Raw genomic sequence first — 112109 nt, forward strand, 5'->3', positions numbered from 1 at the left:
ACCAGGGTTATTAACCCCCCTTCACCCACATCTGCTTTCCCCCCCCCCCCAGCTCCAGGATAATATTATGTGCAACACTTAAACCCCAGAGCTTTCCAAACGGTGTGTGTGGTGTGTCCGCTGCAGCGTGTCACATAATAGTGTCGTAGATAGGGGTTAGTTTAACCTCTGGTTTGCTAGTAAAACGGAATTACGGTGTCGCGAAATGATGCACGTGTAAAAAGTGTGTCATCAACGTGAAAAGTTGGGAAGCTCTGACTTAAGCAGTAATATATGTACGTTTAAGGGACGTGGGTGGCACTGTGTCTAAACCACTGAGCCTCTTGGGTTTGCCAATCAGAAGGTTGGTGGTTCGAATCCCTGCAACGGAGTGAGCTCAGTCCCTGATCCTGCCAACCTAGCGGTTCGAAGCACACTACCCAGCGGTACCTATTTATGTACTTGAACTTTGCTGTGCTTTCAAACTGCTAGGTGGGCAGGGGCAGGGACCGAGCAATGGGAGCTCACCCCATTGCGGGGATTCAAACTGCCAATCTTCTGATTGGCAAGTCCTAGGCTCTGTGGTTTAACCCACAGCGCCACCCATGTCCCTGTACTCATAATACTTGCTGCAATTGTTTTGCCACTGGAGCAAACTGAGATGCAAAATGCTTGATATTTACCACTGGCATTCCTGGAGCAACCATCACCATACCTTGCCCAGAACCGTGAAAAATAACTTATAGTTTAATATAAATCCATCTTTTCTTGCTTCTGGGCAGATATTGGCTAGCAGCACTTGAGAAGATGTTGACCAATGATGAGATAAATAGATCAGAACATAAAATCATAAGGGGGAAATAATTGTGCAGGGGAATGAACGAGGGAACTGTGTTTCTTATGTGTCAAAAACCAGCACAACAGGTATCCTGGTGTAATTTCCATGCAACAAAGGGTTAAAACCTAAATAAAGGATTTTTACCCCTCATTGTGGACTGTTTGTCTGGAATTCATTGTTGCCTCAAACTGCAATAGTCTGAATTGATTATTTATTGATGACTAGTGAAATTGGGCGATTTTTGAAGGTTGTGGGGTTCTTGAAATGTACCAGTAAATGTCCAAATTTCTTTGGGGTACTTGCCAACTTTAATATCATTGTTGACTTCATAGAAATGAGGATGAAGTTTGTACATTAGTTATGCCAAAAATATCTGCTTGGCCTTGACAAGTGGAAGATTTTTTTAAAAAATCTCTCTCTCTGGCCTAGTAATGACAAGAACTACCAGTAATATCAATATTTGAGTTCCTGACATTTATTGTAACTTATAGTCGAGCACAGTTTAAATCACAGCTGAGAACGTTCAAGAACTTATTATGACAAGACATTTAATTTACTGGCCAGTTTTTTTTTTTGAGGGAAAGGTGTGTGTGCCAGAGATACACATTTAAACTTTGGATTGTTTTGCATTTTCAGTTCAAGTCACAAATACCTCCCACTTCTGTCTCCATTTTGTTCTTTTGTGAGGACCTTGTTAACTTTTATAAAGAGAAAGCTCGCCAGATCATCCTGACCTTTCCAAATCTACCTCTCCCTCCTATTCTTTCTCTCTTTTATTTTTCTCCCCCACTCCCACTACCTTTCTTAGACCTTTGCCTTGACCCCAGTACGCCCAGCTCGTAAATGCTATCAGAACCTTCTCAAGACTTCTTCAAAGGATGTAAATTACTTCCTTTTCTCACCATTCATCAGTGCTTTGAAATATATTGAAACCACTAACCACTAACCACAACCCCTCACATGTTATCTTCTTCTTCTTTATTTGTCAATATAGCTTTCAGAGTTATGAATTTCACATTGCTTAATAAAAACCATATGTAACATTTGTACTATGCAGTGCTGCATCTTAGGGCCAAACTACACGTGAAATGGAAGATCTGGGATTAGGTCTCCCAGTATTTTCTTCTTTACTGGATTTTTTTTTTTTTAAAGTTCTGGAGGAAGAGGGGTGGTTTGGACTGAGAACATAAGGTAGGGGGAAGAGGTCCCAAGCCAGTGCAAACTATCCCCTGGTGGCACTATTCACTGCAGAGGGGGAAATATACAGGTTCTGTCTATCCCACACCACTCTGGCTGCAAGTAGCCGCTCAGGAGGCTAATTTGCATCAGATAATGGGAATGGTGGGGGGTGAACTCTGCTCCCTGCCACCACAGCTCCAATGTGATTGAGTCCTACTCAGAAATAGTGAGTGTCTGGAAGCACTCTCAGAATCCTGTTATGGACGCAGGGCAAATAACATCTCAGGAAGAATATTCATTTCTACGCTTCACTTTCACTTTAGAGACTATGAGCATTTGAAGTCAGACTATTGGTACATCTTTCTGACTGACAGTGGGTCTCCAAGGTCTCAGACAGAGGTCTTTTCCAGGTCTGCGAGCTGAGCGGCTGTGATATGGAGTTGCCAGTTACTGAACTTAGAACCTGGTGTGTGCAAAACATGTATCTTGCCAATGACCCACAGGCCTTCCCCCAAACTGCAGGAGAATTAGAGCCCATGGAGTTAACAACAGCAGAGAAGGCAATAGCAACTACTTTGTCCCCTCAGCAACTCAACTCAAAGTCAGGTCTGGAGAACCTGTGGCCCTCCAGATTTTGCTGGACTCCAGCTTCTATCAGTCCCAGCCAACTTGGTCAATGGTGTGGGATGATGGGAGCTGTGGTCCATCAACAAAGACCACAAGTTCCCCATCGCTGCTGTGGCATAAGTGAAAGCAACTGCAGTGTCCATGAGGTTAGCCTGCCCTTTGTGGCTAGTCATAAATGAGATCACCATTGACTCATGCACCAACCTTACTATTACAGAGAATGGGGTAAGAAAATAGTTCAGGATTTTTACATGGTTCAGTGGGTGTCTATTTATAGCAAGAATGGTGCAGTGGGCTTTGCCATAAAACATAGCCATACCATATAGATGGATCAGCTGAATCCATGTGGTAGTAAAGCGGGGAAATACCTTTTAAAAGTTGGACTATTGTTTCGGAAAGATATCTAAATCTATGTCAACCTTTTGGCTCTTGAGATATCTGGAAAACTTGCAAAATTAAGTTCTCCCATGAGAAACATAATCCTTCTTTGATTCAGAGAGGCCAATAAAAATACCACAAAGCAGTCTGTTTTGCTTTCTTCTCCTAACTGAAAGTACAAAATGAATTAAAACTTCCAAAGTGTTTAGCTCTTTCTTTTTTTCAACTATCCCAAACTCTACCCATATTAACATTTAGAACTCCATGTTTGATCTAGGCAGCTGACATCATGAGAAGATGATTCCCATTAATGTCAAACACCAGATCATGATATATATCCTCACCAACCTCAATATTTACAATATCAAGCAGGGGGGAAATAGATCACCCTAATCAGAGAGAATATCACCCTAAGCCATTTGCTGGCACCCACAGTCCTTTTATCAATATATGAGTATCAGCACTTTGGTTTGGAAAATATGCATGCACACACACACACAGCCAGCCAGAACAAATTCTTGCCATTGGCGCTTTTGGCTGTGGAGTTTCCTCCGTTTCCCTGGGCACATTTGATCTTGGCTGTAATACTGGTCTGAGTTCAGAAAAGTCTGTTGTTCAGCTTTCCCTCACAGCTCCTGCCATTGTGCCATCTGTTTAGTTTTAAAGCAGAGGTAAAAAAATCACAAAATGAGATCCTTTGTGCATCATTATAGCCAAGTGGCTTGATATCTTGGCAGCCTGGTTAGCCAGACTTTCATCCCACTGTACCCAGGGATCCAGCAACGTGATAGTCTTTTGAATATAGGATTTCCACTTTCCTGTCAGAGAGAAAAAGACAACAGATAAAGGTGGATTGAACCTGATTAAAACCAAAGCTAGGAAGTCAGTGTGTTTCTGTTGAAAGTATAATGGATTATTTTTTTCAGAATCAAGAATTTTACTGAATTCTGGATCCCCTAAAATTGTAAAAACATATTATTATTCATACTGATTATTCAGAAGGGAAATTCCTGTCCTGCACAGTGCTGTGACCTGGAACCTTCTGTAAAAATATATGTGTGTGTCATTGTGGCTTGAGAAAAACAGATATAGTTACTAGAAAGCAGGTGTCAAGACTTGTGGAAAGTGAGTCACACAGCAGAAATACAGGAACTGTACAGGCTGAGGGAAAGCTGTGGCAGCCTAGATATGGCTAACAGAAGTTAGGTTTCTACCTCTGCTAAAGCCAAGTTTACTGGGACCTATACAGTGTTGATGATAAGAAAAACCCCGAGGTAAGAGACACAACCTTGCCCTACTGTCTCAGAGAAATCATTAGTGTTTCAGGATCATTATAAAGGCATATTAGCTGCAAAGCAACTGTGCTTTGTTGCTGAATTAGACCCAGTACATGTGATCTCAAGACATCCAAAGGGTGGCAACACGAGAACAGGCCTTCTCTGCAGTGGCTCCCCATCTGTGGAATGCTCTCCCCAGAGAGGTTCGCCTGGCGCCTTCATGATACAACTTTAGGTGCCAGGCAAAATTTTTCCTTTTTAAACAGGCCTTGGGTTGATTTGATTGACATCCTATGCCCTTTTTAAAATGTAGTTTGGGGGGGTTTTTTGGGGGGGAAGGGGTTGTCGTTTTTATTTTGATTATATATTTTGTGGTTTTATATTTTGATTTTGTTCTGCGAACCACTCTGAGACCTCCAGGTATAGGGTGGTATATAAATTCAGTAAATAATAATAATCATCATCATCATCATCATCATCTCAAAGCGCTGCTTTGGCACAAAGTGCAGTCCTTGTCAGTGGTACTGAGCTGCAAGCTTTCTTTCTTCTCGACTATCCTGCATTAACAAGCATGCTAAGAAACAGGTGGTTTTTTATTTTCATATGTACAAAACAAAACAAAAGAATAAAATGAAGTCCAGGTGAAAGAAATGTATTTTTTTATAATAAACTGAATTTCTAATAGGCAAAATTTCTAAAACCTAGAGTTCTTCTTCCTCGTTTTTTGACTCTTAGTGGTGCTATCCCAGTTTGGTGGTTGCTTTTTTGTTATGTGGCCATGGATTGCTTGCTTACTGTTGGGGAAAACATTTCATCGTAATTAGTAAACAGAATAAGAAAAGGGAATTTACTGGGAGCAGGACAACCTAGCATAGCTGTCTGGATACACCAGCAGAGCCAATCCAGCACCTGCACAATTTCAACCTTAGCCCTGCTCTGCTGTCACCCTGCCCAGGTTAGCGTTAGGGTTACCAATATCAGGAGAGAGGCTCCTGAGCTCTGCCCTGCTACCCAGGCTGCCTCTGCTTCTGCACAGACATGCCTAAGATGGATACGGGAGGATTAACATTCCACAACATTCCTCCTGTGTTATTTTCTTTTTAAATTGCCACAGATCTCTGGCAATCTCTAGCACGGATCTCATTCAAACATCTCTGGTCACAATTAGTATTTGTCTTTTTTTTTTCTTTTTCTTTTTCCTCATGAGTTTAGTAAGGATGCCAGATTTACAAAGTATCTTGTTTTAAAGAAAGTACCACCTGGACTTCAAGAGTGGAAATATTACCACAATATCAGATCTTAAAGGAGGGGGCAACTTCTGAGGGTGCTCTCACCGCTGGTGTTTGAAGCCGAGTATGCACGACATTAGCCACAATCTGTATTTATCCTGTTGTTTCATAAAGAATACTGCTAATCAGGGCTTTTTTTCCAGCTGGAACTCACCAGAACTCACTTCTGGCACTTCTCATGTGGGCACCACTGTGATTATAAGAGAACAAGGAAGGCATTCATGGTGTGTTCTGTCACCTTTATGTTTCTAGAATAACTGCACTGCTGCTAGTTGATGCGTTTTGAAAAGGGAAGACACATTCCCTTTGCAGTTAAGCTGAGGTGTGTATAGGGAAATCAAACAGGTAATGCACACCAGGTGAAACTATCCCTACCCCTCTCTGGCATGAACAGCAATATGCGAACCTTACTTGAAACACAGCAGGAGGAAATAACCTCACTGCAATTTAAGCTGATAATGGGTGCATAGCCTGAGCCAGAGATTTGTCACCGATATCTTTTACCTCTTCAGACAGTCTCATTTGTGTGCCAGGGATTATTGTTGCCCGGGGAAGAGGAGAAGATTGACAATTGTGGCAATTTCTTCTTAGCCCAACTCTCATCGCCATTCACCACTGGCCATGCTTGTCCAACCCCAGCTAGAGGACCATCCATGCTTCAGTCCAATAGTTATCTATCATGGATGTAGCACAGGCCTTGAAATCCATCATTTCATCGTCTGGCAAAAGGGTGTGATGTTCTTGACATCCCATACACAGAAAGAGGCTGTTGAAACTGTGCGGCTGCCAGCAAGAATTTTGGAAGGAATCCTGTCCCCACTCAATTGTTTCCACTGACTTCACTGAAGCATGATTTCTTTCATTGTGTTCGCTCGGTGCAACTCTCGCTGAGCCATCCATGGAAGTCTCTGCAAGTCAACCTGGGAAGGGGAGGTGGTCCTGAACACAAAGAGGCTAGTATGAAGTTATTTGTGCAAATCAGTGATTAGAAAGAAACTTCTCCAGTCTCTGAAGTCCCATATGATTCGTCTCTCGCAGCAGCTTTTCATCACCCTGCCATTTTTATATTGTTTTTAGAGAGGTTTGGCTTTTAAATCGATGGTTCTGCTAACCGGGTGGAAGAAGGCAGGCCAGCATCCACAGCTTGCACACACGAGAGCTTTTTTCTGTGTTCAAATCCTAAAGGACGAAAAAATGCTCAAGATGCACATTTTTGCAGCATCTAAACATTCTGTACAACTCCAGCACGAATCAGAAGGATACATGTCTTGAGCCCCACATAGACTCTCTGGCTTTGACAAAGGTTTGTATAAGGTGGGTTTTTCCTTCAAGTTCCTTCCCCAAGTCTTTAGGAAGCAACAGTAGTGTAGTGGTACCAGGCAGAGGGCCTTCTCTGTAGTGGCACCTGCCCTGTGGAATGACTGCTCCCCGCTTAAAATGGGGGGCGCCCTGTGCGTGGACGCGCACAGCCCCTAGATCTGGAGTGGCTCCATCAGCATAGGCTTGGCTTCGCCTTCTCTCAGGTGGGATACCTGGAGGTCTCTGCCTACCTCAGTCAGTTGTCCAATCCCACCTGGGGGAAGCGTTGCCAAGGAGACCAGGCCAGGTAGGGGAGGGATTACCTGCCCACACAATAGAGGGAGGATCTTACCTGGGAATCCTCACTTGGCTCCAGAGCTTCTCCCACCCTACCCACCCTCAGTTAATGTCTTATTTTGCAGGTTAACTTTTCTTCACAGGTTTTGCAGGTTAACTTTTCTTCATAGGTATGCGGGCGCTGCTACGTTAAGGTCGCTGTTAAAGGCCCGAAAAGGAATTTCCCTGCATTGGCAGGTTTCGCCTTTCCCGTAGCAAAACGTCACAACTTTGGCAGTATCAGGCCTTGGGCGGAATCCTTTAGTCCATCTTCCTCTTTGCGGCGGTGATACCAGGGTTCCCCATTAAAGGGATTTCTGAAGGGAGGCTTTGACCGTACACCGAAAGGTCGTCATTGCTCTCCCCTGTGGCGGCGGCGTAACGGGGGCGGTTATCTCTGCTTGAACATATGTTCTCCAGAGCCGGCCCATCCCCCCCCCCACACACTGGATAACCCTGATGCTCCCTAGGTCCCCGGCTGGGGACTGGGGAGGGAGAACGCCCAATGCCTGAGCCAAGGTCTACCCACATTTGAAATTTAATAAAGTTGTGGCCAATTTAATCCCATAGCACGTTGTCTTGAGTCGTTATTCCACATGACGGGGGGGGACCGCTCGGGATCTGGGGACTCCGCCTGTCCACGCAACACCCTCCCAACAGATGTCAAGGAAATAAACAACTACCTGACTTTTAGAAAACATCTGAAGGCAGCCTTATTTAAAGAAGTTTTTAATGTTTGATGTTTTATCATGTTTTTAATATTCTGTTGGGAGCCGCCCAAATAGGTGGGGTCCAAATATTATTATTATTATTATTATTATTATTATTATCTGCAAGAGCTCATCATGACAGCTCCACAGCGCCATCTCCAAGAACAGTTCAAAAGTGCAGGCAGTTTTGTGTGTGTGTGTGTGTGTGTGTGTGTCCAAAAATATTGTTTCCTGCAGTTAAAAGTTACCACTGTTGTTTCTTAAAAGATTTATATGTGCACACTTCCTCTGCACTAAACTGCCACAAACGACAGTAAAAAATGAAAGCCTCGTTATCATCTCACATCACTAACAAGGAGGGATCTTCAGGTACAGTGGTACCTCGGGTTACAGACGCTTCAGGTTACAGACTCCGCTAACCCAGAAATAGTACCTTGGGTTAAGAATTTTGCTTCAGGATGAGAGCAGAAATCGCACGGTGGCAGCACAGCGGCAGCGGGAGGCCCCATTAGCTAAAGTGGTACCTCAGGTTAAGAACAGTTTCAGGTTAAGAACGGACCTCCAGAACGAATTAAGTTCTTAACCCGAGGTACCACTGTACCTTGGTGCTCTGACACAGGAAATCATCGCTTCTGCTCTGAGAAAAGTTCCCAGTGCTACACTTTTCCACATTCCCCGTCCACGACTCCACCAACAAACAACTAAAAACCATAATATTGAGAGAAGCCCTCAGCAAACTAGGTTTCCTCACCTAGGCTGAAACTTCAATCAGCTGAGGGTGGTCCTAAACATGCCTGTCTCTACTACTTTGCTGTATAGGATGAAGGTGAGGTGAGGATTTGCTGCCCGCAGCCTTTGAATTAGATCAGTAAGGAAACCAGCATTCTGGGACATACCTGAATTTCCCTGCAAGCACACAGTGGACACTGGTCCAGTCCTATGAATGCAAATTTGCCACACAGTGGCCCTGTCTGGAATGCAGCAGCTTTTAACACCATAATTTAGGGCTAGCCCTTCGAACGTAACAACCAGACTTATAAGCCCCCAGTGTATCAAGTGCACTCAGATTGTTCTACTTTCAGCCTTTATTGGTTTGGGATTTTCCAAAGCTCTAAGCTGCTTGATCAAGACCACATGAGACTGCCGAAGTGTCAAAGGATATCACTGGCAACATCCCAGTAACAAATTTTTCCTCCTTTCTTGCATGGTCCATTTAATTGAACACCCCTATCAGTGGCAGATGCATTGCAAAACACATTTTTCACTTTTATGTCTCTCTCTCTCATGTCCCTTTTATGAAAGTTGTAAAGTTATATGCTTAAGAGACTTTGGCTAAAATGTTTTATTGTGAAAATTGATAACATTTACTTTGCTGGAGCTGGGGCAAAATGTTCATATTGTGGACAGACTCTCACGTTATGACTTTTTTTATTATTAATGTTCCTATTGTTTACAAGCTATAGCCAGATGCTGATTTGAAATGCACTCTTGGAAGATGAAAGGCTTTCTACTGACACAGGCATATGCGCTCTGCTCACTTCAGCGCCACATAGCAGGTACCTGTTCAATACTTGGCAAGGCTATTCCATCTATGAAGTCAGATGCTCCCCCTCCCCCATTTTACACCAAATATGCTGGATTCCAGCATTTTGAAAGGCTTGGTCCGAACCTCCAAAGTTCATTTGGCTATCCTCACTTTCCACAATGTTGGCACCAGTTTGAGAGGACCTCACACTAGGAAAAACACAGGTCTGTGTTTGTACGACAGCAACATTCCCATTGACGTCAATAAGAGTTAGGCGTGGCTATGAACATTTGGGACTTGGCCTTATGTGCTCCTTTTGAAGGAGCCTCTGCTTACAAAACATGGGTGGATTTCATGAGATAGAGAAAGCAAACTAGGACTCCCCATCTTTGTTTGGGCTAAAATGTTCCTCTGCAACTTCTGAATCTTTGTGCAAGAATAAGAGTGAGGCTCAAGGTTGGAATTAAGACAAAGGCAGAAACACACAATTCCTTTCCATACAATCTACAGCAACATAATGTGTTCACTCGCAGTTTGGATATTTCCTATCCTGCTGTCGTTATTTATTCCGCGGCTCGGTAGTGCGTTAGTGGAAAATGGGTGTTGTGGTTTGGGGGGCACTGAGGGTAGGAACTCAAACCCCATCACACTCCTAATGATGGGAGCATGCATGGGCCAAACAGAGCTCCCAAGTGCATTTGGAATAAACCAGGCTATTTTCTGCTTGTTTGAGGGAATTGCTTGATTTGTTCAGCCCAATTCTAAACCAAAATAAATCACTAATCTTATACTAGGAAGCTTGCCTGTTGGAATTACCCAGGCTTTTAAACCTGAGGGTTGAGTGTGGGGAATGGTGGAGTCTTCACAGAAACATGGGGAAATATATAAGCAATCTTTTCCATATGGGGGAATAAAGATAAGTCTGTGAGTAAAACAATCAGAACTCCAGCATCAATCTGCAGTCACCCAACTGGACTGCATGGTTTTCAGGTTTATTCTCTCACAATAAATTCCTGGTGTTCTTTGTTAAAAAAAAGATAAAAAGCGCATTCATTTCTATGACTTTTTGCAACACTTGAGAAATCTCTTCCTGCCTTCCACCCCAATAGTATTCAGTTATTCTTTGGATAGGGAATGAATGAATGAATGAAACTTTATTTGTGTCAGCCATCGGCCATAGCAACAAAAGAACATTGCAATATACACAGAACAAAATAAAAAGTCGATTATATAAAACACAGTTTAGGGTCCTGAATCAGCAGTCAAATAGCGGGCCTTATTCTGATTGCCCCAGCTAGAAACCTGGCAACCTTTGCAGCCATCTGCTCCTCTTGATCTGCCAGGAGAAAAGACACTGTGGCAGTGGTTGGGCGACCCAAAATGGACAATAAAAGAGGGGTGATAATCTTATTCCTCATATATTTCTAAAGAGTGCACGTCAGGAGGACATGCGCCACTGATTCGGTGCTGTCATCTCTGCAAGGACATAGGCTTTTTTCGTGTGGAATCTGTTGGAATCGTCCCTCAAGTACAGGTGAAGGCAATACATTCAGTCTTGCGAGGGTAAAGGCACATCTATATTTTGAAATTGCTAGATTACACAGATATGGTGCCAGAGAATCAAAGTGGGAGGATGGGAAATGGTCATACCATGGGCAAAATTTCCTTGTTGTGACCATTTGTTCTGACGCTCGAGATCATTTAGGCATTGGCAAATTAAACTGTTTGCTTTACTATGACCCAAGGTGAGTAGCTGCTGTGGGGAGAAACCTCAAGAGTGAAGTTTTTGATAGACAATTTTAGACCAGGCACTCTTGTGACAGTCTTGTTGCACTAGGGATAGTAGACTAGGAGGATTTGAGTTTAGGCGAAGCCAGAAGTTGTGTCCTGCGCCAGATCCGTAATTCTACCAAGGGGAGATTGGCTTCTAGGTGCAATGATGTGTTTGGGACACAGGGTGGTACAAAAAAAATTGCCTTAAGAACTTTGATTGGACAGCTTCCGTAGATCCATGGTAAGTGCCAGTCCAAATCTGAGCCCCATATAATAGCTGCGCTAGGGGTTTAGCTGTGGATAGGGACTTACATGGCAAGGCCCTTGGCCCACAGTTCCCTTTTATAATAAGCACACGGACATGAATGTTTAGGTTAATGGGATAAAATAGGCCACAACTTTTTTGGCTGTGCCCCCCAGCTATCCTGATTGGTCAGCCAATCAGGGCGTGACGCAGCTGGGGGTCCCTATGATGCGGGCGGCATCCCTCCACCCACAGCTAGGTCACTGGGAGGTCCCGGATGCCCTCCCACAATGCCACCCCCTCGGGGAAGGGCAGTGGACATATTTGTTAATGGGGTGGTCTTTTCAAGATGGATCCACAGCTGGACAGGTAACTGGAGACCCACATCATTTTATTGTCTCACTCATTTGTAACATGAAGCACCCAGGACTAATATACGTATGTTGAGATACGTATCTTGGAAAGAATTTCTTGTACTGTGTGTTAATCCCATCCTCACAGTACACGATGTATCCACAGCCTCCTGCCAAGGAAAATAAAACGCACAACATTCTTAGGCTAAGCTCCATTTCCAAAGCAATTAAACTGGCTGTTGCTAATTAATACAAATGTCCTTAATACATACGAGACCCCTGACATGCATCTTAGCTCAGGAAACAAAGGTGCGGGGGAGGAAAAACCTCATCTCATGAAGACTCCACAAATACAAAATATTTTCAGAGCATACTATCCATTTATCTCATCCTCTCGGGGGGGGGGGGGCGCTTTTAAAACAAACTCTGTTTATTTCATCTGCTTCTTTTGGCTTTTAACCTTTAAAGCAGGGACATGGATTGTTGTCTCTCCCAAACCAGAAATGGCGTGGCATGGAAGATCGCCACATTGATGTTGTACCCGTCATTTATAAAATATCCCCTTGATGGTTCTAAAAACAAGCTTATCTCATGCTGTATTTCTTGTCAGAATTATACTCTTCAGATGTGAGGGATTCTGGTGGGCAGGGAGACATGTAAGGTACAGATCACTGGTGCTCAGAAATGACTATTGTCAGTGGACCTCGAATGTCTGGTAACTTAGTTCCTAATTCTTTGGTAAGGTTCCTTGCTACCCACCCCCACATAATTGATCACAAGACACTGCACATGCCCATCATTTGAATGGCAATGCCCATCAGCTTTGAGGGCCCCTGGTCCCCTCAAATATTTTAGGGGAGTCGAAAGGACGTCAGTCCCCAGGATTTGGCTCCTACAGTAGATGTGTACCTGAGGCTGAAGAGAAAGGGCATTTGTTTCTATTTTTAACAGACCGGCTAAACATATTATCTGAGTAATAAAGGTAAAGGGACCCCTGACCATTAGGTCCAGTCGTGACCGACTCTGGGGTTGCGACGCTCATCTCACTTTATTGGCCGAGGGAGCCGGCGTACAGTTTCCGGGTCATGTGGCCAGCATGACTAAGCCGCTTCTGGTGAACCAGAGCAGCACATGGAAACACTGTTTACCTTCCCGCCGGAGTGGTACCTATTTATCTACTTGTACTTTGACGTGCTTTCGAACTGCTAGGTTGGCAGGAGCTGGGACCGAGCAAAGGGAGCTCACCCCGTCGCGGGGATTCGAACCGCCGACCTTCTGATCAGCAAGTCCTAGGCTCTGTGGTTTAACCCACAGCGCCACCCGCGTCCCTAGCCACCCGCATCCCTATTCTCTGAATATCAATTCAGTATTGAAAAGGCTCATAGGGCAGTCAGTGTACCACCATAATTAGACTCTGAACTGACAACACTAATTGTCTGCTTCATACATTGCTCTCTTAAGAAAGAGTAATTTTAAGCTATGGCATTACTACTCTAGGAACACACACGATACTGGATTCTTATTTTCCCTGATACAACCCAAGACGTTGTGGATGACAAAAAGGTTGCTTGTTTTTCTAAAGCCAAAGGTTTTGAGCTGTAGAGAGAAAAGCAGACTTTCTATCAAAATAATAATAATCATGTTGCTTTATGCACTAAATAGATGGGCAGAAAGAGCAATTCTCTCTTTCAGCAAGCATGGGCTTTATGTTTAAACTCTGATTGCTTAAAACTTCTTGGTACTGAAACAGGGGATCTGACTAGCTTTAGGACACATGTTATTGTTGAACTAACTCTGAGGTTATTTGTTTCCTAAATATTGTTTACATGATCTAGCAGCCTTCATTTTAGACCATGAAATATTTTTGACCATGAAATTGTGCTAGCAACAACAGAAACCACATCAGAAACAGATTTGGAACCTCTGCATCTTGGGCTATTCGCTTTGCTTTCAGTTCTGGTTCCATATATCTATATTCAGTGCAGCCAAGCTGTATTAGGCCAGAGTCAATGTGTGCGTGAAGTGGAAGCGAGAAGCAAGACTGCAGGTTGGGCAGCTTGGAGACAGAGCCATGCCTAACCTCTGCTTGAATCCAAGGTTGTGGCTATGGGAGAAGCACAATCCTCTTGGGGTGTTAATGCTGTGAGCCCCTCCATCATAGGCTCAGGTTGTATATACAGTGGTACCTCAGGTTAAGTACTTAATTCATTCCAGAGGTCCGTACTTAACTGAAACTGTTCTTAACCTGAAGCACCACTTTAGCTAATGGGGTCTCCTGCTGCTGCTGTGCCGCCGGAGCACGATTTCTGTTCTCATCCTGAAGCAAAGCTCTTAACCCAAGGTACTATTTCTGGGTTAGCGGAGTCTGTAACCTGAAGCGTATGTAACCTGAAGTGTATGTAACCTGAGGTACCACTGTATGTGCAAATAAACCATGTATCATAAAGACACCACAGCCTCTGCTGTGCCTCATTCTGAAGGAAATAAAACCCTGAGTAAACGCCTGGATGCCCTGGAATCTCATATCACTTGGAGATTGGGGTGGCATGCAACAATAGACTTCAGTTGCTGGCTGCGATTTGAAATTTCACATAAGCAGGCTGACCCACTCTTGCTTGTCCTTATAGGCATTCTGTCCACAATGATCAGGTGGCTTTCAGAAGCAGTCTTTCAACTCTAAAGCTGTATAGTCACTCTACTTTAGAAAGAGAAAACTCTTTTTCCCACCGAGTTTTTCCATTACCCCTTTCCAAGCATCATTTTCTTCCCTGCCTCCTTGTCCCTGGCAACTGTTCCCTGGCACAAATGGCACCCTGGGCATCATCACTAAGGGGGTGGCAAAGTGGCTATGGGCTGTGTGAGTCTGTGGCATTTTTAACTGTCAGGTTAATTCGTAGAAGCAATCAGCCCAAAATGAATGCCTAGCAGAACAACAAACTATATTGCTGGAATCAGGCAAGAGCAAAGGCATAGCTAGGGGGCAGGTGGGCGGGGGACAATGGGTGCCACACCACGGGGGGGCAGCACTTACCGCCACATGTCTCTCCTGGGAGTAACGCTGTGGCTTGGGTACCTGCAGGCTCCACGCTGCCCAAAATGGCAGCGTGGGGCTTGCATCCGCCCGCCACCTCTCCCTCAGCCACCCTACAGCTGGGGGGGGCAGTGGTGAGGCTCGATGCAGCGTGCCCTGCCCCAGCTCGCCCCGCCCCTGGGCAGAGGGGTCACACGATGCTCCGGGTGCCTGAGCGGCTGGCTGCGCCACTGCCCGGCACCTGTTGCCATTTCTCTTTCCCCTTCGCGACTGTTCATTTTCCTGCCTGCTGATATACCAAAGACTTTATATAGTCTGCGTTACAGATGTGTGTTTCCCCCCGGTTATTCATATGAAAAATTCTTCACAGATGCCTAACTACATTGCAACATATAAACAAACACATGGTTGTGAAAGAATATCACAGGATATTATATCGGCCCTTCTTACACTTCTTACACGTGATGGGTTATTTGATTATATAAATTGCACTTCATCAAATCTCAGTTTTTCATTTTCCTTCCTTTATGAAAATGAGTATAATTTTAGTGCATGCATAAATTTACTGCATTTTTTTTAAAAAAAATAATATTTACAACTTAGCGCTTGAGCTAGAGCTGGAGTTCATAAAGTTCATTTGGAAAACAAATTTGTCTAGCTCATAATGCCTGGTTGAATTATAAATTGCCATTTTCTCCAGAAATTCTTCCCCGGCTCAGCATATAAGGTTCTGCACATGTGCTGTCAAGCTGGCCGCACTGCTTTGTAGGCAGATGCACAGAACTTCTTTAATGTTAAGCCTTTGCTCTCAAACAGTCATCGGTTGCTGTGAATTACATGACCAGACTAATATTGGATACGATGCGGTGTGTTCTGAGCACTCAGCTAGGCTCCAGGAACTAATTTTCAGTCTTCCCACCCCCCATGCTTTCCCAGTTGACTTAGAAAACTCCCAAAGCCAAACCACAGAGGTCCTCAGCGAGTTTGTACTACAAGAGGTCCTCCTTTGGGTTTTATACTTCAGGTTGCAAACATACGTCCTCTGCAATAACCACTCTTCTATTACTAGGGACAGAATATCATTACTATTTGTTTCATTTATGAATTGCTTACCATGATGCATCCCAAAGCGACTTACCATATAATAACATATATGTGTGTGCTATATATGCTGTTACATATATAAAATCAATTTGAACAATTGCATATATAAAACAGAGAGAGAGAGAGAGAAAGTTTAAAGCAATGACAGCACATACATAAAATCTATTGAAGTCCAATACAGACACTAACTGGGATAAAGAGCTTCATGTAGAAGGCTTGTTGAAAGAGGAATGTCAGTAGCAGATACAAAACGAGAATAGGGAAAGAGCCTCTCTGATATATATAATTGGAGGGAGTTCCAAAAGGTAGGTGCTGTCACACTTAAGATTCCATTCTGACCATACAGAATGGACCTCTGGTAGGATGGTATCTGCAGGATGCTGTTTCCCAGTAGCTAGCTGGCAGTCGGTTCTTTCTATTCTTTCAGCAGCAATAGTCCACCCCAGTGGACTATTTTGCACTACATTTTGCACTAATTGCAGCTTCCAGGTCAGTCTTAAAGGCAGCCCCACATACAGCACATTTGACTAATCTAATGTAATTGTTGTATAAATGCTATACAGTCATACCTCGGAAGTCAAAAACCTTGCAAGTCGGACGTTTTGGTTCCCGAATGCTGCAAACCCAAAAGTGAGTGTTCCGGTTTGCGAATGTTCTTTGTAACCCGAATGTCCGCCGTTGCTTCTGTGGCTTCCAATTGGCTGCAGGAGCTTCCAGCAGCCAATCGGAAGCCGCACCTTGGTTCCCAAACGTTTTGGAAGTCGAAAGGACTTCTGGAACGGATTCCATTTGACTTCTGAGGTACGACTGTATCTGTTCACTGTGTGACCAAGAAGTACCAACAGGTCCTATTGGTTAGCACTTGTAACATCATTAATGAGATGTTAAAGAAAGTCTTCTTCCCCATAAGCCGCTCTTTCATTGATCTTTTTTCCTCATAAAAATGTAGGTACTTGATGGCAGTGCGTTATGAGCAACATGTAGTATTATTATTTTTTAATCCTCTGGAAAGTACCTAAAGGGAAAGAGGTCACAAGCTTTCATGATCTTAACACAGAAATTATTTGAATAACAGACACCCATTGTCTTCAAAGTGCTGTAGTTTTAACGCCACACTCATTTTTGTTTGCTCAGTTAAGGTGATTTCATTTGTGGTTTGAAAATATTTGTAATAAGACGCCTAACCGTACTATGTTGAACAGCACAACTGATAAGGCTGTTGATATCCGTTTCCAAGTTTGGTTTAATTATTCTTTCAGATTCTTTGTTTCTGCTGAAACAGGTAAAGAAATTGAGAGAACTGGAAGTCTTGAACCATGACCAATAACATGATCTCCAGAGCGCTGGCATGGAAGGGAATTTTTGCAGATCACAAATCTGCAAGACACATGTTGGTGTTTTCCAAAAGTATGTCATTAAATAGCTGGAAGAATCCTTATTTATGTTAAGCATGGTGTACTACAAGGCTGAATTATAAAATGGGCACATTTCAAACAACAGTTTTTTTTTGTTTAAAGAAAAGTGATAAGCTTATGAGAATGAGAACCTGCTGTTTGGAGATGGGGGAGGAAACCTCCTTAAAACAATTAAATTTCAGATAAAACCAGTTGTCGTCTTTCTGTCTTTGCTCATCCGTTGTCATAGAATGCCATCTCAAATCTTCAGCTGGAAATAGCATTATGAACACCAGCTGCTTTTCCCCAGACATACAATTTTAACTCAATCCCTTGCTGTGAATTATCTCATCGTTCTCCACTGCGTATTCCACTTGTGCTTAAATCAGAGCATAATAACATTTGGACATAGCCAAACTTTGCTCACCTAACACTGCTTATATGTGCTTATATGTTAAAGCGAGGGCTGTGCACCTGGTCCGGCTGAAGCCTCAGTCCCAAACTGAATCGAGCCAATTCGGGGACGACGATCAGGAATTGCTAGAGTCTGGTTGAAACAGCCCCACAGGTTGAGTCAGGCAGCCCAAAGTAATCCAGAGGTGTCTGGGAGTGGCACATTGGTCAGAAAGGAGAGGTAAGTGTTGGACAGGAAGAAGGAGAAGCAACAAAAAGCAAAAGAGTAGGAGAAGTTTACCTGACTGGTTGTGTCTTCCCAGGAGAAGGTAGAGATGAGGGGTGGCTGCCTTTGGATGTGGACTGTACGATGCTCCTTTTCCAGCAGTTTCCCCACCTGGCCTCTCTTTCCATCCTCATGCCTTACCACCTGAAGCAGCACCCCAAAGGACTGGATCCTCAGCACAACAGCTGGTATGTGAAGGTTTTTGATCTTGAAGGCTTCTGGGAGGACTTTCCTGCAAGGAAAGTGCTTGCAATGGAACAGAACCCTGAAGGATTGAACCCTCCTCTCGGTCAGGAAGGGGGCAAAGAACCAGAGCATCTTCTTGTCTCACTCTCTTCCTGACCATCTGTTTAACTGGGGTTTAAAAACTTTTTATCACATTTGTTTCCTATCTAATATTGTTCATTGGTATTGCTTCCATTTGTTTTTGTTTCCCGCCGATTTCAGTGGGAGATTCAGCTCATCTTCTGCTTCCTCGTTGTTTCTATCCTCTTGGCACTTATTCCACTACCCTTCCATAGTATCAGACCCGCCAAAATTAAGTGTATACATTATATAGGCAAATTTAAACATTGGCGGATAGTAGTTCACATTTCTACCTTGCAGTTTTGTAGTGAAGGAGATAAACTCTTGTTTTTCAGGCCAGTTTTAAAAACACATAACTGATATTCTCCTTGGAGGATTTCTCCCAACTTAAACATATCGTGACTTCTCCGCCCTTTAAAAAAGTAAAGAAACTAAACTGAAAACTTGTTTTCTTTTTGTTAAATACGTCAGCAGAGTGCAAGGCTTTCTAAAACTTTGTCATTGCAATGGAAAATATTTGTTAATACTGCAACATTATGGACAGTGGTTGAAATTCAAGATTCTCTTGAATATTTGGGGGAAATGAAAGATGTGCAAATATTTTTTTTACCAAGGAAAATGCATCTTTTTAGGGTGGAATTGCAATTTCCTTTTGCTGATGGCAAAGATGCAATGTCTGAAACTGTAACTGATTAGAAGGCAGCACAACAGAGAGCACAGAATTATTTCCTAATAGTTTGGATCACCGGAAAACACTGAAAGCCAATTTAGGGGGGGGGGGGCAGTTTTTAATAAATTAGAGAAAGCATCACTATGAAGGCCATTTCTGAGACACAACTTCTGTTATGAAATAAGTACTATTCTTATATAAATGTACTTACAGAAATAACTGGGCTTTTACTAAACTGTGAAGTTTTTTCTTACTGGAAATTTTTATTCAGCTGTGGTAAGATCCCCCCCTTTTTAGATCTGTGTTTAGTTTGAATATGTTGACAATTTGGGAAGATCTGAGTCAAAATTATTTGGATGAACTTTGGTTTGGTAAACCAAAAACCAACTAAAAGGTTCACAGACCCAGAGTTGGTTTTCCCTAGATGATCTCAACAACTAGGCAAATTCATATGTAGTCTGGTCCTAGACCTTTTCAAATATATTAATAAGATATTTGAACTCTGCGAGTGGTCACCCTGGAATCTAATGCCTAGATAAGCAATTGAGTACTACATGGTACTTTAAATGTCATTCAGTTTAAGCGAATAAATTAAGCAATTTTAAATATACTTGTGCATATATGCTTTTTCACTTTGACTGATTATGCCTGCCCCCAGTGTACCTGTAGCCTCTTGCACCATGACATTTCTGCCAATAGGCTTGTCCTAAACATTTTCAGGTGTATTGCAAAATCCCCCCCCTCCCAATTTTATTGGCCTTGCTTTTCTTCATTCAAGTTCTTAGGAAATGCAATGTGTCAAAACCTGGTCAAAAAAGCCAAAGATTCTGTATGGTAGCAAAACCTGAAGTGGCCAGGAAATGTATAGTTGGATCATAGTCAATGTCAATACAGGCTGTGGCAGCTATGGAAAGGCAAATTATATGTTAGGGATCATTCGGAAAGGGATTGAAAATAAAGCTTCCAGTATCGTAATGCCATTATACAACCCAATAGTGAAACCACTCAAGCAACTCCTTTCTGGGGAAAGTTTACAACACTTGGGGGGGGGGGTTAGTTTGGAAAGAAGTGAATAAGGGGAACATTATAGAAGTGCATAAAATTATATATGGTGTAGAGAAAGTGGGCAAAGAGACTCCCCCCTTCTCCCATAATACTTCATTGGGGGTCATCCAATGAAGTTGTATACTGTTCAGGATAGATAAAAAGAAATACCTTGGTTGCCGAACGCCTTGGAACTCGTACATTTCGGCTCCCGAACGATCAAAAACCGGATGTGAGTGTTCCAGTTTTTGAACGGTTTTCAGAAGCCGAACATCCTGTGTGGCTTCTGCAGCTTCCAATTGGCTGCAGGAAGCTCCCGCAACTAACTGGAAGCCAGGCTTTGGTTTTCAAATGGTTTCGGGAGTCGAACAGACTCCCGGAACGCATTCTGTTCAAGAACCAAGGTATGACTGTACTTCTTGACACAGTGCATAGTTAAAAATACAGTGGTACCTCGGGTTAAGAACTTAATTCGTTCTGGAGGTCCATTCTTAACCTGAAACTGTTCTTAACCTGAGGCACCACTTTAGCTAATGGGGCCTTGCGCCGCCGCCGTGCGATTTCTGTTCTCATCCTGAAGCAAAGTTCTGAACCCGAGGTACTATTTCTGGGTTAGCGGAGTCTGTAACCTGAAGCGTATGTAACCCGAGGTACCACTGTATGGAATTTGGCACCACAGGATATGGTGACGGTCACCAGTTTGGACATCTATGAAAAGGGTTTAGGAAAATTCAGAGAGGATAAAGGCTGTCAATAGTTACTACTCATGATGCCTTTGTGCTACTATAAATAGGGGAAGCAGTATGCTTCTTAATACTAGTTGCTTGGAAGTGCAACTGGGAAGAGTGCTGTTGTGTTCATGTCCATCTTGCGGGCTTGCCCTGACATCTACTTGGCCACTGTGAGAACAGGATCATGGATTAGATGGACCTTTTATATGATCCACCAGGGCTCGTCTTATGTTCTTCTGAAATGAGGCTGGGCAAGATGGTCTCTGAAGATCATTAGCAAGCAGAGGCCCTTTAGTGCTCAGACCAAAGGAGGAGATCTTGCCTGGAAGTTCTTGTCTTTATCCAAGTAGCACATGACTTTCAGGGACAAAGTAATTCTGGTAGATGTCGCTAGTTATCTTGCAAATCTCAGCATTGACCAAAGCTCAATGGTTGCACACAGGCTGAATTACTGACTGGCATCTTCAAGGTTCAGGCCCTACAGCTGACTTCACCCCAGCAACAAAAGACAAACAATAAGACTAGTTTGATAGCTGCCAACATCTTTAAAGAGTTTGGCAGTACATATGGAGTGAAATGACTTTCCTTTTCTTGATGATTTTCACAGCATGCAAGTATTAGCTTCACTAGCACCTTGGCAATAATCCACAATCATATCTGCGTAATTTTTGTAATAGTCAAGAAGTTGAGCAAGCCTGTTCAGAAAAGATGGATCTTATAAAGTTCAGCATCTCTGTAACTGGGAAGCAGGGATGGGGGAGAAGGTTAGATTCTCATTCAAAGGTGAATCTATCAAATTCACACTTTCTGAAACAAGATGCGAATCAGAACAGTTTTGCATTTATCCAATTTTGTGTTTTTGTTCTCCAACCAATGTTTACAAAAATGCATATATTAGCGAAAGTGTGAAAAAAATCTATAAGTGCATTGTATATGGGGAAATTGCCTGAAAAAATGTGTAAATCAGTCAAAACTGCATATAAAATGTGTTTATCGGGAGAAATCTGCACTAAAATTCTGATTAAATTTCATAGGGGTTTAAAAAATAATAATAAAAAATACAAATTGCTGCAGATATGTGGAGAACTGAATATTAGATTGGGAAAATGACAGAGAATCAAAATGGACAAATCCTTTCATGCCAGCAGCGTTCAGTTTAGAAATCCCTTTACTTCACACACATACACTTTACAAAAAATGTGTGTGTGTGGCTAATTAAACAATCTATGGCCTTTTTAAATGGTGGAGATTATTGTTTTTGTTTGTTACTATGGTATGTATTTTTGTGTTTTAATAGTAAAGCACCCTGTGATCCTCGGATGAATGACGGTATGGAAATTTCATTAATAATAATAAATGAGATTTCTAATCCACACCAGAAAATTGCATCATACTCTCAACTGTTTTGAAGTCAGCACTGTATATGCACAAACATTATTGCTCATATTTTAAGTAATTTTTAAAATCCACATAACTCAAAGATAATTTATAGTCTTCTAAGGTATACATACATAAAAGAAGTTTGGCTGATATTAATGGAAACCAAGCGACTATGAGCTATGTATTTTACTTTTATTTTAGACATTTTGTGAGCTATTTCTCATAAAACTATAGATCAAGGAAATAAATTATCAGTGTATTTTGCTTGTGTAAGAGCCGCAGTGAGGCTTTTTACAATACGTCCTAAATCCAGGACTGAGTCATAAACCACCCATGTAGATTCCATTTTCAGTTCCTACTTTTTCTGAGATGTGTGAAAGTAAGTTATAGATATAGGGAAATGTATGTGCTGTTGTGGCTTTCCCCCAAAAAGAATATTTTCCTAGGCACATACTGTCCCGGATCTCTAAAACGCATGTGTAAGAATAAACATTTCCACTGTATATTCAGAACTATCCTTGAAATCCCATAATGCATTTGATCATTAGGGAGAAGGCAATTACTTCAGTAGGAAGAGGAAACAAAAGTACAATGAAGACAAGTTATGAAAGTCAAGCTGGGATATTTTACACTCTGGTTTTCTCAGTATACTTTAAATGATTTAACCTGAGGGAAGCATGAAGTCATTTCATTTAAAAAAAGAGAGATGTGGAACTGCTTGCTGATGAATAAATTGTGTTTCAGTCAATTATCTCCCTAATAAATATACAATGTTAACTTATCGTCAGCATGATAAGATGCTTCCTTTTTTCCAAAACATTTGTATTTTACTGTTGCTACTTCATAAGCACTTGTCTTATGATTTTGATACTAACCAAATTTCACTTGGGCATTGTGTAAAAGCTACATAAATTGTTTTCCCAAGTCGAAGTAGAGAAAACTATTGAATGGATGTCCTTTTTAATCTATCCATTTTTAGAAGAGTTTGTACAAAGCAAATGTAAAGCTTCTTTTTCCTGCAGGGATGATTAATGGTTGAATTAGAAGCATTGCAGGAATGGCAGCAGACTTCAGGGAATCGATTAGGCAGTCTCCTAACCTCATGTTTATATCTGATAAGTGCTGAAAGTTATACCATAGGGGCTCTCCCTGTTTCCTGCAGTGACAGCTTGTTGCTCAGAATAAAGCCAAATCACACACTAAGTTCCAGGGAATGTACAGAGTTCAAGCTGAACTGAGCTTCTCGGAAACACATCCTAACTCCCAGGACTGGGGGAAGGAGCCAGATAGCACCATTTTCCATGATCATTACAGAAGGCTTATTTAACCAGTTCAGCTGTTCTGAGAAAACTACCAGTTTATGGGTTCAAAGCTGAAAGATTAGCCCTTGTCCTCAATTTCATATTCATCATTAAAGTACCTTGCACTTTAATAATTAAATACAACCTCACAGTTATCAACTGTACAAAAAGAAAGAAAGAAAGAAAGAAAGAAAGAAAGAAAGAAAGAAAGAAAGAAAGAAAGAAAATCAGGTTTTTGGTGAGTGAGAACTTACTGCAAGTTGTGATCCGAACAGTGAGACTGAAAGTGATGTGTGTGGTTGACAAATGTTAGGATTCCCCACTCATGTAAACAGTGGCTCTTGTTCACCTGCACGCATCCAGAAGTAGAAGTATACAAGCACATCTGGACAGAATTCAGTGACATTATCTTTAATACTATGGCAAAGAAAACAATTGGAATGCAAAAATACAATGGAAAAATCTATGGAACATTCCTGTACTACTTTCTCTGCCCTTCCTCCGATCATTAAAAACTATTGTTTCCCATGTATATTATGACAGATATTTCCCTGGCAGGAGGAGTACTTTCGTAGCGAGGATGTCTAAACTGAATTGCTCTGACAGTGATAAACTGTTTAATACTTTTCTATTTAACATCAGCAATCATTTCCAGAGTATTTTTGGACAGCAGCTAATAATAAATAAGCCAATTTTTAAGTCAAGTGAATATATTTAATTCCTACAGTACCTGGTGCCAGTCAGCCTATTATTTCTAAGTTACGGGGTTTTTTTTGCTGTATCTGTTTTTCATTTTAAAAGCAGAGGAAACATTTTCCTGGAAGTGGTTTCTTGGAAAAAGAAAGGGCAAGCATTTGGACCATTAGTTATATTACTGAAAGAGAAAGGCTTACCTAACTTCATGTAGTGAATCTCCACAGTGTTCTGCTCAACAAAACCACAGCTGTCTGAACTTGTTACTTACGAATCATGCTATTTCATATGACTGATCAGAGAGAATACTGAAATGAGATCTGTAGTTATTTATTAAACCACAGATGAATGCAGTACTTTGAATATACATCTACTTAATAGTTTAAAAAATCTTTCCAGTTGATATCTTTGTTTATGCATACAGAAATGGATTTTCAGGGAACAAAAAAAAAAAAAAAAATCCCAACAACTTTGAACATCTTTGGATCTTGTTACCTTAAGGATTTACCAACTGAATGTTTTGACACATTGTTTAGGTTCCATAAATGAACCCCTGGAGGATATGAGACAGTACTAAAATACTCAGTTCTTCTCTTGCAGAAAAGGGAACTATCTAGAGTAGGTTCCACATCTCATCTGAGACTGATAAATTGTGGGGGACGGGACTCCAAATACAGCTAGAAGCAGATACTTGATTTACCTTTATTGGCATCATAAGCATGCTACTTACTAAAGCAGTAGTGGCTGGTGGGGTCCCTACCAGACGTTGCTGGTCTAAAACTTCCATAGGCGATCCTCATTAGGGATGAATGGAGTTGGAGTTCAAAACTTCTGGAAGGTACCACACATGTTGCCACTGTAGCAAAGTATCCCGGCTTACCAGCAATACCTCTATTTTAACTCAATGTTTTAAGATGTTCCCATCCCTCTTTTCTGTATGTTCTGAAATTCATAGGTTTGCTAGCAAGTGTAAGTGGCCATTGCACTGTGTCACTTGGCAAGCTAACAGTCAAGAGGTTTTCTTTGTCAATCCTTTGCCCCCAAATTCACCATGCAACTCACCATGTGAATTGACCCAGTGCTGGATTTACATATAAGCTAAACAAGCTATAGCTTAGGCCCTCACTCTCTTGGGGGCCCCCCAAAAAAATTAAAGAAAAAAACTGGATGTACATTTCCAAAATATAAGATAAAAACACAAATAAAATAAAACCTACATACATACAACAACAGTGTTTTGTGTTGTGTAGGTTCCTATGATGTAAGCAATGGGCCCCGCCTGCTAGCCTGCTCCCTAAAATACCACCGGTTTGCTCATTTCTATATGTGCAAATGGCTTTAGATACCTATTAGGTCTATCAATTACCATATAGCATATATTCAACACAAAAAAACAGTGGCAATTTGTTGCTGAAAAAGGATAGCTGGACATATAAAGGGCCCCATTACCTTCAGTAGCTTAGGGCATCATCAAACCTAAATCTGGCCCTGAATTGACCCAGTTCCACTTGATATCTACCTCAGTGTACTCGGGAGACAGAGCCCCTTTTCTGTGACACTGCTGGCTAGGGAAGCAAAGAGTTACAGTGGCCAATGACAGTGTCTTCCTGCATTCCTGGGACAGTGACAGTGTCTTCCTGCATTCCTGGGAGGCATTCTGATCGCACAGTTCCCGGAAGACTTCCAGGGGACTCCTAGACAACATGAGACTTGAAGAAGGGAATTCTCATGGCAGCTAGCATCCCCCAGATTTCATGACATCTGGGTCCTAACATAAATGGGGAGGCCTATATAAGGTCCTGTCAATTGTGGCTCAAGCTCCTTTGGGGTGGTAGCCAGCCTGTGTAGTGGTAGCCAAGGGCATCTAATTGTCTTTTGTATTCATTTATGAAGGGAAGGCGTTCCTTAGCCTCCAAAGAGTAGCCACAATAGTGTGTTGCATCAAATACAAGTCTTGTGGTATCTAAGGGGAAGAAGATACATGAAGTGGGTAGGTACATGGGTAGGTACAGTATATATGCACTCTGAGTACAGAGTGGTTTGCTTACAAAATAGATCTGGCATTTCAATCAATGCTAGAGATAAACATGGGTGTGCCATAGTACTATGCTGAGCCGGGACAAGCAGAGAATTCAGTCAAACACCAGATCTGCCTAGTCAGGTCTAAGTCACTCTTGCCTAGAGAGTGCTGGTGATTAATGGGCATAGCAAGAATAAAAGTGTAAATAGAGAGACAATTACCTCCTTCAGTGAGTTTGGCAGTCCTAGGATTTGTTGAGACCAATGTCGAGGTGTCAAATTTGCTAATGAATTCCAACTCCATGGGGTTTCATGTTGAAGTCTTTCTCTGGGATCAAACTAGTTATTTAAAATGGCAGTGCCCTGAAAACAATGGGGGAGTGTTTCAATTTCTCAAGACAGTATTACGTAGTAGAGCTTCAAGTCACTATTCACCAAACTCAGTTTTCCAAATACCACTCCTAATGTAGGCTAAATAGCAATACCCAGTGAGGACCAAGCATAGTTCAAGGGCGTTGAATGCTAAAGATTGGGGTGGTGGTAATGGAATGGAGTCAATGTGCGTCAGCTTGGCTTACTGACAGAAACAGATAAAATTGAATAAACAAAGAAGTTGTCCTTAGTTTGTTATGTAGCTTTCTAATTACTAGCACATGCTTCCTGAGCAAGTGGCATAATGTGCTTACTACTGTGAAGCCTCTAAACTGCCAATCCATTGCTAATGCATCAAGGCTTTCCACATTTCACTAATGCTAGTTACTGTAAGCTATTTCATTCAAAGCCATAAATCTACAAGAACATCCCTGGATAATTGACAAATAAGATTCATCATTCCTCTGAAACTCTTCTGTTTTCTCTTTGCTTTCCCCTCCTGCCCATAAACAAGTCCAGTGGGATACTCAGCAGAGATAGTTAAATTGTTTTCGGTTCATTTGGCAATTTTGCATGTCCTTCAGTCTACTGCAGATCAGAAGTAGCAGAAGAATTGGAGCTGGAGTAATAAAACATTTTATATAGTCAAGCTGGCATAACTAAAGTGTTTGTGTCAAAGTGAATCATTCAACTGGCCAGGCTGAAACAGGGCTGCCCCTTGACCATTTTCATTTTACTTCTAAGGGCATTTTCTTGTTGTATAACTTTGGCCACACATGTTACACTATATCACATTATTGTTTTGCATTGCATTTTATTGCTACATTGTTGGTTTCTGCCTTGGGCGGATTTGGTCCAGGAAAGTGAGTTATAAACATTAAAAATATCAGATTGCTAGGGCAATCCTATCTATATCTACTGAGACGTAAGCCCCAGTGAGTTCCTACCAGGTAAGTAGGTATTCCATTCACCTTCATGTGAAAATTAATCTAATACTGGTGCCCTTTTACCAAATCAGGGCTGGGACATCTGTGGCCCTTTAGTTGCTGTTGGACTACAGTTCCCATCAGCCCTAGCTAGCATGGCCAATGATGAGGGAAAATGGGTGCCTGACAACTTCTGGAGATCTGAACATACCAAAATATCTTCTAAACACAATGTGATGCCCTGCTAAATACAATAATCTTTCCTTTGTTTTGGAAATGAGTGGGAAAAGATCAGATCCTGTTACATTTGTGACCTCTAGAGGCCAAGAAGAATTAAATTGATTTTATTTATGCAAAAAAGAATATAAAACTCTCTCTGCAACACCACCATTCTAGATTAGACAAGGCACGCTGAGATACTGCATGCTGCCAAGGTCTTCTGCTATACTAAATGCTGGGGTTGATTAAATTTCCATCTGCTAGCAAGTGGCAAACAGGGATTGACTAGAGAGCAAGTGATTAAATTATGTCTTTTTCTAGTTAACAACAATGGAGTTTAAACTACTGCCAGCATCCTGACACAATTTTTTTTTTCCCCTATAAGGGTATTCTTAGGCATATTTTTTCCAGCTTGCATTATTCTTTTATAAAAGACACAGGAGTTGTGGGCATAATACTTTGTAGTCCCTATTGTTATAAAAAGTGAAACTGAGTAGCATACAAAATTTGGCTCTATGTAGGATTACAAAGGATTAAAATTTCCTGCTTTCAAAAACTTGGATCTTTATATCCATTCCCATTTCTTATGTGTGGCTGCAAATCCCATTATCTGACATGAAACTTGAAATGCTTTTTTAAAAGAAGAAGTTGGAAAAATTATACCTATGGAGGAAGCTAGGAGAAATTTCTGGTGGTTAAATCTCTTTGAACTTGTAAATAATGAAGTAATTGTATTTCAAACAGCATCTGCTACATCCTTTGACATTTGGACAATCCATTTTGAGAGGTGGAAACAAAACTACTAACAAATCAGGTTGATGTATTTGGTCTTTGAAAATGGAGAAGTAAAGAAAATTTGTCACAATTTAAAGACCAACCAATTTTATTATGGGATAGGCTCTCATGGACTAGAGCCCACTTCAGATGTATGGAGTGTGGTCCTCAGTTGTCAGGCATATATGGATATAAAGAGAAAACATATATGTAAAAGGGGAAAACAGGAACAGTAGAATTAAATGGCAATGGAATGTTAAAAAGATGGAAGAAAACAGGGGAGGGAAACCTGTGACTCTCCAGGTCTAATTGGACTAAAATTCAATTTTTTAAAAACTCAATTGGTCATACTGCCTGCTTACTCTATTTGCATGGGAATAAATCCCATTGAATTCAAAAGGACTTACTTCTGAGTAGACATGGCTAGGATTGCACTGTTAAACCATATAATAAGCATATTGCCACAACCCAGTTAAGCATCTCAGCTGACATTATTTTTAGTGAGAGAATTAAGCACAAGCTCTCTCCTGCTGAAATAACTAAGGATATTTTTTAAACAGCGGCAGCAGCAAGTTAAATTTGGCTGAATTGTGCCCCAGGGCAGATGCAAAATGAAAATAAATAATTGAGTTGTGTTTCTCTCCTGCCCCATGTCACATGATAAATCCACTTGTTTCCTCTGTTTTCAAAGTTCAGAGGTGAGCATGGACATGGCACTGCAAAGAAGGAGTGTGTCAGCAGAGGAAGGAAATCCTGGAGGAAATCCTAATTTTTGTAGTTAAAAAGGGGTGGCCGAATGAAAATGGGAAAGTACATCTTTAAAAACCTGTCCAGAGAGGACTGATTGTGCACAGAGGTCACAGAATACTGATTATAGGGGAGGGCGGGGAAATCAGTGGGAGGAAGGATGGAGTGGAGTATCACAGAGGAGGCATGGTTGACTCACAGGAACAGTGAACAAGAGCACTCCACACTGCAACTTTTTGTTGTTGCTCCTGTTTATATATTGATGTGCAAGTGGAAAGCAAGAAGGACAATGGAATGCACTGTACACAGGGCTGCATCTGAATACAGCAGGAAGAGTGGCTTTTCAGAATGCTCAAGCAAGGTAAAGCGGTGGCGGACCTCGCGGTCTCAGGTTTCAGTGGTGCCCTGTGTAACACCAAAAGTCTTCACACCCACCTGTTGCTTTCCATTCTATATCATAGTTGCGGCACCCCCTGCAGTGACCCCCAAGCTCCGAGCCTAGTGCAACTGAACCAGTTGCTTCCCCCTAAATTGTTGTTGTTGTTGTTTAGTCATTTAGTCGTGTCCGACTCTTCATGACCCCATGGACCAGAGCACGCCAGGCACTCCTGTCTTCCACTGCCTCCCGCAGTTTGGTCAAACTCATGCTGGTAGCTTCGAGAACACTGTCCAACCATCTCGTCCTCTGTCATCCCCTTCTCCTTGTGCCCTCCATCTTTCCCAACATCAGGGTCTTTTCCAGGGAGTCTTCTCTTCTCATGAGGTGGCCAAAATAATGGAGCCTCAGTTTCAGGATCTATGCTTCCAGTGAGCACTCAGGGCTGATTTCCTTTAGAATGGATAGGTTTGATCTTCTTGCAGTCGATGGGACTCTCAAGAGTCTCCTCCAGCACCATCCCCTAAATTAGCCTCTGGTAAAATTCAAACAACCACCCCAGAATTTCCAGTCTGTCTGACTTCAGAGGAAATACCTTCCAAACCAATGTGTACTAATTACTAGACCCCAGAGCATGCATGTAGGAATTAAGAGCCAATCTCCAAAATATATTTTATAGGATGAAGTTGGACATTAGCTTCTATAATCACATTATGGAAAAGAATGGAGGACTGAGGGAAGGCAAGGGGGGGGGAGCAATGAAATTTATTTTTCCAGTGGTAATTCCCATTTGAGAAGATAAAAACCAACTGGTAATGGAACACACTTAATATCTCTAACCCACTTACCAACTACAAGGCACACACACAAGTCTAAGTACATCTGGTGGAAGAATGCTAGACCAACTGCACCTTGGAAAGTGATCAGTAATGCTTTTAGACTTCTATATCCGTTTGATACTTTTATCAGATTTGGCAATGCACCTTCACTTTGTTTGAATTGTCAGTAAGTTTGGGAAATGTTTTCCAAGGACCTTAGTGCAACACATGTGTTGGGCTGTGAATGTTATCAAATGCATTTCTTAATACTAATATACCCTTTGTCCAAAAATGAAAGCCTCACATCTGAACAGTAATTGCAATGTCCTTTGCTGAACAGGAGCACATTTCGGATAGCACAGATTTTTGTATTTTTACCCTGTGCTCAAACTTATGTTCTGCTTCTTCTTTTCCTTATTTCAACACATTTTTTAAAAAATAAACTGTTGCATTTATAAGCAATGTGCAGTATGACTGTAGGAAGAATACCTCTACTCTTCAGTTTCCCTTTTGTTGTGTAAGTACAATATTAATTCACTATCTGGAGGTCTGTTGCAAGAAAGCCATTTACTACTGAGAAAACCTATATAATACCTGGCTTTAAGTACTTTCCATCACAGTGCTATGAGCCTTCATCCAGGCAGATACAGCAGCTCACAGAATCAAGCTTATGCATACTAGCATTGGCAGGAGGACATAATATCTTGGGCTAGCCATGAGAACATGTATTATTTCTGAGGGGGGAAACATGCTTAGAGATGCAATGCATAGAAATATAATGGCCTAGAATTGAATGAAAGCTCTGAGAGAAGAGAGATTCCAGATTCAATAACTCAATTTGTTCTCTAGGTAATTCTCTCTGAACATTCAAAAGGCAGAGTAAATTAGATCTTACTCTGCCTTTTAAACATTCAGAGTCAGTTGCCTTGGAAAACAAATTGAGTTATTGAATCTGGAATTTCTGTTCCCATTGAGTTTTCATTCAATTCATCATACTCTAGCTCTCTAGCTCAACATTTACCAGTAACTCTCATTTTCCAAGTGTGTGTGGATGTGAATAAGACATTAAAACTCATTCCTGAATAGTGCATAAGGGAAATGTGGCAATCTGTCGTTTTAGCAGTAAAGTCCATCATTGTTTTTCTAATATTTTGAGGCCATAACAATCATTTTTAAAAAAACATATCAATGTCTGCTTTACGCAAAAGGTGATGGCAACATGCACCCCAAGCAGTAGATGATATTTTTATACTTTGTAAAAAAATATAACACACTCTAAGCATTTCTCTAAACATAACACAAAATCATAAAAACATTTTTAGTAGATTTTAGGAGAAAAGGAAAGAAGGCTCAGTTTTCCTCCTCCAAGATTGTGTATGAATCATCTTAAAAGATCCATCTTTTTCATTTTGCTAGAATCATTTCACACTTGGAACAAACTATCAGGTGAGAATATTTTGTCTTTTTTTATTATTAAGTGGAGACTTCTGCAAAGTGGAGACTTCTGCAAAGTCTTCTTTCCATCTTTAGGGATGAAGAAAATGTAGTTTTTGTGTGAAGATATAGGTCTTATTGGGGTTTTGTGTATTTATTTCAGCACTCTTACACAAAAAATAGCATTTCAGCATTTAAATATCCCCACTAGTAATATGAATGTTATAGGCCAGCTTTACAATAACATCAGTAAAAACTGACCAGACTAAACCCATCACCCTCTTTCTCTAAATCATGTTCTTAATTTTGAGGGCCTACTCCAGAGTAGGCTTTGGAGTAGGCTGATCTCATACTACAATACGCAACTCAGAATTTCTATTTGTCCAGCAGAGGGAGCTCATGCTTTCAACTTTTTTTCCTTTTCCTCACATGCAAATTCTAGAATTCCTTTTTTTAAAAAGCCTTTTAAATTATTGTTGTTGTTTCTTTAAAAAAATATGGACGCACATACTTCTTGCATATGTGTAGAAGTTAAATATATATACGGTAGTTTGTAAGACTGGTAATATATTGGACTTATCTAGCTCTGAATTAAAAACTAAACAGCTTAAATATTTCTGAAATTTTCAGGGTGGCATTTACAGCCTCAGTTTTGTTAGTCGACAGAGAGTACAGAAACACCTATACTAACTGCATAGAAATATAGATTGAGAAGGAAGCAGAAGAGTGTAAAATCAAGTACAGAGTGTGACCCAAAGAAGCATCAGTGGAGGTCCCAAATCAAGGTTAGGATACTTTTCTCCAGCTTCTTTAAAAAATCACCATTATGCAATCTGAACAAAATTTGACAAGCCAGTATTATCATTATTGAACCTTGGTGTGTTTCCTAAGAAAATAACATGCATTCTAGGTAACTAGGAAGAAGACCAGATATGAAAGGCTCCTTGTTCTGTGAAAAATGACTCCCCAATCTGATTGAACTTTCTTCACTTGAGCTAAGGGGTTCCACTTGAGTACAGCGAGAACTCTCACCTAGCTGTTGCAATCTGGAGCACTGTAGCTTACTTGGAGAAATCATCTCAGAACTGGCTTAGGGGAGGGAGGGGAAACCCCGAGCCCTTGACACAGCTTTGAAAGTTTATTTGCAAATCAGCACTTGTATTCTCTTTCGGTGGTTTCATGTGGATGAGGGAAATGCAACTTTATTGCAGTGGTGGCATACTTCTGAATTTGTTAGAATAATAATGTTCTGGTAGAATAGGTGGTGAGACGTATCCAACTATAATGATAGCAAATAACTTGTTGGTTTGTTTTTTAATTAATTGCATGACGTTGGAATGAACCCATCCCATTTCCTTTTCTTTCCACTTCTAGTACTGCAAAGGGCAAGTTGTAATTATTTAAATGTAAAACATTTTAAAATTTAAACTTCAGGTGCTTTTTTAAGGTGAATGCTCTGCATTTCAATCAAGGAAATGTACTGGAACAAATACTTGGGTTTTTTTTATCTATCTATATCTATCTATCTATCTATCTCTATCATCTATCTATCTCTATATCTATCTATATCTATATCTATATCTATATCTATATCTATATCTATATCTATATATATCAGTTACCAACCTCTTACAATACAATTCATATTGTATTTGGACATGCCCCTGTCCCACCCCCAGCTTCTTGCTTGAGGAGGAGCTAGTGATATGACCCAGAATGACTCACTGAGTAACCTGATTAAACACACACTGTTTCAAAGAGCCCGATTCAGAGATCAGACGTGGTAGTCTTATAAAAGTAATGCAAGTATAGGCTCAAATGTATCAGGCTTTTGGATACCAGTGTATCAAATTCTCAAGGCGTGGCATTTATCGCCCGCTGGAATTTGCTGATAGGTTTATATTATTTAGCATTTGAAAAGTGAATTGAGCTTAACTATACATGTGTGTGGTCTGGAGGACTGCAGGTGCATTTTATATGGAGCACCTGGTCTTTCAGAGTGGCAAAACTGAAGGGGGCACCAATACATAGTGTTATACCACAGCATCCCCCATCCCATTGTGCATCGTGTTGGATTACCTTGTCTTTCTGGCTCTAGTCAGTTAAAGCAATAGTTTTGGGGTGCCTGTTATGAGTGCATAGTCCTTGTAAGGCCACAGAAGAGACAGGCGTGGGCAGGAAGGCTTTCCCATTTTGTTAGAAGTTTCTCATTTTGTTGAAACCAAAGTGTACCTTCACTGACATACGCATCACTAAAGCTCTCCCTTGCATGCTCTAAGTCATGGGTAGACAACCTAAAGCCCGGGGGCCAGATTTGGCCCAATAGCTTTCTAAATCTGGTCCACGGACGGTTCAGGAATCAGCGTGTTTTTACATGAGTAGAATGTGCCCTTTTATTTAAAATGCATCTCTGGGTTATTTGTGGGGCCTACCTGGTGTTTTTACATGAGAAGAATGTGTGCTTTTATTTAAAATGCATCTCTGGGTTATTTGTGGGACATAGGAATACGTTTCTTCTATTTTATTTTTTTAATATAGTCCGTCCCCCACAAGGTCTGAGGGACAGTGGACCGGCCCCCTGCTTAAAAAGTTTCCTGACCCCTGCTCTAAGTTCTATAGACATGAGAACAAGTGAAGAAGAAGAAGATCATGCAACAATCCTGGATATATGAGATCAGGATTCCTCGAGTGGGTCATGTATACTCCTGAGACTGGCTGTAACAGAATCCTATTCCCCGTTGTAACTGGAGAAGGGAGGAGAATGCGGAGGAAGGCAATCCACTGACTTCTATAGTAATGTTTTGATACCTGTTTTAAGGCATACGTTACACCACTGGAGTGAGTGGGAACTCTTGCACTCTCTTGAACTTGCATTTCTCTCTTACTATGCTCCTGGTGCTGCACCATCATGGTGGTACTCTGCCCATGCCATGATGTAGCTGGTGATAGAATCCTACCAGTGCAAAGGTATCACTAAGCTGGTGGTTATTTGTTCTGCGGTACTCCGCTTCACCATTGTAGGGTAATTCTACTCAGCTGCCCATCAGGTTTAACTCAGGAATAATTACCGTATTTTTTGCTCTGTAAGACTCACTTTTTCCCTTCTAAAAAGTAAGGGGAAATGTGTGTGTGTCTTATGGAGCGAATGCAGGCTGCGCAGCTATCCCAGAAGCCAGAACAGCAAGAGGGATCGCTGCTTTCACTGCACAGCAATTCCTCTTGCTGTTCTGGCTTCTGGGATTCAGAATATTTTTTTTCTTGTTTTCCTCCTCCAAAAACTAGGTGCGTCTTATGGTCTGGTGCGTCTTATAGAGCGAAAAATAGGGTACTATTTCCCCATAACACAAGGTGATGGGAATCATCAGACCAAATGCACTCATGTGAAAGGAAAACCCTCTGTTTGGTAAACAACAACCTCCCTGTTCTTTTCTCATTATATTGTATTTTAGGGAAGGGGTTGTTGTATTATACATTGCATGGTACATTGCACAGGCACCAGAAGGGCAGGGTGTGCATTTTTTATATTAATAAATAAAGTTTAACTTGATATATTTATTGACCATTTCCCCTGACCATTGCATTACAAAGAATCACACAGGATGGAAACCATATCCTCTGGGCATCAATATGTCAATTTTCACAGGAAACGTTAAAGGAAATGTTAAATAAAAACAGGAATCAAAATGAACTGCTAACAAAGCAATCATACAGTATTTTCCTGGGCAAGCCAAATTCCTTAGGTTTGTAGAAAGTTCATTGGCTAGAGATACACTTGCATATTACATCCCAGTCATATGATCCATTTGTATATCTAGCCCAACCGTATAATAATACTCTTCTGCATTTATTCTTGATTAACTGGCTACCCCTCTTCCCAAAGCCAACCAAAAGTGGCTTAAAATTCAAAATAATTTTAACAATAACGATAAATCAGTAAGTAAAAACCCCAACAGTAACAGCAAAAGCAGAGTTAGAATCAACAGATCTAATTATTCTGGGGAAATGTAAAAGGACTTACCCAGCACCAAAAAGACAACAGACTCAATACCAAGCAAACTTTCTTGGGTGGCAGTTGCAAAGCTTTAGCATTACCAGAGGGGAATCTTTATCCCCAGTGTCCTCTCCCCTCACCTCCGATAGTGGAATAACCCACAAAGGGGTTTCCATGGCTGGCTTGGTTGGAGGGAAGCAATCTATGTAATGTGTCTTCCATACACATAAAAAGTCTACTCCAGAAAGATTAGTAAATCACACTGCTGGCAACCCCAAGAGAGCGTCCCCAACATATGATGTCTTATAAGAGAGTGGAAATAGTGTCATTTCATACATGTGGAATTGTGGAGAGTGGGTCTTACATAAATAGAACTTCAAACGATGCATATGGTCTGATTATAGTACAAATATTTGGCATGCAGCACAAAATAAAGAATTCCAATCCAATCACATCCTGCTTCCAATAAGGACAAAGAAACCCCCACCCCAACACTAGATTTATTCAAAGGTTAATATTTGTATTAGCAGCAACTAAATAAAGATATGTTAATATTGCACACTGGCCTATTAGATAATCAAACTTATGCATAAAAAATAAATAATGTCCAAGCAAAATATCGTTTTCCCCCTCCCTCTCAATTATTAATCAAACTGCATTTATCAAAAGGAAGTAGAGATATCAAGCCTAAAGCATTATTTCCTTAGCATGAAAAGAGCAAGGTAAACAGTGGACATTATACTCTTTTGGAACAAATTAAATATGCCTATAACAACCCAGCAAAGAATGCAAATAGTGTTTAATCATATGTTTGAAAAATATTTGCTTATCAGTTGACTAAAACTATGCAGGCGTGGTATTCTTTGGTAAAGTACATAGATGACTGTTGGAACACACAATGAATGGGGCTGCCATCTTGCCTAAGACGAACAACTGCCATTTTAGAAATTAATGGAACTGCAGGTGTCCTGTTTACTCCAAGTTACTGAGGATTTTTCAGAAATTCCCCCAGTTTGATGAGAAATGTTTGCATTCTGTACAAGCATAACTGAATACCTGAAAACTAGTTTGCAGTGGTGCATATTCCTTCTGAAGGACATCTGAGTCAGGTTTCCCACCTCAGATGTCACTTGCTATTTCTCTGTGGCTGATAAGTGTGTCTATCTAGGATTGGGGAGACGAGCGTTCAAATCCCCACTGAGTCATGAAACTCCCTTGGTGACCTTTGGCCTGTCGCTTTTTCTCAGTCTAACCTCCCTGACAGGGCTGCTGTGAGGATAAAACTGGTGTAGGAGACAGGGGCTGTGTATGCCATCCTGAGGAAAGGGAAGATATATATTCAATATAAATATATAATCTTGTACAAAACAAGAGATCCCTTCTTCTTCTTCTTCTTCTTCTTCTTCTTCTTTCTTTCTTTCTTTCTTTCTTTCTTCCTTCCTTCCTTTCTTCCTTTCTTCCTTTTCCTTTTCCTTTTCTTCCCTTTTTCTTTTTTCTTCTTTTCTTCTTTTTTGCTTTATTAAGGTAAAGGTACCCCTGCCCGTTCGGGCCAGTCTTGCCAGACTCTAGGGTTGTGTGCCCATCTCACTTAAGAGGCCGGGGGCCAGCGTTGTCCGAAGACACTTCCGGGTCACATGGCCAGTGTGACAAGCTGCATCTGGCAAGCCAGCGCAGCACACGAAACGCCGTTTACCTTCCCGCTAGTAAGCGGTCCCTATTTATCTACTTGCACCCTGGAGTGCTTTCGAACTGCTAGGTTGGCAGGTGCTGGGACCGAACAACGGGAGCGCACCCCGCCGCGGGGATTCGAACCGCCGACCTTGCGATTGGCAAGTCCTAGGCGCTGAGGTTTTACCCACAGCGTCACCCGCGTTCTTTTTGCTTTATTACTTCCCCTTCCCCTCAGATTCCTGCATTCCTAACCAAGATCCTATACCAGACCCACAAAAATACACAGCATTATTTGTTTATAGTTGGGGAGGAGGTCAAATCCTCCTATTTAGCCAAGAAATAGGCTAAAACTTCATCCAGTGCCAAACAATTGAAATGAATCAGGATTTGCAGGCTCAAATGGTCCTCCCTAACAGATTGAAATTGAGGCACAACTTGCCCATCAGGGATAGAACTAAACTGCTATTTGAACGTTATATATTTTTATAAAACTTGATAATTAACAAGTAGACTTTGTTCTACTGTGGTTGGGGTTTTTTCCATCAACTCTTAAGTTTTTAGACTGGGGGGGGATCTGCCTTACACTTGGGGAAGAGTAGATTTGGGAGACAAAACTATAGCCTTGCTTCTACAGTAAGGACATAATGTTGTCGATCTGGTTGCCATCACAATGGGCATAGCTGTCAACGTTTTCCCTTTTTTAAGGGGAATTCCCTTATTCCGAATAGGATTCCTCGCAAGAAAAGGGAAAAGTTGACAGCTATGCAATGGGATAAATATCTGAAACCGGTCCGTGATACCTCGGTGAGATTAGAAACCCTACCCACTGCTCTCCTCTGGCTATGACTGCCACCAGATAGATCTTCCTGCCAATGATTTGAACCAGTGGCATAGCGTGGGTTGTCAGCACCCGGGGCAAGGCAAGTAATTTGCGCCCCCTAAGCCGTGGATTTGCGCCCCCTAACCCTAACCCCCAGATGTTGCGCCCGGTGCGGCCGGCCCCCCCCCCCTGCACCCCCCACGCTACGCCACTGATTTGAACTTATCTTTATATGTAATTAGCAGGCTGCTTAAAGAAAACGCTCTCTTGGGAACGGGGACTGAAGTGACGCTTCACATGTGTCTGACCTCCTGTTTCTTTAACAGCTGCAGGGCGGTCAGAAAAGCTGCACCTGCTGAATCCCCGCCACCATGGAGCGGTTGAAGGTGAAATGTTTGTGGCGGGGCGGGAATGGTGACTTCCGTAAGAAAAAACTTCCCGCTGACATTTGACGTGAGGGGCTTCGGTTGCGCGGGTTTTGTGTACGTCGAGGGGAAAACTACGGCCGTCCCGGGCTTTAGTTGCGTCAAGGACTATCGCCTCGCAGCTCTGAGGCGCTGCCAAGCTGGCCTTTTCCCGCTTGGCACACCAAAACAGCAGCAAGGAGAAGGGGCGGGAAGGGAGCGAAGCGCGCCTAAACTCCCACTCGGCGCTCGCAGCTGCCTTGGCCAGCTTCTGTTCCCGCCGGGCTCTGGCAAGAGAGCGCACAAGCCCCACCCCCTCGCGAGCTTTCTGTCGCTCACGCAACCACGCCCCCCCCCCCCCCATCTCCGGCGCTGGCAGGAGCAGGGAGCGCGGCGGCGAGGCGACGTCGGGGCGACGTCAGCGGGCGCGCGCGGTTCAGACTCCAGCTCTTTAAAAACAGCGTGTAAACTGAGATGCTCCTACAAAGAGCGGCTCGGGCTTACGGGAGCAGCAGCCGCCGCCACCGCAGTCCCTCCAACTGCAGTTTCATGAGCTGCCAGCCATTCTAAGCGTCCCCTCTCTCGCCGAGTTTGAGGCTATACATTCACAGAAAAGCGAGAGTCGCCTTCCCACCTCAAAAAGCCGAGCGCGCGCCTCCGAGCGTCGGCAAGCCCCGCGCCGTACAGCTGAGGGGGGAATGTCAGCTGCTCCCTCGGCTTCTCAGGAAAGGAGCTCCGCCGTTTTCGCCGCTCGCCCCCTCAGCGCTGCCTTGGCACCATGGACACCTCCTCTGCCGCCGCCGCCGCCGCCGCCCGCGCGCTGCTCCTTGTCAGCTTGCTTGGGCTCCTCGGCGCGGTGGTGCCGCTTGCCGGCGGAGGGAGCCCGTTCGGAAGGCGCCCGAGGAGCTGCCCGGCCGCTTGCCACTGCGAGGAAGACGGGATGCTCGTGAGAGTGGACTGCTCGGACCTGGGCCTGGCCGGCGTGCCCGCCAACCTCAGCGTCTTCACCTCTTACCTGTAAGTGGCTTTGGCGCGCGGGGCAGGCGCCCTTTTTTTTGCAGCTGTGGGAACGGGGGGGGGGGGACAGGGCAATGAGAAAGCCGCTACCTTAGTCGTTGGTGAGGCTAGGTATAAGGGGTGATGCTATGATTACGCCATCGGCGTGCTTTACGAAGAACAGGTAAGACAGGTCCTACCTCGAGGGTTCACAATGTAAGACCCACTGAAACAACGGAGGAAGGGGGGGGGACATGGGAAGAGGGCTCTGTGATTCTATTTCAACTGCGCAGACTTTGGCTTAGTTAGAATAAGGTATAAGAACTAGGGGAGGATAAAGGATCTCGCCGATCTCAGTCCTTTGCGCGATGGTCGCCCGTGCCAGCGCAAGACCATGTTCTGCAGAGAACGTGATGTCCTGGATTAAGCAGGGGACAGCGGTATCCGAAATAAGCCATGCTGCTTAAAGCGATGGGTATCTAGTAACCTAAGCAAAAACCCTGCGGTGTGTCTACTGGTTTAGGTTTGTCCCTCTCAAAGGGAACTTCGTGAAAATGGTTGTTTTTTCCTGTGATCCTGTTCCACAGTTACGGTTACTTTTTAAAAAAAATATGCAGATGAGCTGCTCTGAGAGACTGTTGGTGAGCGCTAAAAACAATTAAGGACATTGTGGAGTTTGAGTTTGTTCTTTAGGAGCAGTGGACTTTCCCAAGTCCATCTCAATAGGTTTGTTACCCTATGGGTGTTGTGGGATCAGCACTCCTCAGGTATGCAATTCCTTCACAGCACCCTCAGGATGTCAATGGCATAAAAATGCCAGCCTATGCATTTAACTGGGATTTAACCTTTCCATGGAAAACCCAATAGATTGTACTGTTGCCAACAACACATTTGCATTTTGTGGAACACATTCTAACATGACATGGAATCAGAGGCAGTTCTTTAAAAGTGGGGCTATCTGACAGTCTCGTGTCTGTCCACCACTCTGACTACATCAGATATAACTGAGATGGGCAGCACTGTGTAATTCCCAAGCTTGAGGCACTCCGGTTTTAGACAGATGTGCCTGTTTTCCACCACCAATGGGCAACAAAAATCCAAATGCACCATGGAGCCTGACAGAGTCTTGGGAACCATCCTCAAGATCTAAAAAATCTGATTCAGCATTGCAACCAGCATCATGAGCTATGATATAAATATTATTGTAAAAATACACACATTAGGATTGAGCATGATCCATGTCACTTTCAAATCCGTAGGCTGCAATCATGCATTCTATTACATTCAGCCGGGGCTACTGCAAACTAAGTGAGCCATGGTACTTGTTACAGCTCTCCAACCCTTAGTACTCTTTGTTTGTATATTCTGAGCTGGAAGGTACCAGGGGATGGAGATGGTAGAGTTGTGAAATATGTTTAAGGCTGTAGTCCTATAGAAACATGCCTGGTAGTATGTATGGTTGAACTCAGTGGGTTACTTCTTAGCAGAGACAGTCAGGATTTACAGTGTCACGTAAGGTAAATGACCCCTGGATGGTTAAGTCCAGTCAAAGGCAACTATGGGGTGCAGTGCTCATCTTGCTTTTCAGGCTGAGGGAGCCAGCGCTTGTCCACAGACAACTTTCTAGGTCATGTGGCCAACAGGACTAAACTGCTTCTGGTGCAACAGAACACTGTGATGAGCGCCAGGTGCACAGAAATGCTGTTTACCTTGCCGCTGCAGCATTACCTATATATCTACTTTAACTGGTGTGCTTTCAAACTGCTAGGTTGGCAGAAGCTAGGACAGAGCAACTGGAGCTCACCTCATCGCATGGATTTGTATTGCCGATCTTCTGATCGGCAAGCCCAAGAGGCTCAGTGCCGTGTGTGTGTGTGTGTGTGTGTGTGTGTGTGCTGTATGTTTATATTAGTATCCTGCTGTGCTGTCAAAGTACATGGCAGATTTTTTTTTTCTTTTTGTTTGGTACGAAGAGGTAAAATATGTATGTGTTAACTGTGAATTTATGGAGCCGGAGTAGAAAAAAAAGTATGATTGAGAATACGCTTTCACATTATCAAAATTTATACATGAAAAGTGCTTTTATATAGGAATTAAGTTACAACCACAGCCTACATGCTTTGTTTTATTGTTGTACATTCACTGAGAAGCTGCTGTCTAGGCTAGGGCACTGCAATACAGGTGTACTGGATGATCTCACTTCACTCTACTATACCTTGAGGTGGCACAGAGACACCACTTCAAAGCCAAATCCATGCACACTTAGGGGATGTATGTATTTAGAACCATACTACAAGGGGAAACCTAGAAAAACAAACAATTTCTTGCCAAAACACCTGTGCAGATGTTGTTTTATAGTGCAATCCTAATGAGTTCAATGGGGCTTACTCCCAGATAAGAGGTTATATAGGATTACGTTTATTAGAAAATAGAATGTAAGCCATTTAAATACATTTTTTCCCCATTCAAAATAGGTGCAAGGTACATATACAAGTATCTTGTATGATTTGATGGGCCACAGGCCTGATCTACCAGGCTCAACAACTTTTGGGGTGTCTTGTTTTTACTCTTTGAAATATGGCAGCCCTGTCTTATGTTCTTTCAGACTTATACCAATCCACTATATAATTATGATGCATTGTTTACAGAGTAGTTAAAAATGAGGCAAGAGCATAAACTTGGTTGGCACTGCTGGATGCTATCTTTACCTTCGCTTCCCAAGGCATGGCTTTGAAGTGCAGTATTTTATTTAATCTTTAACTGATCTCTGCCTAAGACCAGAGCAGGTGCCCAGGAAGGCAGATCAATCTTCCCTTTGGATTTACTACTCAGTCTAGCCAAGGAAATTGTAGTCTCCATATCAGAGATAAGGAAGCTTTGACTTGTGGGGAGGATGTGGCCATTCAGGCATCTCTGTCTGGCTCTTGGGATGCTTTCCAAGCTGTGACCTGCCCTGCCCTGCCCAGGACGCACTGCTCTCTGGCTCTGCTCATATCCTTCTTGAGTGCCTCTGCCTGGCTGTAATATATCCTTCAACTGTGGAAGTTGTTCTTGCTTGCTGGGATGGAGAGATGTGTTTGTGTGAAGAAATCTCTGACTTCTGCGTTCAGTGTTCCACCCACTATAGGCACGTGACCTCCATAAGGTTTCCTATGAAGGAATGTGGACCTCGAGCTAGAAAAGGTCCCCCACCTCTGTCTATATGCCGCTTATCAAACCTGGTGATAAACTAGAGTGTTTTTACTTGATCTGACATTGGAGACCCACCCCTAATCTTCTCTGGTGTGGCTACTGGGTAGAAGGTCAAAGGCATTTGAACATGATGGATATATTTTTTTCCCTCAAGACAAAACAGATTTGGACACAGTAGAGTATGAGTCTTTTATACTGGAGGCCTCCTTGGTATGTGAAAACTGTTCTTCCAAACCAGGAGGTGATGCTGCATCCACCCAGTTTAATGCTTCAAAAATGTGCAAGCTCCATTTGTATAGGTTTTGGCATGATACAATGGGCTAAAGGTTTATTGCTGCGCTTTTAAAATAATTGTATGACTTCGAGAAAAGTGCTACTTTTCATGAAAGTGAATAGACGAAACATCAATTTGTTGCTATTATCATGACATCAAGATTGTTTAATTGGGTGAAACTTTGTGATTACCACCCCTTTTTTTTTCTTTCTCAACTTCGAACATTGCTTTGCGTTATCGGTCATCATAGTAATTCTTGGTAGTGAAATTTCTCCATTTAAAGCCAGTATCTTTTTACTTTACTATTGAGGTCAACTTCATTATTCATAAAGCAAATAATGCTATTTCAAACCATTATGACAAATCTCCTTGCAGCCTTGCCTGAAGCAGTGGTGGTGAATAACCTTTGCAGCCCTTTAGGGAAGGGAAGGTTTCAAGAGTCCTAACACACGTTAATGCTAAAGGAGATGGCGGGGCTAAGGTTGGACTATTTAAGCCTGGCTCTCCTCTCCTACAACCTCCTCCATTCCTTGGCACCCACCCCTTACTCTTTCTTCAGTATAGGCATTGCTAGTTGTCTTCTGGGACCAAGTAGGATTTTTTTGGCTTTGCTGATTGACTTTTTTGCCTACACTGTACTGATTTGGTGGCTAGTGCTCTTAGCAGGTGGCAGCCATTGAATAGGTTCATTGGCCACATAGGCCAAAATAATTAAGGTTTGCTGAGCCTCCATAGGCACCTGTAAGAGTAACAAATGTAGTCCTGAGATTTGTCTTTGAGGCTGTGGGTAGGGAGCACCTTTGGGGCCAACCTATGAAGCAGCAAGGCCTCTCGACTCAACCGGACGATGGGGCATAAGGAAAGGGGTAGATGAAATGCTGCTCCTCATTCTTAGCAGGGCTGGCTTGACCAGTTTGCCATATGCAGTTAATATCCCCCACCATTTCCCCCCACCGCTGGTCCATTTTAAAGGAATAAACATGGCATATTTCACACAACCTTGTGTCTCGCCTCCTTATTTTCCACTGTTGGTGCAAATTACTGTTCCTAGCTGAATGTTTTGTTTGTTGTTAACCAAGTAAAGCTATTGACTAATAACTTCATTCTATGTAACAATTCCTCACTGGAAACAAGAGTGGCAAAATATATAAACCAGAATAAATTTGTTAGATGCTAAGTTGCCACAAGACTGATTGTTTTGCTGAAACCAACAAACACAACTACTCCTCTGGAAATTTTTGATGCTGTGCACCACAGGGGCAGGCAGAAGGACACACTCAAAATGTGACGTAGCAGCCAAGTGGCAAAAGTATCTGCCTTCCTGAAAGTTGAGGATTCAGGTACAGTGGTACCTTGGTTCCTGAACAGCCTAGTGTGTCGAACAAATTGGCTCCTGAACTCCACAAACCCGGAAGCAAGTGTTCCAGTTTGTAAACGTTTTCCAGAAGACAAACATCCGACGCGGCTTCCATGGCTTCTGCAGCTTCCGATTGAGTGCAGGAAGTTCCTGCAGCCAATCGGAAGCCATGCCTTGGTTTTCGGTGATTTCAGGAGTCCAACGGACTCCCGGAATGGATTAAGTTTGAAAACCAAGGTACCACTGTATTGCCTCAGACATCTGTTGTCAGCCTATCCAGCCTACAGATGAGACTTGATGCCTAATGCACATAAAGCACTGCTTTCTTTCATGTGCTGTAGAACATGGCAAAACACATTTATTGTAAAGTATTTCATCTGTGCTGTTTGGAATCAAGGATAGTGGATGTATAGGTTGGAAATATACATATTTAGTCAGAAGTAAATTAAAATAGGATCAACCTATAGCAACCCCAGGGACGAGTTGTTTGAAGAATGGTGTGCATATACATTAAGCAAATAATGTAGGTCTTGCTAAGTTCAATAGGGTTTACACCCAACTAAGTGTGATAGGATTTTGGCATTAGTAACATAAAACTTGTAGGCCAGGACTGAACTGTTAAAAACCAACCAGAGGATAGGGAAAGCTGGAGTTATGAACTGTGCCACTTACTTTTCAAAAGTAGCTTTCTAGTAATTAGCTATATTAAAGCATATCCTGTCAGCCATAGCCATTAACTTCAGTTTGCCTGCTCAGAGGTGAATACCACGCAAACCATGTAATTAAATATATACTGTATTTAATTATATATTGCTTATAGAAAAAACCATTCCAAAATATTTTTATTGTTAGACTGAACTTTTCTGAGGTGAATTTAAGGGCTGTCCTTAGGATGACAATATATATTCTTCTGGGGTGGGGGAAACCCATATCCATACACTTTTCAGTCCTAAGCATAGCTGAAAGAAGCAAGTGTAGTGGGAGATTTTACTTCTTCTCGTTTTCATTTAAACATTTATTCTTCTCTAAAAACTTTTTTTAAGTACAGGTAAAAAGTAGATTGTTATATGGGCCATTGAATACAAAAATATAAAAAGTCAGCGAAAGAATAATGTTGTGTAATCTAAGGAAAATTCTGGCTGAGTGAAAAAAAATCAAAAGGTGAGGAGTTTCTACATCTGATTAACACCTCTTTACATTCACTGTTCTGGCTAGTTTACAATTAATAAATCATGATAGATCAGATTTGTTTATTTGTATCTAGTCATCAGACCACCACACAACAAAAGTAAGTAAATAAATTCACCATATGTCATAAATGTTTGTGATATTCTTATTAATTAGAATGGCCCTGTATGGTAAGGTTATCTAGATCACGGTGGCTAAACAAGGATGCTAGCATTACAGAAATACATTTTAATCAATTCTCTTTTCCTGGACATGTATAAATTGGCAAACTATGCTTCTTTTAAATACTGGGCCATCTTGTACTTAAATAAAGCACAACTAATGTGTTGCATTCCCTGTTTGCTAAATCTATGTGCACTGTCAGGCTTGTGTGACTATAAGGGTAGAGACGGAAAAAGCCATTGCATAGCATACACCCGGTATTCCTTTTTTTGTGGTGACTGCTCTGTGGAAATGATATGTAAACTGACAGGGTGGTGTGGTGGGGGAAGGAAACTCCCTTTAAACTAGTAAAATGCAAGGGTCTGGCAGAGTGAAGGCACCTTCAGTTTGGCTTAGTATCTGGAGTGCAGAGGACAATTGGCCTGACAGAGGGAGCCCAACTCCAGCTGTGAACGCGTGCGTGAAGCTGACCTTCCCAGTCAACATGCCAGCTGAGATTAGACTTCCTTCAAGTGTTCCCTTGTTAACTTGGCCTTTTTCCCCCAGTGGAGTTTGTCTTTCAAATGCTTACCATTAAAATTGCTTACCCAGATCTGGAGCAACATGGAAAGCTTTCTTTTTATACTCTCCGGCAGCCTCTGCCCGTTATTGTTTAAAGACTGCAATTGTAATCATTTCCACCGAAATCAGTGGGATTTGTATCCAAGTGAATAGGATGGGGGGGGAATGTTAATTGTTTGCAGGCATTTAAAAATGCCATTTATGTTTCCTTGTTCCTTATAACACTGTGACACCAGGTGGCACTTTGGAGTTCCGTCTTTCGCCAGCGTGGTTTCCCACTTTGAGGTTTACAACACATTTTCCTGAAACGCTTTTTTTTTTAAAAGTGTCTAGATCCATCATGGGTCCCTTCCAACTCTACAATTCTATTATTCTAAGTGCAGAGCAAATATTATGTGACACCTGGACAGTGCCAGTTCCTCAGACTGAAGCAGTCAAATGAGCATATATGGGGTAAGGGGATCTTGTAAGTTCCTGGTCCAAAAGCTGTTGAGGACTTTATATACCTTGAACTTGACCTAGTAACATGTCAGCAACCAGTGCAGGTCTCTGATCAGAGGTGTTAGATGCTGGACAGAGTCTCACTCCTCTCAGCAACCATGCTGCAGCATTCTGTACAAACTGTAATTTCCAAACCAAGCACAGGGGAAATCCCACACAGAACATATTTCAGTAATCCAATCTTAAAGTCACCAGTGCCTGAACTACTGTGGTCAAGCTCTCCTGGTCTAGGAACAGCCAGAGTTGTTATATCAGCCACGTCTGGTAAAAGGTGGTTCTAGGCACTGAGGTTACCTGGGTCTCCAGTGACAAGACTGTGTACCTGCTCCTTCGTGGAGAGTGCAACCCCATCCAGGGCAGGCAGTTGACAATTTTTTCAGACACCCTTCGTCCACAGTGCCTCTGTCTTACTAGGATTTAAGCTGAGCGAATTTTCTCTCATCCATCCCACCAACTGCATCCAGGCTGCAGTTCAGAGCCCATACAGCATCCCCTGATTCAGATGTTATGGAGAAACAGAGCTGAGTGTCATTGGTGCATCTGTAGCACCTTGCTCCCAAATGCCTAAAGACTTCCAGAGGCTTCATATACATACATATTTTCAAAAGCATTGGGGATAATATAGTATCCTGCAGCACCCCATAGCAGAATTGCCAGGGGGCCAAAAAGCACTCTACCAATGCTACTGTCTGGATTCAGCCCTGTAGGTAGGACTGGAACCATAGGAGACTGTTCCTAATGAAATATTTGAGGGGCCCCCCTCACTTAATAGGCATTGCCATTCAAATGGTGTGGGGGGGGCACATCATGTGATCAATCATGCAGGCAGGGCTTACCTACCCATATTTTATTCAAGTTGGCACCCCTAGCTGTAACAGAGTGCCTCCAGTTCCCATCCACAGAGTTTGTCCAGGAAGATACTATGGTCTGTGGCATCAAAAGCCACAGGGAGATCCAGAAGAAAGAGCAAGGACACACTCCCCTTGTCCTAATCTCTTTAAAGATCATCCATCAGGTGACCGAGGATGACACAGTCCCATGGACCAGTCCAGTTTGGAATGAGTCTATATTATCCCTGCCATCAAAAAATGCTTATAGCTGCCTCTCCGTAACTCTCTTAACCACCTTCCCCCCAAAAAGGGAGTATTTGCAACTGATTGATAGTTTTTTGCTATTCACAATTGAATCATAGATACATGAAGATTGAGATGCTCAAGACCCAAGTAACACATAGCAGGCTGCTTGCTTGTTTCCTAAAGGGATTCATCACTTGCTGACTAACTATAAGAATCCACCATCACAAATTGTGACTCAGAATAATGACCTCCAGCCTATTTTAGGGTTATGGTGGCACACTGAGGCTATGATTCTATATCTGCTTACCTGGGGGAAAGGTCTCATTGAACTCAGTCATGTAACTGTTAAAACATAGTCTCTCTCTTAGGCAAAAAAGTGGCAGACCTAGAGTTGGTTTATGACATAGAACTTGTGATACTCTTTCCACAAACATTTCCTTTCTTATTTCCAAAGTGATCCCCCTGCAAAAGTGTGCAGCTGAATGGGAACTCCTATCTGGCTTATAACAATTAGGCAAGTGAAATACCATGAAATACAGGAAATGTTAGTTGAAGCAGTTCTCCAGTTTTGTTTGCTTTAGAGAGGAAGTGTTTATGATTTTTTTTCTTTTTTTCTTCTTTTTAAAGAAATTCAGTTGGTTAAACTACTTGGTTTGAAGCATTTCCACGTGGTTCCTTTGCTAGCAGCAATTCCCAAGATCATGGTACATGAGTAGCTTGGTTTTCTATTCTTAACACATTCAACCAAATATGTCCTTGCTACTTCTTAAACTGATGAAGATTAAGGACTTAGAGCTCCAAAGTTCTTATTGTGTTAGTGCTGAAGTAATTGAATATATTCATTAAAAAATAATAATTGGGGGGGGGGGGGACGGATGGACGACTATATGTATATAGATCAGGGGTGATGAATCACCACAGATCTCATTTTGGGTCATGAGGCTATTTCCCCCAAAACCATGCCACCTATTTTCCCCAAAACCATGCCACCTACCCCATCTGATGTCAGGAGTGGGCTAAGTATAGATAAAGCTTCCAATGCACAATCCAGACTCTTAAAGTGCAAAGGATTTATATCACCAGCTATCAGAGGATAGGTGGTGACTTCAAGCCTGCTAGATCAGCTTCACTACCTAAGGTCATGCAGCCGCCCCTGCAGGAAACAGAGCTTTGAGTCTCACCGCCTACCAGTTTATGGGTGGCAACTTCACGCCCCAGTTTTCCCTCTGTAAAGTATTATAGATTATTTATCCCATCCACCAATAGCTTTGAAAGGTAGGCAAACTTGTGCTGTGGAGAAACTGAGGCTGAGAGATAGCGACTTGCCCAGGGTCCCCCATGAGCTTGTGGTAGAGTATACAGTTTGAACCCAGTTCTGCCATATGCAAATCCAGTAAATTACCTGGGGGACAAAACTGAATTAGGATCTTATCATTCTGCCTTTTGAATCCATGGCAGCTGTGGTTTCTGTCCATATTTCCTTCTGCTCTATGTTGACATAGGCTCCACCACCATGGAGTGAGTGTTGTTCTTGTTGTTTTGCACGCCAATCCAAAAACTGAATCCAGCTGTTTCATGATCAGATCAACTTCTGGTTGCACAACTGGAAGCTGAAATGTCCTTGCTGAACTACATATCTGTCACAAACCAAAAGTGTTTCAAAAGTTGGCCCTTGTTTCTGGACCAGCCTAATGACTTGTTTCATTCTTCATTTTGTCACATGTTGTCTTCATTTTGTTTACTTTCCCCCATGTCTCCTAGAAGTATCCTTGCTTCCTTGTCATCTCACCTTACTAGATATAGCCACAGGATCCTCAACCTGTTCAAATGATTTACTGGTCAACATATTTCATAAAATATTGTCATTTTTTATTTCCAAAGCTACACTATGAATTTGTTTTTAACATTTCAGATATAAATTAAATTAAATTGCTTTGTTTGCTTTATAGTTTAGACAACTCAGTAGGCTGCCTTGGAAGTCCATTCAATCTATTAACATTAAATCAACAACTTGAGCTTCCCTCTGTCTTCCTCCAGCAGGATTAATGGATTTTGGCATGACTGGGACATCTAACAGTAAAAGCTCTTGCTGGGAGAGCTAGGAAGCTTGACTAATTCCCAGCAGTGCTGACTTCATAAAGTTTTATTTCAAGGTTTTAAGTTTGATGGAAGATTAAAGGTAATGACTTCATGCTGATACCTTTGAGTGTGGAATACATGAACACCATTATCAAATATGTAGTGCAAAAGCTGCCTTTCTAACTGGAATATGAACAAGGAAGTTTTACCTATTACTCTACCGCATAAGACTTTTTTGTATTTATTTGAAGCAAAACTCTTGTAATCTGTTAAGCAGTATCTTTTCCAAATTTTTGAGTCATACCTGATAGGTAATGCCAGACAGCCTGACACTTAGTTTCAATACCTGGCAGAGAGAGAACTATGTTTTGTTAAAAACAGTTTATGTTTTAATAGAAGAGCTGTTGATAATGTTCTTGTAACAAGGCCATCAATTTTCACCAGCAAATCAAACTCTTATTAAAGCTTCTTCTCTCCCACCCAGACATTTCAGACTTGAGAATGAGAATTCAGGAAAGACAACAAAAAGTTGGAGGGAGATGGAAAAATATTTTCAGCCTGTCTGACAAGACTGCATAAAAAGCTTGTGATCAAAGCATATTAAGTACATGTTACTGGTGTGACAAACAACATTTTTGTCCCTTTATTAGATTTATTTTTCTCTTCTGAAAACTGCAGTGACCAGTATATAGATTGTGAAAGAAGGCTGGCAGGGTAGTATTCTTTGATTCCTAATTAACACCTTTGGTCTCAAAAGAGAACTAACAGAAATACCATAAAATGTTACAGCTGCATTGTTATTCCGCTTGGTTGGTTTGTTAAAAGTTGGCTGGGCACTGGCAGCTGCAATAAAGGGAAAGCTCAATGGATGTTTTGTATTGTGCCCACTGAAGTGAAAGAAGGCAACCATTTTATTTTCAAATGGGCAGCTGCATAGTGAAGTTTAAATGGATCTAAATACAAGATCTACTGTTAACATATAGTAATTGACAATAAATAAAGGAGTAGCACAGCCAACTTCCATCTGTTTTGTCTGTGGCACACAAATTTTAAGAAAACTTTTCACGAAGAAACAAACACATTTGCAGAGTTTTGTGAGCAGAAAAAAAACAAGAGTGCAACACATTAACAGGGTGAAACATCTAGAGTTAAAGCAGAACTTTTGAAGCATTTTAGAAAGCCACTATTTCAAATAACACATTTATGGGATACACAATATCAGGACTCCCGGCGCCCGCTTTTATTTATTTTTAAATCATTTCCCCTCCTCAAGTGTATAAATTGAGACATCATTATCATTCCAGTCCTTCACATTCTTATTTTGCCATAGTAGTGAAATAAAGAAAACATTTAAACTCTGGTCAGATAAGATGCACACACATTTAGAAAATGCAATTAGGGAAATATGGAAATCTAGATGTTTCATCAAATGCTTGCTAAGGAGTCTCCTCTGTTCTTTTTGTGCACAATGACTGAACTAAAGAACTTCAGTCGCTGTGTAAGAACCATTGTTCCAGCCACAGCACTTATTAGAAACAGAGTCCAGACTGGCGTGGGAAATACCTATGTACGTATTTGACATCGCCCCTGTTTTGGAGAGAAATGGAGTGGAATAGAAAGTATAAGGAGATTTTACTGTTGCATTCTAATCAGCCATGATCTGTCTAATTTGTTTTGCTTCAGAAGATAAAACTAATATTCTTCTGGATAAAAGTAACTAACAAGCCAATAGTATCATGTTGAATATGGAATGGAACAGCAGACCCGGTAAGTTTTGGGAGCATAGTACTGTACTGTATAACTTTTCAAATCATCAGAGAATACTTTATTTCAAACTACGATGCTGACATAGGATAGGTTTTAACTAACGGTTCTGTTTCAAATTGGGAAGAATAAGATTATGAAACTAAAACAAGACTTCAGTTGAGCTATTATCATCTGTATCACTGAATACAGGTTCTGCTATCTGTATTTAAATATTAAAAGTGTCTTGGTTGGAATATAACATTGTATTTTCTTAAGTTCCGTAAATTTATTACCAGTGATTGGAATATGGATAGTGTGCTACTAGTCAGCCATAGTTAGTATTTTATTTAACAAATGCATTTGTTAATTTATACCATTTACTTATAGTAATAATACTTATTTATTTTTATTTATATATTGTATTGTATTGTATTGTATTGTATTGTATTGTATTATAAACACACACACACACGGAAATATGCTTAGTTTTTATTGCCTTATACAAATTGACTCAGTCTTTGTTGATGGTTCTTTCCTTCTGAAGTCATGTATCAAACTAAATAGTTCTATGTTGTCAAGTACTTTGGGGACTTAATGATTGGACCCACCTGGATTAGTTGCATGCAGAGGTTTACGTACTGTAGTTTGTTTTATAGTTAGACACCTGACATGGAGGGGAAAAAGTGAAACTTATAAATATGGAAATGGAATAAGATACTTGTTCTTCTTCAACCCATTAGCATCCTCTTCTTTATTTCCCTGCTTCCCCTTTCTCTGTGATTCTGTTAACCTCCATTTACCAAGTCTCTGCTTTCCCCTGCCTCATTTCAACTTTCCCGTTTTGTGTTTCCCCCTATTCTTACCCCCATTTGCTTTGGGGGCCCTGCTCCATTTTCTTCCTGTTGTCTCCTGTGGAATAATAATGAGGCAGGTGCCAAACTTGGGTTTTCTACAACTTTATTAATCACAATCCTAGAATCACGAAATGATTTGATAGCTGGTGGCGGCGGGGATCTCTCTCTTTCTCTGCTCAACTTTATCTGAGGAACTGGGCTGGCTCTCCAGCAGCAGTTGTCCCTCAGGTGACGGGGCTTAAACTGTACAATTGTTAAGGCAGATTAAAAAGACATTATTAAATTTTGAACAGTGCAAAATGTTACTAAAACCAGCATGAACTAACATGGCCGTGCCAGAAATCTAAACACAGACTCAGTCTAACCTTTAAAAGCAGCAATAAAAAGGTCTTTAAAGTCCACTTAAAGATCTTGAGCAGTGGAACCTTCACATGGAACTGTGGGGCTAACTCTAAGGACGCCTCAAATAGTGCCGCAAATCTTTCAATCTTGAAATATTTTCAGTTTATGTGATTTGGAGAGCAAGAAGAAGGTGCTTCCAGCTATTTAAAAATGTCTTAATCTTTTGCCTCTTGCATCCTTTTTATGAAAGGAACAAAATGAATAAACAATGGAAGTCTATAAAACAAGGAAAAGACAAAACATACTAAAACAATTTTTGCAAAGGTCTTTTTAATTGCATCAAATGCAACATCTAAGATGTTGGAACTCATCTGGGAACAATAAAAAAAATGTAAGTCAAACCGCCCTATTTGTCCTTTATCAGCATCATTGCTGAATTGTACCTTTCATTTTTAAAATAGCAACATAATTGAACAATTGTCAGTTTAAAGTTCCTGGATTCAAACTGATTATACATAATAAAAATAACAAGCCATGACAAATAGGCAAATAGATTTCGATAATTCACTAAAGAATGTCTCTACCAAGCCTTTGTGGCGTATGTCTTGTTTGCAAGACAAATGCAGAGTTGAAATAACAACCCATGAATACCACTGGTGAAATGGCTATGTACACAAGGTGAATGCTAAAGCTTTTCCTTCTGAATGGACCTTTTAATCTAGGCATTATCTAAACTCTGAAAAAGCCTTACATACAGATTAATGGGAAAAGCTGAGACCCGGAGTTGGGCTATTTGCAGAAAAAGTTTTAAAGATTTACTGATGGTTGACAAATGCCATTTAGGTTTCAAAGCCATCAATAACCTATTGAAAAAGATTTAAAGGGAAACCCTCCCACTATAGAAAGAGACCTGACTCTGAAATATCTCAACAGAAGCTCCTTCTCTTCCCCCCACCTCAAGCTTTCCCTACATACCCTCCACTGACTTTCTTTGCTATTTGGAACCCTTGAAACAAGTGACCTTGGAAAAGAGGAGGTAAGGCCCCTTTTAGAGACATTTGTATATAACTGATTGTGCCAAACTGCTATTGTGCAGGCATGAGAATTAAACAGAACTGTTTCCAGAAAAGTCTCTGGGATCATGGACAGCCTTTCAATAGCCTTTCTGCTAATAGTTTTTTAATGTGGGAGATGGGAGTGGCGGAATAAATTTTGTCAAAAACTTTGTCGAATCTGAAACCTTTATCTTAACCTGTGTGAAGTTTGAGAAGCTTGTTTTTCTTTCAACTTTCTTAACAGCTAGTCAAATTCCAATTTATATGTATGTGGTATATGCCCTTTGCAGATGCGTTTCTGCAAATATAACTCATACAAACAAGTTGTTAACATTTTGGTGCAGAAAAGAGGAAGAAAAGCACTTACAAGTTATTCATAAATTCATTTTTAAAAAATCAAAAAACTTTTGCTCTTGTGACTTGTATGGAGAATAAAAAATATAATTAATTTAATAATACCAGGAGATATTGAGACAAGTATTAATTCATGTTTCTGATTATCTTTATTACAGTATGGCTAGGTTTCAGCATTGAAATAGCCTTGTTTGCTTTTATGGATGTGTTACGCACAACCCAAGTCTCTAAGCAGTGAGAGGCTTCAAAGGTTCCTATATTGACCCAGGGTACTGTGGTCAAAAGGGACGTGGGTGGCGCTGTGGGTTAAACCACAGAGCCTAGGACTTGCCGATCACAAGGTTGGCGGTTCGAATCGCCGCAACGGAGTGAGCTCCCATTGCTCGGTCCCTGCTCCTGCCAACCTAGCAGTTCGAAAGCACGTCAAAGTGCAAGTAGATAAATAGGTACCGCTCCGTCAGGAAGGTAAACGGTGTTTCCGTGCGATGCTCTGGTTTGCCAGAAGCAGCTTAGTCATGCTGGCCACATGTACGCCGGCTCCCTTGGCCAATAGAGCAAGATGAGCGCTGCAACCCCAGAGTCGGCCATGACTGGACCTAATGGTCCCTTTACCTTTACTGTGGTCAAAGATACTGTGGTATCTTTAGGATATATAGCTTTAGTTGCACCCACAAACATATATATAACCTGAGCAAAGGATAAAGGAGCTCACAGTTTTACCACTCCAACAGATCTTATTTCCCCATTCTGTTTCCAGGGGAGACCAAATCTAGCACATAGCAAGACAAGTCACTGTCTCTCCAGCTTCCAGCCAAACTCTCACAACTTTCAGATACGCCACCCCTCTAGGCCTGTTGTTCTCCATCCTGGATGACATGGCACCAGCCATGTGAGGTAGGAAAAGGCCCATCATTTGTTTCTCCTATTCTCATTTTTCCCTTTTCCCTAACTGCCTGCCTCTCCCTCACTCTTGCCTCTTAAGTTCATAGTAGCACCAATGCCCTGGTCTCATATTGTTTATTGCTCAGCAGCAGTGGTCAAGCAGTACAGACTACCCTCTCTGTACATGTGTGCAACTGGCTCTTGATACTACCAGACTTTTGCTGAACAGCCTTACCCTGGCAACAGTATCCTGTGCAAGAAGACAGGTAGGGTACCTGGAGGTATTCCAAGGAGCAGTGTAATCAGAAGTTGCTAGTATCTGTGCCTATCCAAACCCTATTGTGCTGTCCATTTTGTGGGGACAGGATCACTGCCAGTCTGGAATGTAAATAATATTAGAAACATTAGATTTAATGATAACCAGTCGCTTCATCATCCTTTCCCATTACTATAAGGTAATTGTTTGATATTTATATCTGGCAAACTATTAGCCAAAAATCTAAATGGGGGGGGGGGGGTTGAAGCTGCCCTGTTAATATATTGCTCACAATATTGAATTTTCTAGAGTGATAACATTGTGTCAGTATACTTAATATGCTTAGAATACTCCTACCGCTGAAAATAAAAAGTCAACTAGTTGCTTGATTGATTCACCATTGTATATATGTAATCTGACCCTTCAGTTTCACTTTCTTGAGATCTCTGGTTATTTGGTCACTCCTATGCCCTCTCAGTAGAAAATGGAAAAAATATACCGGTATGTGAAAAGATTAGCCATCCATAACTGAGGATGCACTATAGCCACATCAATATTGCTTTAAAATATGCTGCACTAAGCTCCTGGGAGGATGCAGGAAGGTTCACCTATAAAGCTAAACCATGGTTTAGTGTTATGGACACAAGCAGGGGTGCTGCCAGGATTTTTTGGGCTCAGTAAGCAGTATGTGGATTAAAAGGTAAAGGGATCCCTGACCATTAGGTCCAGTCGTGGCCGACTCTGGGGTTGCGGCGCTCATCTCGCTTTATTGGCCGAGGGAGCTGGCGTACAGCTTCTGGGTCATGTGGCCAGCATGACTAAGCTGCTTCTGGCGAACCAGAGCAGAGCACGGAAACACCGTTTACCTTCCCGCCGGAGCGGTACCTATTTATCTACTTGCACTCTGATGTGCTTTTGAACTGCTAGGTTGGCAGGAGCACGGACCGAGCAATGGGAGCTCACCCCGTCGCGGGGATTTCAACAGCTGACCTTCTGATTGGCAAGTCCTAGGGCTCTGTGGTTTAACCCAGAGCACCACCCACGTCCCTAGTATGTGGATTAGGCACTCACAAAAGAAGACATACATTTGCATAAAAATTGCATATACTTTGTCATATGCAAATTTGTGCCTTCTTTTGCAGAGGAACCAAAGGCACATTGGGACCCACATACAAGTAGTAAGATGTCTAACAGAATGTAAACATATGAAGCATTCCCCATAATCATTTTTCAGTACTAGAAAGGGTTTACTCTGTTAAATTTCTGCCTACCCCACAGCTGCTAAAGGCACAAGACCACATTGCATTTGTACTAGTGCAAACCAATTGATAAGAGCATGAGGTTCTTAATCTCAGGGTCATGGATTTGAGGCAAAAGATTCCTGCATTGAAGGGGGATTGGACTAGATGACCCCTAGGATCCCTTCCAGCTCTGCAATCCTATAGTTAACATAAATCATGGTTTGCAAACCAATTTCAGCTACAAGGTTTCAACCTGTCATTACAACCACAATTAGGGGCAGCCTTTGCAGATATAGCACTGCACCATATTCACTGCTGAAAGAATAAGGGAAGATTTCATGCAGGATAGAAACAAAGAATTCAGAACCCTGAGACCCTTTCCTTGATTTCTTAACTATGGCTAAAAGAAGTGTTACATCTGCACCAGGTTAATGTGGGTAAAATGCTATGAGAATAGCAGAAATGAACATACAATACTACTCAGGCACCTGCGACGGTGCCCACGGCATCAGGACCCTGGAGAGTACACAATAAACCCGGTAGACAAAGTTAAAGCTAGCAAGTGAGGCTAAGAGCGAAACTACATGTTATAACAACAATCCTTTTTTTAAAAAAAGGATACATAGACTATATTTTATTTTGAAGAAAAAACTTGCTTGGAGCCCTGATCTGGTGTATGTTTCCCTGTTGAAAGCTATTTGTCCCCCAAAGGTGTAACTGCATATTTAGGGCAAATTGGAGTGCAGGGCAGGGAACCAGACTGGGGACATGTTCTGGACTGACCCCCAAAATCTGCTTGTTATTCACAGTAAAAGTAGCCAGTTTAAGTACACTTAGCAAAAAAAAAAAAAGCTTTGTCATCATGTAGCTCAGCCCTTGAGTAGCTCAGAGTGTTGCTGCACTGGTCAGAAGCCTACTGAATGCTGATATCAGGTGTGAGTACTTGGGACCCAGCTTCCTAATGGAGGTCACCTCCCAGTCGAGGAGGATAGCACTGGGTTTCTGAGGGCTGCGCTACAGCAGTGCTGGAAAGTCTCCTGATCTCCACCACTTCTAGGACTGGTATGTTGGTGAAGGCTGGATGCCAGAAGTTGAGGGAGCTTCCAAAGAAGAAGAATCTTCTCTGAGAATGACAACTGGTGATGGGAGAAAGTCTGGTCCTTAGGGGAAGATGGGGTGGGCTTAAGTAGTGCAACATCCAACCATAGCAGGATGCAAGTGCATGCATGAGGCCAGATGCCAGGACTTCGCCTTCCTAAATTGGTTCCAAAGGCCACCCACAGCCAACTTGGGGCACAGCAGCAGTGAGATTGTGACAGTTGTTCCCAGGTGTGATTTTTGCAACTGGGGTTTGGTTTTTTTACCTTAGCCCTATCTGATTTTTATATAAAAATCTGCAAACTGGACACTAATTCCTTAGGTACGTATCAATATTGGTCATAGTATAAATTTGTAGGGTCTTTGTTTTTGCAGAAATCGGCCCTATTCAGAACATTTCCCTTCAAATGTGTAGTACAGTGGTACCTCAGGTTGCATACGCTTCAGGATACATATGCTTCAGGTTAAAGACCCCGCTAACCCAGAAATAGTGCTTCAGGTTAAGAACTTTGCTTCAGGATGAGAACAGAAATTGGGCTCCGGCGGTGCGGCAGCAGTAGAAGGCCCCATTAGCTAAAGTGGTGCTTCAGGTTAAGAACAGTTTCAGGTTAAGTACGGACCTCCGGAACGAATTAAGTACTTAACCCAAGGTATCACTGTATTCATTTTAAAAAGCACTGTTGCTGGTATATGTACAAAATACGTCATCACCCGAAGGCTTTATCTTATTGTCCATTAAAATATAATTAATTTGACTGGGATTTCATTTGCTGTACTTTTGTTCCTTTGCCAAAGAAAATCTTTTGTTCCTTTGCCAAAACAAAGGGGGTAGTAGCCAACTACTGAAGAGAAAGAAAGGCATGATTAAATATTACAACAAAAGAGGGAATTTAATAACTACTCTGGTGTTGTTTAATAAATTAGCTTTTGAAGTGACTGCTAAACAACACATTGAGTTGAAAATGGGTAATTGTTAATATTTCTTAACAATAAAACTGTCATTTATTTCCAGGTTTGCCCTGTGTAACTGTATGCTGTCAAATGAATAGCTGTAAACTAGTAAAAATGTATTTCTGCATTAAAATGTTGGCTAAAAGGAGTGTTAGCCTCTGGTGTGAATAATCAGCATGATGAGAACTTAAAATGCACACCCAGAACACCTGCTTAAAATAACATTTCCCACAAAATGAAAGATGTTCTGTACTAAGTATCATTTGCTGCCAGGTCTACAACCTGAGACAGCTGAAGCAAAATGTTCTAAGTCTGAGGTTGACTTCCTCCAATACAATCAGCGGCTCAAACTTGTGTTCCCCTGTAGCTGGATTATGGTGCACACTGTTAGCGTAGCAGGACAATTGTCGCTTTCTTAAAAATAAAAATGGCGATTAGAGCAATTGTTTGTATTTTATATATGCTGATTTTGGTTGTAGCAATACTTATGCTACTAGTACACTTCTTAATTTGGTCTTTTTTTAAAAAAAATAGTGTTCCTGTTTGCAATGTTTTATTCTTTATTGTTCATTTAACCATTTTTTATTGGTTTTGATCTGTTGCACACAGTCTTGGTGGTTTGCAGAAAGGTGAAATATATTATAGAATTATAGAAATATAATAAAATAAGTGAGTTATACAAGTGGGACCTGCAAAACGTGATGCTGAGTAGAGTGCTGCTGTTCAGGGTTCAAGCCAGTCAGCCGTGCATTGTTCTATAATACTCCATTCTCCCCTTCAATTGAGTATTTTCTGTCCCCCCCCCAACCCCACTTCAAGCAATCAGTCAGCATTCCTCAGCCACTGAGGATGCTCAGTCTTCACTGGACTGCTAGCTGGGGGGGGGGTCTCCCTTCACTTCTCACCCCACCCATGAAAGCAGTGGCGTAGCGTGGGTTGTCAGCACCCGGGGCAAGGCAAGTAATTTGCGCCGCCCCCCCCCCCCGCTGCACTGTCCCTCCCCCAGATAGTCCCTCGCTCTCTCTCCGCACCGCACTGCACACCTGGCACCCTCCCCTCCACAGTGGGCAGCAACCCGGCGGCTTGGATCGGATTCGCACAGCCAGCACTGCAGTGAGAAAGAGTGAGTAACCCAGGTAGGGGCAGAGAGCTGCGAGTGCGAGCGCGCCCACCCCAGATGTTGCGCCCGGTGCGGCCGGCACCCCCTGCACCCCCCCACGCTACGCCACTGCATGAAAGATTTCTCTCTCTCTCTCTCTCTCTCTCTCTGTGTGTGTGTGTGTGTGTATTACTGTTAATGTTTCAAATTGCTTCAGGATGCTTTATGGGAAGTGATTCATTAAAAAAATAAATAACATGTGCACAGGTCCATTTGCTTGGATAGCTCCCATTCCTATGGGGCTTGTGCAGGAAAGCCCCACAGTGGGCACAAACCTTTTTAATGTCTTGTATAGCTCCCATGTATTTTAGTGGAGCCTTCCCAGTGAAGCCACGGTAATTACACTGTACTAGCATGAGGAGGAAACAGGCTTTTTAAAAGTATAATTAAGTGGAATACTGCATAAAAGTGAGGTTGATGTGACTTAGGAAAACCTGTTGGTTTCCTGTGCCAGGAACTACTGTGGAACCCCAGCAGGAAGTGTGCTACAAGCAGGATCAGATTGCACCCTTGTTTTGTGGTTCATTTCACTTATTTAATGCAACTTGAGAATCTGCAAAGGGAGCCCATTAAAAAGAGAAATGTAGGGGGTGCTTGGTTTTCTGTGAGTCAAAATATTTGCTATTAGGGCAGTAATATAGGGCAAAATTACTTTGTTTTGCAATCTGCAACTAACAAGAGTGAAATACAGGTTACTACACTGTTTTAAAGTACATTTAAATATTGTTTCATCATGTTGCAGCTTATCTACCATAGGAATCAATTTTCTTGTAAGAAAGCAAGAAGCAACCTGATTGTGCCAACTATTTTAATTTCTTACCGTGGTGTATTGAAATCGGTAGCTTAATAATAAGAAAAGGCAACCAAAAATATGTGGTAGTAGTTTTAAAAATTGTATTTAATAAACCACATCTGCTGTTCTAAAACCATTTGCTTCAAAGCAATTCCATAGAAATTTGTGGGATCATCTGGAATAAATGGCTTAAATACTTCTGGTTAGTTCATCTGACTTTGAAAGGGACCTATTTTTGTTTGTTGTTTTGTTAATGTGCTACTTTAAAATGTACAAACAGCTGTATACTGCATTTATGTATCTTGTATTAAGACTCTGTCTCTTTCCTTCCTCAGCGATCTCAGTATGAACAACATCACTAGACTGTCCTCAAACTCGCTGCACAATCTCCGCTTCCTGGAAGAGCTGTACGTATCTTTGTATCCTTGGCTGACATAGTTGAGAGAACATTCTTAGGCACTTCTCTGGGAACCAGATAACACAGCACAGAAAAAGCTGTGAGCTCTGACACGTTTGGCACATGCGGAAACACTTAGCTGGAAAAAAAAACCACACCAATTGCTTGTGATTCTAGAAATAAACTTACCAAAAAAAACAAAAAACCTAAACGAGTTACCACGAGGCTACAACTTTTCTAAGCAGAGACAGGGCTGTAGAAATTAATTTTTTTAAGGGTTGTTTAAAAGAGCCGGATTGCTATTTGGAAATAGTTAAGCAGCAGGATATTAAAAGTTTGAATACCAGCTCATGTTTATTAAAATAGTAAGTGAAGTTATAATCAAAACCAAAACCTGCTGTCTGGTTCTGCCTGTGTCAAGGACACTTGCATTCACATTTCATGGTACTAAGTCGTCTTGTTGTAATCACTTTTAATTACTGTTTCCTTACTCTTTAGCTTTTAGCATCCCTCAAGGCTGGCTATGAAACACAGAACCCTGCATAGCTTAATTTGTTCTATTTGGTGTTTTCTGTGTTTTTTTTTTAAAAGAAAAAACACTATGCTATAAAAACTAGTTAATCAAACACAGGATCACAAGTGGAATGTTGATTAACAGTGATGATGGCCTGCCAGAAGAGGAAACCACTTTATGCACATAAGACTATATGTAACAAAGTGACCACAAAACTAAGAATTTGAAAATGCTTTGGATTCTCATTCTTCACATCAACAGTAACTCAAGGCACAGGTATCCTGGTGAGGTTCACTAAAAGCAAAGTGTTTGTACCTCTGCTTCACCCCTCTGACACTCACTAGTGGCATCTAATTAGTGGCAAGCCACAAAAACCCACATATCGTGGACAGCTGCAGTTTTGTTTATGCAAATCAATGTATCACTTCCTCTTCCTGAATACCCAGAGTTTACCTGACTTAGCAGTGTCATGCAATATGAGCTACTGTCTATAATCATGGGGGCAAGGGGGATCGTATCTAGGGATCTTGCTCCAAATGTGAGACCTGATCAGTTGATACTGGGATGGCCTCTATTCTCATTATAACACACTTTCTGTCTAGACAAGGGTCCAAACTTGTACTGAGATGCATAGCTTCATGTGAGGACATCCTGATGGGAATCCTAAGCTTATTGACCGCAGCATCTGTGCTCTGAATGCCCAGTGCATTGTTCTGTTTTACAGTCTCGCCATCCAGTCTCCTACAACTGCCTATGACTGAGTGAATTACACAAACTATGTAGAACCTGCAGCCACTTGATTGCTTTTACATCTCTAAAGGAGAAAGCCAGAAGGCTGCTGGGGCTAGTTACAGCATCATTGAATAAGACATATCTAGTTTCCTTTCTAAGACTGAAAAATTGGGCTTTGCAAACAAAAGCTGTGTGGGCAGAGCTCCAAGCAGTTTTTAGTGCACTGCTCAACAACTTTACAGCAGGTGCCCTTAGTAGAATAATGCACAGATAAGTTCACTTGGGTTGTCTGTTTTGTTTCCCCTCTCCCTTTCAACAGAATGATTTGAGAATTAGTTTCGGGTGACAACCATTTTGCCAACCAAGTGACAAAGCTGTCTTAAAAGTTAGCTCTGTCTCAGTCACTGGTACAAACCAACAAACTAAGCCTCATGCCTTTTTTAAAATGACAAATATGTGTTACTCCTGTGTGATTTCAGTTTTGTTAATCTATTGGTGTCCTTCCAGGACTATTTGGCAATTCCATAATGAAGTACAAAGACACAGCACAAGTGTAAAAGAATGCAATTACAATTTTCAGAACAAAAATGCTAGCTTTTTAACAGCAGAGATCGAGCAATTACACTGTGCCTGAAGCAGTAGTGTCAGATGGCATTTGCAGCCACTTAGGGAGGGCATTCAGCCTCTTGTGTGCCCATGCATGCTGCACTGCAAAACTTCTGCAGTTTTGCAGTTCCCTTCCACCTTTTATCCAGTATGGACATTAGCTGGTTGTTTTTCAGGGGGGCGAGTAGAAATCGCTTGCATGTCAGCTGGTTGGCTTTGCTGGCTGGTTTATTTCACCTGTTCTGTACTGGGTTTCCGGCAGATGTCCTTTTCGGATGGTTGCTTTTAAATAGGTTAATTGGCAACATTGGCAGGTAGGTTCAGGAAGTTAATAGGCAGTTAAGGTTCAGTGACCACTCTTGGGTACCTTTAAAGGTGAAGGGAGTCCTTTCAGAACCTGAAAGGACCTGCTGGCAGGGTAAAGATGTCCTTTGAAGCCAACCTGTAAAACTTGCTTGCAGTTGTGGTGCTCTGAGAGGGGGTGAAGCAGTACTTCCTCTATATTCACCTGGAAGGCAGGACTTAAGGAACAGGGTAGATTAAATGCTACCTATTACCCCTAGCAGAATTGGCTCACTTATTTGTTATGAGCAGTTGGCACTATTTTTATGGGATTTTTTGATACAAGTGTAGTGGGTAAGCAATATAAATTGCTATGAACAGCAAAAAAAAAAAAAAAAAAAAATTTGTGCCAGTACTCTGTATCAGTGTATACACTGTAGGAGCCAGGTTAAGAGCAGTAGACTCGTAATCTGGTGAACTGGGTTTGCCTCTCCCGCTCCTCCACATGCAGCTGCTGGGTGACCTTGGGCTAGTCACACTTCTTTGAAGTCTCTCAGCCCCACTCACCTCACAGAGTGTTTGTTTTGGGGTAGGAAGGGAAAGGAGAATGTTAGCCGCTTTGAGACTCCTTCAGGTAGTGATAAAGCGGGATATCAAATCCAAACTCTTCTACTATATGGTCGCAAAACCTAGCAATACTGGAGGAGCATAATCTCTCACAAGTCACATCCGAATGATGTGCTGTTGTGGAGCAGATAAAAAATGTAGCCTTGCCATAGTTCCATGGAGAAGGATTGCCATGCCTGAGTAACTTTGTAGTGCAGTGATGTAAATAAACTTTGGAAAACAGGCAACATCACAAAAATTGACTTCTCTGACCACACCCTCCAGAGCAGAATTGGGGTATGTGTAGAGGGTTTCAGGGAGGAGGGGAAAGAAGGGGACGTCGTGTCTCACCAGCTGAAGTCATTCTGCTGGTGTGCAGATACCACTGGAAGTTGCCCAGTTCATATTATAATCCTGTATAGAAAGGGACAAGCAAAGTAAAGATTATAATAGTTGTATTTAAAGTACAGTATAGTAGCTTGAATGATCAGACATGCATGCCTCCAGATTGGCAGCCAGCCAGTGACACATAATAAATTCCACCGTCACAAGACAGGATTGGTATGAAGTAAGAACTCCACAATATTAGTTAAAATAGAAAAGCCCTGCTCAGCAGAACACAGCATTTTAAAATCAATGTATTTTCTCATATAACTATTTGGGTTAATAGCCAAAAAGTATTATTTTTCTTAGTTTCGTGCTTTTTCTGACAGAGGATTATTCTAGCAACAATAACTATTATAAAAGCTAACTATTTTCAAAGCAATAATAAACTGGATATCCAAATGCATTTGAATTCTCATGCATACGGCTGTTCAGACAGCTGTAAAGTCTGACTCAGCCTCTTCAGTGGCCTGTCCTTTAGTTAATTTAACCAAGGTTCCTGTTTACAGTCCATTTGCTCCTCCGTTGTCTCAGACGAGATGCAGCCAAGCAAATAAAATGCAGGTTATGGTTTAGATTTCTGTCGTGTTGCTTATTTAAAAATGGAAGCATTGCTTCAGTTTGGACATATGCTGAAGCATTCATAGCAGTAGTTTTCCGCTGCTGCTAGTATAGCACTTAGGGGAACGATGGTGCCACTACCCAACCGTTAAAAATCAATAGAATTTATTATATTTTCAACTTGTAGAAGTTTTGTTAGTCAGAGTGGCTACCTTGATTATACAAAAATTGAGGCAACTTGGGAATTTGCATGGTTTTGAAATTGCGTTTATTGTTTGTTTCATAAAATTTATACACCGCTTGATTAAAAAAAATTAGTGTGGTTTACAAAAAGATAAAACAATAAAGAAATACAACCCTGCTTTTAAACACACACACAGAAGTTAAAATACTAAAACATATTAAAATTCCCTCAACCTCCTAAGCATATGGGTAGGCTTGTTGAAAACAAGAATCTTTTTAGCATGTGCAGAAAAGAATACAGTGAAGGCACCTGCTTGATCTCAATGGGCAGCGAGTTCCAAAGTTCAGGTGCTGTCACACTAAACGATTGAGTTCTTACAAATGTGGAACTGATATTATGTGGCACCTATAGTGGTGCCAATTACACTGATTGATGCAGTCAAGTGAGCGCATGTGGGGTAAAGCGATCTCGCAGGTAAACTGGTCCCAAGTTGTTAAGGGCTTTATATGCCAATAGTAAATACCTTGAGCTTGGCCAGGGAGCAAATCTGTGCATCTCTTTGAGCACAGGTGTTATATGCTTGCAAGTGCTCACTTCCACCAGCAGTTGTTCTGCAGCATACATTTATGATGGTTGTATGTGTTTGGGTTGGTTGGTTTTAAATAAATCTGCAAACAGCCCTGTACCCTGAAAGTTACGTTAGAAATGGGTTTGTCTATTTATAGAGTAATTCACACTGATATTAGTGTCTTATAAGAAAAAACTGCTCCTTTTCCCTTATGGGGTACCCAAGAGCCCGTATAAAATCCTTATGTAGGTTCTCTATCAGTAGGAGAAAATAACAGGCCAACCAGAAAATATTGAGAAGCAAAGCAGCTAGTAAGACTGATCTTTATTAAACTGTTGCAACAGGGTGCTCACCCCACCATGCAGGAGGGAGGAACCCAGAACAAATGTGTGTAAGCCCTTAAATAGATTTTCGAAATTGCCACCCTATAGCTCAAGGCCACCTCTAATACATCATACATATATCACAGAAGGGGCGGTCTACAGCAGAATCCTGTGTGGCAGGAAACTTCTTAATGGGTTTACCTGGACAGCCTGGCCATTCTTTTGTGATGATAAATACTTAATTCCTGAGTCCAGGTCACAGGCTCATCCTAGTCACACCCAGTTGTGCCCATAATGCAGGATTTGTGAGCACAGAGACAATGGGGAGGTTTTCCCATTTCCATCCGGACTGCAAAGGAATATTTGAGGTCACTGAAGAGTCAAAATGGCTTTAGGACTGTTTTCCTGTACTGTTTCAGACACACGGTTTATATATTTATGTATGTGTTTGCCTGGTACATTTATGAACATTTATTTTATATCTTAGACCTTGTAATTCTCATAGCAGTGGGAACTTGCTTCTGAGTAAATATGCTTTGATTTTATTGAAAATCGATTAAATCATGAGATTCAAAACCTAAGGCAGAGAAAAGTACAGGCAACCCTGGCTGTTCCAAGGAGAACCTCAACTGCAGCCCAAACCATGAATGAGTTCAATGGCAGTCTTTCATTCATTTCTTCGCTGTACCAGATGGGTAGCAGCGATTTAAAATAAAATAATGACCACATAAAACCAGGCCAACCCATGGTTGAATTTATTTTTTTTCTCCCACTGACACAAATTATACTAAAGGGAATAATGCATGGAATAACATTGGTGTTAACTTTTCTGGACTACCGTAGACCAAAATTCTCTGGACATTCACAAAAGTCAATAAAACACACAGATGTGGTTCAATAGTTATAAATACAAATGTCATAAAAACACAGAATCTGGAATACAAAGTATCCTTCACCCCTCCCCCAAACCAGATCAGCCTTTGCTATTTGTTTGTTTGTTTGTTTTTAAGGGAAACCAATTTGGTTGCACATTTAAATGCACCAAAGCAAATAATTCAAATTAAAAGGGCTGGCTGAATTAAAAGGTCTTTACCTGGTGGAAAAAATGGCCATAATGTGGGTGCACCACATTGCATCAGCTAGTGGGGGGTGGGGGTGGGGTGATCCTGCTTAGTGTTGGAGGCTGTCTTCAGGTGCTTAAGGTGCTTTTCAAAACTACTGTTTGAAACAGCCCATGCTTCTCCTTTAAGAGAGCAGGTGAGAAGTGCCTCTTCCTTGCTATCCCGCTACTGTCAGTGATGTACAGTGGTACCTCGGGTTACATACGCTTCAGGTTACATAAGCTTCCGGTTACAGACTCCGCTAATCCAGAAATATTACCTCGGGTTAAGAACTTTGCTTCAGGATGAGAACAGAAATCGTGCAGCGGCGGTGCAGTGGCAGCAGGAGGCCCCATTAGCTAAAGTGGTGCTTCAGGTTAAGAACAGTTTCAGGTTAAGAGCGGACCTCTGGAACGAATTAAGTTCTTAACCCGAGGTACCGCTGTATTTGAAATGAAAGTTGACATAACATTTATCAAAGTCCTCTGATACTCTGCTCAGGTTGACATCAGCAGTTAACATTATTTTAAGGAGCACATATGTAACACAGAAAGGCAAATCATCATCAGCTCATTTCCACATGTAATTTCTATCCATTCACGACCGGTCGGCTTTTTAAAGCACAACACTGTGAAGGAACGTGCACCATTTTTGTAACCATGTGCTCTCTTGTAGCTAATGAAGCTTGGCAATTTATCTGCGTGCTTTCTATGTCTGCTGGGGAAAATTCATGTCTACTGGGGCAAATATAAAGTTATGAAAATAGTAACCAATCCGCATTCTGTAATTTTGCATTGTTTGCTACTGAAGCAGAACAGGTTGGACAATTAGGCGTGCACTGTAAGCCAGGTTTATTGAAGCAAATGCATTTGTACAGCTGACAGTAAATGGACTGTGTAGTTACGAAATGTTCCACACGGAATGTTAATGATGACAAAACTAGGATCTTAAACGACTCCTCCTAGCCCTGGTGCTTGCAATATAACTGTCCTGTGTATTTTAACATCCAAATTAATTCCACATAAAATAAAATCTATTTATCTTTTTTCGTTCTAACCCTGCAGACGTCTGGCAGGAAATGGCTTGACACACATCCCCAAAGGAGCATTTTCTGGGCTTTTCAGCCTTAAAGTACTGTAAGTAAACCAACATTTCTATGTGGTTTGTTTAAAAGATCTCAGGGCCTAATACTAAAGCAACACTTTAAGGGAATTGTTCATTTTGACCAGAGTATGACCAGGAAAAGATGGTTAATGCTTTTAGAAAAATAAGGCATTTGCTTCATTGTATTAAACCTTGAAACTTTGAAAGATGAGTGATGTCCCAAAATGAGTTCACTCATAAAGTTAATGTCTCTGTATAATATCAAATAAATATCTAATTTTGTAATTGTTTCTTTAACTTCCTACAGAAGGCCAGGTTTTAGTTCTCAAAGTTCAGAGACATTTTATAATGAGGATGGAAAAAAGGAGGTCACTTTTATTTCTATTTATATGGGTGGGAAGATGGACAAAATGAGTAGATTAATTTCTTCAAACATCATAGTATTTAAGAAACGTTACGCCCATATCTTATGTTATTTCTTGGTAGATGTGGTCAGTTAAGGATAAACCTAACTGTTAACAAACTTAACTTGGTTAAACTGTGAAGTACATTCCAAGCAGGTCTTTATGAAACCAAGCAGGTTTCAGCTTTTTGCTGAAAAACATTCCTTTTGAGAAGCGGAGTACCTTATCCATGATTTCACCCATTGTGTGGAATCATCTTTCTTCTGAAGTTAAGCAACACTGCCTTTGACTATATTCTTACACCTCCTTGAAACATACTTATCTAGCAAGGCCTCTGCAAATGTGTAGTCCCAGTTTTCGTTCTTATTTTTCTAGATTGTTTTTTTTCTAAGCTGCATTTTATTCTCTGTGTTGTTATGTTTTTGTTAAGTATTTAATATTTATTAGATTTCTATACTGCCCTTCATCTGAGGATCACAGGGCAGTTTACAATATAAAAACACAAAAATACATGCTATAGTAACAAATGAAAACAATAACACTACACACATAACACAGTTCAAAAGGCCATATATTGTTTAGTTAGGCAAAGGCTTGGAAGAAGAGGAGTGTTTTCACCTGGTGCCTAAATATATGTAATGTAGATGGCACAGGGCTTCAGATGATGATCACAGGGTTCAGGTAAGTTAATATGGGGGGAGGTGGTCCTTAAGGTATTGTGGTCCTGAGCCATTTAAGGCTTTATAGGTCAAGACCAGCTCTTTGAATTGGGTCCAGAAACTAATTGGCAGCCAGTGCGTTCAAGCCAGAATTGGCATTAATTGCTCAAACCATCTTGCTCTGGTGATGAAAGTGGCCACTGAATTGTGCACTGTCTTCAAGGGCAGCACCATGTATAATGTGTTGCAAGGATTTAACCTAGAGATTATCAGAGCATAGACAACAAAGGTTAGGCTATTCCTGTCCAGGTAGGGGTGCTGCTGGGCCACTAGCCAAAGCTGATGGAAGGTACTCTGCACCACCAAGGCCTCAGGTGACAACAAAGGATCTAAAAGTAACCCCCAAGCTGCATACCTGCTCCCTCAGAGGGAAGGTAACCCCATCAAGAGCCTCAGTCTTATCCGGATTAAGCTTCAGTTTGTTGGCTCTCATCCAGTCCAGTGCAGAGACAAGACAAGTGCCTCACCTGCGGATGTAAAGGAGAAGTAGAGCTGGGTGTCATCAGCATATTGCTGACAATCTACTCCAAAATTGCAGGTGACGCCGCTCAGTGGTTTCATGTAGCATAGGGAATAAAGCTGAACTATGAGGAACCCCACATTGAAGACTCCACAGGGCAGAAGAGCACTCCTCAAGCATCACCTTCTGAAAACAGCCATCCAAATGGGACTGGAACCACTCATCCACAATATGGACAGCTCTTTAAATGACGAGAAGAGGCACACACTTACATTTTATTACCGTATATTTCGCGCCATAGGACGCACCGGACAATAGGACGCACCTTGTTTTAGAGGGGGGAGAACAAGAAAAAAAAAATCTCCCCCTCTCTGCCCAGTGCCCCTTCAGCGAAGCGGCAGGAGGCACTGCGCAGAGAGGGGGAGAATTTCCCCCCTCTTGTTTTTCCGCTCTAAAACAAGGTGCCATTTAAGGTGTGTTCAGGCGGCTACCTTGGAAGCCTGGAGAGCGAGAGGGGTTGGTGCTTCAGGTTCCTTTCGACCTGCTCTTTGGGACTGGCGGGGGGAAGCCCACCACCAGCCCCAAAGAGCAGGTCAGGGAGCAGCGGGAAGGCGCAGCGGAGAGGCTCCTGCCATAGTCGCGCGTCACCTCTCCAGCTGGGAGAGGGTTGCAGGGCTATGGCATCTTCGCTCCATAGGACGCACACACATTTCCCCTTCATTTTTGAAGGGGAAAAAGTGTGTCCTATAGAGCGAAAAATACGGTAATTTATCTCAATAATATCCTACCTTCCTCCATGTATTTCTCTCTCCTACCCATTTTATCCTAACAACAACCCTGTGAGATAGTTTAGTCTAAGAGAGAGTCTTCCAGCTATCTCCACTATGCTACTCTAGCTCTCAAATATTACAAAGTTTTGGTTTTATCTCTAAACCTTGGTTTCAAAATATTGGTAACTAGCAGGTGGTACACTCTGTTTTGGAGACCAGATCTCACACCCATGTTACTAACCATTTTCCTTCGGGGGGCGGGGGGTTATACCAGTGTAAGATAATAAACATTGGCCTCTGGTTTGTAGGCTAAAATTGTTTAACTCACTCTCTCTGTCTCTCTCTCTCTCCAAACACAGAATGCTACAGAATAATTTGCTAAAGCAAGTTCCTGCTGAAGCACTCCAGAACCTGCACTCTCTCCAGTCTCTGTAAGTATATGCATATACCCTATAATACACTACATGGTTGTTAATGGTGATTATGCCAAAGTATGTCATTGTATAACCTCTGCTCCCATTAATTATGAAAAATAGCATAATCTGAAGTACAAAGTGACACTAGATGGCAGAAATAAGAGTGTACAAATGAAGCACAAGATCACAACTTTTTTCAAAGTATAATTCTTACTGCTTAAACAAAAAAATAGTTGAATAAGGAATTGCTTCCCTGAGCGTTCTGGCCTCTCTTTCAGATAGAACAGATTCAGATGTACTAAAGCCCTCTATTGAGAGCGTCCCATTTAATATATATTAAAATAATAAATATACAATTAGTATTTTATGCCACAAAGGCATAATCTCTCTTCCTCTTGTGTTTCAAAGGTGGCAGAACAAGGGTTGAGCAATGTATTGCACCTGTGTGTCAACTTAGAATTCTGTCTGATCCAATATTTTACTTTAAATGAAAGTAAGCCTACAGTCCACATGATTGCTGAAATAAATCTCACAAATGAGACCCAATGAATACTACAGCAGAAATGCATTTCAAAAAGAAACTTTCATTTCAATTTTAGTGATTTTTAATTCTGTGCATCAGTGTTGCTTCCTCCAACAACCTAAATAGTAAGTGTTTATATATATGATAAGCCATATAAACAAAGGGTTCTTTGTGGTGTTGAAAGAGAGTTGAATTTTCAACAGAGTTTCTAAATAAACTATCTCGCTATCTCTCGTTCTTTGTTGCAAATGCCTTTCTAGAAGACAGAAAAGAGGAGGCGAAGGAGAAAGAAGGAGAGAAAACTGAGAGGTTGTGTTGACTGTGTAAGGGTGTTTGGTGACAAAATTAAAATAAAAAGAGAATGAGAGTGGTCAGTAGGAACTTTAAACAGCTGTGGAGCAGACAGCAGATAGGAATGATAAGTACCATACATGTACAGAGCAGGCTGCTATCAGTTGAAAGAGGATCGTTGGCAAATGTGACCTCTTTGAGGAAAAGAAAACCAGGATTCTTTTGTTTCTTCCAAATGAGTTAGTGCCCGTCTGATAAAGGTGTGCATAGATTTAGTTTCTCGTTTCATACAACCTAGTAATTTTCTATCCATAAGGTGATTTGCGTCTTGGTTTCCGATTTACAATGAGGATTCTTTTGAAACTATTCAAAACCGGGAAACCTTTTTTTAAAAAAATAAAGGAGTTGAAAGCTTTAAAAGCCAACTAGGAGCTTCTACAAAATGGGAGCTTTCTTTTAAGGTATGACATGGTTTAGAAGTTAGTTCATTTGAAGGTGTTTTATTTGAATTCTGATGGCTTTGTCCCATTTTGCTCATGTGCCCATCTTATTACTTGTCTACAGGTTACCCAGAATTGTACAGCTATGTCTCTTCTTCAATCTAGCACAAATAGAGCCATCCCTGCCCTGAAAAGACACATTCTATTCCCAAATGCAGAATTAATTTACTAGATCACCATGGGGCAAACAGGTTTTCTTCCCATCCCCACAAATCCTTTTACTAGTGTCTGAGAAGATGATGGGCATTTTGGACTAGGATGAGTAGGATAAGTAGCCCATTCCTTTAAACCACCAGGCATTTATGTCCTAGATATTAATGGGCAGTGCTTATTTAGATCAGGGGTAGGGAACGTTTCCCGGCTGGTGGGTCTCATCCTGCATTCCCTCCCCCCAGTGGGCCACTTTGACAGGTGGATAAAGCCTATAAAACAGAATTTGCATGAAGGTATGGATTTTTTAAATATTTCTTGGGAACATGGGAAGCTACCTTATACCACATCTGACCATTGGTCCATCTAACTTAGTAGTGTCAGCACTGTCTGGCAGCATCTCCCCAGGGCTTCATGCTGGTTTCCCTTGCAGCCCTCCCTGGGCAAGCGTGGAACTGAACCTGAGGACCTCTGAATGCAAAGCAGATGGTCTACCCTATGGACCTTCCCCATAATGAACATAGATCTTAAACAAACCATTTTAATGTTTAATATTACATTTCATTTTGCATACAAATTCAGTCTGTAGCCTCTGCTCCAGCCATGTGCTGCAATGAGATTCTGCATGAGGCAAGGTGGGTCGAGTTGTCAAGCTCCGTTCCTCCTTCACTTGAAAGCCCTCTACTAACTGCATCCTTATTCTGATTTGTATATATCTTCCTCTGCAAGTGCTGAAATGCTGGGAATGCCTGCCCCACAACATTTAGGAACACTGGGTTCCCAAATGTGACACTAGCTTCCTATGGTTGCAAGCCCATCCCTTCATTGCCCATCCTGACTTTGCTTGTACCAGCCATGAGAATCTATTGACCTGTATAGATGGTATATTACACCGGTGAAGCTAGCCAAACTCTGTAAGGTAGATAATAAATGCTGGAAATGTAAGGAAAAAGAAGGTACCTTTTATCATATGTGGTGGGATTGTAAGAAAGTGAAATGCTTCTGGGATATGATATATAATGAAATTAAGAAAATGTTGAAATGTACATATACTAAAAAACCGGAAGCTTTTCTGCTGGGAATTGTAGGTACAGACATTAACAGACGAGATACTAAGATTTTCCTATATGCAACAACTGCAGCATGAATTTTATTAGCACAAAAGGGCTAATAAAATAGGGCTGGCCTCTTAGTTCATGAGCTGATTGAAGTTGCATCCTGCTAAAAAGGAGCACTGTGCATTAGGGATGCTTGATTCCCCATGTGCCAGAGAGGAAACAGCTGGGATCCTGAAATTGTGTCTGGAAGCAGCTGCAGAAGCGGGTTTCTGACCCACAACCAGGGGATAGACCCAGAAGAAATATGAGAGCCCCGGAAAGACTAAACCTGTGAATTAATCGAAACGGACTGGAAACTGTGTAAAAAAAAAATCCCAAGGCTCAGGAACTGGGCTGTTTGATTTACTCAAGAGGAAGAATTCTGAGGAAACTTCTAAGCAGTCTGTGGACTCAGCTACACAGCTGCAAATAAAATGTTTTAAGTGCGTTGTAAAGTGCATTATACAAATGTGACACTAGATTGTGATGGTGAGCTATGGTAAATTCAATATATTTTTCAAGAAGCATTTTCAGAACATTTTTTATATATGTCTAGATTCCACCTGTGTGTTTGGAGGCAGACTGGTGTTCTGATGCAACATATGCCTATGTATTTAGCTGTCCACATGGAACTCTTCCTCACAGGTAACAACAGTGTTATTCAATCAGGAATGTGAGAGACATCCGGAATTATGTGTACAGTGGTACCTTGGTTCCCGAACTTAATCTGTTCTGGGAGTCCATTCCACTCCTGAAATGGTTCAAAAACCAAGGCGTGGCTTCCGATTGGCTGCAGGAGCTTCCTGCAGTCAAGCAGAAGCTGCGTCGGACATTCAGCTTCCAAAAAAACGTTCGCAAACCAGAACACTTACTTCTGGGTTTGCAGCATTCAAGAGCTGATTTGTTTGGGAGCCAAGCCGTTCGAGAACCAAGGTACCACTGTATCATGGAAAACACTGCTTTTAGTTCTGCCACTTTATCTACTCCTCTGGTTCTTAGTGCGTGCCTAAACAAAACTATATTCGACTTCATTGAGCAGACTGTTGCACATGAAAGTTCAACACTGTAGAGCATTTGATTTATCCTCAAACTGCAACAGTCTAATAAGGCTATTTCCTGGAGTATTTTCCATGTGATTCATGGTGGTATTTTTTCTAGTGTCAGATGCACATGTGCAGATTTTGTATAGCATCTCTTTAAAAATTCACAAATAATATGAAAGGTTTTTTAAAAACCACCTATGAAGGTGATCGTGAGGAAATCCTGCCTATACATCTCTTTGGAATGCCCCAAACTGACATCTAGGCCTTAGATGAAAGCTAAGAATAGCCTCTGAGCATCTTTAGTTCTCATTCATTACTTCCTCCTTCAATGCCCTTTATGGCTTCTCAGATCCTGTATTTGCATTTTCTCTGAGGTGAATGTACTTCATGGCTGTATCCCAGAAAGTGTACTATAGTAGCATAAGGAATCAGTATTTTATTCCTAGATATAACGAGAATAAATGAGAAAGACTGATTGTCATAACTCTTAAAGTATAATATTTTCTACATAAGCTGCAGAGCATATGGCCAGAGCATGCACAACATTTGTTATTAAAAGCGACACTAGGTTGCATTCCTTATGCTTCGTGAATTCTCCTTGAAAGATTTGGACATTTTAAGTGAGTTCATGATCAATTTCATGTTATATTTTTCCTTATATGCTATCTATAGTAGGAAATAATAAAAAAGTATCCCTAAATTGGCCCTCTTTTGAGCACAATAGCTGCTTTTAAACTTTCCACATGTTAGCCATATATTTTAAATTATAAATAAGGTACAGTTTATGAGCTAATGGATTTAGCTTTGAAAGTGCCAAAACTTTGATCAGCACAACTAAAACAACTGAATGAAAACGTTAAGGTTTTCATTGCATGTTTTATAGATCAGCATGCATTATTTACATTATGACAGGAAGCACAATCACTAATGAAAAGTTTTATTATCTGTAACTAGAAAAATGGTACTTAGGAATAAAAGAAAAGATTAGATAACAAAGGAACATTTGTGGCGGTAGGTTTTAAGACTGCTTTGTGAAATCTTTAACTGGGTTGCATTTTCTGTAGTGGTACATGCTACAGTAGCTTCTTAGCGTGGCATGTTAAAAATTAACTTTGCTGGATTTGAATGGGAAATTAGTACATGCTTGCCATAAGCTTAGGTATATATCCTGTAACATTTAAAGGTTAAAAGTTAATGCACAGAACTAAACTTTTTTAAAAAATATGTATGACTCCAAAGGGCAGGCAGAGTGCCCACCCTCCAAAAAAACAGTGGGACTCTCTCTCTAGGGAGACCTGCCTGTTGTCAACATTGATATATTTTCAGTACCAGGGCAAAATGTACTTCCACACCCAGGCATTTAGCTGTTAATTTTTATTTTGTGAGGTTTGATGGCTTTGTTAGTGGCTGTTTAATAGTGCTTATACTAATGTTTGCAGTGGCAGTTGGATGTTTATTTGTCTTGAATTTATATAGGATCACTTTTAGTCGGAGATTCTTTTTGATCCTACCTACTTTTATTTTTATTACATTTTCTGTTCCAATATATAAATCACCTTGAAACTTTATGGTAGAAGTGATTCCTGCAATGCTATGTTGACACACAGTCTGGATAGCACAGTTGGTTAGTGTGAGGAGCCAATAATGCCAAGGTTGCAGGTTTGAGCCCCATATGGGACAGCTGCATATTCCTGCATTGCAGAGGGTTGGACTAGATGTTCCTCAGGGGGTCACTTTCCACTCTACTGTTTCTGTTATTCACTGTGGGAAATGTAAATGTAAAATGGCTTGTAGCTGCTTACAACCAGTTTCTGTGCTGACCACTGGTGCTCTTACCAACGATACCTCCACCACCAATAGAGCAATTTAGGGCACAATCCAAAGTCGCTGCTGCCAAGACCCTTCAGGGCAGCAGAGCCGCTGCCACATCTGTAGCCCTACCGATGACAGCAGAAAGTGGGGAGAGGGCAATAGGGCCCAGCCCCTGTGACAGCTCTAGGCAGGCACAGCTGTTGGGTCAAGATTGGCCCAATGGCATCGCCTGACAGCAGAGAGACCAGCTGGCTAGATTCAACATGCTGCCATCTGCCTTATTGCAGGGCAGATTCGAGGGTAAACCATACGTGGAACAAGTCTGCCCCTGCATCTTGATGGAGGTAGAAACTGTCTCTCATGCCTTGTTACGCTGCCGTTTCTACGGGGATATACGCTCGGGATTTATTACCCCTGCTATGCAAAAATCTCCAAATGAATCCGAACTTCAATGTCTAAAATCCCTTGTATAGGACAAGGATCCTGAGATCACGCTAAGGGTAACCAAATTCTGTGTGATTGCCATAAAACATAGGGAACAAGCTGTGCTATCATAATGATTAAGGCTTTTCATTAATAATAATTAAGGATTATCATTTAAGGTTATATGTTAGTGACTAAGTTTTAATTTATATATATATTAACTGTTGCTATATCTGTATTGTCCATGCTATACCTAATTGCAAATTCAAATGTACCCCATCATGTTTTATGACCTCCTTGACCAGCTCAGGATCCAGTGAATCTCTGAATAGCTCAGCCCCGCCTCTGCCCCTTCCTCAGAATGTTCCATTTGCGATGGACTCTGCTGGTGCTGATACTCCAGCATGTGGACGGAGGAGGTCAGCACCCATGGAGCATCGCTTGGGTCACTTCCTGTCAGAGCTTGGGTCACTTCCTGTCAGAGGCTAACAGGAAGCTGGCTCAGCTGGTAGAGCTTAGCCAAAAGGTGCCACCACTCAACCCAACACCCACCCGCCCCCAACAAGTCTGGTGCAAGAAGGGTTTGGATTGCTCTGCAAGTCATTACTTTGAATATTTCAGTGGAAAAGGTGCACATTTAGGAGCAGTCAGTGAGGAGAGACTGCATCACATGCCTGGCCTCCCAGCAGCAGGCTCTGATGCTTACCAGGAGAGAAAGGGGTGCTATGATGGATGTTGTGTAGGCACATGGATGCACTCAAACAGCACTGACCACCTCACCTTCTCCTAGCAAGTGGCAGAGACGTCGCTGCCAGGAGGTCAGGTGTCCAGTGGTGCCTCCTCTCACCCATCACTCCTGTACACATCAAGTACCATTCCATTCAGCAAGATGACACTTGATGACACGGCAGATGACGCTGGAGCTGGCCCTGAAGTAAATTAATGTAAAATGCAGACAGCCCATCATTTATTGTTTAAGAGGGTTAAATCTTGATTTTATTGGTGCCTTTTTACAGAGTATGCCCACTGCTCAGGCATATCATGCAGGCTTATGCCTAAAGTCCTACAATCCCAACTAATATAAGCAGCAGTGCTAGAAGAAAGAGCTATAAGATCTAGGTCATATATAAGGCAGGATGTTAGCCCTGCTGGAGAAAAACACACACGTGCGAATTGATTAAAGAAAAGGTTTTTAAAAAGAAGCTTTAATCAGTGTAACTGTCAAGCTGGTGAACTCTGAAGTCCTTGGCTTAGACTGAAACGTCACACAGACGAGAAATGCCTTTCTGACTAAATGCAAAGAAACTTTGTATTTCCATTCAAAGTATATCTCACTTGGAAACGTAGCACAAAATATTCTTGTTGCCCTTGCAGAGTGGGTATTTCTAAACATTTCCAGCTTTACCCATTTGTTGACAGACCTTGTGAGCTGTTTTGGAAGCTGTGTCCCTGCAGCCTGCCATGTCAGTTTTCATATTGAAAATTTAATTGTAAAAGGGCTTTGACACTGAACTTTTATAAATTTGTTCCAACTGACCTTGTCTCAGTTATTTGCCAGCCTGGCATAAAGCCACAGAAATTGTTATTTGTTCTCGTGCAGTAGGTAGAAATACTGTGAACAAGTAGATAGAAAGGACCTGACATTTTACATGAGCGAAAACGAAGAAGCAGCTTTAAATAAAGAGATTAACAGGCCTGCCATAAAGCCCAGTTTCTTTCAAATGAGCTAGCTTTGCCTTGTACAAGATTACTTGGTCTGCTTGCATTTTCGTTTTGTTCAGTGAAAAAGGAAAACATTTAAGCATCTTTTTATTTCATCTTTTCTTTTCTTTTTTTTGTATAATTTATCTGGACACAACCTATTTAGCCCGCAAAGTATTTCCTAAACAAGGGAGCTGGTTTGGACATCACTGTAAACCATGGTTGAGATGGGAATGACTCAGAATGAGCCTTGGGCTTGTACATCAACAACCTACCTCCGACCAGTATGGCTGCAAGAAGAAGACCAAAAGCTTTTGCTTTCATTACTTTATTAACTGCAGCTTGCCATTTTTTTCTGAAGAAGATGATGTGTGGTTAATCTCGAATAAACCTTGTTTGACAAAAAGCAACTTCAGGCCATGGGCTTGAACCACAGTATAAAGTTGGAATGTAACACTAAACTGCTGTTGATCAAAAATGGAAGCAAAACTTGCAGCTGCTACCAGAAATACCCCACCTCCCAGTGCTGCTTTTCCCTCTTTCTCTGTCTAGTTTGTTTATTATTCCTTTACTTTCTGAGGAACTCAAAGTTGCTAGCATGTAAAAGTACTGAAACAATATTTCAATTATAATCCTCAGATTAAATCCAATCTCAAAACCACAAAAAAATTCAGTAATAATTCCTTCGCAACCAAGTACCAGATAAAAAAATAATCAGCTCTGGGTTCCTTCATCCTTGCCCAGGGAGGCTTCAATTCTATGAAGCTCAGAAGGTAACTAACTCACTGTTCTGTGACTCTTTTAGTTGATTCATTGAAGGTATTTCATTCCTATTGGGCTTATCCATTTCTTGTGGTTCATTTCCGAGAACGCTAATCTAAAGAACAAAGCCCCCAATGGTGCAGTAGGTCAGTGTGTCCGGCTGTTAATCGGAAGGTTGGTGGTTCGAGCCCACCCAGGGATCACTGTGGGGTCCCTTCTAATGCTACAATTCCATGACTCTATGAAAGAAAACTACTACATACTTTTAAAAGGAGCAGTTACTTCCAGCTGTAATGTTGCATCAAATATTCTTCCTGGTGCATTTTGGTTTGGGGTCCTTGGGTTGTGCCTATAATGCCTTTCTCTTTCTCCAGGCAATCTAATCCAATACATCTATGAAATCCAGGAAAATTAATATTTATGCGGATACAGGATAGACTATGGATTTTTTAAAGAAAGTTCTGTATTCATTTAAAGAGGGATATGACCTCTGACCCTACAGATGCTGTTGGACTCCTAACTCCCATCAGGCCCAGACAGCATGGCTGATGGGGCTATAGACCAACAACAACCAGAGTGCCACAGGTTCCCCATACCAAGAGATTAGCCCTGGGTTTGTGTCCCTTTTCTTCTTTTTCCATCTCTGCAAGTGCAGGAAAGCGAAAGACTGTTAAAGGTTTGGATGCGAAAGCAATGGAACTAGGAGCAAGTGAGGTAACAGGATCTGCTGATCACACTGTGCTGGAACCTTTGTTTCAAAACCACCAAAGAATCTATCTTAGCTGCTAAATAGTGCTGAGAAATTACATCTGCTGTGCTGCCTTATGCAGTGACAAATAGACTGTGTGCATTGAGGACTTTTGTGGTTTTGCTATAACCCTGCATTGTTTGTTGAAGGAAACTGGTGACACCTGCACTGTGGCATTGTGGAATAAACCCTGTTGCTTTCCTTCAGGATTCTAGAATTATATTAGTTAAGTGGTCTCAGCACTGGATTTAGGGGGGTGCAGGTGGTTCCCCCACAAAGGGCGGAAAGCTGAGGGGGCACAAAACTATGATGTAGTGCACTTGAGAGAATGTGCAAAACAGAAGGAGAGAGGAGGGAGGGTGGCAAAAATGTTTCCTTGCTCAGGGTGGTGGTTTCCTTGCTCAGGGTACCCAGAGCCAGCAACAGACCAGAGCCAGCAATTAGGAGTTCTTTCGTGCCTTTAGATTCACCTCAGGAAGAACATTGAGTTAAGGTAAAATAAAGAATTTGCTAACTGAAAAGAGACATTTATTTGCAGCTTGGATTTGGAAAACATATGAGGAAGGATGATTCAGTACCCGTCCAGAACCATTCTGTCACACATTTAAGTTTCTATTACCTCTGGTAGAGCTGCCCAGTGCCACACATGGAGAATGGGCCATCATCTTTATATTTAAAACATCAATTCAATGAGGCAATTTATAATAGTGCTAAGACACATTTTTTCTTTTTCTTTTTTTGTAGCCCTTTCTAGCTTACAAAATGGTTTATGATTCTTAACCCATGTGCTTTCAAGCTAGAAATGGCCCACAAAGCTGAATCTGGTCCATGAAGTAATTCTCTTCCATATCTGGCCCACAGCAGACCTTAATCAAAGTGTGATAAAATGCTTACAGTTGTTTGCAGCATACAAAAGGGAAGATAAAAGAAAGTAATGAAAAACTGGGATATTATTATTCTCAAAAGCAGAAACTTGCTACTTGCTCCCTGTTACATTCATTTATTAGCAGATTTTCTCCTGCAAAATAATAATAATAATGTTTCTGCATTATTTTTTTTAGACGCCTTGATGCTAACCATATCAGCCTCGTGCCCCCCAACTGCTTCAGTGGCTTGGTTTCACTGAGGCACCTGTGGTTAGATGACAACTCTCTGACAGAAATTCCGGTGCAAGCTTTCAGAAGTTTGCCAGCACTTCAAGCAATGACACTGGCTCTGAACAAAATATACCACATTCCAGATTACGCTTTTGGAAACCTCTCCAGTTTAGTGGTTCTGTAAGTTTTCATTGCATTTCAAAGTGTAACATTTGAACCTTGTTATTTGCATCTTGAAGTAGTTGGTTTAATATAATATGAATAAGAGGGAAAGAATGTGCTTTCAGTAGATGGGAGCAGCAAAAATGTGACATGATTGATAGAGCCAAAAATTGGTTAACAATTGGTTAATGTGGCTAGTTGAATGAAATAGAGGTTGAGATTGTAAATACTTCATTCTTCCCTTTATTCCTGAATCCTAACACACACATACACCCATCTGAATAATATGGCTTCTTTTGCCCATGTAAAAAGATACAAAATTCGAATTCATTGCCATTTGCAGTACTGAAACAAATTGCTGGCGAATAAGCTTTGATTGCACTTGCTCAGGGGTCTGCAACCCGCAGCTCTGGAGCCGCATGTGGCTCTTTTACACCTTTGCCGCGGCTCCGGGGCGGATACTAGCGAGGGGAGGAGGCGCATTGTGCGCCCCGACACTCCCCACTGTGGCGGGCGCTGTACTGACTGTGACGGCGCATGGGGGCGGTGTGTGCGTTAGTCACGCACCATCCCGACGTCACCTTCCCGCCCACTGTCAGATTAAGGTAAGAAACAATATATGCAGTGTTATATTTGTTTTAAATGTCACAATGGTTTTGCGGCTCCCAGGTTTTTTTTCTTCGGAAACGGGTCCAAGTGGCTCTTTTTGTCTTAAAGGTTGCAGACCCCTGCACTTGCTGTTTCAGTAGAGTAGATAGACACTTGGGATCCAGTCTCTGTCACTTGACTGGATCACTTTAAAAACAATTTAATATGGGTTACCAAAAGATCTCTCCCATCACCTATAGAAGCACAAAATGGAATGATACAAATTATTATCCATATGTAGATATATGAGTCTGCATCCGGTGAAAAGATCCAGACTGAGCTTTCCGAATCTGGTCTTCCCTGGTGTACCTGTCCCATCGCCCCATAACTGCATGCAGGCCTCTAAGGAATTGTGACAGTCCATCATGTGTAGGCCCAGATGTGCAATCTTGATACTACAGCATTATAGTACAGCAAAACATTTAGCCTCAGCCTACATGTATTGGACTCCATGTACACAGGCTGCTATATAAATGTGCTAATTCAAGATGCAGTCTCGGGGAGAAAAGCAAGCACACCAGGGGGTGATGGGAAAGCAGGGTTCTGATGGTCTCGTTCTTGAATGGATTCAAGCCCAAGGCGTTTGGGCATCTGGGGCAAAACACCCTCTGCCCCTCCTGCAATGGAGGGGAGGGGCGTGAGGCTCTGCAAAGTACTGGTTACCCCCCTTTCTCTCTCCAAAATACAGAATGGGCATGGCCAACATGCAAAATTCATGGGCTGTGATTATGCTAATAGTTATTTTTTTAAAAAAAAAAAGAATATATTGTTCTTTTTGTGTCATATACCCAAATACTATGCATGTTTTTGACACTATCCTTTCGTATGTATAATTCACATATAGCGCTCCCCCCCTCTGAAAGAGCTATTGCTGAATTCCCCCTTGCCCTGTTACTTTGCAGTTTAAGCCTGCGTAATTCAGCAAGTTATGTAAAACTTCAGGTCAGTGTGAAATCTGATACCATCTTCAATGGGAGAAAAACTGGGCCTACTGTCAATAAAAATGTAAATGTAATAGTAGCTTTTGGCAATGCTGTTTTGGGGGGAGAATATGTTTAATATGGGAGGCAGGCCTATTTTCCATCAAGGTTGTGGTGGGTGTGGTTTGTTAGGTTTCAGTAGTTTTACTCTGGTTTACATTTTTCTGCAAATTTTGTACGGTGCATCTTCCCATGGAATTTGTAGTAACAAAACACACAATCACCTATTATAGTTATATAAAAGCAGAATGTGCTCACTTCAGCAGCACATATGATAAAATGGGAATGATAACAGAGAAGATATTGAAAAGCAAAATGTCTGCCGCCACCCCACTTTCAGCTGGAGGGAGACTAGGACAAGAGGGGGAAACATAAACAAACTTGGGTATGGCTGGCTTGGCTCAAGATAGCTTGAGTGTGTAGTTGCAGTTCCAGTTCAACAGCAGGCAGAGGAACCTCCCAGATACAAAGACATTGTAAACTGTGCTAAACTGCACTGTGTACAAACAAATAGCTGATTAATTTATCCAAGCATTCTTGCAGGTCTACATGCACATTCCTTGTGTCATATATGCTTAATTTTTTAAATTTTCTGTATTCCTTCTCTCCCAACCTAAACATTATTTTAGATACGTGTGCTAGAAGTTTCTTTTAAATTACAAACATAACCTGCGTAGTTGCAGTATACATAAACAGACACTTAAATATTGGTTTTGCAACTATTGCAACTATACCAATTGAGTCTGTAATTTTTAAATCAGCTTTTAAAGCCGAAGGCCAAGTGAAAGCTAGTGGAAAGGTAAGAGGTAGAAAGCATTCCTTCTCGTTTCCTACCTTTGTGAGAACAGGACTTGCATATAAATCATGCCAGCCTTTTTTTAAAAAACAACAACAACAACACTTCTTTTAGATTTTTAAGCATCAAAATGTTTTCTTTTATGTCTACTGCATAAAGCTTGTTTTTCTGACTTGTGTTCTTAATGTTCTAATGCAGGCATCTCCATAACAATAGAATCTACTCCCTGGGAAAGAAATGCTTTGATGGTCTCCACAACCTAGAGACTTTGTGAGTTGACCTTTTATTTGTTGTGCTTTGTTTTCAGTGTTTTCACTGACATTATGCAAAAATGGGGATTACTACAGGTTCAGGATGAACATTTGTGATGACACTATAGTGATGACACTATAAAAGTAAATTTTGGTGTCTAAATTTTTAAATGTTTTTTTTTCTGATTAGTAGGCAATGGAACATAACAGTGACATTGGAACTTACTTATCGATCTTTGCATATTCTTAAATTTTGGCAGATTTTTGCCCAGATTAAACTTTTCACTTGGTTTATATTTGCTATTGCAGATTTAAATACACACAATTCTAATTTGCAACAACTGACAATGCCTACAACAGTGTTCTTGGTTTAGTTCTGCATTTCTTTTAAAGTGTGTGTGTGTGTTTTCCAGTAAGAGTAAGTTAGGAAGCTGACATGTTTTATAAAGCTCAACTGTCACTCTGGCATGCTCAGCTGGTGAAGTGGACCTAAGATTATTTCTTGGGAATAGATTAACTAAGCACGACATAATAACAAATACTGTGGGTGGAGTGTTTAGAAATGCTCATAAACATTTCCTACTCATCTCCTACTCTTTAAGTTCTATGAAGTTATAGACCTATAAATACAATGCAGATAAAATATTTCCTTGCAAAGAACTGTATATAATTCATTCATATATCTAATATAGCTATTATGATTTGATTTTTTTTTACATCCAGGGATTTAAATTACAATAATCTGGATGAATTCCCTGTCTCTGTCAGGGCACTCAGAAACCTGAAAGAACTGTAAGTACTGAATGCAAAGTTTCTTAGAATCCCCTTTTCCTCCTGTAGATTGCTTTGTTTCAAATGCTAATTGCTTTGCTAGCGTAACTGTATATCCATTTTGCTAGAACTGCCAGGACTAGCAACACATCCTTCATACCTAGGAGGCGAAAAATCATTCTGGCTTTCCAGCTTCAAGTGCACCTTTTGTCGCCTGAGCTGGTAGTATTACAGAAGCTCTACAGAAGCTTCTTCTTCTCATGGCCAGGACTCAGAGCCTCACTTGGCTTGACTTGACCACCATCAGAGTGAAAGAAAGGTGAAAGATGGAATCCTAAATACCTCTGCATTATTACTGGACCCTCCTCTGCATACTTCTGAAGATGAAACTAGGGCAGCTATGTAGCCCAAGGGTCAGTACGAACTAACTAGTCTACTCTGGGAGATTGCAAAATGGCCATTCCAAGAGTCATAGCAGCCAAACAGACCTGAACTTTGGTATATTGATTGAGTTGTGTCCAACATTAACTCCACTCAAAGTAGACTCACTGAAATGAATGAATGACCATTAATTGGTCTACTGTTGAGTAGCGCTTGGGGCAAGACTGAATTGATTGTATATAGAATATAGGCAATAGGTAAATAATGAATGCAACACTATTCATACCCAGTGGAGACATTCTACTTTCTAGTATACTTCTAAGGTAGTTCCTGATATTATTATTTTATTGATCCTCATAGTTATGAGGATTTTCTGGAACTAACATGCAGATTTTGTTTCTGTTGTATTTGGGTAGATTAGTAGGGAATATGATTCTTTACATTTTGATGGCATGGCACTACTATTGGTCCCATCAAAACTCAGATACAATAGGCAAGAGATGCTTTCAAGGCACTCTGTATTGTGCTGTTGTTTCTGGAGGTGCCACTTCCCAAAAGTTTGTGTAAAATGTACTCAAGCAAATTCAAAAAGAATTATTTCTTGATAAGTTGGCTTTATTGACCATGTCTGGTTTATTTGCCTTCTTAATATCAACTTGGAGTATAGGAAAGATAAATGTGGCTTGCTGGTAGTACAACCAATAATAAATGGTGCCAACCTATTAAGAGAGGACAAGTATTTTGGTGGGGGGAAACCCCCCTTACCTCTGTAGTGTTACACACACAGCTTTTTCACTTAAAAGTGAGGGTCATCTGTACTTCCTGTACTTCTGCCTGTACTTCCAACCTAGGAAGACCTATGTTCCTTGGTTGGGTCTGTGGTCCAGATGCTTTAGGAATTCAGGTAGGGAAACCCTGGGAGTGGTGATAGTCTTTCTTGCACCTGCTGCAAAAATATCTACAACCTGAGTAGATTTCTGTGGCCATCAAGTTTATTTTGGTATGGGGTGTGGGGGGGACTGATCTTCAGCTCTTGCACAGCAGTTTATTTTATTTAAAAGGTTGTCAAGTGTTTCAGCCTTATTCAGCCAAGCCACTATATTAAATAAATTGCATTATTCTGGTGAGGTGTCTGCAGTTTTAGCCTTGAAACATCATCCATCAGACTTATAAATTACCCACAGAATTTCTTCCAGATCTGGAGGTCAATTGGAACCATATCACAAGGCCTATATTGATAATGAAAATATTTTGCTATTTTCACTGGCTATTTTAAAAAAAGAATTGACCATTTTTGTGGTTTAACGAGGATTCTTGATCCCCTTGTTTATAATGCCATTGAAAGAACTTCAGTGAAAACAGCACTGTAACATCCTAAATTCTGGGAATTCATAATGTAAGGTGAAAGGGGGCCTGGAATGAGACTGATTCACCTCGTTTCCTTGTGGCAAAATACACAGAACAATTAAATGGCTATAGGGGTTTTTCCAAGTCATCATGTCTAACCTTTTGAACTTGTGGGATGGGTTTTAACGGGTAGGAGAGGATTTATTTATTGCAATTTACCCCTCCAGGCAACCCCATTTCTGAATTGAACAGGGTTTCAAAATACCATCATGGGCAGCAAAATTAAAAGCATAGCAATTAGGCTATAAAACCTTGTTTTGAGCAAGTCCAGGTATGAAGTAAGCTGGCTTCTCCCCGCTTAAGAATTTAGCACTATTGAAAGAAACAGAATTGAATGGTCACAACTATTTTTAGTTCCGTTGATTTCAGTGGGAAGCAGTCAAGGCTAACTTTTGCCCAGTTGTATACATAGTGTTTTGCCATACCATCGCAGCACAATCTTATGCATTTACTCAGAAGTAATTTCCCCTTATTTAGTAGAATTTACTCCTTACTCCTTAGCATGTACCTATGTTTCACATTGCTGCCTGAGGCAACGATTCCAACCCCACTCACTGGTACCTCGTAAGCTCCACTGAATTCAATAGGACTTATTTCTAAGTAGACATAATTAGGATTGCACTGTATGTTCCTGCATTTGGTTGAAAGCCATATCAAAGCATTCCAGAGTCAGAAGGCAGCCATTGGCATCAAAGCTTTCCTGCAGTTCTTTCCCTAGTTGTTTGACTGACTGCTGCCTTGACTCCACAAAGGCACATCCCACATGCAGATTTCCAGTACTGATTCCCCCACCCCCATTATATGTACCTACATGAACATTATGGGTGTCATTTGGCATATGGGAACGTTTTCCATATTAAAAATTATTTGGACCAAAATTCATCTGAATTTTGCCCATTACTGCCACAAGAAGTATGTATTTCCAGATGCTACCAGAATGGCCAAAAGTGCATCTTGTAGACATCAAAAAGAAATCATTATAATCAAGATGAATGATATTTGCACTTGTAACAGACCTTATCAATCCCGAGGCCTTTGAACATAAATTGTGATATCATCTGGAAGGGCTGCCAATGAGGTTAGGGCCACTTCACACACACAACATTTCCCCCTGTTCAGCAAGCAGCTCTCAGATCCCAAAATCCAGGCAACACACACACAGCTATAATCCAAAAATCCTCAGCAATGACTTCATTTATTTACATAAGTAATAGCCAAAGAAAAGAGAGACCAGGTTCTTTCAAGAGTGGCATGTTTCTAGTATGACAATTGCTAGCAATTGAAAATGTTGCCAAAGCTTTGCAGACACCATTTGAACTATCACAGTATTTTAAATGCATTCCGGAAGGTTACTAATCCACAAAAATAAATAAAAAATACTCACCTGGTTGGGAGAGTTCTGGCCTTCCCACAGCACCCAATTATATTTCTGCTCTCTGTCCATCTTCTGTCAGTCCACTAACTTGCCTACATGCAATTCCTTGTAGCCTCTGGCTACCAGGCTAATGCTTAAACTAAGGCTGGGTCACTAGTAACCCTCCAGATGTTGCTGAAGTTCAAATTCTGCAAGACCTGGGCACTGACCATGTTGACTGGAGCTGATGGGAGTTGGAAGCTAACAACATCTGGAGGACCACACATTAGCCACGCCTAGCTTAAACAAAGGGCTCGAGTTTCCTCTACAGATTAAATATAAATCTATAACACAAATTGTTCAAAATGATGCCAGCAAAGCCTTTTCTTCTCATCCTTCCCTCCATGACATCTCCCCAGCCAAACTCATTTTTGCTCTTAGGATACCTTTTGTTTCATTTCTCCTCTTAAGTCCATATACTGAGCTCTGGGATGCTCTGCCTGAGATTTAAAAATTTCCATCTTTGACTTTTAAAGTTCTCCTTTCATCTTTCCCCTTTGACTAAGAACTCCCAACTGTTCAAGCTGTGTGCAAGGGGACCATAATATCTGTTTTTAGTAGCATGCTTTTGTGTACCATACACATTAGGGAACTGGCTTGAAATCATCATAACCTTTTGCCACTCCTATATCTGGTGCGTTTGTGTGCATGCACTCTCAGGGGAGCGGAACCTCTGTAAATATTAGTTGCCACCACCACCTCCCATTTTGTACCCCTGCTCATAAGCCAGGAGGTTGTTGAGATCTACAAAGTTTTTTTTAAGAATAGCGTATCAATGCTTCTCAGACCTGTTGGTCACTGCCAGCCAGACTCACTTAGGATATTCCCACGTTCCCCTCTTTAGTTAATCTATAGCATAAATTAAACTTGTGGGTAAGGCAGGACCTAAGTCAGTCAATGCCAGGTTTATGGTTGATAGCATTTTTATTAAAGTCTTTGGATACATGAAATGGAGGTTGCACTGAAAATAAAAGATAACAGTAATACTGATTCTAAATGGTTGGTGCCTCTAAGATAGATTCAGTAATTTTCATGTGATCAAGGCAAAACACCATGTTCAAAATGATACATTTTTATGTTCTGTCCCCAAGAGTCGGGGAGGCTGACATAGAAGAAGCCAGCATCTAACCAAATAAGAGTGGGTGGCGCTGTGGGTTAAACCACAGAGCCTAGGACTTTCCGATCAGAAGGTTGGCGGTTCGAATCCCCACAACGGGGTGAGCTCCCGTTGCTTGATCCCTGCTCCTGCCAACCTAGCAGTTCGAAAGTACGTCAAAGTGCGAGTAGATAAATAGGTATCACTCCGGCGGGAAGGTAAACGGCATTTCTGCGCACTGCTCTGGTTTGCCAGAAGCAGCTTCGTCATGCTGGCCACCTGACCTGGAAGCTGTACACCGGCTCCCTCGGCCAATAAAGCGAGATGAGCGCCACAACCCCAGAGTCGGCCATGACTGGACCTAATGGTCAGAGGTCCCTTTACCTTTACCTTTAAGGGGTATGTGCCTTTATTCTGTTACAGCTGTTACCCTGTTACTCTGTTACCCTTTTCTTAAGCTATTCCCCCCACCTGCTTAAGGTTGAAATTCGCAATCAGGAGGCTGACTCAATGCTTCTACATCTGTACCATGTGTGTACTATGTGCAGGATGGAATGGTCTGTACCATTCCATCCTGCACATAGGGAACTCAGAAAAAAAGCTCCATCTGCTAAAAAGGGCCTCTTCTACACAACCAAAATATGCAAGAGGACGCCTGTTCTTTTTTTTTCACCTGGCCATGAAACTGCACATTCAAAATTGTCATGGTAGGCAGAAAGTTAGTGTAAGATTGTTACTGTATGTTGAAATAGCATCAATGAACAAATAGCTAACTTCTACAGTAGGCATGCTCACTGCCTGAATCTGGAAAAACTCTCCTTTTCATTCCCCCCTCCCCCCAATGACATGATGTTGCAGATGATAAAGCACTGTGGAAATGTCTGGGTTTTTATATGTAGCTTAGAAATCTTTTTTCAAAAAATAATAATAATTAGTGTTGTGCTCTGCCTCAACTTTAATTGTTCGGGGTTCTCCTCTAGAGAGAATTTTCTTGTGCAGCCAGTATTCTGAGCCAAGCTACTAATAGCAGCAGCTGATGGCCTTGCCCAAGCCATGCTTCAGTTTAGATCTGGGAAGCTTTGTTCATACCTGACTGAACAAATGAACATTTCCCACACAAATCATTACTGTTCCTGCTGAACACTTCATTGCTGCCTTTGTTTCTGACAATAGATTATTACTCATGTGAATAAAATGCTGTAATTAATTTGGAGACAATTTGCTTCCTTCTTAAATGGCAGCAATTACATTGTTTAGCTTGTCCTTTTTAGCTTGTTCATCTAAAATACTTTTCATAAAGAAATTGTGAAAGCCTAAAATGTACAGGATGCCCTGGGATTTTATGTATGTTCGCATTCATTAGCACCCTGATCTGAAACACATTTTCTTGGGAGCTGGTCCTGTTTATTTTAGTTAACTTTGTCCAGTAAGATATTTAGAAGAGTGGCATGCTTGCATGAGCACAGGTTCAGTGGGACCTACCTCCAAAATAAACATGTATGCGAGCTCTGGCTGCAAATCTCATTAACAAAAAACGTCGCTCAGCATAAACTGTTCATAAACACTGCTTTACCAGTGTATCACAGAAACATTTCTTCATGTTGCTACTAGAAGGAATGGGCAAGTTCACTTCCTGAAGGTTTTAGGAATAAAAAGAAAGACTTGAGAAAATTGCTGGTGTTGTTGCAAAATTTTCCCCCTCCCCGCCTGATTGTCCATCCATCCATCCCCATTTACTGCCATACAGTCTAGAAAACAGAAGACCTCCATTATTACACCTGCTAGCATTCTACAGATTTGAATTTTTTTATCCCAAGAGACTGTGCCTTTCACATACAGTGGTACCCCGCAAGACGAATGCCTCGGAAGACGAAAAACTCGCAAGACAAAAGAGTTTTTCGTTTTCTGAGGTGCTTCGCAAGACGGATTTCCCTAAGGGCTTGCTTCGCTAGACAAAACGGCCCTGCCTCTCGTGTCATGGCGACGCGCACTGCACGCACGCACGCTCGCTTCCCCGCTCCTCCGGCTCCCTCCCACCTTCCCGCTGACGGTTGGTGCCTCGCGCCGCTGCCCACCCCCCTCGCGCGCTCCCCTCAGAGAGCCGTTGCCGCCAGCGCCTCTCTCTCCCTGGTGGCGGTTCCGCCGAGTCGCGCTCCTGAGTCCCGCCGCCCTCCAGCAGCCACGTCGCACAGTGGCCACAATGCGCGGGTGAGTCTGAGGTACCGGCTGCGGCAGCTATCCTGCTTCTCCCTGCCCCTCCCCGCCGTTGTCAGTGTTTAAATGCAGTGGTGCTTCGCAAGACGAAAAAACTCGTACAATGAAAAAACTCGCGGAACGAATTAATTTCGTCTTGCGAGGCACCACTGTATTTCTTTCACATTTTGTGAGTACAGTGGTACCTCGGATTAAGTACTTAATTCATTCTGGAGGTCCGTTCTTAACCTGAAACTGTTCTTAACCTGAAGCACCACTTTAGCTAATGGGGCCTCCTGTTGCTGCCGCGCCACCAGAGCATGATTTCTGTTCTCATCCTGAAGCAAAGTTCTTAACCCAAGGTACTATTTCTGGGTTAGTGGAGTCTGTAACCTGAAGCGTATGTGACCTGAAGCGTATGTAACCCAAGGTACCACTGTATGTGTATCATGCTTTCTGTTTCCTTTCCAGGGGGTTTCATAGTAATAATATCAAGTCAATTCCTGGACAGGCGTTTGTGGGCAATCCATCCCTTATAGCAATGTAAGTAGTATCAGTTCACTTTTAATAGAAAATGTGAAATTAATTACTAAATTTCATTGTGTATCTTGCTTCTCTGCTTTCTGTGAGCAGGCCATTGCTTCTCAAACTTTATGAAATCTCGCTCCCCCCCCCCCCTTTTTGTACACATTAAAATCAAGTTTGGGGAATCCAAATCTTGGGCTCCAGCTCCCAACAGACACATACATGATACAATGGCATTTGGAAGGTGAAAAAGTGAATAAAATGCCATTTTATAAAGAGTTACCTGTCTAAAAGGCCTTACATAGTTTCTCTTTATATCCAAACCAGGAAACTGTTTACCAGGTTGACGTTGGTTTCAGATCCTGTTTTTTCCGTAACCTGATAACCCTTGTTTCCACATTTGGAAAACAGAGCATGCTGGCACAAGTCTTGTGCATATCTCTGCTTAATAAACTGAGATATGTTAGTGCGGAAACAAGATGGGAGAGTTTCGCTAGGCTAGTATGAACACTATCTTCCTATTCATTTCTTACTCTGAATGTGTAAGGTGTGTTCAATTCCATTCCTGCCTTTATTCATTTATTTGTTCATTAATTTATTTCCTGCCCTTCACTCTGGTGTCCCTAGGCCACACATTTTGTCAGTAATGCATACTAAGGTACAATCATACAGTTGGTCTAAATCAAAATAAGCATATAATTGTAATCTGGGGAGCAAATTCAGAAAGCAAGGGAGAAAGTGTGGCACATTAAAAGAAGGGGTAATGAATAGATTGCAAGGTAGCTCTTCAAAGCTTTAATAAGAAACTTCCTGCCCCGCCCCCCGCCGGTTTATTGCAAAAGTATTTAAAGATATAAATCTTGAGTGTTAAATGTGTCCTCCTCTTCTTCCTCGCAGCCATTTTTATGACAACCCTATTCAGATTGTGGAAAAGTCTGCTTTTCAGCACTTACCCGAACTCAGAACCTTGTATGTATCCATAAGTTTTAAATCTCTTCACCACTAAAACAACTCCTTTGCTCTTTCTAAAAAAATTAAATCCCACTAATTGCATTGTGTTTGTAACTTTAGGACACTAAATGGTGCTTCACAGATAACAGAATTTCCCGATCTGACTGGGACAACAAGTCTGGAAAGCCTGTAAGTATCAGACAGATAGTTCATGTTACTGCTGAAAGCAGATGGCATTAATTATAGCCGATGCTGACTTGCTTTAAAGAAGCTGTCCTTCAACCAATCATGTTCAACCCAGTCTGCAACCGTGATCAATTCCAATTTCATGGATTTGAGCTAGTTTGATCCCATTGACACTACAATCTGATCCATGCTCTTATTCCTTGCATGGTGGAGAAACAACTGAACACCCCTCCCCATGCTCCATACTCCTTTCAGAAGCCCATTCTCACATAAGCCCGATTCACAGGATCTTCTCTCAGTCCCTCCTCCCTGGTGGGCATTGGCATGAATCACTCTAAGGTGATGTGCGTAATTTCTTAACAGGACCCTTACAGGAGCTCGGATCACATACCTTCCTGAAACAATCTGTGATCAGCTACCCAACCTCCAAGTACTGTAAGTATAAAATACATATTTACATTAACTCCTAGGAACTTTCAAGATACAGCCTTCTCAGAAATGTGTTCTATCATCACCATGGAAATTCACATATTTAGCCCTCGTAATTCAAGAGCAAAAACAGATGCATAACAAAGAGCCTAGCAACAATATTGCAGCGTCATGTAAATACTTAGTACTAGCACTAGATTGAGCATGGTGAGTGCTTAGTGTGTTGGTCCAGGGCTGGTGAGACTGACCATAAGTCCCCATTGAGCCACAAAGCTCATTAGGTGACCCAGGACCTGTTGCTGTCTCTAAGTCTAACCCATCTCCCAAGGCTCTTGGGCAGGTAGGATAAGAACTGTATGCCGTGTTAAGTTCCTTGCAGAAAGGGCAAGATAAAATGAATCCAGCACTGATCCAGAGCTAATGGTGTATTAAGCAGAGTAAAGGTAAAGGGTAAAGGGACCCCTGACCATTAGGTCCAGTCGTGACCGACTCTGGGGTTGCAGCGCTCATCTCGCTTTATTGGCCAAGGGAGCCGGCGTACAGCTTCCGGGTCATGTGGCCAGCATGACTAAGCCGCTTCTGGCGAACCAGAGCAGTGCACGGAAACACCGTTTAACTTCCCGCTGGAGCGGTACCTATTCATCTACTTGCACTTTGTCGTGCTTTCGAACTGCTAGGAGCAGGGACCGAGCAACGGGAGCTCACCCCGTTGCGGGGATTCGAACTGCCGATCTTCTGATTGGCAAGTCCTAGGCCCTGTGGTTTAAACCACAGTGCCACCCGCATCCCATTAAGCAGAGTACAGAACGTAAATGCTGCATGGCCCCTAGTTGCAGTGCCTACAGTCTGTGCTTGATACACAGGATTGTGGTGGAGAGACAATGTCTTTGTAATGCAAGAAAAGTAAAACGCATGGTGGGACAGCCTGGCAAAATGAGATGAGCAAGTAATATCACGAGTTAGAGTATGCTCAGTTAACTGATTGCAGTGACCATAAGAGGGAGAAAATTGAGAATGTATAGGATTTATAGAATGTATGGATTTAAGCAAGCTTCCTCCTGCTTTTCAAATAATTTTTAAAAGTCATCCGTGTCCAGAAAGCATACATAAGGGGCCAGGGAAGCCCAGTTTCCATTCTGTTAAAGGTTTTTCTTTTTCCGATAATCACCGAAATGGGGACAGACTCCATCCTCACTTATACCTTAATGTTCCATACCTTTATTTTCTCTCCAAGGCATATTTATTCAATTGGATTTTTGAACACTATTCCCAAGATGTATGGGAGACCTGTTTCCTTATAATGATTAACCAATACATTATTGTAGCTTACAAGAATGCTGCAGTGTTAGTTTAATCACTATCAAAAGTAATCATTCTGTCTACTTCTTTGTGAATGGGCCAACTGCACTTTCCTTTAATGATTACATCATGATGAATGTATCTGGCATTAGTTTGCTTAGCCAACGTTCTAATAACACTAGCTAAAAACATACAGTCATAGTGCCAAAGTGGCTGTTGTGGGCACTTCTTAGAAAGTTGGGTACTAATTCTATCACAGCAACATTAAATATTGCTGGTTATGAGCTACCTTTGCTCCTCTGACTTTGGGAGCAAAAGGAAGTATCTTTTCCCGCAAAGCATAGAATAGGACCAAACTCAGTAAAGGTGTTTCAACTGACACCACTGTTACCATCACAGATCAACTGTATATGTATAGAATTATCTGATTTAAATTCACATTTGTGGGGTTGTTTTTTTAAAAAGAAAGGGGGCGGGGAAGCATTGACAATTTTATTTTAAATGCAGAAATGGCCTACGTATAAACAAAATCATTCAGAAATGTTGGCTCAACTTACGGAATATTTTTCTTTGTCCAGATTGTAAGTTTCTCATTTGTTTCTATTTCGGCATTCCTCTCATGCAATTAACCATCACGCAAGCGGAGAGAATAGCTGCCTGCTTGCTGGTTCCAGCCCTGGCATTGTGTCCCCTCCACTCCTGCTTCTACTGCCCACCTGTTGATGTTTTTTGGGGGGAGGGGGAGAGAAAGCCTCTAAGCGGGAGTTTCCTTGCATGCTCTCCTTGTAGTGTAGAACCATATCTGAGTAGGGAGGATAATTGTCTACAGGCTTAAAATGTGCAGTGTGTGCCCTGGGCCATATGCTTCCATGAGAATCTTTTCTCAACATCTGAAGCAACCAGAGTCCTTAAGACCAGGGAACCTGATGTGCAAAGATTACCATTCCTAATCCACAGGGTGGCCTGACAGTTGTTCCTCCAATGTTTCTGCTTTTTGTGGTTTTGTTGTATTGATCATTTTTACAGTTACTTTACGTTACCCTTGGAATAGAATTTCCACTCTAACACACACACACACACACACACACACACACACACACACACGTAGCCAAAATGACCTCCTATAACTTTACCAATTTTGTGCCTCTGCAACTTACACCTGATGAGGTTACAAGTGCACCTCTTGTGTTTTACTTCCTGCTAAATGAGCATGCCCTTTAACTTTGGCATTGATACCCTTCTCCCACTGAGTGGAGATGGATCCTACAAGAAGTAAATGCTCTTTAGGCGGGGAGCTTTCCCATCGCACCCATACAAGGAGAACTTTAAAATTAACTTCATAAGTTAATTTTAAAGAACATTAGCCCAGGGACAAAACCTTACCATCTAAGGTTAAAAAACAGAACCCAGGGACATGTCCCTGCGTCCACTCTCATTTCTTTCTTTACAGAGGCAAAAGTCATATTAAGCCTGATGGGAGTTTCCCCTGCACAAAGGAGTACAGGATGCAAATCTATTTCCCTTTTTTCTTTCTTCTTTTTACAATTTCTGCAAATTACCATGGCTTGTTTTTGATTAGCTATATTATACTATAAATGAGTCCAGATGTTTCAGTTATTCTGCAATTTGTTGAGTTTTGGCTCAAATCATTTGAAGGGCTTTCTCTCCCCCTACCCCCACCCCATAGTGATTGATTTCAAAGTTAGTTCTAGTTCCTCAAACCACTTTCCTCAGTTAAAGATATGGCAGTTCTAAAGGTCAGAGGCAAGATTATTTAATTTAAAGTGTAGTCTGGGAAGCTAATTAAATTTCACTGTGATTGTAGTTCGAAAGATCAGATCCACCTAGAAAAATGGTTTAAAACGAAGTATCTAGTAGATTATTTTAAGCAATTAAAAGAAGAGTTGTGTTTTGAAGGAAAACTGAATCCAGAAAGAAGCAATAACCCTAAATATATTTTTACTATTTAACAGAATTAGCCACCTTATATTTTTTTCTGTATTTGTATTTCAGAGACCTCTCATATAACCAGCTGGGTGACTTGCCTCATTTTACTGCTTGTGAAAATCTTCAGAAAGTGTAAGGTTAAAATAAATAAATAAATAAATAAATAAATAAATAAATAAAGTATGTGCACATGAGGAAGGTTTTACCATCCCCTCCAATGCAGGGAGTAGACCTGTATATATGAGTCAGAACCTTTGTTTGTATTTTAAATTCATAGTTTTGGGTTAGGGGGAGAAGCATTTGGTGAGGTCTGGTGCATCATGTATCCCATCATATCACACATTTCTTTTGCATGTTTAATGTGGAAGAATAATAAAAAATATAACTACAAGGGGCTTTTGATGGTTCAGTTTTTTAGATGACTCTGTCTGTGGAGTTTTCGGTGGAGTGGATAAACTCTAAACTTTGATCCAGGATATGATGCTCTTCCCATCTAGCTTGCTTCTTACGACGCCTTTGCAGCCCCTTAAGCCTTGCTCTCTTCCTTTTGGATAAAGAGACAGGATGAATAGGATACATATTTCTGGAGTGCAAGTTGTTTCTTATGCATGAGAAGACTGGAAATTCTGTTTGTCGTGTAACATATAGCTCTAAAAGAAATCTAAACAATGGCCAGGATTCAAATAAACATACAACTAGTTCTGCACACTTGACCAAAGGGGGCTTTGTACCTATGCTTCCTGATAACAAGCCCCAAGTACCATAAATCAAGCAACATTTGCATCTGAGAGATCAGTTTGTGATGTGGTACAGGGTCTGGAAGTTCAGGAGGAGGCAGTCAAAGTCCCACTAGATATGCTCAAACTCTTGAGACATCTGAAGTAGTTCTGGGATCCTGGGCAGCATTTGAAGTTCTCTAGAAGTTGTTTTCTCTAAAGCCATTTTTTTGCCATTACAGTGATTTACACCACAATGAAATATATGAAATCAAAGCGGGCACGTTTCAGCAGCTGGTTGCCCTACGTTCGCTGTGAGTATAGCCATAAAAGAGCTATTTACCTTGGTACTGAGAAACATGGAAGCTCACATTCCTTTCCTCTGCCTGCTCCTACATATTCTGCTTTCCATTTCCCCCCCCTTTGATCATTCAGCTTGCCAGGTTAGATTTGCCAAAGCAAAACAAACATTCTGACGTTGAAAATTTCCAGCAATGAATTCACACAGCCGTGAACAACAACAAAAAACCCCAACCCTGAAATAGCTTCCGCTTGCAGACTTCTCTGAAGAAATAGGAAGTTTGATTTAACTCATATAGAAGCCTCTTATGGGTACACTTCAAAATCCACTGCTGAATGGAAAAGCTGAGTGAATTGTATACAGATGGCAATAGGAAAGAGCAAGGAGCAGAGTGTGTAAATGTACAAAAATTGACGGCGACACTTCATGTAACGGGAGTAATAATTGATCCGTTTCTATAATATTCTATTCAGTGTTGTATTATCCTATGTTGGGTTTTCCACAGGCAGCAGACTCTTCTTATATATGTTCTTATTATGATGAAGCATTGGCACACAAAAAAGCATGCAACCTGAAGGAGATGTGGAAGGGAAAATGTGGGAGAAAGATTGGAAAGACAGAGAAATTGGCATATGAGAGAAGTAGCAGATGTGAAAGAGGAAGAAGATCTATTGAAAAGCTAGTAGATAATAGAGAAAGGTTCAGTTCAGGTTTAACACTTCCACAAACCATGGTTTGTTAGAGCAGTCTCCCTCCCTTTCTGCCATCTTTTCACATGCCTAGTTTGAGGAGACACTTTCTGATTTATAAAATCAGTTTCCCTCAACATCTGAACTAGATAGTTATGGTTTAAATATAGCCTGTGAACCAGGATTACAAATCAGGGTTTGATGCTGATTGTAAACTTAAAACTGCCTACATTTCCTGGTTCAGCTGTCATGGTGATTTAGTAGTTGGGTCTCAATCTGAATGTAACTGAGGAGTGAAGGGAGTGAGAGGAGAACCAAACACTAAACCATGGTTTGTTCAAATAGCAGTAGTTTATCTGAACCAGACCAGAGATCATCCCATAATTTGCTTATTAGTTAGCCAGATCCTGGATCAAGGGGAAGAGATGTGTGCATTCAAATTTGCAACCCAAAACATTTGTACATTTCAGTAAGCCATAAAATGTGCTGCTGCTGTGCTACCTTTCTTGAGCCAAGAGCAAAAAACTTTGAGCCTTGTTAGTGTGGTGTGTGAACCGGTGCTTATGGTTTGTTTCTTCCAAACAAACCATAGTAGGTAAGCCAAGAACAAACCTTGGAGGCAAACAAACTGTGAGCACTGGTTCATACAGCACACTAAGCCTAGACTAGTGGTTTGTTGGACCCAGGTCAACAAAAGGAGAAACAATTTGGCTGTGTGCAGTAGCACGCTCCTCATTCACAGTAAGCCATGACTTGTGGCTTATCATAATGTCCAAACACGGGTCTAAAATTAGCCTACTGGAAGCGATTTCATGCAGTTAATTGTTGTTTAATTTAAAAGATTCAAAGTAAATCTCCATGCATTTTTAAGCATATATAATTTTCTTCCTTTCTGCAGGGATTTAGCTTGGAACAAAATATCAGTCATTCATGCCAATGCATTCTCCTCTTTATTGTCTCTGATTAAACTGTAAGTATTCTGCTTTTTTTATGGCTGATGCTGCCCTATTATGATCATTCAAATACCCAGTGACAAAAAAGCTCTATTCAGTGCAGGGTAAAATAGAATGACAATTTAATGAACAACAAAATGCAAAACAAAGTAGCTTTGGCCTTTGTTTGGCCAGCCATAGTGGTCTTGCATTTCTGCATTGTTTCATGGTATCAATTAGTGATGGAGAGAATGCAGAACAGGAGAGCTTGGGCAGCAGATGCCTAATGTCTAGCACCACATGATTAAATTTGGATCAGACCCAGATCACTCTGGAGCCTGGCTCTAAATCTAATTAGATTCCGCCAGCTCCTGCCTACCACAGTATTTAACTAGAGCCCTCCATGTTGTCCCACATTTCCCCTAGTTTACTAAAGTGGCAAGGAGGACTTACATGGCCTGTGGCATGAGGCCTTCAAGTGACTATAGGCACTGCACAGGTGCTTGGAACCATAGCATCCCATCAGTAGATGCCACTGTGCATGTTCTTGGCAGCGTCCATAGATACCAGGAGTAGGGCGGGCTCTACTATGTAGAGTAAGCGGCATGACTCGCAGGATGCAAGTTTTTCTCTCTCACTTTATGCTCTGGCTTTTGACACGACAGTGGCTGGTTTGCACAACACAATAAGCCAAAGCTAAGAGCAAACCTTGGCTACAACTTTTGGTTAGTGAGGAGAGAGTTTAACCACAAGAGTCAGTTTTGATGAGCCCAGGTTCAACACAGCACAGGAGTAAAAAAATAATTTAAAGAAAGACCAGGGAGAAGCAAAGGTTCTGTGAGCATGTCTCCCGGAGCCTGCACATTCACATTCTCCTGGTAAGCCATAGTTTGGCCTAGTGTGGCATGTGGACCAGGTCAATGATGATTACATACAAATAACATACCATGGAAAAGTTTGCCTGCTCTTTAAAAACTGTTGGCTGTATCTAACTATGTTTTACTCAAAATTAATGGCCCTAAGTTAGTTGAGTCCCTTAATTCCAATAGATCTACTCTAGGACTGCTCTAGATCAACATTAGAGGAGGACTAAAGTTGGACACAACCCTGTGCTAGAAGGCATCAGTATAAGTAACAATGGCTAGTTTTTTAATTCTGTGGTTCCTGTTGCTAATATCCCAGATGCTGACCAATTTTGCAGAACCCAAGCAAGACAATCTGGTTAGGTTGCAAGCACACCAACACCCAAGTACACATAACTTCAGTAAAGGCCTTTATGCATCAAAGAGTTGCCAACAATAAAAACGGAGGGAAGAATCCAATAACATGTTATTACAGTCCTATTACAGGGACGCGGGTGGCGCTGTGGGTTAAAGCCTCAGCGCCTAGGGCTTGCCGATCGTAAGGTCGGCGGTTCGAATCCCCGTGGCGGGGTGCGCTCCCGCTGTTCGGTCCCAGCGCCTGCCAACCTAGCAGTTCGAAAGCACTCTCGGGTGCAAGTAGATAAATAGGGACCACTTACTAGCGGGAAGGTAAACGGCGTTTCCGTGTGCGGCTCTGGCTCACCAGAGCAGCGATGTCACGCTGGCCACGTGACCCGGAAGTGTCTTCGGACAGCGCTGGCCCCTGGCCTCTTTGAGTGAGATGGGCGCACAACCCTAGAGTCTGTCAAGACTGGCCCGTACGGGCAGGGGTACCTTTACCTTTTACAGTCCTATTCCTTTCCATGTAGCTTGTACAAGAGACCTTCCAAGTGGATTGGGCTCTGAGGTGAATCAGCAGATTTACCAGTGACCCAAGGTGCATCTTTTGTCAGCTGAATCGTCTTTATGTTTTATCGTTTGCAAAATTTAATACTCTGTGATAATAACAAATACCCTCAGGCAAAATAAAAAAATCCCACCCTTCTGGAATAGTAAACTGGTTTTTTCCACTTTAATTTTGCAGGGATCTGTCATCCAACCTTTTGTCCTCTTTTCCTGTAACTGGCCTATATGGTTTAACTCATCTAAAATTAACAGGAAATCATGCACTACAAAGTTTGATATCATCTGAAAACTTTCCAGAACTCAAGTGAGTACCTCATTAAAACTAATAAGGCACACTTGTGCTCATGTGCAGTGGGAGGGGTGTCACTGTATAATATGAGTTACTTCCTATTCAGAGGCTTTGAACTACAGCACTGAAACAAAGATATACATGGTAAAATTATAGACTTACTACATCCTTTTTATCTCAAAAAAATATGATTGATTTTGGACACCCTGGTAGCTGCTCACTTTAAAACACATCTGCTTCTCAGCAATATCCCCCCCCCAAATAAACAGCCCCTGTTAAAATTTGTCTAATTTGTGTTTTATAGTGGCTAGCTCCCTTCATTTGGCCATTGCTTTATTTTAGCATTTGTGCTGCCAAAGCGAGCACTTGACCATTGCTTTATAAATTACCCCCATTTTGAAAAATGTAGGGAATATATAGCTGCAAACAAAAAGAAAAGAATTGAATCAAGTAGGTGGTTTGAGGGTGGCAGTAAAATACTTTGCCATATTGACTTAATGCAAAAATACTGTAACCCAGAACATCTGAGGAAGAGCTATTGATGGTCTGTTCTTTTGAGAGGCGGAGTTGGCATGTAAAAAGGTACCAGACAGGCTCAACCAATGCCAAACAGGAACAGCATCATAATTTGATGCAATGCACCAGTATCCTGGTCCAGCCCAAGGTGTTGGTTGCCATCATGGAACTGCAGCCTGGAGGCAGCACAAAAAGTCAATATGTCAGCATGAGCCATTCTGAGCTTCTGTATCTACATAAGTCATCAAGATCAAAAGTGTGAGGTTCAAATAAGCAATGTAATTGAGCTAAGGGTTATGTAAGGTTTTTTAAAAAAAAACCAACAACCTATAGTTTGGCATCACATTTGAAATTATGTTTCCTGTTCAGGTCATATAAATCATTATTATGTTCATAGCCACTCCACTCCAATCTGACTCCCCACTGTTTTTCTGATTCTCACCTCCTGCAGACATTATTGAATAGTCCTCATGTGGATATTTTTCAGTTTCCTTTCCATTTAGAGTTTTTCTGGTTTTTTTTAATGTAATTCTGCAAACCTTGGGATTTACACACACATCTGCTGATAATTCCTTCTTGTTCATCAGCACTGTTGTGCAGCTACATAAGCAACACTGCTCACAGCCTGAACATTGAAAATAGAAGGAATTATGGCATGTGTACAATGATCAGAAATGTACAGGGATGTGGGAAGAATGTGCTTTCCCTCAATTTTTTATATTTGTTTAATGAGTCAGAGCCCTGCCTCTCTGTTGCTTCAGCTAGATGCTAATGCCATTTGCGTTGACTTTGCAAAGGATGTAGGTTGAGTACACTGAGACGCTTTAATGTTCATAATCTTGTCTGTTAATTCTAAAGGGTGATTGAAATGCCTTATGCTTATCAGTGCTGTGCATTTGGAGCTTGCGATGGCCACTACAAAATCCAAAACCAGTGGAACAAGGATGAGAACAGCAGTGCTGAGGAATTTCAAAGGAAAGATGTTGGCGTTTTCCATACACATGGTAAATAATAAGATTCGGTTTTAGAAGAGGCCACTTACTGTTGACTGGAATGTGGCTACCAATAACCAAATGAATGTATGCTTTTCTGATTTCAGAATAAAATGCCAGTACAAATGAGCCTCCAATAAGATGCCTATTTTACCCTTGTAAAGTAATGTTTTCGACTTTTACCTCCTCTTGGGTTCATTCTCCCCAGCTTTGTGTGGGCAGACATTGGTGGCGAGGAGCTGTAGGATTCAAGTTTTTTTGTGGTGAAGGAGAGGGATCCAGGGCTTGGTGAGTTGAGGATCTAGAATTCTTCTTGATTCCACTCCCAGCTCCAGCAAGGCTTCTCCACTCCAAGGGGCAGGGGTGTGGGATGCGGAGGTTCCCTCCCTGCAAGAAGCCAAGTTACAGGGAACCAGGCAGAGGGCCTTCTCGGTAGTGGCACCCGCCCAGTGGAACGCCATCCCATCAGATGTCAAAGACAAAAATAGCTACCAAACTTTTAGAAGACATCTGAAGGCAGCCCTGTTTAGGGAAGCTTTTAATGTTTAATAGGTTATTGTATTTTAGTGTTTTGTTTGAAGCCGCCCAGAGTGGCTGGGGAAACACAGCCAAATGGGTGGGGTATAAATAATATTTATTATTATTATTATTATTATTATTATTATTATTATTATTATTATTATTATCATCTGCAAGAGAGCAAGGGCAGCAATGCAGACTTTTGCCTTCTGTGACAAAATTTGTAGATCCAGCTCTGCCTTAGAGTCTAACGGTTGCTACTGTCATTAAAATCAATTTCCTGAATTTAACACATTGCCTCTGTTCTTTACAGACTACAAGAGGACAAATGTCTGCCCAATAAGTGTATTATCTAAAATTCAACCCAGACGAAAGGGAGGGAAGTAGGTGTAAACTGGGATAGAATTTGTTCTTTATTAGAGTTAGTTACAGGCTAAGTTACTGTAAGGCATCTTCTGGAAATACTGAATTAATGGATAAGCTGCCACCCTTTCTCTGAATGCTTAAGAGATTAATGATATATGGCTTAGGCCCAGGCTATTTGAAGGACCATATACTTGCTCTGAGATCTTCAGGAAAAGTGCATCTCGATAGCGCCACCCTTAGAGGCATGTTTAGTGAGGACGCGGGAGAGGGCCTTCTCAGTGGCTGCCCCCAGGCTATGGAACTGCTTTCCAAGTGAGACAAGACTGGCACCGACCTTGTTCTCATTCCTCGTTCTCATCTTTTTACAGATGACCGTGACTTTGAGGATTTTCTTCTTGACTTTGATGAAGATTTGAAAGCTCATCATTCGGTGCAATGCTCTCCCCCTCCAGGTATTGATCTAGCTACATCCAATCGGTTGGTTGGTTGGTTTCAAAACTCCTTCGCTTCCTCTCTTGGCAGACTCCGCACTATATTCTAGAAAAAGGAGCTATGAAAAAGCACAGTGCTCCATGGTGTGCACGACTTCAACTCAGTGCGTGCTTTGTATGCAAAAGATCCCAGATACAATTCCTGGCTTTTCTAGGTAGGGCAATGCAAGACTCTTGGTGGAAGCCCTGGAGAGCCACTGCCCAACCTTTAGGGGCCTGGGAGCACATTTGTAAATCTAAACAGCTGTTGTGAGCACCACAAAAAACCCTTTACACAGAACAAAAAAAGGCAATGCTCAAACTGCCACCTCTCTGAAACAGCAGACAAAAGGCATGTAGCCCAGGGCTGTGCTTTATGGAGCCTCTGCCAATGCCCTGCTGCTAGAAACTCCTGTGCTGTGTTCTTCTTTTAGTGGCACCAGCACCACCGCAATCCCCTTTTCCTTCTTCCCTTATAATAATAGTAATAATAATAATAATACTGTTTAAATAGCAGCAGCAACACTGGCAGTTTCTTCACCACCTCTCCTGGGCTCTGCGAAAGGGCTGGCAGAGGAAAGGGTGTCTTCTTAGGGCTCAGGCCCTCTGGGCAAGGTGGCCAAGAGAAGGCCTGTGTTGTTGCCACGGCAGCTAAAAGCACCAATCTTTTCTGTCTCGCCTTTGCAGGACCCTTCAAGCCTTGTGACTACCTCTTCGGGAGCTGGTTAATCCGAATTGGAGTCTGGACCATCGTGGTTTTGGCCTTTGTTTGCAATGCATTGGTGGTTGCGACGATCTTCAGATTCCCGCTCTTCATTTCCTCCATAAAGCTCTTGATTGGACTAATAGCCATTGTGAACACACTCATGGGTGTGTCCAGCAGCGTGCTTGCCAGCATGGATGCATTAACTTTTGGAGTCTTTGCTCAGTACGGAGCTTGGTGGGAAGGTGGACTTGGTTGCCACTTCGTTGGACTTCTCTCCATCTTTGCTTCAGAGGCTTCCGTTTTCTTGCTGACGCTAGCAGCTCTTGAGCGCGGCTTTTCTGTGAAACACGCCACAAAGTTTGAGACCAGTGCCACTCTTGCTAGCATGAGGGTAGCCATCTTGTTTTGCTTTGTCTTGGCCTTAATTGTTGCAGTTATTCCAGTACTTGGGGGAAGTGAGTATGGGGTTTCCCCTCTGTGCATACCTTTGCCTTTTGGGAAGCCAACTGCTGTGGGTTACATGGTGGCACTGGTCTTGCTGAACTCTCTCTGTTTTCTTATAATGACAATAGCTTATACAAAACTCTACTGTAGTTTGGATAAGAGAGAATTGGATAATGTTTGGGACTGCTCCATGGTCAAGCATATTGCCTTGCTCCTTTTTACTAACTGCATTCTTTATTGTCCTGTGGCTATCTTATCATTTTCTTCCTTGTTAAATCTTACTTTTATTAGCCCAGAAGTAATTAAACCAATACTTTTAGTAATTGTCCCCCTACCTGCATGTCTAAACCCACTTCTCTATATACTTTTCAACCCACACTTCAAGGAAGACCTGGGAAGTCTTCGAAAGCAGACGTTTTCGTGGAAAGCATCCAAGCATGCCAGCCTGGTCTCTGTTAATTCAGAGGATGCAGAAAAACAGTCATGTGATTCAACTCAGGCTCTCGTAACCTTTGCAAGCACCAGAATATCCTATGATATTCCTGCCAACAATTCACTAATGCCGTCATCGTATCGAATGAGTGAAAGCTGTAACCTGTCGTCAGTAACATTTGTTCCATGTCATTAGCTTCATCTCAGAGTCACCTGTGTTTAAAAATTATCAATCACACATTTATTAAATGGGTGCAGTAAGAGGAAAATAATTGTCTACTACTATTGGGTGCCAAAGGCTTGGTAGCAATGAAAATGGCATCCTAAAACCTAACAGATACCATCTCAGTCTGGTTTAGAGACAACCACTCTTGAATCAGTTGAGGTTCAAACTCAAGAAGAAATCCAAAAGCCATTGATGGCTCTGGTGATTCAAAATAGATCAACATTTATCACTCTCCGTTCATGAATCTTTTAATGGTCACAATGAAACTTCCACTAAGCTGATTTTTTTTTTTTAATGGGACTTCAAATATTAAGAAAATGAGATTATCTTGGAAGTATTTATGGAAAATGTACCACTCCTAGTTGCACAATACATATTTACACATGAACTGGCCTCAATGTTCTTGTTTAACTAAGCGTGAAAGTGAAGAGCCGCTCTTAACTTGTTAAAGAGGTTGAACATAGCACAGCTTATAGGCATTTGAGTTAGAATTTTACATTGAGAAGTCCCATTAGCAATAGCAGACCTGCTTTGGAAGAACCACATTGAATACTATAGGTTGGGAGACCTGAATTGTTTTCAGATTTTCCCAGCATCACTTTTCTGAGCTGACACATGCATCCTTGGGAAAGAAAATGAACAAATGCGGAAAGTATGCACCCGAACGCCGGCTGCACGGTTATCATATTCCTTTGTCTCCTTGGATTTTGAAGCAATGCAGCGTGCAACTGGAGCTCTGTTCTTAAAACTACTTTGGATTAAACAAGAGATCATCTGACCATGGCACAATACATACTACAATGTTTATTTAGCTTTACTTTTACTGTGGTTCGGTTATGGAGTGCTGCTTAATGTCAGTGAAATTGTTCCTCACATGAATATATATTCTTTTGTATACAAGAAGTAAAAGAATAAGTCTGAAGACTGGCTCAATAAAGATTCTTTTATATTAAAAAATTAGGTTAGATGAACTTCAGAACAAAAACAGGCCACTATGCCTACTATTTTCATAAGCAAGTTTGAAAGCTATAATTGAGATATTTTAATGGGAAAATAATAAAATTCATTTGAGAAGCTTTTAAAAAAAAATGATTTGTAAATATAGAACTGTATTTATTATTACAGTAAAATCATACTAAAAATGAGAATAAGCCATGTACAGTTTTGTACTGATATATTGCCTAGATTTCTATTTTCTTCTCATATATTTGACTAAATTCGCTATCTGTACATAATATATTTAAATGTGTAGTGATTGTAAATAGAGGATGTGCTTTCTTTTCTACTGGTGTTTCAAATATATGGAATTTGTAATAAAACCTGCAGCTAAGCAGAAAGAGTGCTTTGGTATCTTACACTCCCAGAAGATAGGCAGCAGTTCCAACTATTTCCAGAACATTTTTACCACCTCATGATAATAGAACTTGCAAGTAACTCTCTTTCACAGAGGACAAAAACATAATCCTAAAATACTTTCTCTCATAACGTTTACAATTTACCTAATCTAATGTTTCTCACATACAAGAGGTATCGGCATTATAGTCCAGGGATTTTCATGTCACATACCTATAGCTTTTCATGTTGGAAGTTTGTGTCACCCTAACAAAATTCTCATGAGGAATTGCATGAAAGGCTATAATTTTAGAATAAGCCAGTAATGGTGAATTACAGTTGCCAACACAAAGGCTCCCCAAGAGGTAAAGATTAGAGGTAGTGAGGAGGAATGTAATCAGAGAAAGCTTAAGAAAACTTTTCCACACTCACCAATACTTACATTTGTTTGTAGTAGCCTATTATTGGGTATTTGACCTTGGGCAATAAACATCCATTGATGGATGTAGACCAGCAATTTAGCCAACAATAATGCAACTTCCTTTTGAGATACAGACTGATCTAGCATGTAAAAAGTTTTTTAAACCTCCAGTCTCTAAATAAAAACTGGCTCTGCATTACGTTTGAAGAAATCTGACTTCAAATTATGAGAGGTTTTGTGCTGCTTTTCATGATACCCCACTTTAATAGAAAATGCCAATTTATGAAAAAAGTACTAAATATATTTCTTCCCATTTTGGCATACTCATGCATGGAAACAAGAAGGAATAAACAATGCCATTAATATTTTTTCAACACTAAGATTGTCATGTTGTATGTGGAACTGCACTTGAAAAGCATCCAGAAAATCAAATTAGTGCAAATATCACAACAATTTTTTGGTCTGAGGTTGGCTAGAGTTTATTTCTGAGATGCTGTATGAGCCTGTGATTGCGTGCTCATTTCTAGACACAATTTAAGTTCCTAGTGTTCATTTGAGGGAAAATAATACATATAGAAAGGAGAATTATTGAACGCCAATATTCAAGTTTGGGGCAAGTACTCTTTGGTGAGACAACCCCAACAGATATTTAATGTTACAAAACATGCAGCAAAGTAAAGTGTGGAAATATAGGCTGTTAGACTTTTAAAATATGCCCTTTAAGTTCAAAAGTAAGTTTAAAATGCTTTACTTAGAAACTCACCAAAGGTCAGAGTCATGTGCTTTTCAATACAGTGGGCACGTCCAGTTCCCAAGAGACTGTGATCTACTCCCAGTATAAAAAAAACTGGCAGTGATCTACCCATTGTCATTGGAAGGAGGAGGAGTGTGCATGGGGCGGGTGGATTGCCCAGAGCTGTTGAGCTTTTTTGGAGATAGGATTGCCCAGAGTTCTTCAGCTTTTATTAACTTTCGGTAAACTTTATTTAATCCTACGATCGATAAGAGGATCAGCCAGGGATCTACCACGATCTACTGGTTGGACATGCCTGCACTACAGCATTCAGAAAAACTTACACAGGCAGTAAAACTTAGTTACAGAGTGGTGAATGCTGCTAAATTATTGGTATAGGAACTCAAGAGTGGCTTGTGAAAACCATGCAGTCTGAGTTGTAGCAATTAGCTCAAACCTCTTTACACGCTGAGCTGCTCAGGCAGACTGAAGGAGACCAAAGGCTTGACTACCTTGTTCCTCTCAAGGTGAGGGGGAAGTGAACATAGCTAAGTTAGGTAGGACTGCTTACTCTATGGTATTAACCCCTTCATGGATTAATTAGACTTCAGCATGTTGGCTACATAAGCTGGTTATCCCACAACGAGCTCAGGTGGGAATCTGTAGACTTCCAGGTGTTGCTAGACTATATATCCTCTCATTCCTGATCATTAGCTACACTGGCTGGGGCTGACAGAGTTGGAGTCCCACAATACTTGAGAGGCCACAGCTTTCTCTATCCTTGTGCTAGCAAAAGCCTAAAACATTTTGGAATGCAGGTACGTAACGTACTGTCTTCTCTGTACATACCACACCATGCTTCAATCAACAGCCAAGCGCCTAATCCAGGTAGGTGGGTACAAAGACCAGGGAGATGGTTTTAGTTATGGGATGGATTGTAAGGTATGCCCTCTGGAGAAAACCCACACAGCCCTATACTATCATTTTGAGAGCTAGTGTGGTGTAGTGGTTAAGAGCGGTAGTCTCATAATCTGGGGAACCGGGTTCACGTCTCCGCTCCTCCACATGCAGCTGCTGGGTGACCTTGGGCCAGTCACGCTTCTTTGAAGTCTCTCAGCCCCACTCACCTCACAGAGTGTTTGTTGTGGGGGAGGAAGGGAAAGGAGAATGTTAGCCGCTTTGAGACTCCTTAAAGGGAGTGAAAGGCGGGATATCAAATCCAAAACTCTTCTCTAATGAAAGTTTGGCTACTCAGGCAAGACTTTGAATGAGGCTGATAGTTCTGCTGATGGTTGGTTCTGTTGACTTACCTGTTGGTTTTGCTTTGGGCTACCCATTTGTTTGACTATTGCTTTATTATTGCTGCTGGATGGGTTGTGTTTTGCTGCCTTCCATTTTATGTTGTGTGTTTTGTACTATTATTTGTTAATTTGCTTTACTGTAAACTACGTTGACACGCACACAAACACCACCCTGAGAGCTTCCAGAATGAGTAAGGGAGATAAGAAATAATAAAGTAACTCATCCCATTGTGTGAATTCAAAGCCAAAACCTCCAGTCTCTGCTGCTTCCCTGTTTGGTTGGTGTCATCCTGACGCCCAATCACAGCTATGCTAAGATCCTAGGTTTCTCTATTGTTTTCAACATGTCTCATATCTGTCAGGGGAGGAGAGGACAGTCAGAGGAATCAGAGGTCAGTCAGATTGTGTGAATTTACAAGTGAAGCCTATGGCTTGGAGTAGTTGAGCCACGGGAATGTTGATAGTGTCTGTTTATAATGGAGAAGAAAGGACTGATCTGCATGAGCCTGTAAAGCATTTTGCTTTGTTGGTTTTTTATTGCATGTATATTTCATTGCTTTAAGCTGCTTTGAATTTCTTTGTGAGGTGTAAGGTTTTCAAACAAATAAATGATGGTTTGTGGATTCCTGAAGGAGAGCAGGTTGCAGAAGGTGGATATTATTATTATTATTATTATTATTATTATTATTATTATTTATACCCTGCCCATCTGGCTGAGTTTCCCCAGCCACTCTGGACAGCTACCAACAGAATATTAAAAACACAATAAAACATCAAACATTAAAAACTTCCCTAAACAGGGCTGCCTCCAGGTGTCTTCGAAAAGTCAGATTACTGTAGTTGTTTATTTCCTTGACATCAATGGGAGGGCATTCCACAGGGTGGGCACCACTACCGAGAAGGCCCTCTGCCTGGTTCCCTGTAAAAGACTCCCCTCCCTTGCCTCAGTTGTCTGGAGATCAGCAGGAACCAGACCGAAAAGTTTCCATTCAGACTTTGTGTTGTGTGCAGACAGAAGGAGCAGTGAAATAGCGCAAGAGTTTGGACTGTTGTCCAACTGTGGTGGTCCATGTGATGAGTGCAAAGGGCGCAATTTCCTTCCCCCAACTAAACATAGCCACCAGATTCCCAGCTTTCATTAAGAGAGAGAGAGTATGAGAGAGGCGAAACATAGAAATGAGACAAAATGGGGACATCATTGTCTTCCTACAAGCCTGCTCCACCCAACTCCCTCTTACTTTGCCCCCCTGCCCTGGAAAAACTACTGTGGGTGCCCTTGAGTCCAACAACGTAATTAAAAAATTCAGCAATTTTAGTTGTTTGGAGAACAGCCTCCCACAGTGTTCCTAACTTGGGCTATGTAGGGGTGGGGGTGTCTTTTACCTGAGGCAGGTGTTGGGAGTGCACTGGAGCCAGAGTAAATGGTAATTTCGACATAGCTTTGTTCTTTTATCCCAAACCAATCCAGATGGCCACCATCTCCGAGATCAGGCTGAGGGCAGCCAAATAATTCTGCCAGCTGAGTTGACCCTAACAGGCAGCTGATGTGAGTTATTGAGTCTCCTGTAAACTGCTCACCTTGTGTCGGTGAAAGATGATCAAAGTTAGATAGGCAGACCGGAGACTCGCTGCTCAGAAGCCATGACCCACTGAGAAAAATACATGGCACAAACACAATTGATCTCTGGCACCTCACATTTTAGAAATTAAACACTCCATCATTTTTATTTTCCTGGGGGACACACTGAGAATTCTTGATAATGAAAGTCATTAGAGTAATTAGGAAATTATTATCCAGTTCGAGATTGCCCAGTTAAATTCCCTGGCAACCCTCTGCTTCCAGTTTTCCATCCAAAATTCCTCTGGCATACGGAAGACATTTAGAAACATTTAACATTTATGATTTTAAACCTTGCGCCAGCCAAGGGTGACCTTAACTGGCTAGCAAAAGAATCTCAGAGAATGGTTTCTAAACAATTAGATCTTCATCATCATACCACCACTACCCCCCAAAATCAATATATTGTTATGCCTGGGTCTAAGGCTTTTCAAGAAGTATGTTACATATTTATTTATTTTTTTAATCACATCCTCTTTCAGTTATTAAATGCACAAAGGGCATATTTGTCCCTAGGGAACTTGGGTAAGTGTAACATGACTGGAAACAGAATGTGTATGACAGATGATAGAACTCTTGCAATTAGAGTATAATTCCTACTCAATATTTCTTGGAGGTACAGTGGATGTAAATTTTACTGTGGGCCTAACTGAAAAGAGGTGCATGGGGTTAAATTCATGGCCAATCACCTTCCTAGAAAATTTTCTCTTCCATTCATTATCTCTGTCCCATGCTCAGAGCAGACTTGTATGAATGAACCTAAGCATATCCCTAATCATTCAGGGAACACTTCTTA

The 112109-nt window shown here is 41.4% G+C and overlaps 1 protein-coding gene across 1 annotated transcript; it reads left to right on the forward strand.

The window, feature by feature from the left end:
• Positions 1–39069: 39069 nt before the first annotated feature.
• On the forward strand, positions 39070–107245 carry LGR5 (leucine rich repeat containing G protein-coupled receptor 5). The gene is made up of 18 exons (XM_083399533.1): positions 39070–39728; positions 61164–61235; positions 68150–68221; positions 70902–70973; positions 81070–81285; positions 83890–83961; positions 84666–84734; positions 91676–91747; positions 92627–92698; positions 92801–92869; positions 93230–93301; positions 96608–96673; positions 97500–97571; positions 99146–99217; positions 101127–101252; positions 102612–102757; positions 103999–104082; positions 104788–107245. The coding sequence occupies exons 1-18, from the start codon at positions 39490–39492 to the stop codon at positions 105876–105878; spliced, it is 2754 nt and encodes a 917-aa protein (XP_083255659.1). The 5' UTR covers positions 39070–39489; the 3' UTR covers positions 105879–107245.
• Positions 107246–112109: the final 4864 nt, after the last annotated feature.

The sequence above is a fragment of the Podarcis tiliguerta genome (assembly GCF_965153285.1).
Source record: "Podarcis tiliguerta genome assembly, chromosome: 10".
NCBI lineage: Eukaryota > Metazoa > Chordata > Lepidosauria > Squamata > Lacertidae > Podarcis > Podarcis tiliguerta.

Coding starts and splice junctions, on each gene's coding strand:
- LGR5 (XM_083399533.1), top strand. CDS start 39,490: ATGGACACCTCCTCTGCCGCCGCCGCCGCCGCCGCCCGCGCGCTGCTC. Junction 70,974..81,069: donor CTGCACTCTCTCCAGTCTCT/GTAAGTATATGC, acceptor TATTTTTTTTAG/ACGCCTTGATGCTAACCATA. Junction 83,962..84,665: donor CTCCACAACCTAGAGACTTT/GTGAGTTGACCT, acceptor TTTTACATCCAG/GGATTTAAATTACAATAATC.